Genomic DNA, 131,449 nt, shown 5'->3' with positions numbered 1-131,449 from the left:
ATATGACAGTTTTATCTATTCGTTTTATGTGTCTGAGCTTATGATTTTGCCATTTGATTAGGGACTTTTCGTTTTGAATTTTCCTTAGAGTTCAGTATTAGTATTTTTGTGATTTTATTTTTTTGTATTGTGGACGATCGTTCTCCCTGTTGACTTTCATTTGATAATGTTCTTCTGTCATTCTTTTTATCTTAATTCGTATTTATTTCATTGAACATTGAATCTCATCTCAAAGTTCTGTATAGAATCACAAACAAAAGTAATTTTACAGTTAAAAAATTCAAAATTGAATTAAAGTCAACTAAAGGATGAAATAGAAATAAAAAAATGTAACGTTGAGATAGTTAAAAGTTAAAGAGCTGAAAGGTCTGAGAGGGAGGAAGTAGATAATTTTATTTATATAAAGACAAAGAAAGCAAACAACACCAACACAGTCTATTCTGTTCTTTTGTTGCTTTTGACATATTTTTTTCTTTCAAGAATAATATAACTACACATGTCTCCACTAAAACAGTTTAAAATAAATATGGAAACCTTTGAATTTTGTTTATTCAAATTAAACATTGCATCTCAGAATTGTCAACTTTTGGGACAATTTTTAACAGGAATTGATAAGGGTTTACTTAAAAAAAGTTTTCTGTCAAAGGTAAATAGTACACATTGGATGTTGGATGTGTACGGATTGATAGTTTAGTCTTAGATGCATGATTCTTTTATTAGTTGTTAGTGGCTTTGAACTAGCTATCAGATAACTGCGAGTACTCTCAGATCTGTTCATTGTGTCTTTTTGTGTTGGGATGTATAAGTACCCGGCCACGTCCACTTGTATTTTTGTCCATCTGATGCATTTTCAACTGATTTTTATAGTTCGTTCTTATGTTGTATTGTAATACCACTGTCTCAGGCCGTTAGGGGGAGGGTTGGGATCCCGCTAACATGTTTAACCCCGTCACATTATTTATGTATGTGCCTGTCCCAAGTCAGGAGCCTGTAATTCAGTGGTTGTAGTTTGTTTATGTGTTACATATTTGTTTTTCGTTCATCAAATCATACCACATCTTCTTTTTTATTTACTTTTTGTGTATTCCCTCTACTATAGTCATCAAACTTGCCACAGATATTTTAGTCAAGTGTGCTGAAAGGGGGTTTACGGTGTTTTACCCCCATTGTTAAATTTGCACTTTGCAAAACAAAACTCAGAACTATTTTTGTTTCAAATTAAGAAATTTTTGGAATGAGTATACTTCATCCTGTCCAATACTAAAGACAAAATTTCACCTCTTTCTTACCTGTGTAAATCTTCCAAAATATTCTATAGAAACACCAAATAATAAAATAATGGTGCTTTGAAACACCCAAAATATATGTCTGACCCAGATTTTTTTTACTGCAATTAAATGTAGGATTTACTTCCTACAACTGTCAAATTCACTTGAGGGAATATTTTTTCCAACCCTTTTTCGTTTGCAACAGGTAGGACGTACTATGATTTGGGAAGTAGTATACCTTAACACCAACATTAATCAATCTCTTTAACCTTGAACATTTTTTATTGACACACTATTCCCAGCTCTAACTAGCTGAATTATTTATTATAGTGACATGTGTTTGAACTGAATATGTTATTTTAAGTGAAGGAACTACTGATGGATACTCTGTAGTAATCTCTTGTTTACCATAAAAAAAAAACACTATTAAACTAAACTGTTGTTTTATTTGTTTTATTCATTGCTTTTTACAAGAACCAAATACAAAAATGATAGAATGCAAATACCATTTTATCATTGATTCATTCAAAATTCACCATAGAGTTCCCTCTATTTCTGGCAAATTAATCATAAACTGTAAAAATTACATCATAAAATAAATAAGACTTAAATTTAATTTATATCAGTACGATACATGTCAATTATTTTAAACAATTATATAGTAATATTCGTTGGCAATAAATGAAATTAAATATTTGTTAAAATGAATCATTAAAAAACCTTCAATGCTATTAGTATTGCGAACGCTAGTTTTGGGCACAAACCATTTTTTTTACCAGGGAAGGATATTTCATTCCTTCAACCTACCACCCCACCTCATCCAATCCAAATAAATAAAACAGTAAATAAACTAATTTTGCTTATCTTTTCCCTAAATAAGAAAATGGTTTGCGCCTTACAATATTTTGCATATAAAAAGCCATAAAGCCGAAAATAAAGTCCAATTTACTAGTCAACGCCCCGGTCCTCCACCATATGAGTTTGTTTGTAATCCCTCCTCTAACAAATCTTCTATATCTTTTTCTAACGCGGATGGTACCAGACGCGTTGGGTATCTCATTACGGCTTTCCCTTCTTTATTGATAAGGAATTTTTCAAAGTTCCATCTGACATCACTGTTATGGTAAGGCTTGTAATAAATTCCAGATGTTTCTGTATAAAATATGTCATCTACTGGTGGACAGTAAGCCTAAAATATACAGACATGATTTGTATGAAAAAAAAAAGAAAAAAAACCGAACTCTGAGGAAAATTCAAAACGGAAAATTCCTTTTTGTGTTTTTTTGTTACATATTTGTTTGTAATTATAATGACTGAACTTATATTTTAACCGTGGATACATTACACAAATCAGCAAACAAAGTAGGTTATTTCGTTATCCTCATATAGAGCATGCAATTTTACCTATAATGGTACTACTAACAAAAAGTAGGAAAGTACAGAGCATACATTGTACATTCATACATTAATTTCTCCATAGAAAATAAACTCCGAGACCACGACAACCAATGACTTTGCAGCCAAGTTTGTTGGTGGATCAAAACTTTGGATACAATTTATAAACTAGATACATTAAGAAACATTCTGTTAAAGTTAGAAGTAAATTGGCTCGGTAGTTTCAGAAGAGAAGATTATTAAAATAGTTTTTGACGACGACAGACGACGGACGCCAAGTGATGGCATAAGCTAACATGGAGCCCTTCGGTCCCGGTGAGCTGAAAAGCATAAACCAACACAATTAGAAATTACCTTTAGGTATGTGAATAATGCATGTTCCTTTTCTCCATTGACATCAGTCTTTTGTGTCAGTGTGAAGTTTGGAACGAATCCGGAACCTGGACGAACATGTTTTAGCATGTTTAAAATTTCCGTTCCGTTTGCTCCTGGCTCTTGCTGAAATAAAAATTGTAAATCATTCAAATGAACCATAACTTTCGCTCCTTAAAATCATCTGCTATGAAAGTAAACAAAATAGGTGTCATTTCACTTTTAAAAATAGCGAAAATTGTTTTTCATTAAAAACAACAAAATTGAAAACGTTTTTTCGAAAAAAAAAAAAAAAAAAAAAAATAGCATGTACAGGCTTCAATATATAGAGATGTGAAGTTAAAATTTGAATACATTTTTTTTGGGTCGTGATGATATAAACTATTAAAACCCCATTTTGTTAGAAGGGAAGTAACAAACTTAATATTGAAAGAAAAAAATCCAAAATTTAGTTCCAAAATTTATTCTCTTCAAAATTTTCATAAACCAAAAAGTTGTTTAGTTATTCTTGTAGTCACTTTGATGTAAAAAAAGGAAGATTTCACATGTAGTTGTAAAGTGCTTTACAAAAAGACGTCGCTAACCAGAATCAATTGTCTTTTAGCCAGAAGACATTATATAGCTTTACTTGCAACATAATTTTTGTTTCGGTTAAAGGATTTCATTTAAACTCAAAACTTGCTAAAATCTGTCTAAATGGTACATAGATATAATAAGATATGGTATGAGTGCCAATGAGACAACTCTCCATCCAAGTCACAATTTATAAAAGTAAACCATTATAGGTTAACGTACGATCTTCAATACGGAGCATTGGCTCATATAGCAAGCTATAAAAGGCTCCAAACACGACTAGTGCAAAATCATTCAAATGAGGAAAACTAACGGTCTAGTCTATATAAAGAACGAGAAACAAGACACACTTATGAACCACATCAACCTTAGTTTTGCGATTCTTAGACTTACGTTCTTAGTTTTGCGTTTTATTATTTTATTAAATAATGAAACATTGACTAAGTAAAATTTGCTTGAGTCACTCTACCACAAATACGTACCTTGCCAAACAGATTACAAGGAACCCCAACGACGTGGAAGTTTTTATAAGTATCTTGAAGTGCATTCAATCCATGGTACTGGGGAGTGGCGCCTCAAAAGCTAGCCACATTCACCAACAGTAGAACCTACAAGTAAAACGTTTATAACATAGAGTTTTTATAAGTATCTTGAAGTGCATACAATCCATGGTACTGGGGAGTGGCGCCTCAAAAGTTAGCCACATTCACCAACAGTAAAATCTACAAGTAAAACGTTTATACTAGTTGTCGCATTGGCAATCATACCACATCTTCTTTTTTATATAACAAAGAGTTTTTATAAGTATCTTGAAGTGCATACAATCCATGGTACTGGGGAGTGGCGCCTCAAAAGTTAGCCACATTCACCAACAGTAAAATCTACAAGTAAAACGTTTATAACATAGAGTTTTTATAAGTATCTTGAAATGCATACAATCCATGGTACTGGGGAGTGGCGCCTCAAAAGTTAGCCACATTCACCAACAGTAAAATCTACAAGTAAAACGTTTATAACATAGAGTTTTTATAAGTATCTTGAAGTGCATACAATCCATGGTACTGGGGAGTGACGCCTCAAAAGTTAGCCACATTCACCAACAGTAAAATCTACAAGTAAAACGTTTATAACATAGAGTTTTTATAAGTATCTTGAAATGGATACAATCCATGGTACTGGGGAGTGGCGCCTCAAAAGTTAGCCACATTCACCAACAGTAAAATCTACAAGTAAAACGTTTATAACATAGAGTTTTTATAAGTATCTTGAAGTGCATACAATCCATGGTACTGGGGAGTGGCGCCTCAAAAGTTAGCCACATTCACCAACAGTAAAATCTACAAGTAAAACGTTTATAACATAGAGTTTTTATAAGTATCTTGAAGTGCATACAATCCATGGTACTGGGGAGTGGCGCCTCAAAAGTTAGCCACATTCACCAACAGTAAAATCTACAAGTAAAACGTTTATACTAGTTGTCGCATTGGCAATCATACCACATCTTCTTTTTTATATAACAAAGAGTTTTTATAAGTATCTTGAAGTGCATACAATCCATGGTACTGGGGAGTGGCGCCTCAAAAGTTAGCCACATTCACCAACAGTAAAATCTACAAGTAAAACGTTTATAACATAGAGTTTTTATAAGTATCTTGAAATGGATACAATCCATGGTACTGGGGAGTGGCGCCTCAAAAGTTAGCCACATTCACCAACAGTAAAATCTACAAGTAAAACGTTTATAACATAGAGTTTTTATAAGTATCTTGAAGTGCATACAATCCATGGTACTGGGGAGTGGCGCCTCAAAAGTTAGCCACATTCACCAACAGTAAAATCTACAAGTAAAACGTTTATAACATAGAGTTTTTATAAGTATCTTGAAGTGCATACAATCCATGGTACTGGGGAGTGGCGCCTCAAAAGTTAGCCACATTCACCAACAGTAAAATCTACAAGTAAAACGTTTATACTAGTTGTCGCATTGGCAATCATACCACATCTTCTTTTTTATATAACAAAGAGTTTTTATAAGTATCTTGAAGTGCATACAATCCATGGTACTGGGGAGTGGCGCCTCAAAAGTTAGCCACATTCACCAACAGTAAAATCTACAAGTAAAACGTTTATAACATAGAGTTTTTATAAGTATCTTGAAGTGCATACAATCCATGGTACTGGGGAGTGGCGCCTCAAAAGTTAGCCACATTCACCAACAGTAAAATCTACAAGTAAAACGTTTATAACATAGAGTTTTTATAAGTATCTTGAAGTGCATACAATCCATTGTACTGGGGAGTGGCGCCTCAAAAGTTAGCCACATTCACCAACAGTAAAATCTACAAGTAAAACGTTTATAACATAGAGTTTTTATAAGTATCTTGAAGTGCATACAATCCATGGTACTGGGTAGTGGCGCCTCAAAAGTTAGCCACATTCACCAACAGTAGAACCTACAAGTAAAACGTTTATAACATAGAATTGTGATTGATTAGTTAGAGTTTCAGCTACGTCCAGTGACAAATATCTCATGCATATTCAACAAAGAAAATCAATTGTACAATAAATTCATTGGTTATGAATATTATTCGATGTAGTCTGTATCGGTAAGTATATATCAAAATAATACTATTATGACAAAAAGTATTGATTCATTTTGTGTATTTGTCTTAAATATGACACGGATATTCAGGACGATAACACATAGCCGAAAGTTCAGCAAAATCGGTCTACAAAGATCAGTGACCGGAAATTATAACTGTCACTGCAAAATAATTACATTAGATGTATATGTTTCATTAGTTATAGATATTTCATATCTTTTGGACAGTTTTGTGGTGTTTCGTAAATTATACCATAGCTTTTGTTGAAACCCCCGGCAATAACCTCACCAGACGAAGTCGAGTGAGGTTGCCGAGGGGTTTCAACAAAAACTATGGTATAATTTACGAAACAACACAAAACTTTCCAAAAAATATGAAATATCTGTTTTAACCTATTGCATCTTTCGCTGTTTAAAATCGTGTATTTCATATATTTTTGTTTGTTTACTTCGAAATTATTTTATCTGTAATAATCTGTAAAATAACCCTTTTCGGACCTTACACTTAAGGCTCCGCCTACTTTTTAAAACTAGCACGGGCTTCAGAAACAGCGGGTAATCAGTTTGAAAAGATTTTTCGACAGCGATGGATGCATCTTTACATTGGTGACGAAAAAAATATTTAGATGTTCTGAATAAGGACACAAGAAACTTCTAGTACAGATTTCTGATATTTTGGAAGATTGCTGCAATCCCAATCTTACGAACAATTGAACTGCAAAGGGTATGTTTTTTTTTAATTTTAATATTTGTTTTCAAAATGTTCGAAATGCTTTAATTTTTTTATATTAATTAATGATTTTGAGGAAATTAATTTCACAAGAATCTGTCTGAGAGTTTGTATGAATTATTCCACGTTTAACTTTGAAACCAGAAGCCCATGAGGGAGGGTAGGAGGGGTCCTGATCCCGCAATCCTGGGCTTAAAAACACGAAATCCCGAGGTCCCGAAATTCGAAAAAAAGAAATCCCGGATCCCGAAAGGGTCAATCCCGAAATCCCGATCTTAAAAACAGCCGATTCCGGAGTCCTGATAAAGGTTCTATCCCCCCTCGCCCATGGCGTACATTAATTAAACGGGATAGCTCATTTAGGGCTGGGAACAGTATATCTAACATATATATTCCTGTTTAGAGTAAACAAACGCTATCTAATTTTAACGGTCAAACATCTAGTAGCTTCATTAAAAGTCTAGATGTCAGCAGTGTTTAATAAACCGGGTGAGGATCAAACACTTTTAAAGTGGGGGTGGGGGTAAAGCACGCCAACATTTGAAAATACTATTAAATAGGTTATTTATTTACCATATTTAAAGTTCTTTAAAAGGGGCGTGCTTCCTGTCCCCTCCATCGCCTAAAGACTAACCCGCCTTGCCAAACAAACGGTTAAATGTGATTCATGTAAATGTAGCTGTACAGTGGAGCCTATAGAAAGTTTACAATTTAATAACCGAAAATCAACATATTTTAAAACTTTTACTTGTTTGTTCTGGGAGCGAAACTAGATTCATTTAAAATATAGAACAGAGTTGGTGTATGTGGGTTCGATTCCCACCCTAAGCAATCATTTATTTCAGCTGGTGCAAAGTGGGCAGTTTAGCTTAGTGGCCCCACACTGACTTTGTTGTTTCTTTCAAAAAATTCAGGCGGCCGCGGCCAGGTCTTAAATTTTATTTCTTTAGAATACCTTATACAAAAAAACCATGGTATAATTTTCAGTTATTGAGATTTATACGTGGGTTGCACTCCCATAGGTTACATTGTACAGTTATAGGTTAATAATACCTTATTCTGATTGGCTACACTGCAATTTCGCGTTATTGCTTAATCAACTTCATTACACAATAAAATTTATCATTCATGATGGTACGAGGTCCCACAATAAATTGCACATGTAAATTAAATAAAAGCTTGATCAAAATTGTGTTTTGGTGATCCTAGCTAAAAAATATAATTATAAGCATTGAATGCTTCTTTTTGTAACTTTATTAGGTTTGTAAAAGCGTTGACCGTGCGCACATTTCAAAATCTACTTCTGCATTCAATTCTTAAATGAAGGTACGAGGATAAGGACAGAGACATTTGCCACACAGACAACAGACCCCTACTCCATTATATAAGGGTTGTTGCTGACAGACTGGGTCAGAGAATATATGTCTATGTACACCGTTCAAACTTTAGGAGTAAATAGACTTTTTAGGTCAAACTATGATACGCCATTCAATAAGGAGCAATGTTATATGTCATGCTTTAACCATTGAAAGTGGATTGTAAGATAGATTGTTAAGTGGATTGTAAGATAGATTGTTAAGTGGATTGTAAGATAGATTGTCAAGTGGATTGTAAGATAGATTGTCAAGTGGATTGTAAGATAGATTGTCAAGTGGATTTTAAATTGTTTTGCCCATTTTCTCTTTTCGTAATATTAAGGTGGTACCTAACACTTTAACTAAAATTAATTTGGCTCGTTTAATTTTCTTAAAATTTTGACAAATTATTTACTTTGACCCTTTGACAAAAATATAAAAATTTCAAAAAATTTGAACCAACCGTTTAATCAGAAAAATTACACTGGTTATATAGCAGTTTGACAAACACTTATTTTGATCATTGAGAAGCTTAATATTCCCTCATGAACACAACGTCATTAAAACGTTCTGCTGATTTTACAGAGTTATCTCCCTGTAGTGTTAGGTACCACCTTAAAGCAATCAATTATTCTAAATTCTTTATTACATATGCCAATTTTTCTATATTATAAAATTCTGCACTTTTTGCGAATTATTCTTTATTCAGTAAACCCCATTCAGGCCCTCATGAATGGATGAAATAATCAAAATAAAAAATAAAAAAAAAACTTTGGAACAAAAAAGGAATTTTAAAAAATAAATAAATAATAAACAAAACTAAATACATCAATAGATTTACTTGATTTTTAAATGTTATTTTACTTTTAAGAAATACTTTAAGAAATACCCCCCCCCCTTTTTCCCTGATTTAAAATTACACCTCTCCTGCGAATAGAAAAGATTTTGTTATTAAATATAATTCCAAATGTCTTTCATTTGCATTATATTACACTTTAATATGAAGCACGTGTGTCTTATCAACGGCGTAAAACATGCGTAAATGTGACGAATCAGCATAATTATGATCTTTAATCATTTACATAATAAATATGCCACTGGTTATGTGGTTTTGAAATTAATCATTATGTTAAGACGTTCCTGAACTGGTGAAGTAAATTAAATTAGCACGCAAGGAGAAATCACGTTTACATATTAAATAGAGATGTGCAACTGATAATGATGGTGAATAAACTGATGATAGCAGAGGTCTAATGGGTCTCGTTATGACATATTTTATCTATTCAAGCATGGAAGTATTATATTAAAATATAATACTTCCATGATTCAAGGAACACCGGCATTAATTGAATGACCAAAGAGGTTATATAACCTCCTTGATAAGACCATGGAAGTATTATATTGACAATATTGACAATATAATACTTCCATGATAAGACTTATTATTACTTTGGAAATGAAGGCTTCAAAGCAAATGCACTGTGATTTCCATTATAATTAATATTTCTAAAGTGCATCCCCGTCAAGAATATTTATTTTCGAAATTGTCAAACACATCGCTGATATATATATATATATATATATATATAGGTTTATAATAAAAATCTTGCAAGATATGAAAGCCATATTTCCATGAGCCATAACTCTTTTAAAAATAAATGATCGGAAGTGATTTTCGAACTTGTGAAAGACATTGATGATACACGGTGGGTATGGTTGTCCTGCGAGAGAACGTTCTGTGCTGGTGATTCGGTCCTGACGGGTGCTGGTGATCAATGAAAAAATGTAAACAAAGACGAAAATGATGATTTTTGACGTTTTCACTCATAAAAAATGGAAGAAAACAGTTGAGATTTTTCAATTTTGTTTCTTATGGGTTCATATATAAACCATTAAAGAGTTGACCCTCTAAACTGTTTCAGTAAGCGTAACACAAAAATGCTCATTTTCAGAAAATCTAGAACTGAAAAAATAAAACAGAAATGCTCATAGAGTCCGCTTTCTATACCGCAATCCACACGACAAAACTATTTTGTGAAAAAAACTGCAATTTATTGAAATTTAGCATTTTCTCAATTTATTCATGTCCTGATACTCATTACTGTGCTGGTGGGTCCTGATACGGTGCTGGTGATTTTGGATAAGAAGTTGGTCATATTTGAAACAAATGTTACAAAATCAATAAAATTGGGCAGATAATTGTTGTCAATAGGATCTATGACGCCTATTTTAGCTCTTGTGCATCCATTTGGCTGTTTAATATGTGTTTTCAAATGATCGTAACTTGTATTACACAATTACATAAAAGGGCAACATCTTTCGTCCAGTATCAGATAACAATATATAGTATCTAAAATAAGAATAGTTTTATTAAGATATTAAATGCCCTAACATTGATGCTTCAACAATGATCAAAGCCCATGCCGCATAGACATGTTTGTTAGCGCTCTGCATACCCCTCCCCACTTCCACCCAACCAACCCTCCTCATTTCCTCCTTCATTGTTACAGTGGTGTACCAACGCAACAATTTATCACATAAAATAATAACACAAAGACACACATTATTGAACAACGAATGCTCGCAGGTACTGAAAGCTAGTTCAAAGCCGCATTATCAACTAATAGATAAACCATGTTCTCATATACAAAAATCCCAATCGTGTCGATTAAAAAAGTCTCAAAACTTAAGTTCACATTTTAATGTTTGATGAAGCAGAACTTTAAAAGTGTGCAGTGAATCTTGTGCTCACAACAGTTATTGTCATAATTATGTTTACATAAGACTTATAAAGGAATTAAGAAGGTACCAAGAAATATTTTACAGTTCAATTTAATGATCATGAATGGAAGGAAATGGTACGGAAGTTTACATAGGACAAAAATAAATTGATAGTATTTTTTGGCGAAAGACTTAAACGCTTATTTGCATTATATAGTACAGCTCTTCTATAAAAGCATGCAAAAAAAAAAAACTTTGATTGACTTGTTTGCTTGAATGTTTTCAAACAATAGGTAGGCGGAGTTTCAATAAATACTGGGATTTGATTGGACAAATACTAACTGACAGGAATTGAAGTTAATGTTTATTGTCCAAACAAATTCTAGTATATAGTAAACAGACTACTTACCTGTCGTTTAAAAACATCCAAACAATCATAGCAAGCAATCTGATCAATGGTTTGCTTTGCATATATTTATAGAAGAGCTGTAAATTCTAAAAAAAAAAAATTCTTGTTGTCATAGATGGTTAAATCCTCAACAAAATCTCAATAACTTTGTTGGAACGAATAAAGGTTTTAAATCAAATTTTCGTGGACTTTTTAGCTTCCACCCTGACGAGGCATGTTAGCTGTTCGTATGCTGTTGCACCTGACGCACGGAAACTTCCACATTTCCATCTTCTTTTCTGAAATATTTTACCCAGCTCATACTTGACAGGATTGTTATCCTAGTAAAAGGTGTAACCAATGAATTGAACACAAGTTAAAAATTCCACAATACTATATAATCCATTTTATGTGTCAATTTGTTCGAAAAAAGTCGGAAAGAAGAGAGTTTTTTTAATGTCATGATTATCTGTCGCTTTCTAGATCTATGCTTAGCATTTATTTCAGATGACATGGACTCCTCACCCTGGTGACCCTGCTGCCTTTCATAACTTTATCCGTATACATATATTAATAGATAAACAAAAGGCTGCAACTGGTATTTTTGTATTTAAAATGATTCGTTGTAACGAGAATATTTGTGGTGAATGGAAACTGTGGGGTCAAAATCTTAAATTGCTTATAAATGTTGCTGGACCCAGTTTCGTTATCTGATCTGAATTTTCTGAAATGTGCAAGGTAGATAGACATCAGCCTTTTGATTTTTTTACTCGGTAAGTTTTGCCCTAATTGCTTGAACTTTTGCAATATTAAAGCCGATTTCAATGAGTGTGTAGACAAAGGGAATATCTTTGGTTATCTTGCTTGCTGAACAGAAAAGTCATTGTTAGGTTATGTAAACTACCCTACTTTAAGAGTAGACTAGTCCGACAAATGACACATCTTTCTGTCTGTAGGACCAGGCTACTTCGAAAGGAGGGTAGTATACCTTACCTAACAATGACTTCACGGTTTAGCTAACAAGCAAGCTAGCCAAAGATATTACCTTTGCCTACATACTCAATGGAATCGGCTGTAACTAAAAACTCGAATACATTTTAACAGACAGTGGTCATTTTTGTTGATGAATATTGTTTTTCCTAGGTTAATCATTTGGTAACATTTGGTCAAGTAATTTCAGAAAAGATCTTTTTGTAATTGCGGACACCAAGACAATACATGAACCTCACACGACACCTCGACACAGGTGAGCTTATATATGATCTTATAGCGATTCGGGTTGATAACCAGTTGAAATTAAGCCAGTTTTTTGTGTGTGTAGATTTGTATTGTTTTATAAAAAAGAAGATGTGGTATGATTGCAAATGAGACAACTATCCACAAAAGACCATAATGACACATACATTAACAACTATAGGTCACCGTACGGCCTTCAACAATGAGCAAAGCCCATACCGCATAGTCAGCTATAAAAGGCCCCGATAAGACACTGTAAAACAATTCAAACGAGAAAACTAACGGCCTTATTTATGTAAAAAAAAAAAAAAATCTATATTTTTGCTCTCCATTTTTATGCAAAACCTTTTACATTTTTATTTTATGGGTTATTGTTGAAGGTCGTACGATGAAGTATGGTTGTTAACACATACTTCCTTTGGTTTCTAATGGAAATTTGTCCATTGACAACAAACATACACATCATCTACTTTATATAAGTATTGTAAAAATTACAACGTATTTTGGTGATCTTGCAAAATGATCGTAATCCCGAAAATCGTAAACATATTTTCTTATCTTAAACGGGGGCAAGAAGGGTTCCATTAACAGGCCAATAAATAAGATTACAGTTAATTTTAACAGATTCACAACAATGTCAATTTCAAGAAAGCAGACAACAGTTAATTAGTCAATAACAGTACAGCATCAATGATCTTGAATATATGCCACTTTTAACTAGAATATAAAGGCACAGAACCAGGACATAGGAGTACAGAACCAGGACCGTTTTTCTTATCACCAGCACAGCGTCAGGACAATTCCGTTTAACGAACTTGCACGACTTTTGCAATATAATATTGTTGTAATATACTTTGCATGGTACTTATGACGCATCAGAGAAAAATTAAGCAACACAACAGTCGTTTTATTACCGTTCTGATACAATGTAAACAAACCCACCAGCACAGAATCAGGACCCACCAGCACCTGACAGGACCAAATCACCAGCACAGAACGTTCTCTCGCAGGACAACCATACCCACCGTGTGATAGAAAACTCAATAGAAATTTCAATAAAATCTGGCAAAAATTGTACACATTAGACCGTTAATAAGTCAATTTTCCATATAATTAATATTTTCAAGGAGCATAACTCTTTTAAAAATTGTTGATCAGCACTTATTTGCGAACTTGGCAAAGACATTGCTAATCTAAACCTATGATTTAAGCTTCAGAAAATTCTGACAAGAATTCAATTTGTACAGACTAACAATGAATTTTTTCATATAAATAACGTTTCCAAAGGGGCATTACTATTTTCATTCTCACCAGAGAAAGTCAGATACGGATCAAGCATTTTGAAAAGGAGGGGGCAAACTAGGCAACATTTAGAGTGGAACATGTAAAATGTCAATGCATTAAACATACAAACATGCCAGGAATCTGATGTACAGTAGTTGTCGTTTGTTCATGTAATCTATACGTGTTTCTCGTTTCTCGTTTTTTTTTTTTTTTTTATATATAGATTAGACCTTTGGTTTTCCCGTTTGAATAGTTTTACACTAGTAATTTTGGGGCCCTTTATAACTTGTTGTTCGGTGTGAACCAAGGCTCCATGTTGAAGGCCGTACCTTGACCTATAATGGTTGGCTTTAAATTGTTATTTGGATGGAGAGTTGTCCTATTGGCACTCATACCACATCTTCCTATATATATGTCGCCCCATACAAAAGGGGGAGAATTATACAATGTTCGGAGTGGGAAATACGAAAAGTATATGCATTAACCCAAGAAGCTCCATATGGGAGAACTGGCCCCTGGCCCTAATAAATACGCCTATTAAGATGCTTTTTAAAAATACCAAGACTATACTGGTAGAGAATACTTTTACACTAAAATTTCATATACAAATCCAGTTTGTTAAACGTCATCGTAACTTACGCCGATGAGGGATTTCAGTTTTTAATGACCTTGACTACATATGATGGTCTTGCACGGACGCACTTTCTCATAACTTTCAGAAAGAATAAATCTTAGTCAACGACTACAGACCAACTTTTTCGGGATATTTTGATTGATTTATTGAATGTCAGCTGCTTAACGTCCAGTGGCAAATATTTCATGCATGTTCAGGACAAGAACAAGTTTACAATACAGAATGTTTTAAGAACGTCCAAAACAGTGCTGTTCGATATTTGATCTCCCTTATGTTTTGTTTAAACGGCAAACGTTGCAAATAAATATTGCATTACCAACACCAATTAATCTTTGCACTATTCTACTTTATCTCTGTATAAAGTTTAGTATTAATCACGTTTCTTTGACATTTAAACAAACTAAATATTGACTGTCGGCATAGTTTACAGGGATGAATCATCATTCATTAACTTATAAACGCAGAATTGTACTTTTAAAAATGTATAAATATTTTGTATGTGTGCGTATAGGTCTCGTATAGGTAAGTAACAAGGCGTATTTAGGATTTTCAAAGCTGTGTTTTTTCATAAAATTGAAGAATAAAGATTTTAGTTATAAATGATTGATTAATTGATTGTTAGTTACGTTACGTCCAGTGGCAAATATTCAATGTTCAGGACGAGAACTAGTTAACAATAAATACAATAGGTAGGTCTGACTAAGGTCTGGTAATAGAGGTCATCTGGGACGATGGTCTGAGAGTGTACGTGGCTGAAAACTTGTACAGTCCCGTCATGCCCGTACAGCCAAACGGAAGCCCCCTTTTGCAAGCATTTTACGCATTCCTTAATTATTCTGGGGCGGCAGAATGGGACCACCCCCGCACTTCTCCTTAACATCGAATCCTAGATCCTCGCCTGCAGTTGCCTCCATAGCTAAAGTGTATTTTATTTCCAGACTATTATATGCATAGAAAGTTTGATAGGTAATGGGTAACCAGGTTTACATCGGAACTAAACACATTTATTATTAATAAACCAGTTGTTGGCATGACACGGGTTATGTTCTTCTCATATATGTTATGATGGTATGATACTAAACCCTCAGACTAAACCCCTCACGGAGAGGATTGTGCCTGATATTCATATGATGACGACATAATTTTTCAATCAGTTTAATTGAAGTCCGGAGCTGGCATGTCAGTTAACTGCTAGTAGTCTGATGTTATTTTATATTATTGTCATTTTGTTTATTTTCTTTGGTTACATCTTCTGACATCAGACTCGGACTTGTCTTGAACTGAATTTTAATGTGCGTATTGTTATGCGTTTTCTTTTCTGCATTGGCTAGAGGTATAGGGGGAGGGGTTGAGATCTATCAAACATGTTTAACCCCGCCGCATTTTTGCGCCTGTCCCAAGTCAGGAGCCTCTGGCCTTTGTTAGTCTTGTATTATTTTAACTTTTAGTTTCTTGTGTACAATTTGGAGTTTAGTATGGTGTTCATTATCACTGAACCAGTATATATTTGTTTAGGGGCCAGCTGAAGGCCGCTTCTGCTTTTGTCTGCTCTATGGTCGGGTTGTTGTCTCTTTGGCACATTCCCCATTTCCATTCTCAATTTTATTACATACTGCAGTAATTTGTGAAAGTTTGTTTATATGTAATTTATTACTGTAAATTGATATATGTATATATACATAGATCAGCTGTTTTAGATGAAAGAAAATGCAATATATAAATTGGCAGCGTTTCAATGTTTTATTTCCCAATCATCAAGGTCGATTAATTATATAAAAGTATAGTTTATCTTTCGTATAATCACTGAAATACCAGATTCGCAAATGTATGAACATTCTTCAGCATTTTTTTCTCTGCACTTATATTAGTCGAAGGATAAGACATCATGCAGTGGCGAATCCAGAACTTTTCCTTAGGGGGGGGGGGGGGGGGGGGGGGGCTCCAGTCATGCTTCAATGATTCCCTATACATGTACAATCAACCAAATTTTTCCCACGAAAGGGGGCCCGGGCCCCCAGGCCCCCCTGGATCCGCCTATGTCATGGACACATTTTGAAAGGCAAAAATTATAATGACCAGCGTAAAAAATAAGATGCATACACATACAATAACATATCCTTGATTCGCAAATATATTAACATACTTAAGCATTTTTCTCTGCACTTATACTCAGGTGGAATGAATTTTAAAAATAAATAAAAACGAAATCTAAAGCAAATATTTAGTGTTAATAACCTGCAGCGTAAAACTTAAGATGCATAAACATATCCAGTCGTTTCTCTGCATTTATATTGGTGGAATGATAAGACGTTAAAACATTTGAGTTTTTTTAAAATCGAAATCTAAGGCTAATATTTCCTGTGAATGACCTGCAGCGTAAAACATAAGATGCATACACGTATCCATGTCCAGAGACTAGGCCAGTCGTATTTAAAATTCACGTGCAGTAAAGAGGGTCTGGATTTTTTTTTAATTTGAATTTTATACTTTATTATAGTATTTACTTTGACCATTATCCTTTATTCTTTATATTTCAGCGCCGCATTATTCCTTATCCCCTTTTACCTTATTTTTCACTTTTTTGTCCCTCCTTTTCCCCCCTAATTCATGTTTGTTCTGACCCCTTTACTCATTATTCTCTATAATGTAACCCCAACAGACCCTCTTATATATACATAATACATGATAAATGCATGTGCAATAAATGGTCGAAATGTGCATCCTGCATGATATGCTACTCTCGTATATAAATTTGAACGGAATTTGAAGGACAAATTTTAAACTGATGCATAATTTGAAATTTAATAATTAATTAAAAATATTATTAAAAGATATAAGAATTAATACACAATGATTCAAAGCGGAATCAAAACAGATGACAAAAACGACATAAGACATTCAAAAGTAAAAATTATAAATGATTTTCTGTTTTTAAAATTCATAATTATGCATGTTTTATAAAATACCTTGACCAGGGGCGGATCCAGCCATTTTAAAAAGTGTGTTCCCAACCCAGGACCAACTATATGTCCCCATTCAAATGCATTGATCGGACAAAAAAGGGGATTCCAACCCCGCCCCCTCCCCCCTTGGATCCGCCAATGTTGACCTTCTTCAACAAAGGGAGTAGAGGGAACACACCCAATTTTGATAAAAATAAATAGCCTTTTTCTGGCACAAAATCACCCATTGTTTTCGCGTGGCTCCTCTTGGCGGTACATCTTTTACAAGTACGTCCCTCTTTAAAAATTACTGGACACGCCCCTAACTTTTATAAAATAAAAAGTATGTACACAATACAACAAAATAAATAATATTATAGGGTTATTGCATGAATATTGGGGAATATTGTCCCGAGTAGAATTTTATATTGCACGAGCTTGCGAGTGCAATATATGTTCTACGAGGGACAATATTCCCCAATATTCATGCAATAACCCTTTTATTGTATAGCAATATAATATTTGAAAGTAAAAATTGGTTTAAACTAAGATTTTGTCGTTAATGACGTCATGAATTTTAAAGATTTATTGCACGCTAACTTTTGGTTACTTTCTGTTGGAAATATTATATTGCTATACAATAATTAAGAATATGATTCAGATGATTTTCTCAATATTATTTTCTAAATTCGTAATATGTGTATGACTTGCATGGCCAAATTAGGTACGCATTTAAAAAAAAAAACATCTTTTGATAACGTTGTTTTTACAGTCAACATGCACCAGTATAAGCTTTTATGTATTAAAGATCCTAAGGCAAAATAAAATAGTATATATAGTTCTAGTTACATCCAATAAAAAGTCAAGGTAGGTAGGTAGTGATATTTTTTGAAATTTAAGTTTATTTTTTACATTGAGTCTGTTATATTTCCTATTTTGCTAATTGGCCGTTTCAGAATCTAAAGCATCATGGGTAATTTCATTGTTCGTACCCCAAAGTGAAAATAACGTTACGTCATTGGTTGAATTTCCATTGTTTATAACGTTTTAAACCAATCAAAACGCTTTGGTGTACGCTTTTGAAAATATTACCCAGGATGCATGAGATTCTGAAACGGCGAATTGGAAATTTGGAAATTTCAAAATATATCTATTACGTTTTTGAAATTTCTAATTTGCAAAATAGAAAATATGACAAGTATATAGGAGAAACATTCTGACTTAAAAACTGGAAATTACAAAAAAAAACCTCTTGGGTAGGCCATGCCGGCTTGGACCTGCTTGGTGTGCAGGGTAACTGGAACCACACATATTTTTATTTGGCTTAAATAAACTAAGTTACTTACCTTACCACGATACTGGGAGAAATCTATGGTTTTCTCACCATGAATATCCGGCATAGAAAAATTATATACAGAATGAAGATTGTCATCGTGATGGTAACACGCTACCTGTCTTGATGACTCATCTTGTCCGCAGACTGACCACAGCGTGGCCAAAACAATGGTCACTATATCCACAAAACTCCCCATCCCGACTAAAGAAAACTGTTACATACTACTAACAGACACAACAGGTGTGATATAACTGATGCTGATTTTGTTTTATGCAAGGATGTCAAGGGCAGATAATCTCGTGTAATGTATACATACTATTCTCTTTTAAGTACAAATGGACGTAATTTGAAAGCAATCTGGTACTCTCTCGAAAGAAAACAATTCAAAAGGCAATGTGAAAAATAACTTTTCAGATGTTAAACAAAATATAATAAAATAGTTAGAAGCTGAATTGTTCTAATCAACTATCATATGTTTAATTTATACGAAACCCAATGTGTGTAGAAAGGCCAATAAGATTATCCCACTGTTAACTAAAACTTTTATCTTATACAGGTTACGAATCATGTCTTTTATGAACTGTGTATATCTGGCATACATGTAATTGAAAGAAAGTGTATACACATGTACAGATGTCTTATTTTAAATCACCAGATATGTTTTATCCCTTTGTCAAATTATCTAGGTTGTCGTTTTAATCGTCACCGTATATAAATTAATTAAATAAAAGTTTCGCAGAAGCCGATAGGAAAATTATGACTGAAATGGTTATGTTATCTTTTACGAATTGATAAAGAGATGAATACTATATCTCTTCTCGTTTATGATTTAATTAAATGGTGTTTATTTATCAGCATAATTAAAACTAGACGTATTGCATATCCCTATGGACAATAATTTGATAAGTTTTAGGTAGAATTCATGGTTTACCAAATTCTCAACATAAATCAGATTAAATGTTTTGTATAGATTGAAGCTATATATATAATGATTTCTTTAATAAAATATGTTTACAGTTCCCTGTAGAAAGCATTCAAATTTTTAGAAGACATGTTAAAGTTTGGGCGGATATTTTTCCGGAGAAGTTTCTTTTTTGGGATTCAGCTACCATGGACAGTTTTATTGAAAGGGTGAAGGAAGAGATGGTGGAATTCAAGACTCACCATGCAGGAAAAAAGATTTTCCCCTTAGGATCCCGCATCCTTTTGAGCAGTTGGTTGGTGCAAGGAAGTTATATAACCTCCTTGGTTGGTGTGACTCTGAAGAAAGATAGCTGGGTGTCCACCAACCAAGTAACCAGTATTGTGGAGGTCGTGGGTCACCACGTTAGAGTTGTCACGATGTTACCATCATAGACGGGAATTTCACAAAACGGCCCTTTTCAGGGCGAACAAATTTTTCAAAAATAATCTGAATTGTTGTACATTATAATCTATTCCTTTTTTATGACATAGTATAGGCTAATGGATCAGGGGAGAAAAAAAAAAGATTTGGGGGCGGGGGTTGTAAAATAAATCTTAAACCACATACATGGATGTGTATCAGGTCTCAAGTCCTGAACCAGATCTGGCATCTGGAAGTGTGAGAGAGATTAAAACCACTTTCTAGGGTCATTAATAGTGTACACCTTGAAGGGTAGCCTGGTCCTATATTTAGGTATTGCGTCCAGGTTTACGCCTAAATATTGCGTTAGCGTCCGCGCCCAAATACGGCGTTCGTGCGAGTCATATCCTTAGGTATGCATCCCAATGTCAAGTCTAACTATAACGTCCGCGTTTATGCTCAAATATAGCGTCAGCGTATACGCGCAGGTCTAAATATAGCGTTAGTGTCTAGCGTGTGAGGTTTAAGGCTCGTACAATTAAAAAAATACTGTTCGTCTCTAAATTTTACAGTACTATTTTATCATCCACAGTTACAGTAGTTGTGTAAGTCGTACTAATGAATCGAATTTTTGGACAGAATCAATGTAAGATAAAAATAAGATAAGATACATTTCATTACGGTAACCAATTGAGGGCCCATAGAGGGCATACACGAATAGGGATATTTTGGGGAAATGCAAATGTGTAACACCACTAATTCGGGTCCGGCTAGAAAGCACAAGAAAGTAGTACATATTTAACACAAAATAGTTCTTATGCATGAGTGTAACTTTTTTAATATGTAGAATATTTATATTTTGGTATCAAATGAAAGCTGAATGACTGGTGATCATTGCACTTTCTTTTCTGTTTTTGTATTATTCCTCCACTATCTTGGAGAACCGTTGGTAATACAACCTAATACGTTTACTACTGTTCTTCAATTATGGACTGAAACACCATCTAATCGTCTGAGGAGATACTTATTAATAAGAATTATAATTATTATTTAATTCCTCTAATGAGATCAATAATCCTCTGTATAACGTAGAACACGTATTGACTTATAATTTTGGATATTTAAAAACAACACAAAATTTTAAAAGAGGGTACATTTTACCTTAGCTGTATTTGGCAAAACTTGGCAAAAATTTTGGTCCTTAATGCTCTTCAACTTCGTACTTTATTTGGCCTTTTTATTCGAGCGTCACTGACGAGTCTTCTGTAGACAAAACGCGCGTCTGGCGTATTTGCAAAATTGTGTCCTGGTATCTATGATGAGTTTATTTACTTGTTTTGGTGTATCCGAATTCCGGGAACCAGTTCTTTCTTATATGCCATTAAAGGTGTGTTGACTTTTTAGTACAAGACACCATGAAGGGTAGATTTGACATAAATGAATGTCACTTTATTTGAACTTAAAATGAAAGTGCTGTGTCTGCTCGAAACTGAGGAATTTAACATAAAAAGCAATGGGGCCATGAAGTAGTGGTGTACTTCCTAAATGGACTCCTGTAACACAAAACTATAGGTATCATCCCCTCACTCCCAAACCCTGAAGTGCCATACGCGTCAAAAAACGAACACTATTAATGCGTACCCAACATTATTTCAATGCAACTCAAGCCGGAAAAAAGTGTATTTTAGCATTCCAGGTATTAATAAATTTATTTGTTAAGAAAATAAGAAAAATTGGCATGGGTTGAAAGTGGCTTTAATTTTATGTTTACGTATTGTCAACTTTCCTCAGAATAAAAAAAGTAATGATACAAATTTTCTAAGGGGGGAAATGGTTAAACCACACCAGCATAAAATGGGGGAAAAACTTTCAGCGAGATTTACCTATTTATATAAACCATCGCTAAAATCTAACAGCATCTTTTTCAGCAGTATGTTTTATTTACGACACATAATTGTCACAAGTAGACCCCATTGGTCTAGAAAATTTGTTACATACCTTACCACGGTAACGCGAGAAATCTATAGTGTTGCAGCCATGAACGTCAGACATAGCATAATTATAGACAGAATGACGAGTGTTCTTGTGAGGAATACATGCTACTTTCCGTATTGTCCTAGATGTCCGTGCGGTTTGTCCTGACACTGACCATACAGTGACCAAAGCAATTACCAGGACATCAGTCAAAACATACCATCACGGCTTCGCGATGTTGGTATACTGACAGGTATATATGGTTGTGTGTAACTAATGCAGTTTATGTATAATGCAAAGATGTAAATCCCCTAAAGGCAAATACTAAGAAGAAAGTGCAACAGTTTGTTACTATAATAATAAAGGTAAATTTTAATTGCACTTTTGCATTGATGGATTGTTGGAACGTGCAGAATTGAAACATGACACCGATCATTCATCATGTGTGTGTGGTGGCGACATGTTTCAAGTTTAAATTAAATTGTTCTATTTCAAATTTCTTTCTTAAAGGAATATTTGACTTCAAAAAGCGGGAGACAAAATATTTTCGCGTCAAGAACAGTCACTGCTATTGCTTCGCTCGGCCTTGCATAATAAAACCAGCAAACAGTTACGCTCAGTTTCGCCGCCCCCCCCCCCTTTTTCGTGGGAAAAATTTGGTTTCTTATATAGGGAATCACTGAAGCATGACTGGAGTGCCCCCCCCTCCCCCCTCTTTAGGTCAGTCAGCGCCCCCCCCCCCTCCTTATGTAAAGTTCTGGATCCGCCATTGTGGCATCTGGAAGTGTGAGAGAGATTAAAACCACTTTCTAGGGTCATTATTAGTGTACACCTTGAAGGGTAGCCTGGTCCGACATTAAGATATGGCGTCCAGGTTTAAGCCCAAATATTGCGTCAGCGTCCGCGCCCTAATACGGCGTTCGTGCGAGTCATATCCTCAGGTATGCACCCCAATGTCAAGTCTAACTATAACGTCTGCGTTTATGCCCAAATATAACGTCAGCGTACGCGCGCAGGTCTAAACATAGAGTTAATGTCTAGCGTGCGAGGTTTAAGGCTCATACAATTACTACTGTTAATCTCTTTTTACAGTACTATTTTATCATCCAGTTACAGTGTTTGTGTAAGTCGTACTAATGAATCGAATTTTTGGACATAATCAATATAAAATAAAATAAGATAAGATACATTTTATTACGGTAACCAATTGAGGGACCACAGAGGGCATATGCCAATAGGGATATTTTTTTGAAATGCAAAGGTGTCACACCACTAATTCGTGCCCGGCTAGAAAGCACAAGAAAGTTGTACATAGTATGAAATTCAAAACAGTGTAGCTGTGGCCATTGATTGACACATTAAAATCATTCATTGACTGGGACAATTTAGGTGAACGTTTGTATGTAACGACCAATGCTCACTATGTACTTTTTAAAGACACTTAAACTATGGGGTCACCAAAGGTTCTCAACACCTAAATAAAGTAATTCGAAAAATTAATCAGAAATAACACGATATTTTGATTTATATCAATTATATAAATCAAAACACAAAGGTTATTCCTGATTAATTTTTCGAATTATTTAATAATTAAAGGCGTTAAGAAACCTTTGTTGACCCCACAGTTTAAATGTCTATCGTAGGTACGTCATGAACAGTGGTTGTTACAGACAAACGTTCACGTAAATTGTCCCAGTCAATAGATGATTTTGATGGGTCAATCAATGGCCACAGCTACACTGTTTTGAATTTCATACTATTTAATACTAAATAGTTTCTATACATGAGTGTAACTTTCTAAATATGTAGAATATTATATATATTTTTTTTATATCAAATGAAAGCTGAATGACTGGTGATCATTGCACGTAGAACACGTTTTGACTTATAATTTTGGATATTTAAAAAACTACACAAAATTTTTAAAGATGGTACATTTTTTTAGCATTCCAGGAATTAATCATTTGTTAAGAAAATTAGAAAAATTGGCGTTGGTTGAAAGTGGCTCTAAATTTATGTATACGTATTGTCAACTTTCCTCGGGATAGAAAAAAGTGATGATCCAAATTTTTTAAGGGGGAAATGGTTAAACAACACTAGCATGAAATGGGTAAAAACTTTCAGCGAGAATTATCCGTTGACTCATCGCTAAAATCTAAAAGCATCTTTTTCAGCAGTATGTTTTATTTAACACACATAATTGTCACAAGTAGACCCATGTGTCTAAAAAAAATTGTTACATACCTTGCCACGGTAACGCGAGAAATCTATAGTGTTGAAGCCATGAACGTCAGGCATAGCATAATTGTACACAGAATGACGAGTGTTCTTGTGAGGAATACATGCTACTTTCCTTATTGTCCTAGATGTCCGTGCTGTTTGTCCTGACACTGACCATACAGTGACCAAAGCAAATACCAGGACATCAGTCAAACATGCCATTACGGCTTCGCGATGTTGGTATACTGACAGGTATATATGGTTGTGTGTAACAAATGCTGTTATTGTATAATGCAAAGATGTAAATCCCTAAAGGCAAATACTAGGAAGAAAGTGCAACAGTTTGTTACTATAATAATTAAGGTAAATTTTAATTGCACGTTTGCATTGATTGATTGTTGGAACGTGCAGAATTAAAACATAAGACACCGATCATTCATCATGTGTGTGTGGTGGCGACATGTTTCAAGGTTAAATTAAATTGTTCTATTTCAAATTTATTTTTATAAAAAAATTTGACTTCAAAAAGCGGGAGAAAAATATTTTCGCGTCAAGAACAGTTACTGCTATTGCTTCGCTCGGCCTTGCATAATAGAACCAGCAAACAGTTTCGCTCAGTACCGTGACAAACGAATCAAGAACAGACAAATACATATCTAGAAGGAAGTACATTTTGTAACTCGTATACATTTTTATAGAAAGAAAGAAAAGGATCAGTATAGGGGATCTTATTTTCGGTATTCTTTAGATTTTTAAGACATTATTCTTCATACTTATAAAAAGTTTATTCCGTAAAATTCTCATTGATGATAATACATCAAATCTCTCTGTAATTAGATGATTGCTCTAATCTGTACATCAGAATTCTGTAAACCCAAAAAGACCCTCAGAAAAAAATATAGAAATAAGGAGATGAGCCAAGTTATGAGATCAACCATAGATCAAATGACGTATATCCGCTATATGGCAATGTGCGAGTTTTGAAAATAAGTAATACCTTTACAGTGTAAAAGCAATGAATGCGTATTGACTAAATATTAAAAAAAAATCATTTTAAATATATATGTGCATTGTCGGAAAATATATGATTCATTTGTACGAGCTTTATGGACCTATTCTCTTGTGTCGTAACGAGTACAAATAAATTGTATAATTCCGACAATGTACATGTATATTGTTTATATCCTTACACCCATAACTTTAAGAAGTCAAAATAGTTGTCTCTGATTTTTGTTAGAGAAACCAACAGTTTTAGCGCAGACTGCGAAGAGGATCCCAAAATGAAACGATTGGTGGCCTTTGCCTATTGTATGCTCTGCGGTCGGGTCCTATATATACTGAGTATATATAACATAAGACTTCGAAGGTTCATATCATTTACATTTAACTTTTTTTTTATCGGATATTATTGTTTTACTTTTAATGTCAGGGGCGGATCCAGCCATTCTAAAAAGGGGGTAAAACCCCAGGATAAGGGGGGAGGGTTCCAACTACATGTCCCCATTCAAATGCATTGATCGTCCAAAAAAGGGGGGTTCAATCCCCCGGAACCGCTCCCCCCTGGATCCGCCACTGAATGTTGAACCGATGTCGTTATCTCTTTGATATATTTCCCATCATTCCATTCTCAATGTTAGCTACACAAAAAGGAATTTTCGTAATGCCGTTTGCTCAATACGGAATTGGAGTAACAGGTGTTTTATTTAAACTTTACGAGTACAAATAAAGTAAAACTGTATTTGTTATTTGTTCAAAATTTTGCTGATAGAAGGATCATCGAAAATGATGAAAATGTAAAATGGTTTACCTATTTAATATTTGGTTATGTTTATCACAGGGCTCGGTTAGCAGATAAAAATTTTGTTAATCAATGTTTTTAAGGTCTTTCCTCTCCGCGAGGAAAGACCTTATTGTTTTTCTAATGTTTTTAAGGTCTTTCCCCTACATGGGAAAGACCTTATTGTTTTTCTAATGTTTTTTTTTCTTTTTCTTTTTTTTTTTTTTTTTTTTTTTTTTTTTCTTCCAACATTTTTTTGACATGCCCGCCTCTTGTTTCTGTTGAAGTTATTATGACCAAATATTGACCATCGCTAGACCTCACCAAGATGTATTATCAAATGACCCTGTTAAGGATTTCATCATCCCCTTTAGGAGTTATCTCCCTTTTATTGATTTTTTTCAACATGGCCCCCCCTCGTTGGTTTTAAAGATATCTTGACCTTAATTGGACATAATGTAGATCTCATCATGATGTATAACCATGTGAGGCTGAATAGGATTTCATCGTTCCCTATGAGAGTTATATCCCCTTGAAACAATTTCTTTCCTTTGCATTTTTCTCAAAAAGTATAAGAGATAGTTTCGATTTGAAAACGGCAACATGTACAGTAACAGATGGCAATGTTAATGAACATGTACAATCATTTTGTTATTAACCCTTATAAGGAGTAATTCCCCTTGAAAAATTGTACATAATTTTAGAAAAATTGTATTTCGAGAACCAGAAGTCGTAGAGACTTGGGACCTTCACCAATAATCTTTAATTCATGTGACCTTTGATATGCAGTCAAGGTCAAAGGTCACAGAGTGCAGAATAAAATTACGCTGCAATTTCAAGCTTACATATTAGGAAAACGATAAGACTTTGCTGCCTGCATACAGCGTATAAAATGTTCCTCTCAACGAGCTCTACATTTTATATAGTAAGCCCAAAAATCTCCGACCATCTGTTCAAAAGTTACAACGGGATGATTCTTAAAAGTATAGTATTTTATATATATCTTTTTAAAGGTAACAGATATCAACCTACTATAAACTGCAAAGATGATCAGTAATTCAAGACCTTCAATTTGAGGTCAATGTCAGGTCATGATGAAATTTCACCTTGACCTTCACATTATACCTTGACCTTGACCTTGTGATATTTGAAAGGTCAAGTGGTCCTGAGTTCAATGGTGATAGTCCCATGTCTCTACGACTTCCGGTTCTCAAGTTTGGTATTGCGTCATATATTTGATGATTAATTGTGACCTTGGTGAACTTTGAAATTGTCCCAATTCTTTTTCTATAATGTTGTCCGTTAACTGTAGATCATTTAACATTTAACAGATTTGAGATATCTATTGTCGTTTTAGAGATAATGCAGTTTGAAATTTTGCGAGCGGCGGCATGTTTTTCTCAATCAACAACTGCTTACCAATTAAAATGTTTAAGAAATTGAAGAGGTTAACATAGTTATATGTTTGACCAAATACCAAAAACATTCCATGGAAAAAAACGCCAAAAATTCAATTTGAAATTTTCAAATTTTGCATTGACTTTGTAAAATCCATAACTTCTATTTATATAGTTGATATTGCATCATTTTTTGCACTTTGTCAAATGGGGTCATCTGATATATCAAATTGAAGGTCTTAATAAACTCTACTTAAAAATGAAAATTTTAAACCCCCTTTTTATCCCAGGGGGACGGGTGGGGTCATTTAGTGCAAACATTTAAATTTCTCAGATTGTAAGGTTGTCGCATATCAAATGAAAGAACATAAAGCGTACATTTCCAATTTCAAATTGACGTCTCCCAAAAATGGGTTGGATGGGGTCATTGAGTGCAAAAAAATAAATTTTCTTTTAAAATAGGGTTGTTGTATATCAAATGAAAGGTCATGATGTGTACATTTGAAATATCAAATTCCCGACCTCCAAAAAATAGTTGGATGGGGTTATTAAGTGCAAACAAAAATCATACTTTCTAGAAGATGGTCTTGTTGTATAGCAAATGAGAGGTTATCAAGTCTGCATTACAAATATCATACTTCCGATCACGAAATCTTACCTAAATTGGGTCGTTAAGTATAAAAAGTGAAATATTTCAGAAAGTAAGCGTGTCGCATATCAAATGAAAGCTCGTAAAAGAGTACATTACAAATATCAGACGTTAAAGGGGAAAACCTTTCAAATGTTTTGGGATAGTAGGTTGGGTGAGGTTATTGAGTGCAAAAGTGAAATTGTCTTAAAATGTATAGCTGTTCCATATCAAAGTGAAAGTTCGTAATGTGTATATTTCCAATATTTTGTCCTAAAGAAGAATTGGTATCATTGGTTTTGTTTGTTAAAACAGTGTTCATTTTTTGTTTATTCTAAATTTTATTTCACGACTCTATGCCAACACTCCACTCCAGTCTGTAAAATACACTTTGCCATTAAGCATACACACAATGTATGTTTCATAAGTTTTATTTATAATCAGATTTTATATTTCATCAGATTTTAGTGCAAACGATACTTTATTATGAATTACACAAACAATTGCAATATAAATTCACATTAATAATAAGGATTTAGAATCAAGCGAAAAGTTCTTATATTGTTTAGATTTTGTTTTATTTCCTCCCGGAATAGTGCTTAAAATCCATGCTAGTTTTGCTTTAATTTTGTTGGCTTTGACTTAATATATTTTTGTTGAGGATAATTTTAAACTGAACTGGTAGCTGAAAAGTGTAAATGATAATTGTTTTATGTGAATATATCAAAGTACTGAGGAGAACTATTATCTGCGATTAGTTAAACAGACTGTGACATCTGAAGACACATTCATACACAACTTAAAGAGGTGAGTGATTTTTATTTTATATACAAAGTAATTGTTCATTGTTTTTACTGTAGCAAAATAGAGTCAAAGTTTTAAAATTGTTCTTGTAAATACTCGTGATCAGTGTAAATTTATGGAATATATATGTTTACATCTATTGAATGTAGACATAAGATTTATATGAAAAAGTGTTTTCTATCAATTACTATATAAAAAGTTATAAAAATATTTCGACAGACCATTTTTTACTGTATATGATTACGATTTGTTTCCTTCATAATTCTTAAAAAGTTGAATATCTTAGTTACTTTCAAACGTTAAGCAGATGTCTTGTTTCATGAAACAAAGTATAGCTGTGTGTCATACATTTAAATGCGCTGCAAAATTAGTCTTTTCAATGTAACTGATACAATTCTCATCTTAAAGATAATTTCTCGGTACGATGATATATCGTGAATCGGTATTGTTTGATTTTTGCAATTTGTTAATTTTTATGAATGAAATCGGTTGTTATCTTGACCAATTCTGGCAATATTTAGAAGGAAAATGCTATTCTGACGCAAAAAAAAGGCATTTAGTGGTTGTAAATATAACCAACCTTCCTTATTTGTGGATTAAATGTCATTTATTTCATATGAGCAGTCATTTGATTTCTTACTGGGTCAGGATTTAAGTCTTGAAATATTTGTCACTGAGTGTTAAGTTGCCAACAATCGGACATTGATGTCTTAACGTTTTGGACTTATTTCTCGTCTTAGTTTGTACCATTTACTATTAATTTAGGATAGAATAGTTATAATCATACATCAAGATATGTTCAAGATAAATAAAACACGTTATAAATTTCTTGCATTCGAAGCGCTTTTCTGGATTTACCTTCACCAGGAACGCCCAAAGGTGAATATTGGAAAGCCAAGGATGTATATAACCTAAACAGTTGAAGAGTTTGCATCTATCTATATACTATTAAACGAGAAGACCTCATTTTGTGTGTCGCTTCTCTTCCTCCCACAATGAATTGGTCATCATGCCTCTGTGTCCTATAGGTACCATGCATAGTCGCATTTGTCATCCGTTCTTATGACTATTAATATAACCTCCTTGAGTATACATACTTTCAACCCGCAAGCTCTAAATTCCCGCGATTTCGCGGGTGTGTTTTAGTAAAAATTATGTTGAAAAAGAACGTTTACTTTATTTCTCAGGCACCATTTACAAAATACAGTACATTCAAATTAATCTGTCAAATTAATTACATCATATTAGTTGATAGATCCCACATGTTTCGCTTCGTAATTTACAGCAGCGAAAATAGATACACTATTTAATACTCAAGACTAATCAAACACTTTGTTTTTATCATTCATTCATATGTTATATTTGTTTTTTATATAATTTATTTCATTTTTCAACTTAATGCAAAATTAGGATATTTTATTTATTTGTGTAAATATATCTTGAAAGTCAGGATATTAAAATAACCAACATTACATGAAAAGTTATCTCAACATCTCAATTCATTTTATATATTTGATTATTGAACACTCAAAATTAAAGCCAATATTTTTGTACAACTTTTGAATTATAACAGTTTTTGTTTTAATATATTTAAATTATCTACCGCCCTTTCAGTACGGGTTGACAAATTTATAGTACTATTTACCATTTTATAATTGAGAATAAAATATGAAATTTTCTTGTGTATATAGATGTAGACAGAGCTATGAACATTTTTGTAGCCACCCGATAGGGAACAATGTATGTGTAATACCATAGGAATCTTATTTAAAATATCAAACCAGGTGCATGCTCCGCAGTTGCGCAGCTTTATACGACCGCAGAGGTTGAACCCTGAACAGTTGGGGCAAGTATGGACACAACATTCAAGCTTGATACAGCTCTGCATTTGGATTGTAATTAAATTTTTGACATAATTTGAGTTTCTGACACAAAACAAATGTCAAGATCTTACAAATCTATTAAAGATTTCTTCTTCAAACTTTTCAAAAATTTGGAATTTGAGAAATTTGGGAAAAAAAATTGAAAACTACTTATTACCACCCCCTTTTTTGCAGTTAGTCCTAAACCTGACATTTCTCTATACATAATTTACAAGAACTGTGAGGGAGGTAAATCCGAACATACCCAACATTGTATGTTAAATGTTTTTGAGTTACCTCCCTTACACTGCTTTTAAATTGTTTTAATTGTCCATTGACCAAAAACCTAATTTTCCCCCTTTTTTTGTCCCTAATTCCAAAACGTTTTGAGCCATAACCCCCAAAAGTAAATATTGACCATCCATTCATTGTATGGAAACTTGTGGTATAATTTCATAGAGATTCATACACTTAAACACAAGTTATTGTTTGAAAACTACAAAATGCTTATTTTGGGCCCCCTTTTTGGCCCCTAATTCTTAAACCTTTGGGACCATAATCCCCAAAATGAATACAAATCTTTTACCTGTGGTACAATTTCAGAGCAATTAAAATACTATTACACAAGTTAATATCCTAAAAGTAGAAAAATACTTGTTTTGGGCCCCTTTTGGGCCCATAATTCCAAAACGGTTTGGACCATTATCCCCAAAATCAATCCCAACCTTTATTTTGATGTATTGAACCTTTTTATAAAATTTCATAGATATCCATTCACTTAAACTTAAGTTATTGTCCGGACACCAAATATGTCTTCGGACGATGACGCAGACGACGACGACATCAAACCATGGGTGTACAACGTTGAAAAATTAATTATACCATAGATGCATAAACCCATTTATACATCTATGATTATACTATAAAAAGGACAAAACCAGTATTTACTGTAAGGTAAATAGCCTATAGATAATAAACGAGAGACGAGTCATGTGTACTGATTAACATACTTTAATACAATGCTATAGCTAAGTAATTAACACTTGACATATTGCAATATGAAGCACTCTTATCTGCTATGTCTATCAACACAACACGTGCATGAACTATGCACTATATAATTATTTATGAATGAATGAAAGTTACAATATTCGTTCTACTTATCAATATAAATAACAATTAAGTACAACAGGAACATATATATTAAAAGATGTATAGAAAATAATACTTAAACCATTGGCAATTTAATTGTTTTATTGCAAACACTGAAATATAACACTAAACTCGATCTGGTGACACAATCTCAATGACATACTGTAATACATGGTATGCTACAGTGGTATGATATGGTACCTTGGTATGGTATTATGGCATGGTACAAATTACGAATACTATACCAGCGTATAATTTGATTGTATGGAGCATGGTATGGTGTTTTGAAGTAGGAAATTTTGAAAAGTTAACAATAAAATTGAGAATGGAAATGGGGAATGTGTCAAAGAGACAACAACCCGACCACAGAGCAGACAACAGCCGAAGGCCACCAATGGGTCTTCAATGCAGCTAAACTCCTGCACCCGGAGACGTACTTCAGCTGGCCCCTAAACGAAAAAGTATAATAGTTCAGTGATAATGGACGTCATACTAAACTCCGAAATATACACAAGAAACTACAATTATAATCCATACAAAACTAACAAAGATGGAGTCTCCTGACTTGGGACAGGCGCAAAAATGAGGCGGGGTTAAACATGTTTTTTGAGATCTCAACCCTCCCCCTATACCTCTAGCCAATGTAGAAACAACAAACACATAACAATACGCACAGTAAAAATAATTCAAAGGAAGTCGGAGTCCAATGTCAGAATAGGGTTAACAAACGAAACTAAACAAAACGACAATGATATATAAATTATTAAAGAACTAGCAGATACTGACATGCCACCCCCATTCTGAAACAGGATTTTATTTATTATCTATTTTCTTTTCTTTTTGACCTATTCCAAGCAAACTTTTTTCAATAAGACACAGGAGCAAGAGTATTTGTTAAAACCCAATGTAAATAAAATTTAGAATGAACAAAACTACTTAGATAAGAATAGCCCAGCTGAGTCAGTTCTTTAGTTTGGATATTGGGATATGCGTAGTAAGTTAAGCCCTTCATAAAATGGTTTACAAAAATTAAAATTGATAAAAACTTGATTTATTTTTGTCCTTTACTGGCCACATAGTAAAACAAATCTTGCTAAAAAGGCAAGTGAGTTTGGAGATAAGTTGTAGTAAGTAAGAATATAATAAGTTGAGACTGCAACTTTGTTCAAATAAATGACTTTTTTTATTGTTAACAAACATTGAAATAAAAAATCGCATATAATAAAAAAAAACACAGCCTTTATTAGTCCCCTACCCACAAAGTCGAAGGCGACTGTAGGTTTGAACTCTGTCTGTCTGTCCGCGCATATAATAAAAAAAAAACACACGCCTTTATTAGTCCCCTACCCACAAAGTCGTAGGGGTCTGTCTGTCTGCCTTTCTGTCTGTCTGTATTGTTTTATCATGACAAGTAACAGATCAAGCTCGAATTTTGTTCCGGTCTCGTGATTTTGAGCAGACTTAGAAATTCAATAAAATAATCAGTTTCCACACTTTTTATGTCATGCTTGAAGATATTGATTTAAGAATTGGTAAATAATTTTATCATGACATGTTACAGTTCAAGTTCCGGTCTGACGACTTTGTGCAGAGTTATGGTCCAGAAAATTCAATGAAATAATCAGTTTTCCACAATTTTTTCGTCATTCTTAAAGATATTGATTTGAAAATTATTCAATAGTTTTATTATGACCAGTTACAGATCAAGTTCGAATTTTTTTCCGATCTGAGGATTTTGTGCAGAGTTTTTGTCCCTGGACTGATCAGTAATGAACGATTGAAATAAATTCATAAAACAATATTCAAGCTAACAATAAAGATGTTATTGTTGGCATTTTTTTATTATTCTTTTTTTGATCTTGTCCCATATAGAATTTACTGACCCCATATATATCGTATTGGGTCACTAACACACCATTGTAAAATAAATATTCAATATCGAACTGATGTACAAATATTGGCATTTTAGTCTGTAATCATATTCTAGTAACCTTAGTATACTATACACTACACTATGTTTTAATTCCCATAAAGGTCCGTCAAGGGGCAATGACAGAAACACACTCATTATAAAAAACAATACTGCAACGTATAATACCTGTGTGGTATTAACAAAAACAGTATAAGATTATTTTAAATATTGTTTTTTCTGCAATAAGGGTTTTAGCGCCAGTGCAACCAAATGAGGGACACATATTTTGGTTAATTGATTGCTTAGCTGCAGGAGACACTAAAGAACAGTGCTTAAGAATCATATACAAACAAATATCTCTGTTTCTAAACCAGCAAACCAAGCAAGAACGAATACATAAATAGATAATAGGGGCCATTTACATGATGGCATAACTCGAGAAGACACCAGGGGCGGTGCTTAAGAATCGTTTAAATATGAATCTCTATGTGTCAAAATAGTTTTTGAACAACTTTCAGTGTATATAAAGTGAGAATCCAGCTAGTTCATTTTTACTGTTATATGCGGGTATGTTTATTGTAGAATAAAGGATCATGGGAAAACTGTATTTGTTTACGTTTTGAAAATATCAAGTTAAAGGATTTTAAGTTAAGTTTTAACATATTTTCATTGTGATATGTCTTTATAATATACAAACATAGCATTAAACTTCAAATAAGTGTTATAAAAGCATCATAATATAGCATATCGATTATTGAAAGCGATCCATTTTAACTATAGATGTGAATTATCACTGTTAGTGCAGTCATTATTAATGTAGAATTTTCAAAGATGCGAGGAATTTTTATTGTAGAATTATGTGATAAATGCACTTGCAACAAATGAAAAAAAACTTAGTTGATGACTTTAGGATTTATGATACATGTATTTTCCAATTGAAATACAAACTCCTCATTCATTCTTCATCAAATATATAGCTTTTCAAACTTGTAACAAAAGCGATTCTCAAAATGTCATATTGTATTCTTCAGATTACGTTTCTCCTTGATTTTAACTTATATAGTGAATCACTGGAGCGTGACAGCAGCGGGCCCTCTTAAGCAGTCAGTGGGCCCCTACTTCTAGATCCGCGAATGGATACTACCACAGAGGTAAAACCATGCACATTTGGGTTATTGTACACGAAATGCATGCTACAATTCATTTTTGTTGATTTTAGACCCGTTGGAACTCTATGTGGGCTATTTCAGCAACTAGGCAAAAAATCCCCAAACTTGATACATGGTCAGATTCAGCATGTCAACAAATTCCAAATATCTATATTAAAGGACTTTTGTCTATAAATTTGGACCCCACAAAATTGAAAAAGGGACCAAAAATATGAAAAAATGCATGCATCGGATACTTTTGTTATTGAAGGCATGACTGTAACAATAGGATGAATATACAAAAATATCTTTTTCTGGGGTCTCATTGGGGGGTTCTGATCCCGGATCCCGCTTACTGTTTTGGCAGATTCCCGTATTCCGCTTATTGTTTTGTCAGATTCCCGTATCCCGCTTATACTATGCAGTTCTAATTTTTTGTAATTATCCGTGTCCCGCTAGACTTCATTTCCCGTTTTTCTCTACACAATCATTTGACTTTCACCTGTCACGCTTGCAAAAAATCGGCAATCCGGCTTATACCCAAATGCGACCCACTATTTTACTCTATTTTGACTCATATAAAGCCCATTATAAATATATTAAAAAAGTAGCGTAGATTTTTTCATCCCTTTTTATCCCGTCTCGTTTCGTTTTTGAGCCATATAGATGTCGTATGTGACAATGAGACAACTCTCCATCCGAGTCACAATTTATAAAAGTAGACCATTATACGTCAAAATACGGTCTTCAACATGGAGTCTTGGCTCACACCGAACAGCAAGTTATAAAGGGCTCCAGTGTAAAACCTTTTAAACGGGAAAACAAAGGTGCAATCTATATCAAGATGTACGTAATTAGTGGTGAAGTGTCATGGAAATGGATAAAAAAAATAAGGATAAAGATCTCTATACGCTTTATAAGAAACTAAATGGAATACATTTGAAATAAATGTTATTTCTATTGAATTTAGTAGAGTGTTTTAAAACCAAATTTTTATCCGTAAGTTAAATTTTATCAAATCTTTCTCTTACTTTATCTTTTATTTGAGCAAGTCGGCTAAAATAAGGCTTTACAGCTAATTTCCTAATGCATGTAAAGCAAAACTTTGGTTGGCTTGCTTGCTTTGTTTGTATAATTGTTTATACAAACTTTGTAAATAAGATTGACATTTTTAAACAATATGAATAGGCATAGTTTAACCTGTATTTTTAATATTTGAATTAAATTGGGTGTTATCATAATGATTATCCAATAAAAAAAGCAAGCAAATCAACTAAAGTCTTGCTCTACATGCTTAAAGAAATGAGCTGTAATAGATAAAAAAAATAATAATTATACAGTGAAAATGCAACGCATATACAATACTAATGATTCGCTCCACAGTTAAAATGAAAGAACAGTATCATTATTCGACAGTAAACATGACTAGCATTACGAAATCATCATAGTGGAATTTAGTTAAATATGAAGAAACTGAATGACAAAACATATTCTACGTTATACAACTTGAATAATTGTATTAAAATGAATATTTTTTACTGCAACAACATCTCACCTGTTAGTTATAAAGCACCTGCACGATCTGTTCGTGAAATGTCCTAAAAATTCACATATTTTGGTATATATTTCACAGTTGGATGGCTTTATAATTAGGCGCGATAAATCCCGCTCGCATCTCTTACTTTGTTTTATTAGTATTATGTATTTCTGAACATATACATTTTAACTATTTTTCTTCATTTTCTTCAAAAATTAAAAAAAGTTCGTCTGTTTATTTATCATTCTACATTAGACATTTATGGCATATACAGTAAAAAAGATATTTTAGGATCCGCACTTTACATACACTGAACTTTACTCAGATCAAGAATAGTTCTCACAGTTTTGTTTTAATATGATTGTTGTAATGTACATGTTTATCGAAGACATGTGATATCACGAAGAAAAGAGTTCATGCAAGCCAAAGAGATGAAACGTTGTTCTTTTTGACATAGAAAAAAAAACGGTCGGGCGTAAGTCCGTTCGTCTGTCGTCCGGTCTTGTTAGCGCTCTCACGTGTACTTTTCTTGACAGATTTTTATAAAACTTATATCGTATGCTTAATCAGCAATGTCTCATACGAGATCGAAAATCGGTGCTGATGAACTATTATTGAAAGAGTTGTACCCCTTGATGACATCATTTATATGAACAATTGCATCGTTAGCCCTCTCATGTGTACATTCTTGTCAGATTTTTATGAAAGTTTATATCAGCGATGTTTAAGAGTTCGAAAACCTGTGCCGATCAATTATATTTTTAAAGTATTATGCCCCACTTTGAAATAATTATCATGTACAATTGTCTTATTCAGATTCATTATGGAACCAGGAGGCATTTTGGATGAAAAACCCGAAGAATGTGAAAACATGTTGGTAAGGACACCGGAATATTTGTTTTTAAAACGATACCATAAAAATGTAAGATTCATTTTTCAGTTTATTTTTCTAAATAATCTACGGCAAACTAATAACATTGCTGAAAAAGTACAAATCATGTGCGTTCTTATAGTTGGACTAAAATTGAGTGAAATGCTGAAATTGCATAATTATGCTGATGCAGTATAAATGTTAGACTTGCTACATGTCCCTTCCTAATTATGTTTTTTCTTTTTTTTCAATTTTGCCCCTTTAATAATTTTACTGCTATAACTAGGAGATTACAATTATACTGACATCTGCAGGAGGAAGCCTTTCTCCAAGGGCAATCAGTAGCCTGGCACTTATCAGTAAACATATAAATTAGTAAGAGAGAAATAATAGAAAGGGAATTGTAGCAAGTCTATATAAATGTATATCGTTTGTTTTTTCTAAGACATTTAATGGTGTAATGATGAAATTGTGTAAACACAAGTATTTTTTTGACAACCTTATCAGATAAATCATTTTGTCTTTTTACACTTATAAAAGAGGGACGAAAGATACCAAAGGGACAGTCAAACTCATAAATCTAAAACAAACTGACAACGCCATGGCTCAAGTATTACTTGACAATAAACTTGATTTTTGGGGATGGATTTGAGGCACTATCTGCATGTTCAATTTCAAAATTAAGGAAAGTGTTTTAATAGTTTTTATTGTTGAATACGTATTTATAGTTTTACTATTGTCCGTCAGTGTTCATAATCATCCCTACTTTTCAGTATGTAACATTTGAAAAGGGGGGGGGGGTATTGTCGCTCGGACACATAAAGTTCTTAATATATTTCAGGAACTGTTAAAGAAGAGAAGCCAAATCAATGAGGCTGATGACAAAATATGGCGCAATGACCACGCAATACATCACGAAAGCACAAAACAGTATGGCAATTCCCTTAGCCTAAATAATGAGCGAAGTCTGTCTATCCAAAGTTGTATGGATATGCGTAATTGTACAGGCTCTCCACCGTGGGAGTGTTCTCCAACGAGGGTACCTTGCTATGGTAACATACGTCAAGCAGGGCAGGCGAACGGTGCTCTTCCTATCCAAGTGATTACTGATATGTCACCGAGCTCGGACTCCGAGCAATCAGTTTGTACTCCGCCAAGAGTACCCTCGTCAGATGACGTTGCAGGGCAGACATCAAAAAAATACAACGAAAACATATATGAAGAAACAAAATATGGAGAATATGATCAAAATCATGCTGTTGACAAATTTGTGGTTCAAAAATTTAAACTGAAAGGGAGTTTTCATCAAGGAGATAAACGATTTGGTATGAATGCAGGAAAACAATGTGTTTCAAATTGTTACACTGCTGTTATTTATAGCAAATTAAAGAATGTAAGAGATTGGAGAACTTCACATATCAATGATATCCTAGTTCAAGGGAACATTTCATATAATTCTTATCATGGTTCTAAGGACTTTTTGCTAGTATCAGAAATGCCTACTAGCATTGAACTATTTAATTCATCTTTTTTTGTCAATTTTGGAGATTCAATCAATGCAATTGATAGTGAAATTGATGCTGGTTTTCCTTTTGCTCTTCCTTTGAATATTGGGATTGAAAATGCCCTTATTGATGCTGATGGTTGTTTTGTAAGTGTGAATGGATATACAAGTCTTGTCATTAAACAAGGATTTCGACTATTTTACTTTGATTCACATTCCAGGGATATGCAAGGTAAACTATGTGAAAATGGTTCCAGTATAGTTATTGAGTTAACAGACATTTGCCATCTGTATCATATTTTGAAAGAGTTTGTTAAAGATGATCCACAGTCGTTATTTGAAATAACAAGTGTAAATGTAACTATTTCTGCAAAGGATAAAGATACAAGTAATACAAAGAAGACATACAATGATGACAACACACACGTGGTTAAAGACAAGGATTTAGAAATATTAGGTTCATATTTATGTTCAAACTTAAATTATATTCCTGTTGGATATATAACTAAGCAAAAACTTTGTTCTAAATTCAAAATTTCTCATAAAAATGTTAAAGAAACAGCAGCTATTAGTATAACTTTTAATATGGGTAAACCTGTAAAGTTGAAATCAATAATATCTGATGGAAATTGTTTATTCAGAGCATTATCATTTGCTATTTCACAGAGACAAGAAAATCATATAAAAATAAGAAAAAGGATAGTCGATCACATATTGCATATTTCCAAAGATCTCTCATCCTTTGTTCGTGATCCATACGAAAATGCAGAAGAATATGTCAGAATGCGGAAAATGAAAGAGTCAAATACTTGGGGAACAGAACTAGAAATTCTTGCGGCAGCACATTTTATGCAAACTGATATTTACACGTTTACCAATAACAAATGGATAAAATATTCTGCTCATCAAATAGATAAAGATATAAATGTTGAAAATGAAGCTATCTATTTGAAACACGCTGAGGAATCATCTCATTATGAAGTTGTTATGAGCGTTGAAGGAAGTAGGGAATATGATCTATTAGAAAAAAATAAAACGAATAAAGGTATTTACGTGGATTTTGACAAATGGCAAAACAATATTTGTACTGATCATGATATAAAGAAAAGTAATACATTGTCGAATGAAATTTTTGAAATTGTTGAGCATACAGATATTACAGATCATACAAAGAAAAGGAGAAAAGAGGTTGAAGTCAATATTTCAAATGAAAATGCTAAATATCAAAGAAGGACACGCATCGATGGCAACCAATTTATTGAAGATAGAGATTTGGAAATGTTACATCCAGCCGTAAACTCAAGTTTAAATTATATTCCCCTTGGATATAAAACTAAGCGAAAACTTTGTTCTAAATTCAAAATTTCACATAAAAATATCAAAGAAACATCAGGTGTAAATGAAAAGTTCAATCTTGGTAAACCTGTAAATTCAAAATCAATAATGTCTGATGGAAATAGTTTATTCAGAGCATTATCATTTGCTATTTCACAAAGACAAGAATATCATATACAAATAAGAAAAAAGATAGTAGATCACATATTGCATATTTCCAAAGACATTGCATCCTTTGTTCCTGATCCATACGAAAATGCAGAGGAATATGTCAGAATGCTGAAAATGAAAGAGCCAAAAACTATGGGAACAGAACTAGAAATTATTGCGGCAGCACATTTCATGCAAGCTGATATTTACACGTTTACCAATAATAAATGGATAAAATATTCTGCTCATCAAATAGATACAGATGTAAATGTTGAAAATGAAGCTATCTACTTACACCACGTCGATACATCATCTCATTATGAAGTTGTAATGAACGTTGAAGAAAATAGGGTACATAATTTACAAGAGAAGAGTAAAACGATCAAAGACTGTACAAGTGTTAAGTATAATTTCGACCATCTATCAAGAAATAATTGTACTGATACAAAGAATAACAATACATTGCTGAATGAAACACAAGTAGATTTAATAGACATTCGAAGAAAAAGAAGACGACAATTGGAAAAGATGAGATATTGCCAAAATGATACTGTAAGAGACAAGAAAAAGCGATCCTGTAAAGAAACTTATTGGAATAATGCAATCTATCGAAGTTTAAAAATCTACAAAGGAAGTATGAAATACATAAATGATGAAACATACAGACAAGATTTGATTGAAAAGGGGAAAATGAAATATATACATGACTTAGATTATAGACTGAGGATGAACAAGAATGGAAAATTAAAATATAAAGTGGATGAAGAGTATAGGGACAACTTGATTGAAAAAGGAAAAAGGAAGTACGAAGAGAATGAAACATATAGGGCCAACATGATTGAAAACGGTAAAAAGAAGTATGAAGAGGACGAAACATATAGGTCCAACATGATTGAAAAGGGTAAAAAGAAGTACGAAGAGGATGAAACATATAGGACCAACATGATTGAAAAGGGTAAAAAGAAGTATGAAGAAGATGAAACATATAGGACCAACATGATTAAAAAGGGTAAAAAGAAGTATGAAGAAGATGAAACATATAAGACCAACATGATTGAAAAGAGAAAAAAGAAGTATGAAGAAGATGAAACATATAGGACCAACATGATTAAAAAGGGTAAAAAGAAGTATGAAGAAGATGAAACATATAAGACCAACATGATTGAAAAGAGGAAAAAGGAGTATGAAGAAGATGAAGCATATAGAAACAATAAGATTGTAATGGGAAAAAAGAAGTATGAAGAGGATGAAACATACAGGGCCAATATGATTGAAAAGAGAAAAAAGAAGTATGAAGAAGATGAAACATATAGGACCAACATGATTGAAAAGGGAAAACAGAAGTATGAAGAAGATGAAACATACAGGGCCAACATGATTGAAAATGGAAAAAAGAAATATGAAGAAGACGAAATTTATAGGAACAACATGATTGAAAAAGTTAGGGAAAAAAGATTATTATTCAAAGTTGCAAAGTCTGATATTGATGTTGTGGTTCAAAAATTTAAAGATGCCATTAAGAAGGGACCAGAATATGTTTGTGCTTGCTGTTTGAGACTTTTATTTCAAAACCAAGTCTTAGAATGCAAATGTGAAAACTATGATAAACAGCTAATACAAAAATGCGTTACAGAGAAGTATGTTCACAAGTGTTCAAGTGAATGTGAATCAAATTGTTTATTAGCAGTTTCTAGTAGGAACAAACTTTGGATTTGTTATACATGCCATAGAAAATTACATAGAGGTTTGACACCACCTGAATCATTTTGCAATAACTTGCAATTAGAAACTGTTCCTGATGAGTTATGTAATTTGAATAAACTTGAAAGCCATTTGATAGCACTCAATATACCCTTCCAGAAAATAATTAACTTGCCAAAAGGTAATCAAGCAGGTATTATTGGACCTGTAGTTTTGGTTCCATCAGATGTCAAAGTCGTAACAAATACATTGCCAAGACCAGTGGACGATCATTTGTTAGTTAAAGTAAAATTAAAAAGGAAATTAGAGTACAAAGGTTATGTTCAGTACGAATTTGTGGACATTAAACATGTGGAGAAAGCCTTCAACTATTTGCGGAACCACAATAAATGGTATGCAAATATAGAATTAAATAGTCAGTGGATGGATACCAATAATGAACAGAATGATTCAACTGATGTAGTCAATGATAGTTCAAATGATTCAAATAATGTATCAGATAAAACAACCGACACAAATGCTGAGGAAAGTTATCTGAATGAAAGTTTAAGAGGCATTCAGTTAGATACATGTTTACAACCAGCAGATATTGGCCAAGAGGTTTTAGATTGTTACTTTGATGAAGAATTTGACGTTGCACCAGCGGAAGGAAACAACCCCATACGTGTATTAAAAGAGGAAGGCATTGAATCAAAGACTTTTCCCTGTCATTATCCATCCGGTAAAAATACATTGACTGATCAAAGAGTTCTTAAGTTATCTGCTTCGAGATATTTCAATTTGAGATTATTGAGTGTTGAAAATCGTTTTGCAAGAGATACCTCGTATATTTTTTTTTGTCAGTATCTATCCGAATTGGAGAAGGTTATGTCTAATGTACAGATATCTTTAAGGAAAGATTTTTCTAAAACAGGAACTGGAAAAACGGTAACATCCGATATGATTTGTCGAGGTGAGGGTTTGAAACAACTATTTAAAAGTGACGAAGGTATAAAATTTTTAAAGCCGATAAGAGGGACCCCTCCTTTCTGGCAAAAGACGCAGAAGGATGTTTTGGCGATGATAAGACAAATAGGAATACCAGCTTTTTTCTGTTCATTTTCTTCAGCTGATTTAAGATGATCAGAAATAGTTGAATCTATAATGATGCAGCAAGGAATTGCTGTCAATGCAGACGAATTAAGTTGGGATGAGAAATGTAAGATACTCCGAAGTAATCCTGTAACAGCTGCCAGAATGTTTGATCACAGATTTCATCTCTTTTTAAAGACAGTTATTATGTCAGATGCCCATCCTATTGGAAAAGTAAAAGACTATTTCTACAGGGTTGAGTTTCAGCAAAGAGGTTCTCCTCATACACACTGTTTATTTTGGATTGAAGATGCACCTTTATTTGAAGAGGATGAAGATCAAAAAGTTATCGATTTTGTAGATAAATATATAACTTGCTCCATACCGTCTGTGGATGTGGATCCCGAACTTCATAAAATTGTGAATGCTGTACAACAGCATAGTAAACATCATTCGAAAAGTTGCAAGAAGAAAGGTACAAATTGTAGATTCAATTTTCCAAGACCTCCTTCTGTGCATTCGTTCATATCTCGACCTACCACAGATAAAGACTTGACCGAGTCAGACATTAAAGTTTACAAAGACAAATTGGAAACTGTTTGGAAAGAAATACAAGATTCAGACCTAGATGATATATCCACAGAGAAACTATTTGAAAAGGCAGGGATGTCACAAAAGGAATTTGAAAAATGCTTTCAATATGTAACTTCCAGGAACACGATTGTATTAAAAAGAAAGAAGACTGAATGTTTTACAAATCAATATAATGCACATTTACTGAGAGCATGGGATGCCAATATGGATATTCAGTTTGTTTTAGATGTATTTTCATGCGTTGTTTACATTATAAGTTATATAAGCAAATCTGAAAGGGAATTAGGAATGTTACTTCAACAAACAAAATGTGAAGCAGCTGACGGAAATTTAAGTGCACAACAAACCATGAAAAAAGTTGGATCTGCCTATCTTCACCATAGAGAGATCAGTGCACAAGAAGCAGTGTTTCGTGTAACTGGATTGAGAATGAAAGAATGTTCTCGAAAAGTTGAATTTATCCCCGTGGGTGACAATCCTTGCAGATTATCGATTCCTCTTCAACAACTGAAAAAGAAAGTCGAATCAAAAAGCAAACAACAACAGCATGACGGGGATGAGGTTGAAAATCATTTTGTTGAAGAAACTTTATGGATGAGAAATAAAAATGACATTTATAAAGCCAAACCTGACATCGACTTGTTTAATGAAATGTGTTTGGCAGATTTCTGTTCAAAGTTTAATGTTTTAACAGAATCTCAAGTGCCTAAAAAGATAAATAAAGACACAACTTTCAAATTGAAAAATGATTTGGGTTATATCAGGAAATTGACAAGAACATCTTCAGGAATTATCAGATATCCTCGATTTTCGGTCGACAAGGTGCCAGAAAAATACTATCAAAGTATTTTGCAATTGTTTTTACCCTTTAGAAGTGATGACCAATTGAAGCCGTCCATGTTTGAAACTTATGAAGATTTTTACAAGCGTGGGCATGTTAAATTCTTCAATAGTAATAGTTTGTCAGCCGTGAAAGATACTGTAGATCATAATATGTCATCATATGTAAAAACACCAAGTTCTATAGATGAAGCTATTAAAAAGTTAGAGGAAAATGGATCACATGAAGATGCATGGGCTCAATTATGTTCAGAATCAGAAAGCGAAAGGGTAATGTGTGGTATTGAAGGATCTGAAAACGGAAATGTCAATAATGATGATGAAATCATTGAAAATAATGTTCCAGATTTAAACCGTGAGGCTGAGAAAGAGTATAGCTTACCGATTAGGTCTACGGTGTTTTCTAATCGGGAAATTATACCGATGTTAAGAAGCATGAATGAAAATCAAAAACACATTTTCTTTGATATTAGACATTGGTGTCTTGAAAAGGCAAATGGAAAACATGTTGATCCTTTTTACGTTTTCATTACTGGTGGTGCTGGGACAGGCAAGAGTCGCTTAATCAAGTGTCTGTATTTTGAGATATCTAGAATTCTTGCTCCAACCTTATGCAATCCAGATGACGTAAGTGTACTTCTGACAGCACCTACAGGCACCGCCGCATTTAATATTAATGGAATGACTATTCATAGTTGTCTGTCAATATTCAAGTCATTATCGAAGGATCATGCTACATTGAGTGAGGATAAATTAAACACATTAAGATCTAAATTAGACAACTTACAAGTACTTATCATCGATGAGATATCCATGGTTAATAAACGTCTTTTGTATTTTGTTCATGAAAGATTAAGACAAATCAAGAAAAAACCTGAAAGTTGCTTATTTGGAGGTGTTTCTATTATAGCAGTTGGTGATTTCTATCAGTTACCCCCTGTGAAATCGAAAAAAAGTGATAAACTGTATGTTAACGATCCTTCTAATCCGTTGAATTACCTGTGGAATGAATTGTTCAAGGTAGCTGAACTTCATGAAATAATGCGACAAAAAGACGATAAAACATTTGCAGAAATGTTGAATAGATTAAGAATTAAGAAGAAAAATGAGATAATTGAACTTGATGATTTTACATTACTAAAGCATTGCATGAAAGAAGCACCAGATCGCATTTTACACATTTTCGCAACAAACGCTGAAGTTCAACAGTTTAATAATAGTATGATAATGAAATATTTTTCTGACCCTGTATTACTTGAAGCTGAAGATTACGAAAAGGATAAGACTACTGGAACATTGAAAAGAAAGTCTTCTTTTTACAATAGTAGTGATATACAACTACCATCGTCGATTCTATTAGCGGTGGGTGCCCGTATAATGTTAATCAGAAATCAAGATATTAAAGATGGATTAGTGAATGGAGTGATGGGAACAGTACAGAATATCATTACTGCTTGCAATCATCTTCCAGAAATAATATATATTCAGTTTGATGATGTCAATGTAGGTAAAAGTGCAAAAGAGCAAAAAATTATAAGTGGCAAAAGATGTCTAGGTTTAGTTCGGTGCTCAGAAGATTTGTCATTTGCGAGTGGTGTAAGAAAACAATATCCGTTAAAGTTAGCATTTGCATGTACAGCTCATAAAGTCCAAGGATTAACTGTGTCTGAAGTAGCAGTTGATTTGAGTAAATGTTTTACATTTGGACAAAGCTATGTAGCTCTTAGTAGAGTAACATCAAATAAAGGTTTATTTATTTCTGAAATGAACAATGAATCTTTAAGTGCGAAAATATATACAGACCCTGACATTGAAGCTGGTTTAGCATCAATGAAATTATTTTCTATGAGAACTGCATCTGCGCCTGTTGTTAATATCTTGAAGGAACATCAAATGACAATTGCATACCATAATATCCAAGGGTTGGTGCCGCATATTAGTGATTTGAAGGTAAACAGTGATATGATACGAGCTGACTTTATATGCTTGACTGAAACATGGTTAACATCAAATGATCAGAATGTTAAACTGGATAATTATGGCTTTTGTCATGTATGTAGAAATGATGCCTTCAATGACGACAATGAAATGTTTCGAACAATAAAACAGATGAAAAATGGAGGAGTAGGCTATTTTTCTAAAAATGGTATAAATTTTGAACATATACATTTTGACGTAAGAAACATTGAATGTATTGGTTTTAGAATAATGGAAACAGATACGGTTGTTGTTACAGTTTATAGAACGCAAAAGTATGATGTTAAGAATTTTGTTAAACAGTTTGGATTAGTTTTAAATGAAATTAGTAGTATTTCAGATAAATCTGTGATTGTTGGTGATTTCAACCAGGATATCTTAAAAGAAGAAAGATCTATTGAAAATTTCATGAACTCAAATGGGTATGTCCAGGTTATTACGGAACCAACAACAGAAAAGGGTACATTGATTGATCATGTATATGTGAAAGGTGTTAATTCATGTTGTGTAAGGATTGTACCAACTTTTTACAGCTATCATGAAGCAGTTGAAATAAACACTGGAAATGCGTAATTAATGGTGATCTGACTCAGCGCTAATAGTTATAATATGGGATTTCAATGAAATATAACATAACAGTTTAATAATAAGTGTTGGATGATGGATTTTGTATGATATTAAAACTTATAATTACTTTTTGTGGAATGACAGTTGTGTCCAAGAGGTGTAACAATGTACAGTTTTGCGCCTGTCTTAAGTCAGGAGCCTCTGGCCTTTGTTAGTCTTGTATGATTTTTTATTTTAATTTCTTGTGTATAATTCGGAGTTTAGTATGACGTCCATTATCACTGAACTAGTATACATGTTTTTAAGGGGCCAGCTGAAGGACGCCTCCGGGTGCGGGAGCTAGTTTCTCGCTACATTAAAGACCCATTGGTGGCCCTCGGCTGTTGTCTGCTCTATGGTCGGGTTGTTGTCGCTTTGACACATTCACCCATTTCCTTTCTCAATTTTACAATTGTGATCATTCAATGAATATTAGTTATAAAAATGTGTTATTGTGACTAGATACTCAAATTTTTAAATTGTCAAAATGTTAAGGGACAAGGCAATCATTTTCCTAGAGGGGCGAATGAAACAGGGTTATCGATACTATCTTATTTGTATACATTATAAATTCATATAAATATATCATTTATAATCAATTCATTTATACCATCCACTATGTCATTTTGTTGTATAAGATTTATTTTAGTTTGCACTAATTTGTTTGATATCAAAAATATTAGTTTCTCAGGGTTGAGTATCATCTTCAGCATGCAGAGAAACTCAACATGGTTAGGTAATAACATTTTATGGAAAGTATTTTTGTAGAGATCATTTGGATTATCTTACATGTTAAATTCAACTTACCCAATTCCAAATTTCTACGTACTGCATAACAAAAATTTAAATAGGTATATGAATTATCTATTCATTCATGTTTATGCCATGTATGTTGTTAAATGTAGTAACTCAGTTATTATCATTATCAAGTTAAACGGTCAATATATTGTATGTATTTCACCGGCGTTATAATAAAAGCAAGTTCAAAATCTTGATCAATATTTTTTAAATTATTTCCTTCTGATAATTAATATCAAACAAATTAAATTTTGATTGTGTTAGATGACAGATCAAAATATGTTTTGCAAATATGAAATTATGTAGTATTCTACCTTTTGTTTTTAAGGTAAACTATATTTATGTAAGATACACTTGGTAGTTCATATAGGTTGCATGTATTATTGCATAAATAAAAACGCACATAGCTAAAAAGTAATATTTCAATCGTTTAATTAGCAAAGCTTTTGTTTGTGTACTTTTTATGCAGATAAATTCTTAATTTCTGGGGTTTGTTTCTATTTCTAAACCCAAGTTCAGAATAGGACATTGAAAACTAAAACAACCTGGCCGACACGAAAAAGCCATAAGGTGGCCTTTAATCACCAACAATCAATCAATCAATCAATCAAATACAATTGATCTAAAATAGCAATGTCATTAGACAAAAACAGTTATTTATTTTCCAACTTCGAGTTATTTACCTTAAAATGTTGTATACCATTTTTTTTAAACTACCTTTCAAGAAACCGGAAGTTTAAAGACAGAAGTCCTACACCAAAAATCTTTATTTTAAGTGACCTTTCATTTGCACATAAGGTTACTGGTCATAGATTGCAAAACGTTTTCACGCTTCAATATAAAAATAAGAAAATGTGAAATGCTTGCCAATGATACAACTCTCCATAAGAGATCAAATGACACAGAATTTAACAACTTTATATAAAAATACGACATTCATCAATGAGCAAAGCCAATACCGCATAGTCAGTTGTGAAAGGCTATGCAATGCCAATTGTAATAAAATTCAAATGAGAGAACTATTAAACGCCTTAATATATGTAGAGATCAAATTCCACTCCTCCAAAAATGAGTTGAATTGGGTTATCAAGTGCAAAAATAAAACATTTCAGAACATGGTGTTGTTGCATAACGAAAGGTCATACAAAGTACATTTTGAGAACATCACTTTTACAGGAAAGACCTTTCAATTGTTTTACAAACAATTGAGATACTAGTTTTTTCTTTTTTTTCTTCCAGCATTTTTTTGGCACGCTTTCCTACCTCTTCTATTGGAGTTATCAATACCAAAATTGAACCATCGATAGACATCAACATGAACTTTTACCAGATGAACTTTTGTAGGATTTCACCATCCCCTTTAGAAGTTATCTCCCTTTTAGTGATTTTTTTCCACATGGTCCCCCCAAAATGTGTTAAAAGATATCATGACTTTATTTGGACAATAGGTAGATCTCATCATGATGTATTACCATATGAGGCTGCATAGGATTTCATTATCCCCTTTGAGAGTTATATCCCCTTGAAGCAATTTCTTTTACTTGCATTTTTCTCAAAAAGTATCAGAGATAGAATTTAATTGAAAATTACAGCATGTACAAGAACAGATGGCAATATTTATCAACATAAACAATTAATTTGTTACTAACACTAATAAGGAGTTATTTCCCTTTAAAAATTAAAAATAATTTTTCAAAAATTCTATTTCGAGAACCGGAAGTCATAGAGACTGGAAACCTTCACCAATAATCTTAAATTCATATGACCTTTAATATTCACCCAAGGTCAAAGGTCACCGAGTGCAAAAAAGAAATTACGCTGCTATTTCAAGCTTACATATTAGGAAAACAATAAGACTTTGCAGTATACATACAGCGTATAAAATGTTCTTCTCTACGAGTTCTACATTTTATACAATAAGCCCAAAATTGTCCGACCGTCTGTTCAAAAGTTACAACGGGATGATTCTTAAAAGTATAGTATTGTGTGTATATCTTTTTAAATGTAACAGATATCAACCTACTATAAACTGCAAAGATGATCAGTAATTCAAGACCTTCAATTTGAGGTCAATATCAGGTCATGATGAAATTTCACCTTGACCTTCAAAGTATACAATGACCTTGACCTTGTGATATTTGCAAGGTGAAGTGGTTCTGAGTTGAATGGTGATAGTCCCATGTCTCTACGACTTCCGGTTCTCAAGTTTTGTATTGCATCATATATTTGATGATTAATTGTGACCTTGGTGAACTTTGAAATTGTCCCAATTCTTTTTTTATAATGTTGTCCTTCAACTGCAGATCATTTATCATTTAACAGATTTGAGATATCTATTGTCGTTTTAGAGATAATGCAGTTTAAAATTTAGCCAGCGGCGGCATGTATTTCTGAATCAACAACAGCTTACCACTTAAAATGTTGAAGAAATTGAAGAGGTTAACATAGTTATATGTTTGACTAAATACCAAAAACATTCCATTTAAAAAAACACCAAAAAATCATTTTGAAATTTTCATGTTTTGCATTGACTTTGTAAGTTTCATAACTTCTATTTATATCGTTGATATTGCATCATTTTTGGCACTTTGTCAAATGGGGTCATCTGATATATCAAATTGAAGGTCTCAATAAACTCTACTTAAAAATGAAAATTTTAAACCTCTTTTTCATCCCAGGCGGAAAGGTGGGGTCATTTAGTGCAAAAATTCAAATTTCTCAGATGGTAAGGTTGTCGCATATCAAATGAAAGAACATAAAGTGTACATTTCAAATTTCAAATTGACGTCCCTTAAAAATGGGTTGGATGGGGTCATTGAGTGCAAAACATAAATTTTCGTTTGAGGTAGGGTTGTTGTATATCAAATGAAAGGTCATGATGTGTATATTTGAAATATCAAATTCCCGACCTCCAAAAATTACTTGGATAGGGTTATTAAGTGCAAAAATCAAACTTTCTAGAACATGGCCGTGTCGCATATCAAATGAAAGCTCATCTACTCAGTGTTATTTATATCATTATTCCGATCTCAAAAATGTAGGCGGATGAGGTCATTAAGTGTTAAAAGCGTACAGTTTCAGGTGGTATGCTTGTCGTATATCAAACGAAAGGTCGTACAAGCTACATTACGAAAACATCACTTTTACAGGAAAGACCTTTCAATTGTTTTACAAACAATTGAGATACTAGTTTTTAATTATCTTTAGTATTTCCTGTCTATTTGTGTTACTTTATTAACGGATTTGACGTTGACATCAAATTTCTTTGTTTTCTAGCAATGTGTAGTTTACTATCAATGTCCGAGGGGGGATAGGACCTTACCGGGACTCCGGGATCGGGTGTTTTTAAGCTCGGAATTTCGGGATTGACCCTTTCGGGATCCGGGAATCTTTTTTTCGAATTTCGGGATAACGGGATTTCAAGTTTTTTGAATTCGGGACCTCGTGATTTCGTGTTTTTTGAAGCCCGGGATTTCGGGATCAGGACCCTGCCATCTCCCCTCATATCCGTATACCACTGAATATCAGATTCCTGACTTAGGAATAGTTTCCATTGCATTCAAAAGTCATTCACTATTTTAGAATTTTCTCAGAATGTTATAATTGTATTATTTTTCTATGGAGAAGAAACAGACTTATTATCATTTCTTAATTAATCTATGGATGTAATATCCGTAGATAAAGCTCGTCAAAAGTTTCCCACTGCTCTCTAGTGTTAGATAAAAAGAACCATGACCAAATTGACTGTATTTGATGTGTGTTGTCCTCAATCAAATAACTCTAGCCACATGTTGTCAGTTTGATTTTCGATCTATGAGTTTGACTTTCCCTTTGGTATCTTACGCCCCTCTTTTATCATCTGGTTATTTCTTGATCAGCTACATGTGAAGGTTTTCAGATAACTTAGCAGGGTTTAATTACACCAATTCCATTACAAATTATATACATGTCTTGGTAATTAGTGACCGGTTATGGCATTTGGCTTTCCTTTGTCCTTTGTTTGTTTGGAAATAAATTTAGGTGCAGTTAAGCTCCTCCCATTTAGGACTTTCCCATAAAGAAGTTATAAAAAGCCCGTACCTGCTACCTTCAGTTGCCAGTTTTTTAAGTCAAAGAATTGTTTTCAACATAAATTCCGATTATAGAACAATTAAGCCACGCCTTCTGTGTTTAACTGAAACTATTCAGCAGGTGATATATAACTCCGCCTATATTTCCAAAATTTGATGTCAATCGTAAGAGCAAAAACAAAATTTAAGTCATGATATAAAGGAAGATCCACATAGTTTTAAAATGCACCAATGAGAAAAGTTGTGACTAAAGGCCATACGATTGAGAATCGACGATTGAAGCTAAAGTTGCTGATTTCCAACATGCAGTTTACATTGGTAGAAGCCATAATTTCACTTGCCAGGTTCAAGTCTGGTGAGAAGTGTTTCCTGGCAAGTCTTTATTTTGGAACGATGCCATGATGGCTGTCTAAGAGAGCGACAAAAGAATTACCTTCGTCACAACTCGGCCGATTTCGTAGAGAGTATCGGATTTACCCGAGAATTGCTGATTGAGAAGAATTTTAAAATGACCGTCAAGAATTCAGGAAACTAGTGTTTAAATATTTGGTTGGAATAAAGTGGAAAGATTGTCGCTGGATTTCGACCAACCAAATAAACTATGAATTTAAGAAGTTGATCGATGTGAAGTAGAAAGATGATACCTGGGTTTCGACCAACCAAGTAACCAGTTATGTGGAGATAGTGGATCACGATGATACAGTTTTGACGATACCATTATAGATGGGAATTTCAGAACGGCCCTTTTAAAGGCCACTAAACCTTTCAAAAAGAATCTTACTTGATATACATCACAAACTATTCCTTTTCAGAACTACCACGGGTTTATGGGTCAGAAGTATTTCTCAAAGGGTTAGTGTTTAGGTAAGAAAGAGTTTGCTCCTGTTTTACATGGTGTGTTATCCACTTTCAAGGGAATTCATCTATCTTGAATAGTAGACTTGTCCGACTAAAGTGTATGCCGTGACGATAGGCGTTCGAATCAGTGTCTACCTTAAAGTTTGTGGGTATAATTGTCTAACCATAAGTGTAAGTCCTCACTATGCGTATCTCTTTGTCCACTTTCGAGGGTTGATTGGCCCAACAGGTATGCTATATGGCGTCGCTATTCGCGTCCGCATTGCATGTAGAGTGGATTTTTCCAGTAGTGACAGATCCCGAACCCGGGGATCCGCTGGGTTGAAACCCCCCCTTTGTCTGACGAACAAAGCATTTAAATGGGGACATGTATTTGAAATTGCCCCCCCCCCTCTTTTTCAGGGTTGAATCATCCTTTAAATAATGACTCGATCCGCTGTATAGGGTATGCCGTCACTACTTGTGTCACTTTGTTCGCCTTCAACGCCCCCCTTCGATCATATATAAAACTACTGCACTACTGCCGCATTAACATTTTAATGTGTTCATGAAATAATTGTCCCTGAACATTTAATACCCACCATCAGTCAGATATTCTAATCCATGTTTTTACTGTATATTATACATTCTAATTCTCGGTTTCGTAGGTGAGCTATGAAATATTTGTAAGGGTTCCGCGGAACCTAGAGTCTCGCCTATTTTTTCTGTTAGTCGCAGGCTTAACAATAATTGTTGTTTTTTTTCAATTTTCCGCTAGATACTATCTTAATTTGATTGTACGAAGCTTCTGTCCAAGTTTGGTAAAAATCCAGAATGGTTTATGAATCTAAAAATTGTTTAAAAAATTTAACCGCCGACTGCATGTATACGTAATGTAAACTGAAAGAAAAAAATATGAAAGTACTATACAGAAAAACAGGAAATAAATGTTTACAAAATTTCCTTCTAGATACTAGCTTTTGATCAAAAACAACTTTCTGTCCAAATTAGTTCCAAACCCATGATAGTTTAAGAAAGTTATCAAAAATTTTAAAACTTTAACCAACAAAGTTAATATAATGTTAACTGGCAGAAAAACTAAGCTTATTTAGAAGTAAAATACGGATGAACAGGAATTTTATTTTTACAAAATTTACTTCTTGAGACCATCCTATGATCATAAAAAAGTTTCTAGCCAAGTTTGGTAGTTAAAGAAAGTTATAAAAATTTAAATAGGCCTTTCATATAAATAATTTGAGCTAAATAAAGACTCATTTGTTTACTACTAGTATGTTTAACCATAGCTGATTATAAAAGGTCACTATCACGTTTCATCGCGAATTTCCAATATTGGATGCCAATTTTTTTTATAATTTCCTAAGCAAATCTGCGAGTTATATGACGAAGAAAAAACTTAGAATAGAACAACATTTAAGGCCGGGATTAACAATAAATTCATTAAAGAAACAATAAAAATCGGCATAAAAAAATTACATAACAACTCTACAGTTACACGGCCGACACTCGGCTAACCGAGAGATTGGTCGGTTAATCTATATTGAGTATGCGGCTATATCGGCGGTTGGTCTGTTAATCGGGTTGGCTAAAGTCTGTTAATCAGGTGTTATCGAGAAAATCATTGAAAACTCAGCATGTTTCATTGTATAACCTTTTAAATATATGTTTATCATAAAAAATATTTATGTCTAACAAAACTATTCAATGTACTGAATCCAGTGGTGTAATTATTATTTTTCTAACTTCTATGTACGATCTATAAAATGAAAAGGCAAGTTACTCATCAATAAATTTATACACATTTTACACACACAAAATGTACACAAATTGACACTTGTGTTGAATTTACTTGCATTCAATATTTTGAACATCGAAAAAAGACAGGCATTATGTGTGTTAACCAAATTGATATCATTGTGTGAAAAATCTACACGAAAATCCGTATTTTGGTGACATAAATCAATCTTTTTTTAAAACCTGGTCTGTTAATGGGTCGGATGTATAAAACCCGGTCTGTTAATTGGTCTGTTAAGAGTTATGAATGACAATAAAAGTATAATTTTATTACTATATAGTGTGTTTATTTGGTAGGCTCAAGACGAGCGGCTAAAATATACGGAAACAACACTTGAGCAGTGGAACATAAAGTATATACGGAAACAAAACATGAGCAATGGAATATAAAATATACGGAAACAAAACACATGAACAATTAACAATTTAGGCAATGGATATTGAAAATTGATAAAATGGTTTCAAAAAGTGTTAAATTAAAGTAAAAAAAAATTTTTCGAGAATGGTCGCATATATTCTGTGGATTATGTTTTATTGTCATGAATGACACCAATTTGTCATCTACATTGGTAACCAGTATATAAATCAGAGATTAACGTCGTAATGTAACTAAACATCAGTAAGTAAAATATATTGGGATGCCTACATATAAAGAATAGAGAAAGAATAATGAGTAAGATAAATAAAATGTATAGAAAAGTAACATAACAATTTAAAGAATATAAATAAAAGATAAGGACAGTAGAGAGTGATGCATTGCTAAAAAAAAGAGAGAAAAAAATAATTGTTTACAGTGAGTTGACTGTTAGTGTTGCTCTCCATCAATTGCAACTCATTCAAAATTTTGACCCAATTGCAATTTGTTTTATTAAACCAAATTGTTCAACTGGTCAGAATATTGAACAAATTGTTCAGTCAAAATGTGAAAGTGCAAGGTGATAAAATAAAATATACTTACAATCCTATAAGACTTTAACTCCACTTTAATGATGTTGTGACAAAATTAGTTTATCAGTTTGTATAGTTATATTATATTCATTTCCATGCTGAAGGGGAACTGTTTATTTTGAATTGCTATAAAATTGTCCAAACTAAGCTTTCATATAGTTTTTCTTTCTAAAAGTATTCTATATTTATAAGAATCAGATATCATTTTAAATAAGACATCATATATTCAGTAAAATATGTATGAAATAACAATATGCTATTGATAAGTTTTCAGGGGAGATAACCTAAAATATTATTCTTTTGAATAAAGACTTTTTGAAAGAAAAGTTATCATCTCCCCCATGGAAACTTCCTACAAACATATATTGCATTTTACACATATTTTACTGAATATGTGATGTTTTAATTCACATAATGTCTGATTCTTATAAATATAGAATATTTTTAGAAAGAAAAACTATATGAAAGCTTAGTTTGGACAATTTATAGCAATTCAAAATAAACAGTTCCTCTTATTTATGAGAATCAGACATTATGTGAATTAAAACATCACATATTCAGTAAAATATGTGTAAAATTGCAATATATGTTTGTAGGAAGTTTCCATGGGGGAGATAATAACTTTTCTTTCAAAAAGTCTTTATTCAAAAGAATAATATTTTAGGTTATCTCCCCTGAAAACTTATCAATAGCATATTGTTATTTCACACATATTTTACTGAATATATGATGTTTTATTTAAAATGATATCTGATTCTTATAAATATAGAATACTTTTAGAAAGAAAAACTATATGAAAGCTTAGTTTGGACAATTTAATAGCAATTCCAAATAAACAGTTCCCCTTCAGCATGGAAATGAATATAATATAATTATACAAACTGATAAACTCATTTTGTCATAACATCATAAAAGTGGAGTTAAAGTCTTATAGGATTGTAAGTATATTTTATTTTATCACCTTGCACTTTCTTCACTTGGCTGTGGTTTTCTACTGCAGTTGGTTCAACATTCTGACCAGTTGAACAATTTGATTTTATAAAACAAATTGCAATTTGGTCAAAGTTTTGAATGAGTTGCAATTAGTGGAGAGCAACACTAACAGTCAACTCACTGTAAGAATAAAGACATGAAACCACCCTGGATGTTGAAACAGTAATGCCGCGTCACACTGTCCCGATTTTTACACCGATGGCAACACCATTATGGAAATTTTCAAAATCGGGACTGATCGTATCCAGATCGGGCTATTCGTAGTGCCATCTTTAACCATCGTAGAACCATTTACCACTTTTTCTAGCCTTCGGGGACAACTTCGGGAAGGGTTCTAAATTTTTTAACATGTTAAAAAATCCCCGAAGGTGCGTCCGATGTTGAGGGTTCGTATTGAGTTCGTATCACCATCCTTACCATCGTAATGTCACCGGGAATGCATCTTTGAACATCGTATTGCATTCGTGTTTCCATCGTTTCCATCGGGACATTACGATGTCTACACGAGTGAAGCACGAAGCTACCCGAAGGTCTTACGATGGCAACACGACTTCGTGAAGACCTCGTAATCCCGTTGTGTTGCCATCGATTAAAATTCCGAAGGCGATAAGATGGAACTACGACGGCAATAAATCCAGCTAAATGTAAGTTAATTTTCGCGCTAAAATACATATAAAGTGCCATGCGCGATATGCACTGGTCAGTCTAATACGACAGTTAAAAAAGACGTTCACAAAACATGGAGCTCATATCATATGATTCTATGAGAACGAGAAAGGCGACAGTGTTGTTTCTATTAATTCAAATGGAAGAAGAAGGGCAGCTGTTACAGGTTCAGGATTTACTTTTACAAGTAAAATAGTTTTTTTTGTCAATTTTTCATATCAAGTAACATACTGAAAATCATAAACGCGCCTCGTACACCAACACTGCAGGTACACATATATAGGGAAACCAACTGTTTCTTCATTATTCTGATTTTTTATGTATCGTCTGAGTTGTTGTCACACGAATGTTTACTCCATAACCTTTTTGCTTTCTATATGTCATATTTTGCCGCATTTGTTGCTTTCCCCACATCCTTCCTTTTGTCTAAATTATCATTATATTCTCCTGGAAAGAGCTCTTTTTGAATAAAAGGGATCAACGAACCCATTACCTTACCTTTAAGATAGATCAGTAAACATGGGCATAATTATGGGTGATTATTCAGACTAGTGCACACATTTTACAGTTCAAACAAGGCAATGCTGAGCGTGCAATCCCCTCGTATGTAACATATTGGGGACAAATATGGACACTATATTTGTATATGACACATGCAGAAATTGGTAAATTGAATATGCATATTTGATACATAAACTATTTTTTTAGAAATCAACCAAAACATTCAGTAGCTGGAAATACCTTTAATATTGTCTTTAGAACCAGCAGGTAAAAAAAAATAACAACCAATTTCCTGTGTATTATGCTATTTCAAGGAGAAAAAACAAGTCCATCTGCATGACCTTGACCTTTGGCCTTGAACGTAAAAAATGTCAGATCATTACAAGGAGGAACAATATACCAAATGTGGTTAAAATCTTTTGAAGCATATTGGTTTTAGAGTGTCGCGCAATCATCATAATCCACCGTGTAGCCTTCGTAATCCATCGTGTAGCCTTCGTGATCCATCGTGTAGGCTTCGGCTGAGATATGAAGCTTAAATACCCGTCTTCGGTTAACCTTCGTATGTCCATCTTTTGCTATCGTATATAATTTCGGCACCATCGTATAGACTTCGTTATTCATCGTACTTGCTTCTGTCACTTTTTGGTATTTTAACGAGATCGGGACCAACTTCGTACGAACTTACAATTTTCGCATTCGGGTGTCCATCGTATATAAAAATCGGGACAGTGTGACGCGGGCATAACGGATTGCGATGTACTCATATTGGTAACCCGAATAATTCAGTCGTTATATTCCGCTGATCTACGAAGGCTACATGTGTGGGTGAAAATCGGACACGGAAAGGGCTTGAATTATTCGAGTTATCATATTGGTAACAAATGCTTGAAGTTTACATGTGGACAACTGCAGTTCCCACTGCACATATGTAGAAAAGGAACTAAACGAAATAACATGAATTTAAACTTAATACAACCAAATGTAGCTGCATTCGCTCCTTTTCATTTACTTCTTTAGAATGATTTATAAACAACAGATGATTAAGTAATAGAAGAAAAGAACCAATTGGATGATGCTGACGAATTAGGGTTAAACGTCCAGTGACAAATATCATGTGCATATGAGAACGACAACACGTTATATGTACCCTGTGTTGTATTAGAAAGACACGTTCAGTCGGATTTGAGAACATGCCACTTTTTGCAGACACAAAAATTAAGGCTGATTGAAATCGTTAATGATATATTCATGCATATATTGTGACAGTATTTTGACACTAATTTAGGACACATATGTTGTTAGAATTAATCATTAACTTTTATAGCGCTAATAATCAATTTCTCTGTCCATTTAATTAATATGTTTATCTACTTCAAATTTCCAATACACGATTGTTTACGTGGCCGATATAAACAGAGTGACCTCTTTCATAAAAATTATATAATCGAATTGTACAAATACAATTGACCCTAACCATATTTGGAAATTTCTAATTTTATCATGATTGCTATATAAGTCAAAATTCTGCTTTGAGACGTCAGAGTTTGAGTTTTGAATCTTATAGATAAGTCATGAGTTTTGAATTGTTAATTAAAAGTTATTAAGATTTAAAGTAAAATATTTTAAAACAAGTTAAATTGAAATAGAGATAATTAATAGTTTTCATAAATAAAGTTTTAATAAAATATTCATTGTTTTCTTTTAAAGAGATAATTGCCAATATTTGTTTTACTTTATTGTGATTGTAACTGTTTTGTATTATTTTTGTTTTTATTTATTTTATTAAAAGAGTTTGAGTTTTGAATCTTATAGGTGTCAGTTGATCCCGGTCTGTCTCTACAACATCAGAACAGCTGGCCTGCTTTCAACAACGGTAGCAGAGCCGCAATGTCTCATTTCATTCGAGACATAAGCTAGTTTTCCCCACAACAGAATATATAAGTCAACTATTTCTCATTACAATAATTGGTGGACGACCCTTAAAGCTGACATCTATACAGACATCTATAAAAGTCAAAGTTTATCATCACATCCAGACCAAATAACATGCTAGAAGGACAATTCGAACATTAACTATTTGCAGTTGGACATAATTTTCGTAACTTTCAAACTTTTGGATTCCATAGTATATACAGAATATTTCATTTGTGACATTTAGAAAATCAACAAAAAGGATACAGTATGCAGAACTATGTTAGAACATTTATTAACATCCGTGACAATAACAATTGTAAAGTTATATTATTGTGTATTGTTTAAAATATGTATTTTCATGAAACTGTAAGTAATTCCAAAATGATAAATAAGAAATTTAATTTTGATTTTAAGATTTCCAGCGATGAAACTAAATCTTCATTTTTATTTTCATAAACTACATTGTGTTTCATATCTGTAAATTTTTAATTGAAATGACTAAAACATTGATAATTAAGTTAACAAATTTGCTCGATAAAATGTTGTAAATTATGTATTCATTTAAATTTTCATTTCATTGAATAACTTTTCAGAATATTATTTGCATATAGTTTTTTACTAAGATTAGATTGAATTTTATTTAAAGGACACATAAAGTGAATCCCCTTGTAAAATTAATCTACATGGAACATGGTAGGAAGTCCTGTTGCCATTTGCTGTAAAAAAAAATCGTACAATATAGTCATAAAAATAGTGTAGATATTAACTTAATATTGAGATTGGGCTACCTCAAAGTAGGAACGCCACACATATATATAAGCATAAAAATGGGCTACCTGAAAGAAGGAGCGCCACAAATAAAATGGGTTACCTCGCAGGTAGGAACGCCATGCATACGATTAACAGTAACTTAGAGACTAAAAAGATGCTTAATCAAATTCTGTTAAAAGTTTATTCTGCATCATCATAATTCATTTTGAATTACAACATTTTGTTGAAACCTTTAGGCGTATATAATTATTGTACCATAAATTTCATAATTTTTAAATAAATGTCCAATTGTAAATTGAGCAAATAGAAGAATAATAGTAATAAATAAATAATAATAATAACATTTAAAACTATTGTGGAAAGTTCACTTCATAAATAAAACCAACAATAAAAAATGTGATTAAAAAAAATAAACTCTCAAAAAAATGAAAAAAATAAAAAAAATAGAAAAATGTTAAAAAAAAGTTCATTCCTTATTCTTGCTTTATATTTAACTTAATTGTCTACTTTGTTATTTTGAAGTTTCATATGGATATTAATTATTTACTGAAATTAATAATTAAAAGTTATAAATCCAATAATCAATTTAGTAAATTATGATATTTTAAGTTGCTCTAAATCTTATAAAATTATTAATTTTTTTTTTCTAATTAATTTAAATCTTGGGACAAGATTTTCTAAAGGAGAAAGATCTATTGTGACAGTATTTTGACACTAATTTAGGACACATATGTTGTTAGAATTAATCATTAACTTTTATAGCGCTAATAATCAATTTCTCTGTCCATTTAATTAATATGTTTATCTACTTCAAATTTCCAATACACGATTGTTTACGTGGCCGATATAAACAGAGTGACCTCTTTCATAAAAATTATATAATCGAATTGTACAAATACAATTGACCCTAACCATATTTGGAAATTTCTAATTTTATCATGATTGCTATATAAGTCAAAATTCTGCTTTGAGACGTCAGAGTTTGAGTTTTGAATCTTATAGGTAAGTCATGAGTTTTGAATTGTTAATTAAAAGTTATTAAGATTTAAAGTAAAATATTTTAAAACAAGTTAAATTGAAATAGAGATAATTAATAGTTTTCATAAATAAAGTTTTAATAAAATATTCATTGTTTTCTTTTAAAGAGATAATTGCCAATATTTGTTTTACTTTATTGTGATTGTAACTGTTTTGTATTATTTTTGTTTTTATTTATTTTATTAAAAGAGTTTGAGTTTTGAATCTTATAGGTGTCAGTTGATCCCGGTCTGTCTCTACAACATCAGAACAGCTGGCCTGCTTTCAACAACGGTAGCAGAGCCGCAATGTCTCATTTCATTCGAGACATAAGCTAGTTTTCCCCACAACATGTAAAGGTCCCAACATCAATTCTCACAGATGTAGTGTGTCTGTCGAGAGTCCGAAAGGAAGCAGACCATGTTTCAGTACCATAAATATACAACTTTTCTCATTACAATACATATTCCAGCGGCCAACCCAGATCACGCTATATTGAAGTGACACACTCTTTAATAAAATGCAAATTAAAGAAAGTCAAAATAAAAATGCGTTTACTGGAAGGATAGTGCTGCACCGTGTTATCATTTTTTTACTCAAGAATCTCTCATTCTTAACTTTTTCAATGGGAAAATATAAAGGTAACAAAACTATTTTCGTGGCTAAATAACTCTTAACTGACACAATTTCAATTGTCCAACCCATTAACAGACTTTATAACCCATAATTTTCACTACTCACGTTATATTACAATTATGAAATATTTACTAATGTCAATTTATATGCAAGAACCAAAGTAGTATTTTGTGTCTTTTAAATGATATCTAAAATTGTTTGTTTCGCCTTTTATTAAAAAAAATTGCTATGCGTGTAGTCATAAATACTACATACTTGCGCGACGCCTTTTACTTTTGCTGAAAACTGCGCAGACTATGAAATGTTTTTAAAGGTGGAAAATGTTCTATGATAGATATCATTTTGTCAGACACTTTTCTTTTTTTGATTTGATTCTTATAATATGCAAAAAATCTGTATATTTGATAGAGTTTAACACTAAATTGTGCGTTTTACTCTTAACAGACGTATGGCCAACCCGATTAACAGACCAATCTCCCATATAGCCGCATACTCAATATAGATTAACCGACCAATCTCTCGGTTAGCCGAGTGTCGGCCGTGAGTTACAGTATAATTAATCACAAAAACACAAAATAATAAATTGTATGGCTCGTTCACACGTACATTTAATTCGAATCACACTCTTCTGTTTTTTTAATTCGAATTGATTCGATATGGCTAATTCGAATTAACCAATTCGCATTAGAAATATGTATTTGTTAATACGAATTAAAAGTTAACGTCATTAGGAATTCTCGCAGTTTTCAACCTTGAAAAGAAATCATGTAAACACTCTAATACAGGTTGCTGTACTTCATAGACGTTATCATACAACGACAGCACGACACGATCTTGTGCAATCACATGATTTAAACTTTTTTTGCAGAAAAAAACCCCATATGGAAGTCTCTGATGAAGAGTTGTCTCATTGAGAATTTACTATTTATAGTTATGTGCCTAGACTGTTATGTGAGAAGTATTATTTCTCATTAATTTCTGGTGTCAAATTATGAGGGTCTGGATGGGGTTTAGAGAATAAAAGGGCAAATAAAAGAAAGGATACAGAAACATAGGGGAAATGATAACGAAAAGAGGAACAAATATAAAAACAAATCATGATTCAAACCTTTTTTTTTAATTTTTAACCGGATTTTTGTGACAAAAATGTCGGTTATTGATTTGGGGATGTACGGCGGGCGGCCGGGCGGTCGGGCAGTCGGGCAGTCGGGCGGTCGGGCGGTCGGGCGGTCGGGCGGGCGGCAATCAAATGTTGTCCGTGCATTAACTCATGAACCGTTCAGCCAAAGCTTTTAAAATTTTAATATGTTGTTACTGACCACTAAATGAAGGTCAAGTTCAATAATGGCGATTTTGACTTTTACCGTTCAGGAGTTATGGTTCTTGAAAGATTGAAAAATGGAGTTTTCAGTCGTGTCCGTGCATTTACACATGAACTGTTCTACCAAAGCTTCCCAAATTTTAATATGTTGTTACTGATGACAAAATGGAGGTCAAGTTCAATAATGACGATTTTGACCTTTACCGTTCAGGAGTTATGGTTCTTGAAAGATTGAAAAATGGAGTTTCCAGTTGTGTCCGTGCATTTACGCATGAACTGTTCAACCAAAGCTTTTGAAATTTTTATATGTTGTTACTGATGACAAAATAGAGGTCAAGTTCAATAATGACGATTTTGACTTTTACTGTTCAGGCGTTATGGTTCTTGAAAGATTGTAAAATGGCGTTTCCATTCACGTTGTTGCATTTACTCATGAACCATTCAATCTAAGCTTTTCAAATTTTAATATGTTGATACTGATGACAAAATGGAGGTCAAATTTGATATTGACGATTTTCACTTTCACCATTCATCAGTAATAGTTCTTGTGATATTGCCAGGACACAAATAAATATTAATAAATCCGGTTTGCTGTCGTTGTGACAGCCTCTTATTATAAACTGTCCTATCTCATTTTCACTTTTATTCGTTTTTTTGTTTATTTTTGTTTTGACTTTTTTTGTATTTTTTTTTTATCCCCGTATGGCTTAAAATCATAGCACATAAATTATTCTCGCTTATCATTATCAAATTAGATCAATAAGGATAAATACTTCAGTGTATGATATAACGTTTATTAAATATGTTGAATCAAATATAATTCACTCAATGTTTTTTTTGTTGTATACCCGTTATAATATATACTAGTAGTAACCATAGTATCATCAAGAGTTAATTTTCTGATTTTGTGTTTCAGTTTCATAATGTTTACAATGAACCAAATTGACATCTTTTCCTTCAGATTTCTGTAAAAAGCACCACAAACTCTGAAAAATAAATTAAGCGTCATTTGATCAAACTTTTACAATTTGTTTATCAGTTGAAATATTCCTTTCAGTTGTTTCCGAAAATCTATACATAATTTACATTACCGTAACTTTTGATACAGTGCACCGTGTATCAATACACAAGCGACATTCGTTACTGTGTCGGATTAATAGATGCTGTGTCGAATTAATCATGTGTGACATCATATTGACATTATTAATTAAAAGATTGTAAAAACCTAATATGAAATACTGTAAGTACGGATATACGTACTAAACTTTCGATTTAGTATACCGTGTAACAATACGCAAGCGGCATCCATTGCTTAGTCTAATGCATAAATGCAGTCTCCCGTCCTATTGATGATATAATTAATTCAAAGATTAACACCCAATTGAAGCTCATGAATCTCATATAACTTGACCTGACACGATCATCTGATCACCTATGGATATTACCTATACTTTCTATGCTATATTATATAAAATTGAGAATAGTAATGGGAATATGTCACAGAGACAACAGCCCGACAAAGAGCAGTCATAACAGCCGAAGGTCGCCAATGGGACATCAACGCAACGCAACGAGAAAATCCCGCACCTGGAGGTGGTCCGACGCTGACCTGTTGCCGGGTCGGATAAATAGATACACTGTCATGTCCTTTTGGAGGCATCATTAACTGCAATTTCACATGTGATGTGTTACACGATATGAAACATGGCCGAACCAATCACTGTACAAAGTCATTACATTCACGGTGTTCAAACAACGGTATCCGTTCAATAGATTTCCCCCCAAAATGACCTATAGTAGATGTCTTTTGTTTTATTGTGTTATTGGGTAGCTGTCTCAATGCCGCATACCATAAATATTCTTTTATTTATAGAAAATTTTTCTCCAAATTTTAATAAATACATTTTTTCTGTTCCATACTCTCTTATAACATGCTTGAAAACAAAACTGTATACCTTCTAAACTGATCACGCCATCTTTATTTTTATCCGCCAATGAAAAGAATTCGTCACATTCCTCGTCAGATAACTGGTCTCCACAGTTGCGCAATGCACGGTACAATTGCTTCCGGTTTAAGAAACCTTTCCCTTTAGTGTCAAAATATGCAAATGCTTTTCGAAGTTCATGTTCTTGGAAACTGGCTACTGCATAATGTTGTCGCATTAATTTTTCATACTCATAATAGTCCAGACTACTATCACCTGAAGAATAGACAAAAAATACTAGAATGAAATTTGAATTATATCATGCAGTGTCAGTATGAAGGTCAAGATTAAAAAAAATATAAAGAAACTATAAGGTGCAGGCAAAGTTGATCTTTGACGGGTTTCACTGATTATCTGTCCGGATAAGTCCTTTTTGTCGTATAGTTTCCACCGTTGGATTTGAGTGAGACTTGCCATCCCCGGGGGACCTAATTTAACACCTACCGTCTACATCAATTTCTCCTAGTCATCCCCTTAATTAACACCTACCGTATGGATCGATTTCCCCAGTCATCACCTAACTTAACACCTACCGTCTACAACAGTTTATTTAAGCCATCCCTTAAATTAACACCTACTGTCTACATCAGTTTTTCCAACCCATCCTCTAACTTACCACATACCATCTTCATCGGTTTCTTCCAGCCATTCTCTAACTTTACACCTACCGTCTACATTGGTTTCACCCAGCCATATCCTAACTTAAAACATACCATATATATCGGTTTCTATCGTCATCCCCTAAATTAACACCTACCGTCTACATCGGTTTCTCCTAGCCATCCCCTAACTTAACACCTACCGTCTACATCAGTTTCTCCCAGCCATCCCCTAACTTAACACATGCCGTCTACATCGGTTTCTCCCAGTCATCCCCTAACTTAACACATGTCGTTTACATCAGTTTCTCCCAGCTATTGACTAACTTAACACCTACCGTCGACACTCACAGCCACCCCTAACGTAACATTTATCGTCTACATCGGTTTCTTCCAGACATCCCCTAACTTGCCACCTACCATCTGCATCGGTTTTTCCCAGCCATCCCCTAACTTACCACCTACCATCTGCATCGGTTTCTCCCAGCCATCCCCTAACTTACCACCTACCATCTGCATCGGTTTCTCCCAGCCATCCCCTAACTTACCACCTACCATCTACATCCGTTTCTCCCACCCATCCCCTAACTTACCATCTACCGTCTACATCCGTTTCTACCGATCATCCTCTAACTTATCACCTACCATCTGCATCGGTTTCTCCCAGCCAGCCCTTAACTTGAACACATACCGTCTACATCGGTTTCTCCCAGCCACTCCCTAACTTCTTCCACAGTGGGATTAAGACCTATCAGTTGAGCACCACGAAGTATTTCGTTTTCAGTTATTCTACCGTATTCATCCTCGTCTAAGATTTTCCATGATTTTTTAATTTCTGTAATGAAGAGAATAACAAATTTTCAGCACATCGAAATTAAAATATTGGTCGATTGTGAGCGTTAAATGTTCACACATACATGATCATCTATATGCTCATAGTTGGACGATAGAAATCCAGCCGCTATAGTTAACGATGTCAAATTTAATATTAAAAAAAAATAAAATTGTATTATTTTTGTAAAATTCTGCATTGATGAGCATCCATAAGCAAAAGAACGTATAGTCACTGTAATGAGATTTTGAAAAAAACAACATAACAAAGATATATTTCCGAAATTTGTACATGTATTTGGAACTTGGAATGGCATCCATTACCGGTATTTTAGACAAATGCACAAGATAAAAATCCATCAAAAATGAATTATTTTCTTTTTAACATTTGATATTTATCTTTTAAACACACTGTCAGGCCAAAAGAACGCACACATCTTTAATTCTGTGAATCAAGTAGCCATTTCTACAACTGTTCCATCAAAAACACTACGAAGTAAGACCATTATTTGTTTTTAGAAGTTTCTCCAACTTACGGTCAAGTTGATCCTCTGTTATTTCAATTCCACCAAAATCCACATCCGAATCTTCCGTGTCCAGACCATTGAACACTGTTGTCTTGTGGGTAGATTTTTGTTTTTATTCCTTTTTATCATTCGAAGAACTTTTCGTTTTTCCATTTAATACTACATCCGTTTTTATATCTTTGTCTTCTGGTTTTGATGTTGATGGTGCAACAATCTTTTCTTGGTCAACTTTGTCAGATTTGGAGGCCATTTTTATCTGTCATTGAGTATTTTCTTACAGTGACTTCATAAAAATACACGTTTATAAAATATAAATCAGTGTTAGATTTTATCAATTATGATTTGTTAGCAGTTGATTTAAGATCATAATTGTCAAAAGAATATGTTTAAATGTTAATTTGAATGTCCAGTAAAGATCACACTGGTTTATGATACTGTGATAAAGTATGAATATGTAGGGGTCTGGATTGGGGGAGGCTCCTTCATTTCTCTATCAGTGGCGGATCCAGGGGGGGGGGGTTCCGGGGGTGCGCACCCCCCCCTTTATTTTTGCCGATCAATGCATTTGTATCGGGACATATGTTTTGCACCCCCCCCCTTTGCCCTGGGTGCCCTGGGTTAGCACCCCCCCCCCTTTCGAAAATTCCTGCATCCGCCCCTGTCTATTCTTTATTTCTTAGCCCAGAATTTTCTATTCTTTTTAATAAACTGAAAGCATCCCTTTGTTTTCTATTTCCTTATCTTTTTCACTGGTTTTCTATACTCTTTCAATTTCTACCACAGGCACTCGTCGGAAAAAAAAACTATTTACAGTACCTATTATAGGATTTTTTTACAGAGACAAGTGCTTGTGATTTTACCCTTTATCTTGCACTTTTGGCCATTAATGGCATTATTCTCTATTCTCTCAAACCCCATCCAGACCCTTATACGTTATAGTGTGTGATGGCCATGAATTAATACACTTTGCTATCTCCTATAGAACCCTATCAAAACAATGATATGATTTTTTTTAAATAGTCTTTATATTGAATATCAAAATTTAAATCTTACACCTCTTTTAAATATCTTTTGTTATATGCATTATTTATATACTGGTTTGTAACACTGGTTTATCAACTAAGTGATCAAATATCATTCTTCACTGTGAATCGTCTTTTACAAAAATCATTAAAGTGAACTGTTAAGTCCAGTTTTTGAACTCAGGTTCTATTAAAACATTTTAAATAGAACAATTGTGAATTTATAATCTACTCCGGTTACTTGAGGATGGAACTACTACAAGACCGGCAAGACAAGAAGGCAACCATTTCTTTCAGAAACTAAACATTTGACAAAACCTGATTTATAACTGAGTTATCAAATACTACTACTGTGGATGCATTATTATTCGTGGTATACGAATTTTCGTGGATTTCGTTTTTACAGATTAACAACGAATTTAAATGTTAAACGAATCGCCAATTTGCTATTTGGTTGTTAGATTGACAAAACCACGAAATCAAAGATAATTGCAAAATGCAAGATTTTCTCAATCCACGAAAATTGGTACCCACGAAAATAAATGAATCCCCAGTATCATTTTTTCCATTTTTTTCCTTCAGGTTCTCTTGAAGTCAACAATTTCTTTCAGAAATTAAACATTTGCCCAAAGTGTCTCGTGGATTCTTTTACTATGTGAACACTGAGTTTATCAAACTCCATGATCTTTTATTATCATCATTCTGTAAAACGATATAAATAAAGAACAGGTATAGCAGTGTTGATTTCCAATTAAAACTGGTAAAGCATTTACTAATTTTCTAAGTTAAAAAAATAAGTGTTGATTTCTACTAAAATCTGTGTAGCAGCGCTCAATTTCTATCTGAAAAACCGGTATAGCAGTGCTCATTTTCTCTCTCCGAAAAACTTGTATAGCAGTGTTTAATTTATATCTGAAAAACCTGTAAAGCAGTGCTCATTTTCCGTTGTTCATCAGAGATACAGGTTTTTCAGATATAAATTAAACACCTTCGGAACGGTGAGCTAAAAATTAAGGACTTTAATTAATCTCATAGAAATTGGTTTTAAGATTTGTATTTATTTCCAATTGAAGATTCTTGCTATTGCACACTAATGTCCTTTGTGTACAAAACTGTGCAATTTAAGATTTCTTGCTATTTCGCACAAAACTGTGCAATTTAAGATTTCTTGCTATTTCACAATACTGTGCAATTTAAGATTTCTTGCTATTGCACAATACTGTGCAATTGAAGATTAGTTGTCTGGAAACAACATTAAATGCTTGTTTTTTGCCCTTTATTCTTGCTGTTGGTAACATAACCCCAAACCAGATGCTCCGCAGGGCGTAGCTTTATACGACCGCAGAGGTTGAACCCTGAACGGTTGGGGCAAGTATGGACACAACATTCAAGCTGGATTCAGCTCTAAATTTGGAGTGTGATTAAATAGTTGACACAGCATAGGTTTCTGACACAGAATGAATGTGTTCTAATGAACTGAAAATTTTTGTTTTCTCTTAGAGCAATTCACTATGCTGTTGAATATTAATCCTCTCAAAACAAGAATGTGTCCTCAGTACACGAATGCCCCACTCGCACTATCATTTTCCATGTTCAGTGGACCGTGAAATTGGGGTAAAAACTCTAATTTGGCATTAAAATTAGAAAGATCATATCATAGGGGACATGTGTACTAAGTTTGAAGTCGATTGGACTTAAACTTCATCAAAAACTACCTTGACCAAAAACTTTAACCTGAAGCGGGACAGACGGACGGACGAACGGACGGACGAACGAACGGACAGACGGACGGACGGACGCACAGACCAGAAAACATAATGCCCCTCTACTATCGTAGGTGGGGCATAAAAATGTTTGAAGAAATTTTCTTTTTTATTTATGAAATTTCAAATGAGAAAAATTGAACCCAATTTTTTTAATCACATCCCCCTTTCCCTTATTCCAAAACTAATCTCAATTAAAATTTCTAATGGAGTTTGCAACAATAACTACTCATTTAAATACATCATAAAATATTAAGATGTAAAAAAAACTGCTTGTTATCACTGAATGTTATTTATTATAATTTATCAGTTGGTAGTAAAAAGTGAATATACATTGTATATTGTATATAACAAAGATTTAAGTTGATTCTGGACAAAGAAAGATAACTCCAATTAAAAAAAAATCTTGCTATTGCACAATATTTTGCAATTAGATATTTCTTGCTTACTATTCTGGACAAAGAAAGATAACTCTAATTAAAAAAAAATTTGCTATTTCACAATATTGTGCAATTAGATATTTCTTGCCATTGTGCAATACTGTGCAATTGAAAAGACTTGCTATTGCACAATACTTAATATAATAATTTTAGATCCTGATTTGGACCAACTTGAAAACTGGGCCCATAATAAAAAATCTAAGTACATTTTTGGATTCAGCATATCAAAGAACCCCAAGATTTCAATTTTTGTTGAAATCAGACTAAGTTTAATTTTGGACCCTTTGGACTTTAGTGTAGACCAATTTGAAAACAGGACCAAAAATGAAGAATCTACATACACAGTTAGATTTGGTATATCAAAGAACCCCATTTATTCAATTTTTGATGAAATCAAACAAAGTTTAATTTTGGACCCCGATTTGGACCAACTTGAAAACTGGGCCAATAATCAAGAATCTAAGTACATTTTTAGATTCAGCATATCAAAGAACCTAACTGATTCATTTTTTGTCAAAATCAAACTAAGTTTAATTTTGGACCCTTTGGACCTTAATGTAGACCAATTTGAAAACGGGACCAAAAGTTAAGAATCTACATACACAGTCATGACAGTTAGATTCGGCATATCAAAGAACCCCAATTATTCAATTTTGATGAAATCAAACAAAGTTTAATTTTGGACCCTTTGGGCCCCTTATTCTGTTGGGACCAAAACTCCCAAAATCAATACCAACCTTCCTTTTATGGTCATAAACCTTGTGTTTAAATTTCATAGATTTCTATTTACTTATACCAACGTTATGGTGCGAAAACCAAGAAAAATGCTTATTTGGGTCCCTTTTTGGCCCCTAATTCCTAAACTGTTGGGACCTAAACTCCCAAAATCAATACCAACCTTCCTTTTGTAGTCATTAACATTGTGTTTAAATTTCATTGATTTCTATTTACTTAAACTAAAGTTATTGTGCGAAAACCAAGAATAATGCTTATTTGGGCCCTTTTTTGGCCCCTAATTCCAAAACTGTTGAAACCTAAACTCCCAAAATCAATCCCAACCGTTCTTTTGTGGTCATAAACCTTGTGTCAAAATTTCATAGATTTCTATTAACTTAAACTAAAGTTATAGTGCGAAAACCAAGAAAATGCTAATTTGGGCCCTTTTTGGCCCCTAATTCCTAAAATGTTGGGACCAAAACTCCCAAAATCAATACCAACCTTCCTTTTGTGGTCATAAACCTTGTGTTAAAATTTCATAGATTTCCATTCACTTTTACTAAAGTTAGAGTGCGAAAACTAAAAGTATTCGGACGCCGGACGACGACGACAACGACGACGCCGACGCCGACGCCAACGTGATAGCAATATACGACGAAAAATTTTTCAAATTTTGCGGTCGTATAAAAATCAATCCCAACTTCCTTTCGGGGGGTTTATTCCTTGAATGCCAACATCCTTTGATCTACCGACAATTTATCTGTAAAATAATGTTGGCGTTCAATAGGAGCAAGTAGCTATCACAACAAAAGTGCATGCTTATCAAAACAATCATACTAATAAAAGAGATAGGTAATTACAGGTAGCTAAATCTAGTTCATGTTTGTTAAGTTGTTAAAATCATATTTTGCTGCTCCTGCTTGAACAAATATGGATTCTCTGAAAATGAAACTTTCAAAAGTGTTGCATCATAAATTAAGTCAATATGTGCATATTGTCAGGATTGTAAACATTCCAGTTTGCACAAATTCTACAACTCTTTGGACTTGAAGTTGTTTTTTTTCAATATTTCTATAGTTGTGTGTACTGTAATACCCTACCATATTACTGATTAAATTTCTTGAAACTTTGTATCTCATGCTAGAATACTATTGTTTATCTCAGTTTGTTCAGGATATTTTTCTTGGTTATACAATTACACCCTCTTTTTTTTTTTTTATTGTAAGTGATTCGTAAAATAACATTGTTTAATTGTGTGTCATGATTGCAACTCATCTGAATTCTTTTTACCATATTTCATGAATTTTCTTCAAACTTTTGCAGTTTCCAGCTAAGAAGTTATCAAATTAACTTAATTATTTTTTTAATTTAATTAATTGTACAACTGAAATCTTCATATAGTTTATATTAACTAAAAAAATATTTAAATTGATATGGAACTTAACAAATCTCTTGTATCCTTTATTTAGTTTGAAATAATTGTACAATGTATTAAACTAAAATTTCATTAAAATTTTCAATATTTCTTATGTTATTAACATATTCATTCCAAACATTGTTGCATTTCTATACAGTTCATTAATTAACCATTTTACAGTTAAATACTTGTGAAAACACCTGTTGTTATTATATAAACATCTATTGAAATATTTTTGTTGGCATTCAAGGAATAGGTAACATATAAAATGTTGGCATTCGAGGAAGACACCCTTTCAAGGTATTGAACCTTCTTGTAAAATTTCTTAGAATTCCATTAATTAAAACTTAAGTTATTGTCCAGAAACTTAATGTGATGCAACATGATAGCATTTAACAAACACAAAGTCATATAAACACAGATAAAAAGAAGATTCATTGAAACTGACATCATCAAGATGCTTGATTTCTTGATTGACAACCGATTTAGAGGAAAATTTGGTGATAATTTTGAATGCATCTATCCCATCCAGTTGGGAGATAAAAGTTGCATGGAGCAATGGACCAGGATCTGCTTACCCTTCTTGAGTACCTGAGATCATTCCCAGATTTTTGTGGTCGAGTTTCTATTCTATATTGTGTTTTGGCTGTTTTGAACTTTTTTTTATAAGCCATGGCGTTTTTAGTTTTTGGACTAATGAGTTTGAATGTCCCTTTTGAATCTTAATCTTCTCATTTTCAAGGATGTTGTTAATTTTTGTTTAACACATTTGATGTTTGCATAAACATGCATTCTTTGGGTATTGCATGGCAATATATAGCCACCTACCTGTTATAAATTCATATTGTATTGCAATAAAATTCTTACTTGATCTTTTACTTGTTATGGTGTACACTATATAACAAATATCAAGTCAATATCTACTAGTATATACGAAAAAAGTGTTGAAAACTGATTTTTAAGTCCAGGGACCAGAACTTTGCACAAAATCATCAGACAGGAAGAGAGTTCTGACTTGAACTGTAACTCATGATAGAACTATATATACCAATTATCTAATCAATATTTTTAAGAATGACAGAAAAAAGTGCAGAAAATTGATTATTTAGTGAATTTTTAGTCAAAGAACCATAACTCTGCATTTATATAAGTTCATGAGACAGGAACACAATTTCAAACATGATCTGTAACTGATAAAATAATACACCAAATATATTCAAGGTTTCAGAAAAATTAACAAGGGTTCCCCAGCACCTACGGTCTCAACTACTTTTGCTGTTGGGGGAAAAAAACATTATCTAGATACTATCCTTTGATTGCAAGAAGCTTGTCAAAGTTTGGTAGAAATTCAGGATAGTTCAAGAAAGTTACTTAAAAACTTTAGATATGGTGAATTTTTGTGGACGCCCACAAGATGTAGTATCCCTGTCTTGCTTTAACAAAGGCTTGACAAAAGGTGTGGAAAACCATTTGTCGATGAACTGAGTGCAAACCTAAAGTCCACTTCGACTTTGCTTGTAGGTTACTAATAACTAATATAATGCTTGTGATGCAATTTTTTATGTTGCTTCCTACCCACTCACAACAACTTAAATGGATGCATCATAAATAAAATTCATATTAAACAAAGAATAAAAATTTCACACAGTTTATTTAGCACTATGCAAACATGTCAAAAATCCATGTTCTTTCTCAGCACATCTCAACCATTCATCACAAAATATTTCTTAAATCTCAAAATATTGTTTTATCAAAAACTTGTTCAAATTTCTGATCCATGATTTTTTTCCAAATTGATACATGATTAATGATGGCACATATTTTCAATTTATACATATACGAATCAAACAAAATATAAAAACCTTTGAAAAATTTCTTGATCAGAAATCTGAACATTTTTTCAATATAATATGTGGCACAGCCATATTTTGCTTAATTATAGGATCATCATTTCCATTATAAATACAACCAATCAAACTCAATGTAACAAAAAGTGTAACAAATTTTCTACTTTTGTTTTGGAAACAAATCATTAACATTATTCATAATAAAAATTTCAGATCTGTTTTTCTTGCTATAGTTGCCTCTTAAGTAAAGTTGGACTATTTCAAATTCCAATCTTAATTAGTTGCCATTAGAATAAATTTAACTCCCACCCCCACCCATTTCAAATTGAAAACACTGCTAAAAATGAAAAATTTGGCACAATATTCTCCTTTCATACATTTTTATTATTTTACTAATTTCGTCTTCTTTTTAATTCTTCTAAATTAAATCTCTCTTTTTAAATTTTCCATATCATACAAAATAAATGCTATAAAACTTTAGTTAAATCCACAAAATGTCATATGGTAATTGTCAAAAATAATATTTAGTTTCTAAGATGAGCTGTCATTATTCGTCGCCGTAATGTGCTTTGACTTTGTGTAATAACTGGTCACATGTTTTCTTAGCGTCTCCTAACAACATGCTGGTGTTCTGTTTAAAGAAAATTGGATTATCTACAGCTGCATAACCTACACCTAATGTTCTCTTCATTACTATCACCTGAAATTGTAAAGAAAAAAATAATTATCATCAATGCACAATGTTGATTTGTGATAGGTAAATACAGCTGTATCACAAACCACGCCTCTTTCGGGGAGAAACTTAATATACATAGATATTTTGTTTTGTTTACCTTTGGGTTTCAAGGCATCTCTATGCTACATTTGTAGTGACACAGCTTGTGAAAGTTACCAGTATACACATGGTTAGCAGTCAAACTGAATTCTAAGAATGACCCAAAGTGAAGGAAGGGGTAGTACAGAATTTTAGTACAAGTTTAAACTCTAAGAAGTTTGAGGCCTATAAATGTTGAAAATATGCTGCATAGCACTATCTTTTGACTTTTAAACAAGAATGCGTCCCAAGTACACAGATGCCCCACTCGCACTATCATTTTCTATGTTCAGTGTACCGGGAAAAACTCTTAATTTGGCATTTACATTAGAAAGATCATATCATAGGGAACATGTGTACTAAGTTTTAAGTTGATTGGACTTCAACTTCATCAAAAACTACCTTGACCTAAAACTTTAACCTGAATGAAACTTCATAGTAATCAGTTTTAGACGTAAAAGGATTTTTTTTATCTATGGTATAAGAAGTTTTATAAAATTCTAGCTAGAATTTTACATGTGAAACTCAGACAGCATTTATAAGACCCTACGGGCAGGTACACGGCTGTTAATTTTAGATCACCTGTTGTGTGGGGGACTAAAGTAATATAAAGTGCCTTTAGAGAGCAAATTTTTGTGTTATCTCTTCTTTTGAGGAATAAATAATTTAATAACGATTTTTCAGTAATTTAAGTTGGTACCTAACACCTTGACTAAAATTAATTTGGCTCCTAACTATACAACATAATTTAAAAGTTTATCTGATTTTACAGAGTTATCTCCCTGTTGTGTCAAGTTCCACATTAAAACACTTACATGTTTACTACCCCACACCCTCAATACAGGCATGCCAGCGATGATTGAGTTGGGATCTTCCTCTGCTGCAGAGTTAACGGTGTCATTGGCTCCAATAACAAGGACTAGATCTGTATTGGGGAAGTCATCATTAATCTCATCCATCTCCAACACGATGTCGTAGGGTACACCAGCTTCAGCTAACAATACGTTTAACTGACCAGGCATACGCCCTGAAATAAAAGAACATTTATAAATACTATAATTTAAGAAATTACTGCATGTTTTAAATTAATACCAATAATATGACTGCCAGTATTCTTAAATTTAAACTTGCATTCTGATATAAGATACATACACCTGCATGCAAATTTTCCTGAAATAACAATAATTAAGCATATGTTTTTTGTCCGTTCTTTAAAGTTCACAATAATAGATAAAAACAATATTTCTTAATTTACACAATATTAAAACTAAACTGTTATATGTCTATCCTAACTATGTATCAGATTTATTGATTGTTCCTTTCTAAACTTAAGTGGCAAATATTCCAAACGTATTCAGAAGAACAAATTGTTAATTTACTTTTTTGTAGAGAAAACCTTTTTAAGTTGTGACTAAAGGGGAATAATTCAAAATTTTAAACTGCATTGTTCGTTTTCCTAATTGAGACATAACACAGCTTTTTTCTTGTTAAATTTTTTTAGAAATTGTCTCATTTTCCAAATCAAAGCTCTTATGTCAATCTTACTTTAGCATATATAAATGATGATGAATATCAATTGGCAAATATCACATGCATATCGGGACAAAACATGTTTTTACTTTTTGGTTTGTCATAAAATTTGGCTTTTGTTTTGTTTGTGCTAAATTTTTCAAATTTTGTCATGTGAAGGCCTAGTAAAGCTGACTATACATTATGGTTATTTCTCATTATTGAAGACACTACCGTGACTTATTGAAGCTGAAATTTGCTTTATTTGGTCCCTGATGGATAGTTCTCTGATTGGCAATTATACCTAAACTCCATATTTTATTTTGAAATCACTTACAATGCAATTTTCATTATAATTCTTATATCCAAGGGACACAACTCCTTATTTTATATTGTTTATAAATCAACTCCAGGTGCAGATTTTCTTAAAGAGTATGGTATATATATTGTTACCTGCGACTGGATGGATTCCAAAACGACAGTTAACTCCCTTCTTTTTCAGATAATCGACCATCTCAGCGATAGGGTATTGAGCCTTGGCAACACAAAGACCATATCCTGGTGTAATGATGACATTTTTTGCTTCAGTGATTAATTCCACGGCTTCATCAGATGTCATTTCTGTGTGTGTTCCTGTAATTTCCATTGGTTTACCACCAGCTGTTGATTTGGTTCCATAACCTCCAAAGATGACATTGGATAGGGAACGGTTCATGGCCTAGAAAACACATTGTCAAATTAAAGTATAGGAAGATAACAATTACATTTTGGAAGATTTGGATAAAATAAAGGATATTATTGTATAGCAATATAATATTTCCCACAGAACGTAACCAAAGTTAGCGTGCAATAAATTCTAATATTGCACTAGTGCAATAAATCTTCAAAATTCATGACGTCATCAACGACAAAATCTTAGTTTAAACCAATTTTTACTTTTAAATATTATATTGCTATACAATAAAAGGGTTATTGCATGAATATTGGGGAATATTGTCCCTCGTAGAACATATATTGCACTCGCAAGCTCGAGCAATATAAAATTCTACTCGGGACAATATTCCCCAATATTCATGCAATAACCCTATATTATTTCAAAAGAATCACTCTAATAAGAACTTTAATAGTAAAAATAAGCCATTTGAGAATATAAAATATATCATCTTTTTTGTTAAATTTGAAGGATCACATGACTTAAAATCATTAGCTAATGGAATTAAATAAACTTCATTTAAAAGATCATTGTTAGAGTGAAAGATATGATGTTCTGTCATATGTATCATGCATATGCATGAACTGATGGCTGAGATACCAAGATTGAACTCAAAACTCTACTGATATCAAGACTAATAATACTTACTACACACATAATGTATGACAGAATGGCTCCAGAAGATCCAATCAAGGACCCAATGATGGTCATCAAATTATTGTTCAACATAAAACCTTCAGCACACAAGGCCCAGCCAGAGTAACTGTTGAGGACAGTAATAACAACAGGCATGTCAGCTCCTACAATTACAAATCACATGTTATTGCTAAACATAAAACCTTCTTACTTGGTATTTATAGGGTGCACTTTGTAAATACAGCTGTTTCACAAACCACACAATTTTTTATGAGACTGCATAGTAAAAGTGACAATTTTAGCCTTAAAGGGAATTCCTATGGGACATTTCATTTCATTGTCTATATTTACAGAAGTGCAATCTAAAACAGAAAAAAATCATGGCAAACCCTACAATAGAGACTAAATCAGATTTTTCAAAGACTACATTTTAATATTACCTCCAATAGCGGCTGTAAGTGTGACGCCCATCACACTGGACAGAGCTGCTGTGGTACCAAGACAGGTCATTTGGACAGTAGGATTATCACTGACCATAAAGGTTCCCATAGCTCCAACATTAGTAGCCATCATACCAGCATTGAGGAGATTCCTACCAGGGAGCATCAAAGGTTCTGAACTCAGGACACCTGTAAATAGACAATATGACACATCAAAGGTTCAGAGCTCAGGACACCTGTAAATAGACAATACGACACATCAAAGGTTCAGAGCTCAGGACACCTGTAAATAGACAATATGACACATCAAAGGTTCAGAGCTCAGGACACCTGTAAATAGACAATATGACACATCAAAGGTTCAGAGCTCAGGACACCTGTAAATAGACAATACGACACATCAAAGGTTCAGAGCTCAGGACACCTGTAAATAGACAATACGACACATCAAAGGTTCAGAGCTCAGAACACCTGTAAATAGACAATATGACACAACAAAGGTGCAGAGCTCAGGACACCTGTAAATAGACAATATGACACATCAAAGGTTCAGAGCTCAGGACACCTGTAAATAGACAATATGACACATCAAAGGTTCAGAGCTCAGGACACCTGTAAATAGTCAATACGACACATCAACGGTTCAGAGCTCAGGACACCTGTAAATAGACAATACGACACATCAAAGGTTCTGAACTCAGGACACCTGTAAATAGACAATATGACACATCAAAGGTACAGAACTCAGGACACCTGTAAATAGACAATATGACACATCAAAGGTACAGAGCTCAGGACACCTGTAAATAGACAATATGACACATCAAAGGTTCAGAGCTCAGGACACCTGTAAATAGACAATATGACACATCAAAGGTACAGAGCTCAGGACACCTGTATATAGACAATATGACACATCAAAGGTTCAGAGCTCAGGACACCTGTAAATAGACAATATGACACAACAAAGGTACAGAGCTCAGGACACCTGTAAATAGACAATATGACACATCAAAGGTTCAGAGCTCAGGACACCTGTAAATAGACAATATGACACAACAAAGGTACAGAGCTCAGGACACCTGTAAATAGACAATATGACACATCAAAGGTTCAGAGCTCAGGACACCTGTAAATAGACAATATGACACATCAAAGGTTCAGAGCTCAGAACACCTGTAAATAGACAATATGACACAACAAAGGTTCAGAGCTCAGGACACCTGCAAATAGACAATATGACACATCAAAGGTTCAGAGCTCAGGACACCTGTATATAGACAATATGACACATCAAAGGTTCAGAGCTCAGGACACCTGCAAATAGACAATATGACACATCAAAGGTTCAGAGCTCAGGACACCTGCAAATAGACAATATGACACATCAAAGGTTCAGAGCTCAGGACACCTGTAAATAGACAATATGACACATCAAAGGTTCAGAGCTCAGGACACCTGTAAATAGACAATATGATGCATAATGGTACAAAATTGCATACTGATCAGCTGCAACATATTTACAATACACAAGATTCCAACTCTGAATTTATCTAGGTCAATATCCCTTATTGTATAAAAAAGGGATACTTTACCACAAGGAGTCTCATCACGAAAGGATTTTCAGGGTATGCTAATTTACAGAATTAGTAATCTCATTTCATGCTCCAAAAAATTTAACCACATATGTGAAAATGTTTCAGCTTCAAAAGTTAGCCATCATACATATCCAAGTTGACAATATGGACTGAGCTACATGAAAAATTACCATTATCACCTATGGGAAATCAATTAGGATATTGACCCCTCTATGAACTTTACCGGTTGACCTGGGTTCATTTGGGGGTAAAAGTGTCTTGAGGCAGTTCATTTAGGGGGAAATGTAGCATTAATTGTGATATAAAGATATTTGATTTGGCAAACATGCGGCATGTAAAATAATGCTATACCATGCTCCACTATACTTTGCAGTATATTTTAATATTTTTATTACCCTGGAGTTTTCCGAAAGCAACAAGTGATCCGGTGAAAGTAACTCCACCAATGAAGGTTCCAAAGTACAAGAAGGTCTTGATAACATTAGCTGCTGGGTCTGTAGCGAAGTGAGGCTGCTCCAACATGTAGTTGGCGAAGCAAGTCAGGACAGCTGCTGCTCCTACCAAACTATGGAATAAAGCTACCATCTGGGGCAAGTCGGTCACCTCGACCTTCTTTCCACCAATTACACCGATCGCTCCTCCTGAAAAAAAAAAGTTAAAATAATGCAAAAGATCTTTTTTTTTCAAGCTCATGAAAAAACGAGTGAGTGAGAATAAGAATAGTTGTGCAGAGAAAGTATGATTTTCTAGTTTTGTAGTACTTTTTTTCATTTTTCTTCATTTTGTCAAGTGAATGACCACCAAATTATTTTAAAATATACTTTTAAGTAGTTCTGGAGAACTTTGTACAGGGAATATAGACCAACAATAGGTTGACAAGGCAATTTGTTTTTGTTAAAGTCAATCTTAGTTTATTCCACTGAAAAATGTCTTAGTTCTGTGCCAAACATATTTTGATCCTTTATTTTCTAAACCAAACTTTGTTTTTATTTCTAATATTCAAAGTAATATCTATGGAATATCAAAAAAAAAATAATAAAAAATTAAGTATTAGGATTTGCCCACTTGTCCATGGGTCTGCCACTTCTAGCTTGTGTAATTTTTATACGGTCTGTTTGAATTTCTCCTACAGACCAAGCCAATAAAATTTATAAATGAGTGTGGTGCCTATGGCTACAAAAGTTTGATGTGAAGACTGTTAGAAAATACTTTGTAATAACATAATTTTGAATGAACAATTACTGATGACTATTTACCTGCTCCCATTAAGGCTGCCATTTGTACAAAGTTTTCCATGGAGGGTTGTAAAATACCAAGTGTAGCAGTAATTCCTCCTGACACACCAATCATACCAAGGGCATTTCCTGTAAAAACACTTTTTTATATATATATATTCAAATAGTTAACAAAGGTCTAAATACAGTTAATGTCTCGCCTTATCCTTTCGTTGTAATTTCTGGTCTTTTTGTTTTGCTGTTAAGTTTCACCTTCTTTTAATGCCGTAATATCTTAATACATACCCTTCTTGTAATATCATAATGCCTTGCCTTTTAGTAATGCCATTTTGACTTGCTTTCTTGCAATGTTCTAAGAATGTTGAAATTCAAATTAGAACATGTGAACTATGCAAATATATCAAAGAAAAATGACCAAGACTGATGGGCAAGTTTAAATAATCTCCAATTAAAAAAACATACCAATTAAATAGATATAAAACAATACCTACCAACTCTAGCAGATTTCTGTGATGACAGTCCAGTCAATGCTCCGACACAACAGATACCAGAGGCTAAGTATGTCATGTGATGAATTTCTGGGAATGAATTCTGCATGGCTCCGTAACCATAGGCACCAAGGAACAGTACCCCTGGGATACCGTACATCTTGTTGTATTCTGGGGGGTCAGCTACAAGTACACAGATATAATTGAATAGACAACTTTTGAGTTCGATACATTTCTGTCAAAAACTGGTTTTAGTGAACATCATTTGTGCGTTTAGGGGCGTCACTTCCTTTCCAATGTTGAGAAAGTGGTTAAAAAAATTTGATGCTATATTGCACGAATTATTCGTCAAATTGAATTATCATAATTAACAATCAGCACTGCTGTCATTAAAGAGTTGTGATTAAGTCATTCCTACATTCATAGAATTTCAGGAAATTACGACATAACACTCAACTTTATCAACTGATACCATAGATTCAAATTCTGTTATTTAATGGCAATCTTAACCAGATGCTACAGTGCGCAGCTTTATACTACCTCAGGACGCAGCTTTATTCCACGGCAGAGGTTGAACCCTGAACAGTTGGGGCTAGTATGGACACAACATTCAAGCTGGATACAGGTCTGAATTTTGGATTGTGATTAAATAGTTGACACTGCATAGGTTTCTGACACAGAATGAATGTGGTCTAATGAACTTAAAATTTTTTTTTGCTTTTGAGCAATTCACGTTGCCGTTGAATATTAATCCTCTCAAAAAAAATAATATTTGAAGAAATTCAGATTTAATTTCTGAAATCTGAAATGAGAAAAATTGACTCATCCCCCATTTTTTCACATCCCCCTTTCCCCTATTCCAACAATGATCTCAATTACTACTCATTTACATACATCATAAAATATTAAAATATAAAATGTCATACAGTCATGGTTAAAATTAATATAAATTAATAGAAACTTCTAAAAAAAAAAAAATGGGGAATGTGTCTAAAGGGACACAGATGATGCCCCTGCTAGCATATAACGTTATAAAAGGACATAACTGTGATAAGTGAAGCTGCCAAAAATTTAACTTAAACTGAGTTTAGAGGAAATAAGCATTATATACACATTAAATTTAGTTGAGACAAACTTAAGTTAAGAGAACAGAAACTAACTGAAGAATGGTAATCAAAGTGCTTGTTATCACCGAATGGTAAAGACTGCTTTAATTTATCAGTTGGTAGTAAAGTGAATATTGCATTGTATATTATATATATCATTGATTTAAGTTGATTCAACTACTATTCTGGACAAATAAAGATAACTCCAATTTTCAAAGATTTCATAAGGTGTAACACCACTAATTTGGGGCCCGGCCAGAAAGCACATACCAGAAAGTAGTACATATTTAACACAAAATAGTTCCTACGCATGAGTGTAACTTTCAAAATATGTACAATATTTAGATATTTTTGGTATCAAATGAAAGCTGAAGGACTGGTGATCATTGTAGAACACTTTTGGACTTTTTTATTTTGAAAATAAAAAAAAATGCACCAAATTTTAAAAAGAGGGTACATTTTGTCTGTTTGTCAGATCTGAAGTCCCTGTTTTAGTACATCTGAAATTCCGGGAATCAGTTCTTTCTTATTTGCCATTAAAGGTATGTTGATTTTTTCAGAACAAGACACCATAAAGTGTTGCTTTGAATTGCAATGATTGCCACTTTATTTCAACTTAAAACAAAAGAGGTGTGCCTGCTTGAAACAGAGGAATTTAACAAAGAAAGCAAGGGACCATGAATTAGTGGTGTACTTCCATAAAACATGGTTTTGGAAGATTCAACAACAATTCTGGACAAATATATAACTTCAATTTATTGTCTTGAAACTACAAAAATGCTTGTTTTTGGCCATTTATTCCTAGACTGTTTGTCCAATAACCCACAAAATATATCCCAACCTTCTACTTATGGTATTAAACATTGTGGTACAATTTCAGAACAATTGAAATACTTATACACAACTTTTTGTACTGACATTAGAAAAATGCTTGTTTTGGACCCCATATTCCTAATCCTTAGGGACCATAACCCCCAAAATCAATCCCAAGCTTCCTTTTGTGGTTATAAACATTGTGAATTTTTTTTATTAATTTCTATTTTCTTATACTAACGTTATTATCCGAAAACCATCCATCTTCGGACGATGATGACGTGATACCAATATACGACCGCAAAAATTTTGTGGTCATATAAAAAGTATCTCCCATGGCCCCAACCCAGACTCAAAGGTTTTGTTTGCTGTTTTATTTCAAAACTAACCACTCTATCGATTATTTTTGCTTTTCACTTCTAGAGAAATATAATATCCATTTAACTTATAAATCTAACAAAACTCGAAGAAAAATGGGAACACCCACAAATCAAGTTATTTGAGTGCCTACCAAGCATTTAATTTTGGAACAGCCCCCCCAAGTACTTACTTGGTCTTTTGAACATGTCCAACATTCTTTGTGTGACGACAAAACCACCTCCAATGTTGATAGATGAAATGAATGCAGCGGCCGCTGACAGAGCCTGGATGGTGTTGGATGGGAAATATCCTCCACCCATCAGTAACAAACCACCAACAGCTGTGGTACCAGAGATAGCATTGGTGACGGACATCAAGGGGGAATGTAAAGCTGGTGTCACTCCCCATACAGTGTGGTATCCTGAAAAATATTTTAATGACATTTCATACAGATGAATATTCTCAAATTGTGTTAAATTCATGTCAAAGACATTAAAAGTTTTGTATACAAGATGATGTTTTAATGTATGTGTTGTTCTATTTAATACATGTCATAAAATGCATTCAATTACCAAAGCAGATTAACTGAAACATCCTAAAATATATGTTTTTTCATATGTCTGTCCTGTTGGTTTGCTGTTTAAATCTTACTCTTGCCGATGCAATAATGAAATTTCAACTGCCAAATTTTGCATACTTATTCAAAGATTCAATATATTTTTCCAAGTTGCAGTATTTTCACAAATAAATGTTTGGTTCATTCAACTTTATAATTTGTTTTAAATAATGATTTTAAATCTTGTGTGAAACTCTTACCTACGATACATGACAGGCCAAAGGTTGTAACCATGGTAGCGAAAGCAGGACTAGGTGAGATACATCCTAGACCCACCATACCAGTCAGACCTACAGAGTATTGGATACTTTCATTCAGCTGGATCTTAAATTTGTTTGGTGGTATAACTTCCTTCACTACAGCTGTGGGTGGTGGTGGTGCTGCTGCAGCATCTAATTTTGGTGGAGGTGCAGGTGGCACAACTGATCCCTATTGAAAAAGTAAAATCAAGATAAACGGTTTGCTTTTTTTATATATTTGAAAGGCATTTATTTTGGCTTACTCAACATTTTCAACATTATATATCAAATTAGTAATTCATAATAATTTTAAAAATTAAATAAATTAGTCTTGTTCCTTTCAAAGATTGTTTTTGTATTTGTTCTTTTTTTCATGACGTTAGTTTGAGCTTTTATATATGATGAATATCAGCAAATCAAGATTTTTCTTTTCATTTCATTTCTCACTAATGATCTTTTTATTTCGTTTCTTGCTAAACATGAAAAGTTCATTTTTCAAAACAATGTATCCAGTGCAGCAATTCGAGAAGAGATTTTTTTAGAAGGTAGACTGGTCTGCAGTGTACCAGGGACTAAACTTAACTGTTTTCCTCAAGGGGCCAAGTTGAAATTTAAGGACCCCAACCAATTTTTATACTGATAAAATAAAACTTAAGTGTACATTCTATATACTAATAAAGCCATATTGTGTAATGTACTTGTAGGTTTTGAGTCTTGAAAAAGTTTTGTGATGTACCTTTATAATATTTGAATTATTGCCATCAGAAATATATCCCAAGATTTGACAATATTTAATTTAGGTATTTTCCTACCAAAATTGTCTACCTTCATTAAGTTCAATTTCAACTTCCTGTTGCCATTTAGACAATATGGCTGTTTCTTTTGATAATTAAATGCTCATTCAAATCCAAGCCATCTTCTAATGGTGTTGATCAAAATATATTATGCAATAAGTTTTTATTGAAGATTGGATATCAAATCAGATATTGGGATATCTGTCTAATACAGGCTTGTAATGACTCCTAGGATAACTGGAAGGCATCCTTTTTGCGATGCATATTGAACAAATTAGAAGAAAACACTAAACAATAATGAAATAATCGTAAATGATGTAACAGGCGTTAAGAACATGTACTGAGAAAAGGAGGTGTATCATGCCATATCGTGACCTCGTATTGGAAACATGGTTGTCCGACTTGGTTTGGGTTATTAATATGAACCTACTGGTTTTCGGAAATACTCTCTATTTTACTATCATGGTTTGATAACCCAGCAGTTTTCGTTGATATTGCGAAAAGGGTAGAAATGGGTTTCACTCCAAATTATTTTACAGTCGCCAGCTGATTTAATATATTCGCCCAGCCGAAATCTGGTTGCCTTGGGCGACTGGGCGAGCGTTTATTTTAGTCCCTGTGTACATTTATGCATGTACCTAAAACAGATAAACTGTCATCTGTCTCCATTAAAAGTTACCATACTTACATTTTGTGTAACAATTGAACCTCGTACAACTTCATCTTCAAGATTTATATTGAAATGTTCTTTCTCTCCTATAAAACAACAAAAAAATAACAAATTATAGATCAGAGTTATCTCCCTTCCTTTAAGTTACCAGAGTTCTGGAAAAGTGGTGGCAGGGGTTTTTATTATCTTTCATGTTGACTGGTACTTTCCATGTTTCTAGGTGGTACTTTTCAATTTATTCCCTGAATATCTTATATAAAAATTCCTACATTTAGGCGGTACTTGTCAATAGCATAGGAGGGTAAAAGTACCAGGTACCCCCTTCTAATGAATGGCCTGTGGTGGTCCAAAGGATTTAACCTCCAAAATTTGCAAGGATCAACTGAATTTTGGTATTTTGTAATAGAAATAGTAGTGAGTACCCACAGTATTTCTTCAAGGTCCACCAGCGAAAAAATATTTCAAGAAATCTGAATTTCTATTCACTTAAGTATAATTTTTTCACTTAATTACCTAGGGTCAATAATTGAATAAAATCTGTGATATTTGTTATTACAATGTATAACAAACCTATTGACAGTAAGAACTTAGTAATATTGTTGTCATACAAATAATGCTCCTTATTTAAATGGGAAGGGACAATAATGGACAAAAATCTACAGGCTTACATTAGGCCAATTAAAATTAATTGGTAGATTTTCATCCCCGCCCGCCCCTCTGAAATCTTCCCGCCCCGATTTTTGTTATTTTTGAAAAAATTACGATTTCCGGATTCCGTTCATTTCCGTTACCGGTAACTGTCGATAATTTCATTTCATGTAAAACTTCCTGTTTCAAATTTCGGTTATCGTATTTCTTAGAGTATTCTTACTGAATGATTCTGCTGATTTATGATGACAACATCATTTACCGAGAATAGAGATTGATTTCGAGAAGGGCGTGAAATATTCGGGTTACGAGTAATACGCTGTGTCCAAGAACGCAAATCGCCGTATGTCAGAAATGACACAAATGTTTGTGAGTAAAACACCTGGGATTTGTTTTATTTATACAATGACTTTGTGTCAAGAAATTTGGACTGTGAATGAAACCCAAAAGCGTAAAAATCGTGGAACACATTTGACTGGAATAAAGAATTTGACATAAGCATGAACTTTTTAGATTGGTGACCGTATATTGAGTTCAGAAAATCAACAAACATACGCATTTTTAAGTTATTAATTTCTAGCAAACTCTTAGATTCAACTTTAACCATGCCTTTCGATTATTTTGTAGAAAAACAGCAAACATCCTCTGTGCCAATACCCACGATAGAGTCATTAAACTACTTGATGTTCTACATTGTAATTATATTTGCATCTTGCATATTAAGGACCAAACTTATTATTTCAACACTGTTTGAGTTTTCATTTTATTCTGTCTTATCGTACTCGTGTTGCATACCAATGCACTTGCTTCATTTTATTAGGACAACAAAACATTGCTTAGAAACCAAAATACACTTGATGTAGGTAGTCCAACTGAAAAGAGCATTTCTCCACATTTCTGATGTTTACTATAAAATAGGTTTCTAAAGCGGCAATTACATGTAGAATAGTGGTTGCTATAAATCAGAGATATATATTTACGAATTTGAAAAAGCGACACCAGCATATGGAGTATATGTGTCTCAATTGATACATTACTTTAGAGCTTAAGCTCAACGTACATTGATTTTGTTGAACGAGGAATACTCCTTTCTCAAAAGTTGATAAGACAGGACTAAGAATCAATCAAATTAAGGTCATCGCTCAAGCAACTTTATGGTCGCCATCATGAGCTGATTGGCCATTATTACAAAAGTGTGTCAGAAATCATATCTCCGTGATATTTTTCCTCAGTCATAACAACCTTCCATCATTACCGAACTGAACAAAGAAATAACATGACGGGTGCCGTATACACTGCAGGAAATGCTTACCCTTCCAGAGCACCTGATTCCACACCTGGTTTTTAGTGGAGTTTTTGTTTCCTACTTATTATTTGTAACTGTTGATGTAAATGTCTTTTGGTTTCATGAGTCTTTAGTTACTCATTGGTTTTGATTGTTATTGTCTTACACACGATACCTTATGGATGTATTTACATGATATAAGCTTATTATTACACTTGCATATATGAATAACACGTGACAAGAAGGTTTCATATGAAATAAAATTTAAAAAATAAAATCCTCCCACCTGCCCCATTTTTTTCAAAAATTTGGATGAAAATCTACTAATTAATTTTAGTTGGCCTTACAGAAAATATGGTTTTACCCAATGGCATAGTATTTTCATTTAAATGAAATCTTCACTATTTTTTATACCATATGGGTAACCTACCTATTGAGAGTAAGAACTTGGTAATATTGTTGGCGTATAATGTACTGGACTGTGTTGGTAATCGGCTAGGTAAGTCAGTATATCCTACATGTGTTACGTCGTTGTATCTGTATAATTCTCCTGGTTTGATGGTCTCCACGTTACCGCCAGCCTCGGCTGCCAAATCGACTATAACAGAACCTGGCTTCATTGCATCTACCATTGCCTACAAAACAATTGCATGTCCTATCAGATACTGTAAACCAACTTATTTTCGCGGATACTTTATTTCGCATTATACCAATTCAAGTCCATTTCGCTGCTTTTTAAATTTGCGATTTTCTCATTTAATTGATGTAGTTTAATAAAGATTTACTTATTCATGACGATTTATATTCGCGTTATTTTTCTACACGCAAAAGTCGCGAAAATAAATCGCTCGCGAAAATAAGTTGGTTTACAGTATCCAATCATTACATATAAACAGCTGGAATGTCCTTTTGGTATCTTTCACTCCTCTTTTACCTACTTGCAAAAGATTTTATGCAAGTGGTTTTGTGATTGTTCTGTCTATCAAAAATTCTTCAATTTTTTCAAGAAATTAAAATACTGTGGATTTCGTGGAGACAGGTGAATCACGAAATTAAATGTTCAACGAATACAAAATTTCTATAGGCTTGTATGCATACTTCGTCAAAACCATGAAATTCAATATCCACGAATATGCAAGTTTTCCTCAATCCACGAAGATTGGTATCCACGAAAATAAATGAATCTACAGTATACTGTAATTGCAGAAAATATTGCGTCCATTTATTATTGCAATTTTTACATAGTAGACTTTTCACTTGCAATAGATTTTATTTAGTAGACTTTTCACTTGCAAAAGATTTTATTTAGTAGACTTTTCACTTGCAAAAGATTTTATTTAGTAGACTTTTCACTTGCAAAAGATTTTATTTAGTAGACTTTTCACTTGCAAAAGATTTTATTTAGTAGACTTTTCACTTGCAAAAGATTTTATTTAGTAGACTTTTCATTTGCAAAAGATCTTATTTAGTAGACTTTTCACTTGCAAAAGATCTTATTTAGTAGACTTTTCACTTGCAAAAGTTTTTATTTAAGTGGCTTGAAGTTGTTCTATTAAAAAATTATGAAACAGCAAACTTTTTTCAGGATATTAGAATATACTCAGACCTGTACTTATTTTCTTCATTATTTTATACTTTGTATTGATCTAACGAGTTGAGAATTTTTTAATGGTTGTTGTTTGAGTTTTCTTGTTTGAGTTTAACATTATGTTATGTCAGTGCCTTATATATCTTGCTTAGTTGTATGGGTTTTTCTTATCGTTGAAGGCCGTACAGACACCCTATAATTGCTAACATTACAAACATGTGGTTTTAGATGGATAGTTTTGTCATTGGCAATAATACCACATCGGCTGATTTTACAAGCAAAGAAATGTCATTTTATTGACCTGTAATAGTATCCCCTTTGAAAACAGCTAGGACAAATACAGTCAGCATGGTTAGCCATCAGTCTGATGCCCAAGACTAGTGAAATATTATTCAGACTAATAAGTATTTGGAAAACATTGTATAGACACATGAGAAATGTTGGAATATTTGTCTTCGGATTAGAAGTTCAAAAAATTTTGGTGTATACTGCAAACAGGCAACAGAACTTTGTTAGTTTTCAAGGTTTTCTGATCTATTCTAGGTTCAGCACATTAACAGTAGATTTCTGGTTGAAATTCATTTAGGTATAAACTATGAAATTAAAGATTGATTGATTGCAGACTTTGTGTATTATGCATGGTATTATGTATTGTTTTCTTTTTGCTCTATTCTGAAATATGTCACAGTGACCTACTTATGTTTGTGTGAACCTTAATTTTATACATGGTGTCATGTAACATTGTCCTTTTGTTTTGATATAGGATAATTGTTGCTTATTTTCGTTGAAACCTACCTGTGTAATGAGAATAGGTGCCTTTTTACCAGGTACTAAAGCTGTTGTGATGACTATATCTACTTCTTTACACTGTTTGGCATACAGAGCCATTTGAGCATCTCTAAACTCTTGTGACATCTGACTTATATCCTTGGCATACCCTCCTTCTCCTGCACCAGATTCCTGAAATGGTTTGTAATATGTATTGATTTACTTCATTGTTCTCCCAAAGGGCCATCAAAAAATGTGGTGATTTTATACTATTTGAAATGATTTAGACCAGTCTTCACAACAGACTTTTTTTTTGTTAAGATTTGATTTGTTTTTTGGTGTTTTAACACCACTTTAAACCACTGCTTTTTGGCTATCTCGAGACAGTTTCTATTGGTGGAGGAAGCCGTAGTGTTTTAGTTATATTGGCATGTGGAAAAGAATTTTATTGACCAGTAAGTTGTACAAGCCTGGGTTGGTGGGCCTATGTTTGAGCACAAAGACTGAATTTCCTTACACATGTACATTATCTGGAAAGTTATGTATATGATTTGAACATTTAATTTATAGGCTATGGACAAGACAGTATTTCAAAATTACCTGTTTACCATATTTTCTATCCCTTATATCCTTGACCAGAAATGTTTTAATTTACAATTTTCTCTACTATTGCCTACCTGTATTCCAACTTCCAGGAATTCCCCACCAAGAGATTCAACTTGTTCTTTGACTGCTGGTCTCACGTCATAAGCTCGTACGATTGCTCCCATGTTCCTGGCTGTACCCACGGCAGATAATCCAGCTACACCACCACCGATGATGAATACTTTTGCAGGTGGAACTTTTCCAGCAGCAGTTATTTGTCCTGGAAGAAGGAAGCAAATTTCCTAAATATCTTCATACATCAGGCAGATAATATACCAGCTTTTCAGCTAAATTTACCAATATTTTTAAAACGTTATAGTGGATAAGGCAGAAAATATGCCACTTTTTCTGATAATTCTGCCAATTTTCTAACATTTCTTTAGCCTTTTTTTGGATTTTGTTTGGTCAAGCACTTTCCAATTCATTAGTGTTTCCCTTTTACTGTATGAAGTACATGACTTGAAAAATAATTAAGATTTATCAATCTCTAGACCCAACCCTTTTAAGGCCTTACAATGTATTCGTAGCCTATACATAATATGGTAACAAACATTTGTATGCATTTTCTTTGAACTGATAAGATTAAATCCATGCTCATTGATAAGAGCTATTTAAAAAGTGGAATGCAAAAAAAATAGAAACTGCAAGTAAAACTCAAGTTATCTCCCTTACCTGGTACCAATATACTTTATAATTGTAGGTTTTACATCATTTTTTCTTTACATATTCATTAGTCAATCTTATAACTATATATTCAATACCTGTAAAAAATCTTCCAAAGTTATTAGCAGCTTCCACTACCGACTTGTAACCTGCGATATTAGCCATTGAACTAAGGGCATCAAACACCTGGGCACGACTGATTCTGGGGATCATATCCATAGCAAATGAATTCAGTTTGTGTTGTGCTAACTGCTCTACTAACTCTGCATTTTGCTTTGGATACAAAAAACTGATCAAAGTGGCATTATCTTTAAAGAGAGGTAACTCTGATACTTCTGGAGCCCTTACTTTCAGAACAATATCCGATTGGAAAACATCGTTTTTGGCCATAATTTTGGCACCAGCCTTTTCAAGTTCAGCGTTGGTAAATTTGGCTTCGACACCAGCATCTTTCTCAATGTTGACAGTAAAACCCTTCTTTACAAGGTTGACAACTGCTGTCGGAGAAATAGCAACCCTCTTTTCATTTGGAAAGATTTCTTTTGGGATGCCAACAGTCAGATTTTTATATGGTATACCAGGAACAGCACCCTCAGCTTTGTTACAATAGTTCCTTGGCGCATGTTTAAAACCACGACTACAAGAGATCGATAGTTTTTCTACACTGTTTCCTAGATTGACTAGTAGTGAGGCTGTCTTCCCTCTAAACAACATGGTTGCAAATTTAGGTCACCTAAAAATATTTAAAACATCAATATTAATCATGATAATGATTTTCAAGAACTCTCAATCAGATTACCAAAGATAGATTTTCACTATCATGTCTATTGAGATTCTACAGATTTGGGATACAAATTTATAGCTTTTAATCACATCTATGTACAATAGCAAGTAATTAAATCTGCTAGAAGAGCTATTAGGAAAACTCAGATTCATAACACTGGATTCATGATCATTGAGTGCTCTTTGCATTTCCCCAGTGTCCAAAAGGTACATGTATTCAACCATTCATGCCAAATGGAATACATTGTACAGGTTGGGGACAACCAGACATATATGTACTTGTATGGTGAACTATTGGCTAAATGAGTAGCAATGATCCCTCATTGTCTTTTTATGGGTTTTTATAAAGATTTATATTAGTAGCCTTAAACATTGTTATATTTTTCTTCATAGACTTGTAAATTCTCAGTTACTGTTAAGAAAATTTTGTTTGTTAGCACTACTAAATTTTTACTCAAATGAAGTATTGTTATTCATTTGGGGAAGTTCCCCACTGGCAGGTTGTTTCCAACCTGTTGTAAATTTTCAATTATTCCTTATTTGTTCTTAAGACTACACTTGTAATAATTTTGTTCTTGACTACATTTGTAATAATTTTGTTCTTGACTACATTTGAAATAATTTTGTTCTTGACTACATTTGTTATTATTTTGTTCTTGACTACATTTGTAATTATTTTGTTCACGACAACATTTGTAATTATTTTGTGGACTACATTTGTAATTAGACAGGATTGCATGTGATCACTTTTAATGTACTGATAAACAATTTTATTGTACAAATAATTAAATGATTCTTGTACTTTATATTTTCTTTAAATTTCAAATTTAAAAAATATGCAAAAAATGTCAATAAGTGTTAAGCATGGCAAGTGATTCACTGTTTGTATTTGTAAAAACACAAAGTGCATATGTAATTGTTCACTGATGCTTTTATATTTGTATATATATGTCAATTCTATAAGCTGTACTGCTTTTGATTAAATGGCAACTGTTGGACAAATAGAGAGGGCTTTTAAGTTACAGAACTCTTTTCTGTGGTCAAATGATAAATTTTCTAGTTGATTGCATTCCTAAAACATGCAAAACATCACGAATTATTCACTCAAGTGATTCATTTGAATATATTTTTATTTTGCAAACTATTTTAAAGTTTAATTAATGTCAATTAACAAAGCGCGAAAAGTGCTTCAACATGAAAGGATTAACGGTCAATTAACCGCTATGTTTTCCACCTTGAAAAGGTCACACTTTTTTGTTAAATTCTGCAAGATGTTTATGAAAATTGTGTGTTTACGTATAAAGTAACGAATGATGCATAAAATAAATAACACAGTAGTTCAGGCGATTGATTAGTGCAGTGTTAAAAACACACGTAATAACTTACTTTAGACCAATTATGCCATTATTTGGTAAAACTTTCCGTACACTGTGTGTGCAGTGCCGGTGTTCAAAGCAACGATGGCTGCCGGCGTAGGGGCAAATCTTCGTTGACCAATCCAATTATTCGATCTCCCACATGACTTTTCCGGAGGACTATCCTATTTTTAAGACAGGTAACCTCATTTTTGTGTTGTTAAACGTCCCTTTTTTAAATGTGGGTCTCACTAATTAGCGACAACAAGCGTCAACAAGCGACAAGAAGCGACAACAAGAATTATTTTAGCGACAACAAGAGACAAGAAGACTATTTAGCGACAAGAAAACATTTTTTTTTATTAGATATAAAGAAATTTGTATTTAATGGTTTTTTTTAAATATACGAGCAGATTTGTCTAATTAAAATGTTTTATTATATTGGTAGATGAAGAAATTTAACATTTGTGAAGAAGAAAGAGATTGAGCTTCTTTTTTTTATTTTTAAATATGAAGAATATGTATAAGATAATGCACCGGGGGGGGGGGGGGGGGTACCTCTTCCTATTATTGGGTATACGGGGATGTGCCAAAAATATGGGTCATAATTTTGCGAGATTTTATATAATAATGACCCTCCTTTTTAATGACATCCTATATTAAAATGCATTTACGTTTGATGAGGGGGGGGGGGGCAAGGAGTTTAACTGTTATGCTGTTATGGGGCATTTTAATTCTTTGTTATCTGTTATTCTGAAAATATATTTACTGTTAGCTGTTATTGTCTTGTTCTTTGTTAGCTGTTATAGGACTATTATCTATTTTGTTATCTGTTATTGTGAGAATGCATTTGCTGTTAACTGTTATTGAAAATTAGAATGTGAGCATTTTGACAGCCAATCTTCCGTAGAAATTGAAGATAATTGAAAATTGTGATTTGAATGGATAATAGTCTCATTGGCACGCTTACCACATCTTCTTGCAATGAATATCTATTGGGGTCTTTCTAATGGTAATGTCAGGTGGCCCTGTATTTGCAGAAGAATTTCAGTAACATATGATACATCACATAAACATATTAAAATCAATTGGACCCAGGACCATTCCAGTATATATTATTATTATGCTTTGTAATAAATTCCATTGTCTGTGAACATGTAGCATTTTGTACAAATTATAATTCACTTTATATTACTTGTACAATAACTTATAGTATGGATTTTGTTATAAAAAAGCATTGGTACACCCTATAGATTTTTTTTATTCAATGACAACATAATAATCTTTATGTTGTACTATTACACCAATGTCCCTGATTTGGGGAGGATTGGACACCAACTAGCATGCTAAATAAAGGCAACAGTAGTATACCGCTGTTCAAACTCATAAATCCATGGACAAAAAATAAAATTGGGGTAACAAACTAAAACTGAGGGAAACGCATTAAATATAAGAGGAGAACAACGACACAACACTACAATGTAACACACACAGAAACGGACCAAGCATCAGACAAAATCCCACGAGAATAACAAATATACCATCAAAACCAAATACATGAATTTGGGATAGACAAGTACCGTGACACGTCTTATCGCAATGTGAATTTACAAAATTTAATTTTCTAACGTCGACGCAATCACAGTCTGTATGTGCCTACTTCCAAGTCAGGAGCCTGGATTCAGTGGTTGTAGTTTGTTACTGTGTTACTAAGTTGTTCGTTCACTATTTTGTGGATAAATTAGGCAGTTAGTTTTCTCCTTTGAATTGTTTTACATTACTAAGTGGTATGGGTTTGAATTATGGCTTTTGGAATTATACAACATCTTTTTCTTTTAGCATTTATATTATAAGTGCTACTCCCTCTCTTTTCATTTACACGAAAGAGAACCCTGACCACCATATTTTTAAAAGCTTTTTAACTGCTTCACATGGCGAAAATTGAAGCTCTGAAACCACTGATGCAAATACAGATGTGTCTTCAGTTTATTTTTTCGACAAATACCCTTTTTAAAACCCTACAGCTTCTCCAATGCTGTACCCAAATTTTCCATATTCTATAATTTCACATAAGATGCATGATTGGTGTTTCACTTGGTGTCATCCAAATTTTCACTAGGTCCAAATTCTATTATACTATCAGAATTGTCACTTGAGTCAATTTCTATTACCAGAAGAACCATAACTGGCATGCATGTTTCAGTTACATGTCCTGTCTCCACTGATCTGGGTAGTTTTGTATTTTATAAGTAAGTTTTATCATGAGGTCAGTAAATAAAAAAAATATATTGTTCATCAATGTTTTTTTTTTTATTACTTGTAAAGTATATATATTGCTTTTCAGAAGAAAAAAATCTAAAAATCAAATTGATAATAAAGTGTCACTGGCTGCAGCACTATTTTCAAAAATTAAATAAAAAACCTAAATCATTAAAAATTGATCCCTCAAATGCCCTAGATTAAAAACATCCCTATATCAAAAACAGAAACTAGTAATTTCGTTCAGAAAAATTCAACAGTCATACTATAACTTATTTTATTGTATAGCAATATAATATTTCCCACAGAACGTAACCAAAAGTTAGCGTGCAATAAATTCTAATATAGCACTAGTGCAATAAATCTTCAAAATTCATGACGTCATCAACGTTTAGATCTTAGTTTAAGCCAATTTTTACTTTCAAATATTATATTGCTATACAATAAAAGGGTTATTGCATGAATATTGGGGAATATTGTCCCTCGTAGAACATATATTGCACTCGCAAGCTCGTGCAATATAAAATTCTACTCGGGACAATATTCCCCAATATTCATGCAATAACCCTATAGTACAAGTTACGGGAAAAAAATCAACCAAGGCAGACTGCCTCAACGGCCGAAACGTCTTGTTTACACAAATTACAATTTTCTAGGTCCATACCACAAGTTATATACAAAGATCTACGAGTCATCTACGGGATTGGTCCTGGGCAGACTTATTTGCATATTTCATTTACTGTTATCTGTTATTATCCCTTTTCAATTCCTTGTTATCTGTTTTTCACCAAATCAATTCACTGTTTTGCTGTCAGTATGGGGACCCCCTTGCCCCCCCCCCTCTTTGATAATTGTATATATATTGATTTGGGGTATGATCTACATATCATATATAAATATGCTATTGATATGTGCACCAAACGATGTCAATTCACATATAAAAACTTAAGGGTAGCTGGTATATTTATGAATTATGAGTGATGATGAGTTAGTGCTTATATAAGCATGGGTCATATTTTAAATATTGTATATAAGTATATGTCATTCTTTCTTAAATATTTATATAACTATAGGTACTGAATTTCATCAAAGTCAAAGTATGAATAAACGAATGGCGATATATATGGAGCGGGCATAATGGAATATAATATTTTGATTCTAACAGTATAATTCATTGTTTTAAAAAACAAATTATAAGATAAATAATATGTTCTAAACAAAGGAAAAGCAAGGATTTGTATAGTACTATACAAATCCTTGGGAAAAGTAATCTCATAATACAATAATTAAACGTAATACTGGCTGTTATTCATAATAGATGATAAAATATTATGTAAATAATGTTTCATTTTTTTCTATCAATTTTAACTTTCTTGTCGCTAAAATTATTTTCTTTTGCATATTCTTTTAATATTTATTGCAATAATTTATTTTAATTAAAAAAAAATGTTTTCTTGTCGCTAAATAGTTTCTTGTCGCTTGTTGTCGCTAAAATAATTCTTGTTGTCGCTTCTTGTCGCTTGTTGACGCTTGTTGTCGCTAAAATTGTTGTTGTCGCTAATTAGTGAGACCGTTAAATGTATATAAATAGATTCAAAATAGCATCATTGACTTAGAATAAATATTTATTGGTTATTAACGTTTGTATTTTATTTCTTTTAGTCAAAGTAAATCATTAATAAAAACTGATAAAATTTGATTCCCCCTTCAATTTTCTGAAGATATTCCACTTTACTTCCGGTGCCGGTCTTTTCAACAAGTGCGTGAAAAATGGCAAGTCCAGTTACAGCTTTGGGAAGAGTTTTGTGCCGCGCTGGCGGATTAGCTCACAACTTTGTTGCACCAGCTTCAATAGCTAGTGCCCCAAACAGAAACTGTAAGTCTGCGTAAGATAAGGATGCTGTCATTGTGTTTTTCTCCAAATTTACGTTGTCCTTGATTGACCGCAACTATGAACTTCAAAAATTGAAAAACGGACGAAGCTGAGTTTGCACTTACAGTTGCATTTTCTCAGCGTCTTTATCAACATTTTTACACGCGATTGTTCCATTATGAAATATTCATCATGCCATTGGTACAAATAAAGATTGAATATGTAGCAATCTCCATAGTAACTAAGTTGCAGAACTAGTGTAGCTCGCATGATTTATGTATCTGAAGAGGGCGCAAATCGAAAAACACTCTGAATAGTATTCGAATTTTGGTTTGACAGCTGCATAGGTACTTTCTGTAGACTATACATGAAGCAGTTTGACCCTGAAAGGTTACAAATACATTTAATAGTCATTTAAAAAAAAGTATAAATACAAGTTTTAAACTTAATATGCTTAAAGTGTAGGTGTTCAGATCAATAGGAACAACTTTAATAAGAAAATAAATAAGGTACTAGATTTAAGATGGAACACTTTTGTTATAAAGACACCCTGTAAAGTTGTCACATTCAGGGATAATGAAAAAAATTGACCTGCAGTTCTTGGTGTATACTTCGAAATTTATAATTAAAAAAGGCCACAAATTGTCGAACTTTCATGGGGTTATTCTGGGAGAAAATGTCTGCATTTTTTCACTGACTTCTACATCAAAATGATATATTTTTATGTTTTTCATAGAAATAGTCCTTTTATTTATTTCTTTTTTTATAATTTAAATTCCATCGTCATATCTAATCCTAACACTTTGATTGGTCCTTACATTGTACCATTGGTATTACCTGTTTTTTCACCTTTGAACTGTCATCAAATTTTAACACCTGTCATGTCTGTTAAGATAATCTCAATTATATATAGTCCTCAAATTTTAACACCTTTACTGATCACCAATCATGAAAGTTTAATTAATATATTGATAGTTAAAAGCAGAGTAATAAAGGCTTCTTTTAATGATTTGTTTCCCTCAGTCAATTTTTTTTATACAAACCCTTAACTGTTGGGGCATTTCAAATATATATCTGGAAAAGAGTGTAAGCACAATACACTACATTTAAATTGGCAATAGATCACATATTAATAGTTTATATCCTTGAAACACATGAAATAAGAACTTTTTTAAATGTTCTCAAATATTTTTTTGTAGAAATGTTGTAAGATACATGTAAATACAGGTATAAACAAAAAAGGAATATGTTTATTTATATTACACAATTCAATATTTTTGTAGTGCAAAAATTATCTTTGTTTGCAAAAAAGTCTTTTGGGTCTCTGATGAAATACTTAGGATACCACTAGATTTTTTCTTGGGTTTCTTAAAGACTGTTGTATTATTAGTAATAATATTAATTATATGCATGATGTAAGGCCAAAAAAAAATGTATGTCTGTTTCCTGTTTCCCGACCGACCCTGACTCAAAGCCCCCAACCCTAGATCTTTTTATTCAATTCCAGAAAAAAATCGTTTCAGGTCCGGAAAAATTTGTTGCCGGTCCAATCCAGATCCGTATTTTACTATACCCAAACAATCAAAATGGCTGCTCCCAGCACAAATATGATACAATTAAGGTTTAAAAAATGTCGTCACTGGGAGGATTATTCAATTAAAGCTTCTTTAAAGAGATTAAATGATTTTAGGGTACAGGACCCTAACCAAACATGACATTTAACCATCTGCAAATCTGACAGGGATTGCAAAAAAAAAAAAAAATCCTGACCTACCGACCCTGATTTTTTTGCCTTGGCAGCAGGAAACAGACATATATTTTTGTTTGGCCTAATATAATCTTAAGAATGATGGTTTGTTTTACAGATGCTACTGGTAAAAGAATCAAGGTAGATAACCCAGTTGTTGAACTTGACGGAGATGAGATGACCAGGATTATCTGGGAGAAAATCAAGGAAACTGTAAGCATCACATTTCTTTACTAGGCATAGTTACAACAGGCCATGTTTTGCAACTTTACAGGTGTAGAAAAGGGACAAAAGATATCAGAGGGACAGTCAAACTCATAAATCGAAAATAAAACTGAAAATGCCATGGCCAAAAATGAAAAAGACAAACAATAGTACACATGACACAACATAGAAAACTAAAGAATAAGCAACCGGAACCCCCCAAAAAAACTAGGGGTGATAATTCACATAGCCCAATAATTCAAAACCATTTATACATTTTCAAAAGTGGGAACCAACCAAGGCCAGGATTTTTTAATTTGTTGGTTTACGGATCCGCCGACCCGATTTTGCCGATTTCCAGAATAAAAATAAAATTGACTTTTCATGCTTTTTTATTCCCGCCGACCCTAAGAAATGCATTATCCCTGAAAGATAATTAAAATAATTTTTTTTATGAAATGAAATGCATTAATCACTAACAAAATTGATAACACTTGCTGTTGTGAAAAAATAAAACTTCCAGTTTACGTTTTTAAATATAGACAAATCAATTATCATAATAACTGACCTTGAAATGTCGTTTGCACAAATAATTTTGCGAAACGAAACTTGTGTTTAAAACCAATTACACAATAAGTTCGTTTCCCTTATTTGTCATCAGTCCGTAAGATGCATCATCTCATAGAAATAGACTTGTCCAAATGTGGATAGGTTGAAGGCATCAAGTTGAAGTATTGAATATTAACAAATCATTTGGAATTTTCTTGTTTCATAGATAATAAAAAAATTATCGTCCATTTGGATAAAAAACGGGAATGCGAGACAACAGATTGACCCGATAATCTCGTTTTTCCAATGGACGAGTCTATAAGGTTTTTGACACGTGTGTTGAAACTTATTTTCGTACGACGTTTTTACATTTTTTTCTTTATCAGTTTTCGTGCTTGAAGATCGTTATTCACCAAGTTTTCTGGAATTGATTAAGAGCTACGCGAATCTATTTTTCTTGTTTCTGAAATGACGATTTAATTTCATCTTTGTCCGTGCACCCCCCTTTTTTTTACTGTAACTTATTAGACAATGTCATGCGATTTTTATAACAGCTGAGCAATAATATTTCATTGAACTAAAATTTAAGAAATGATGATAAAATGGCATAACAAACATATTGTTAGAAAGGTGAAATATATATTGATTTTGCATATTTTTCTGTCTTCAAAGATGATTTTTTTTCATTTTTTTTCCCGACCGACCGACCCGACTTTTTCATGGGGAAAATCCGTAAACCAACAAATTAAAAAACCGTGGCCCAACTGTCCTAACAGGGTCACTCAGGCTTTAGTGATTCCTCAGTCAAAAAAAATGTGACATGCATACAATAAACATTTTTGATATATTTTCATTACAAATGTACATAAAAAAAGGCTTCATTCTTTATGGATTTATGAAATGCATTAATTTGATGTTTTTAACTTTCACTTATGTATATATATTTTTTTACCAAGAGTCAATAATTAACATGGCATCACAATAACTGGCCTGTAATTTTATTGACATGTATATTTCAGTTGATTCTTCCCTACCTTGATGTTGACCTAAAGTACTATGATTTGGGCTTGCCATACCGTGACCAGACCGACGACCAGGTCACCATTGATTCAGCGCTGGCCATTAAGAAATACAATGTAGGAGTCAAATGTGCCACCATTACTCCTGATGAAGAGCGAGTGGAAGGTTTGTTTTATACAAAGCTGGAATTATGTTCTAAATTGCTAGATAATTAACATTATTAAAAAGATCCAAAATCTGACACTTTTTCCCATATTTTGTTCCAGATTTGTTTTCTTTGCAGAAAATGCATCAATATCTTTATCAATGTTACTCTTATGGTTGATAATGTTTAATTAAAATAAACAAAAGGAAAAATATAATTCTGGTTGCTATTTAACTGAACCCCAACAAACCGTAGGCGGATCCAGAGGGGGGGTGATGTTCCCCCCTTTCGTGGGAAAAATTTGGTTGATTATATAGGGAATCACTGAAGCATGACTGGAGCCCCCCGTATTTTTCTGTCCTATTGAAATCCAATATGTTTAAGTTCAACTTGCAACTGCAAGTATAAAAGTTGAAAGTTTTGGTAAAAATTTCTCAGTATCTGTTATCTGCATTGAAGGGTTCAATCGCAGATTGTTTGCCAGGGATGGCTATATGAACAAATTTAGCAGGTCACATGTACATAGGTGCTTTAGTTTTTCCGTAGGTTTCAGTTTGTTTATAAAAGGAAACCAGTACTGGAAATTAGCAGCAGGTACATCTGATGACCGATGTAAACACGTATTGGAATAAGTTGCAGAACAACAAAATACCGATAAAAAAGGCACTGCAAAGTCCGTTTTGTCATCGGGACGGCATTAGCTTCCGCAACACTGGTCCAAGTCTCATTTTGACCGACAGGACCAACCATTATTCGTAAACTCTGACATTTTGTGCATCAATAACTGTATGGGTCTTTTAATTGCTAATTTTAATACCAGGATTCTTAAAATATTAATATGATGAAATTACTTAGAATTTATTATATTTTCTACATAACAGAATATGTAAGGAAACAGTTCTGATAATAAAATAGAAGAACCATTTTGTTTATACATATATATGATTTCTTTTATAGAATTCAAACTAAAAAAAATGTGGCTCAGTCCTAATGGAACCATCAGAAATATTTTGAATGGCACAGTGTTCCGTGAACCAATCCTCTGTGAGAAAGTTCCCCGTCTTGTACCAGGATGGACAAGACCTATTGTTATTGGCCGTCACGCCTTTGGAGATCAGGTATATTATTCAACTGGTATTGAGTTTTAGCATGAACGTTTGTAACTGGGCAAAAGTAATTGTTTTTACAGAACACGCTAAAGTTTAGTGCCAAAACTGAAGATTTTTCATTGTATTTTTAAAATGAACAAGTAGTGTCTTGTGTTTTTGTGTACTGTAAGTCTGTTGTTTGTCTTTTTCTTGTTTAGCCATTGTTGTATGCAAAAAACAATATTGAGTCAGTTTAACCAAGAAGGTTATAAAACATAGGCCAAAAAAAATGTTCAAGGAAATGATGATGATCATAATTTCAAGACGGATCTGATACAACGTGATTATGAACTTTTCTGATCCTAGATCTTACTGTGAAAATTCAGTTCAACATTGTTGTCAGTGGAATTGAGTTATACCCATACTCCATGACTAAATATAATTAAAACACAAATGTAAATTTGTCGACAGCCCTTCAAAAGTTATAAAGGTCATTTAATTTGTATTTCAAATAATTTCCAGCAGTACACATTAACAAATATTAAACATACAATGTTTTAAATATCAATGTATCAATAGACTATTTAATTGTATTTCTGAATTGTAATTGGTATTCAATGAACAAGTAGTGTCTGAGAAAACAGCAAAGATTACAAAACTTATTATTTTATTCAAGGGTTCAAAATATTAAGGTAAAGTTCATATAAGCTTTCATGTTCTTAGACTTGAGGAAAGTTTGAAAAATTATTCAAAACATTTTAACTTAAATGAAGTATAAAAAATGAAACAATATGTTTGTGAGTATAAATGATACATAACAGCGTTTTCCTGTGCTTCATGATGTCGGACAGATGAATGATTATAGTGAAAAGGTGTGGGAAACTAGCTTGAATATTTAGACTGACTTACTATACTGTTTATTCATAAATAATTGTGAAAAATGCGACATTGTCATAATCATGATAATTTAAACTTTCATTTTGAAATTTTGTAAATGAATTAAACATAAATTTTCTCAATACCCCAAATATTAAAATTACTTTTTAGTCAAAAATTACAAAATCACAATAATTAATTTCTGAATATTTTCGTTACTTTACAGAAATCACAATCTTTTTTGTAGTATAATACTTATTGACTTACCATTCCCTTTACAATACTGATGGTCCAATGCTTACAGGCTAAACTTGATTTGGAACATGACCAGAAAACTAAAAACTTAAAGGAAGAAAAATGTTCCAACAAAAATTTGAAATGCTATGTCCCCTATTCATTATTGTCTTGTCTTGTGTGAATATCCTGCCTTTAAAAGGCACACCTGGTTCAGGGTAGAACAAATCGGTGTACATATATAACACCCCCTCAATGTTTCTCACACTTTCATGACTTTTAAAATTTAAAACAAAAGAAAATTCAGATTTTAAATATTCACGCCTTAGACTGAGCGGTTGCTTGCATCCCTTTCTTTTATGCCCCACCTACGATAATAGAGGGGCATTATGTTCTGGTCTGTGTGTCCGTTCGTGCGTCCGTTCGCTTCAGGTTCGCTTCAGGTTAAAGTTTTTGGTCAAGGTAGTTTTTGAAGAAGTTGAAGTCTAATCAACTTGAAACTTAGTACACATGTTCCCTATGATATGATCTTTCTAATTTTAATTCCAAATTAAAGTTTTGACCCCAATTTCACGGTCCACTGAACATAGAAAATGATAGTGCGAGTGGGGCATCCGTGTAATTGGGACACATTCTTGTTATTCACTGGTAATGTTTATAATCATTAATATTATATTTGAATTGTATTTTACAGTACAGAGCCCTCGACTTTGTTGCCCCAGGTAATGGCAAGTTTGAGCTTGTGTTTACACCTGAAGGAGGCAAAGAACAAAGAATGCATGTGTTTGACTTCACAAATGGTGGAGGACCATTGATGGGAATGTACAATACAGATGAGGTAAACAAATTTACACAATGAGATAAAAATATAAACCAAAAACAATGATAAACATGGTGATTGTGATAGAAAATAATAACTTTTTAGGGTGGAATCACACATGTAAAAAGTATGGTATACATATATATATATATATAGGATGATTGCTATATATAGAAATATACCAACACGTAAGTTTTGTAAAATGTTCAAATTGTGTGATGTATTTTCAGAATTAAATATGATTCTTAAAAGGTTAAACCTACAGTGGGTCATAAGTAACCCCCCCCCCCCTTTTTTAGCTCACCTGGCCTAAAAGGCCATGTGAGCTTTTCTCATCACTTGGCGTCCGTCGTCGTCGTTAACAATTTTTCAAACATCTTCTCCTCTGAAACTACTGAATGGATTTGAATGAAACTTAGCATGATTGTTCCTTAGATTATCCTGCACAAAGTGTGTGCTTCGATTTTTGATCCGTCAAAAAACATGGCCGCCGTTACTTAAAATAGAACATAGGGGTCAAATGCAGTTTTTGGCTTATATCTCAAAAACGAAAGCATTTAGAGCAAATCTGACAGGGGTAAAAATGTTCATTAGGTCAAGATCTATCAGCCCTGAAATTTTCAGATGAATCAAACAAACCATTGTTGGGTTGCTGCCACTTAATTGGTAATTTTAAGGAAATTTTGCAGTTTTTGGTCATTATCTTGAATATTATTATAGATAAAGATAAACTGTAAACAGCAAAAATGATCAGCAAAGTAAGATCTACAAATAAGTTAAATGACCAAAATTGTCAATTGACCCCTTAAGGGGTTATTGTCCTTTAATGACAATTTTTCACAATTTGTTCATCATATTTGCTAACTTTAAAAAATCTTCTCCTCTAAAACTACTAAACCAAATTCAACCAAACTTCAACTGAATGATCAGTAGGGTGTATAAAATAAAGTTTGTGCTTTATTTTTTATTTCGTCAAAAAACATGGCCGTCATGGCTAAAAATAGAACACAGGGTAAAATGCAGTTTTTGGCTTATATCTCAAAAACTCCAGCATTTAGAGCAAATAAGACAAGAAGTTAAAGTATTTATTAGGTCAAGGTCTACCTGTCCTGAAATTTTCAGGCGAATTGGGTAACTGGTTTTTCAGGTATAATGCCCCTGAATTGATGATTTTAAAGAAATTTTGCAGTTTTTGGTTATTATCTTGAATATTATTATAGATACAGATGAACTGTTAATAGCAAAAATGTTAAGCAAAGTAAGATCTACAAATAAGTCAATTTGACCAAAATTGTCAATTGACCCCTTAAGGAGTTATTGCCCTTTAAAGACTTTTTTCACAATTTGTTCATCATGTTGACTTACTTTAAAAAATCTTCTCCTTTGAAACTGCTGTATCAATTTCAGCCAAACTTAGGCTAAATGAGTTTCAGAGTATCTAGTATAAATTTTATATTTCATTTCCTTGTATGTCAGAAACATAGCTCCTATGGCTAAAATAGAACATAGGAGAAAATGATTTTTTTTTTGCTTTTGAAGAAAATAGGACGATTCAAAGAACATTCAAATAAATTGAAAAGCCAAAATAATCATTGATGAGAGATTTAACCAAAAAAATTAAGGTGAGCGATTCAGGCTCTTGAGAGCCTCTTGTTTCTTTTAAGAATTAAATAAGTAATGCTTAGTATGGACTACTGTGTTTTTTACAAAAAAGGATAACATTCAGTATGTTACAGAAGGCCAAATAGAATTTATAAGTGTTTACTATTACATCTTTGAAAAAAATAAGATATGGTGGTAGGATTTTTTTTTACATTGAGTCTATGGGAGAGAAATTTTGACTTCAAAAGTCATGACAGTGCTTATTGAAAAATGACCAAAAAAAATGTTAGGTCTATGCTGTTTCTAATCTTAAAATAGAGAAGGTGAGGAAATAGGAAACACATATTTTTGTTTTGGCCTAATAGTTTTTCCAGAACAACTTAATTTTGATGTGTAAGATTAGAAACTTGGTAACAGCTGGTTAAACTTTTACATGTATTTTAACTACAATTAGTTATTTACTAGGACATGATGAATTTTATACATTTCAAGACGGGAATGAATAGTGATTATAAAAATGTTCTGATCCTAATAACTGACATTGATTAATTTGAAATTTGCATTCAGTAATTATAATTTCAACCAGATAGTTAATAATGTGATGTTTTATTAGACAAAGGTTTTAGTGCTTTTAAAAATGAAAGAGGAATCTACAGAAAAAAAATAAAAATGGATTTAAACATTTGTTAAACTTGTAAGGAATAATATTGTATTAATCTTGGCCTGTTGCAATGAACACCATACTATATTTAATAGATTCCATAACAAGATATAAATAAAACTAACAACAAACAAGGACGACCCAATGATTCTTAATATCTTAGGGTTAGAATACTACTGGCAACAGATATCAATACAAAATGTTAAGCTCTTAACTCGCCATGAATCTTTAAATATTTGTTTGCCTAACTGATGCAGAGATTGATTATGAAGATTCGAAATCCAGTTTTGAAGGGGGATCTATATGGTAAAAGGACATAATTGTTTTTTATGCACTATTTATTATTTCCCATTTATGGGCATTATGTTTTCTGGTCTGTCCGTTCGTTCGGTCGTCTGTCACGCTTCAGGTTAAAGTTTGCGCAAGGTAGTTTTTGATGAAGTTGAAGTCCAGTCACTTTGAAACTAAGTACACATGTTCCCTATGATATGATCTTTCTAATTTTAATGCCAAAGTAGAAACTCTCTCCCATTTTCACGGTCCACTGAACATAGAAAATGATAGTGTGGATGGGGCATCTGTGTACTGGGGACACATTCTTGTTCTTTTTATGCCCCACCTACGATAGTAGAGAGGCATTATGTTTTCTGGTCTGTGGCTCTGTTCGTCTGTGCGTCCGTCCGTTCAGGTTAAATTTTTGGTCAAGGTAGTTTTTGATGAAGCCCAAGTCCAATCAACTTGAAACTTAGTAGACTTGTTGCTTATGATATGATCTTTCTAATTTTAAAGCCAAATTAGACTTTTATCCCCAATTTCACGGTCCACTGAACATAGAAAATGAAAGTGGGAGTTTCAGGTTAAAGTTTTTGGTCAAGGTAGTTTTTGGTGAAGCTGAAGTCAAATCAACTTAAAACTTCGTACACATGTTCCCTATGATATAATCTTTTTTAAATTTTGAAGCCAAATTAGACTTTTGACCCCAATTTCACGGTCCACTAAACATAGAAAATGAAAGTGGGAGTTTCAGGTTAAAGTTTTTGGTCAAGGTAGTTTTTGATAAAGTTGAAGTCCAATCAACTTGAAACTTAGTACATGTGTTCCCTATAGTATAATCTTTCTAATTTTAATACCAAATTAGATTATTACCAAATTTCACGGTCCATGGAACATGGAAAAGGATAGTGCGAGTGGGGCATCCGTGTACTTTGGACACATTCTTGTTTCTAATTAAATAAAATAGATATTATTTTTTCTCTTTACAGAGTATCCAAGGATTTGCCCACGCTTGTTTCCAGTATGCTATCATGAAGAAATGGCCTCTTTACATGAGCACAAAGAATACCATCCTTAAGAGATATGATGGCAGATTTAAAGATATATTCCAGGAAATCTTTGAAAAGTAAGCAAGTTTAAGTCTTTGTAAGGCATGTAGACACAGACCAAGGTTCAGGAAGTGCTAATATATGCCGTTCAAAGAGGTATTTTATTCTCTCTCTCCTCCCTGCAAATACCCAGAAAACCAGTTCAGTGGACAGAATAGGCTTCTGTCTGTCCATCTGCTCTCAAATGTTCAATTCTTGTCTGATTTTAATATGAAATTCTAATATGTTATTTGACAAGCTCTACAATTAGTGGCCAACAACTATTTTTAAAAGAATTAAGACCACTTTTGATATTTTCAATTTACCCTGCATAAAAATAAATTGATTAATATATCCTATGATTGTTAAGACTTATAATCTTCATTAGAAATCACCATCATTCAAATTTTTTTGACAATGTAGCCATGTGCAAAAAAAATTCAGTTTGACCAAGAATATTAAAAGAAATAGCAAAAAAATAGACAAAAATTTCTGGAAATGATGATCATCATAATTTCAAGACGGATCTTATACAACATGATTATGAACTTATCTGATCCTAAATGTTACTGCTAAAATTTTGTTCAAGATTTATGTTGGTCAGTGAAAGAAGTGGACTGCCAATGGTGGGCAGGTTGATTTATGTTGGTCGAATTCAGTTTATATCAATTGATAACAAATAACTTCTGACACCCCTATAAATCTCCACTCCTTTACAATCAGATTTGGAACATTGCTTTGCAATCCTTTATACACCTATCTTTCAGAGACTACAAGGGTGACTTTGACAAAAATAAGATCTGGTATGAGCACAGACTTATTGATGATATGGTAGCCCAAGCCCTGAAATCTGATGGAGGATTTGTATGGGCCTGTAAGAACTACGATGGGGATGTACAATCTGATATTGTTGCTCAAGGTAAGAGTTTTGTCCCATGATGGGTAAAACAAAATTTTGGATAATCTTTCAAAATGTAATTAGTGAGAGTCATGAAAATTGCAGAAAGTCTTTTGATTAACCTTGAATATTAAAGTGACATTGGAAATCAAATCAAAAGCTATCTGCAAGTTCCTAGTTTTGCATTTTGTGTGCTGTGTAAGTTGATTTGCTTGCTTTTAGTATACAAGTCAGGAACAAGTTGTCTATGATAAGTACTAAGAGTTGTTTTGCTGGCTTTTATTAAATAATAATAGAAATATATAAAACATTTCCTTTTATTATTATAAAAATAATTAAATGTATTTATAAGGTGTAGGCATGTGCGAAATAAAATTGTTTCATAAATGAAAAAAGAAAAAAAAAATTCCAGGAAATGATGATGATCATAATTTCAAGACGGATCTGATACAACGTGATTATGAACTTTTCTGATCCTAGATAAAAAGTAAAAACACAAAAATACTGAACTCCGAGGAAAATTCAAAAAGGAAAATCCAAAATCAAAAGGCAAAATCAAAAGTCCAAACACATCAAACGAATGGATAACAACTGTCATATTCCTGACTTGGTACAGGCATTCTCTAATGTAGAAAATAGTGGATTGAACCTGGTTTTATAGCTAGCTAAACCTCTCACTTGTATGACAGATCTTACTGCTATAATTCTGTTCATGATTGTTTTCAGTTGAATCATTTTAAATCAATTGATAATTAATTAATAATAAATATTTAACAAATACATAGTTTAAGGATGTGTTCTTCTGACATTTCAGTCTCGTTGAAATCTCATCTCAAATTATTTCCAAAACATTTGATACAAGTGGAAAATATCAAGGAATTTTAAAAATGATATAATTAAACTTAATTGACTTCTTAGAGTAAGAGACATTGAAAATTAAACCAAACACTTTCTGCAGGTTCCTGGATTCACATTTTGGGTGCTGTTTAAGTGGGTTTGCTGACTTTTAGTATATTAGGAAGGATCAAAGCTGTCTATTTTAGTAGAGTTGATTTGCTGGGCTGTTTTGTAAATAAAAAATCTGAAAAGGTTCAAGATAGGAATATATATATATATGACAGATGATTTTATTAGTATAAATAAAATAAATGTATTTTTAAGGTGAAGGTATGTGCTGGAAAAAATATTAGAAAAAGGTTCAAAGAAATAGCTAAAATAGACAAATTCCTGGAAATGATGACCATCATAATTACAATACATCTGATATAACATGATTATGAACTTACCTGATCCTAGATCTTATGGCTAAAAATAAATATTTAACAAATTCATATGGTAGTTAAATTGTAAAAAAAATTAAATGTAAAAAAAAAACCAGTACATGCTATAAAATTATAGAATTTTAAAAAATCCTCTCAAATCTAAAATGAAACTTCAAAAAAGCTTTAGTGTAACAACCTGATTTTTTTTTATCCTTAATTCAGGTTGCAACCTGCATTTTCATTTTCAGAGGTTGACGGGTATGGGTTCAATGTCTTTAAAATGACTTCCTGGAGTAAGAGACATTGAAAATTAGACTATAGACTATCTGGAGGTTCTTGTATTTGCATTGCAGGCCATTCATTAGGAGGCGGTACCCGGTACTTTTACCCTCCTATGCTACAGATAAGTACCGCCTGAATTCAGGAGTTTTTATACAAGATGTACATTGAATACATTGAAAAGTACCACCTACAAATAGGAATGTACCGGTCAACATGAAAGATAATGAAATCCCTGGCATTGTGGGTGCTGTATAACTTTGTTTGCTTGCTTGTTGTATAAACTTCCATTTGTTGTTGTCTATAATAAGAGGAGTAGAGCTGTTTTTTTTGTAATATAAAAAAAAACCTGAAACTGTTCAAGTTAGGAGTGTATTAAAGAGTTGATTTTATTGGTATAAATAAATATACAAATAAATATATTTTTAAGGTGTAGGCATGTGTAAACAAATATGTTTCAATTTGATCAAGAAGGTTAAAAGAAATAGCATGAAAAGAATAATCCTAGAAATGATGATGATCATAATTTCAAGACGGATCTGACAAAACGTGATTATGAACTTATCTGATCCTAGGAGTTACTTCTTATTCACTGCATAGATTTTTTCTGTTCAATTTAGTTGATAATCAATAATAGATCTTTAGTGCAAACTTATATCTTGAATTTTATTAAATTTTTAGTGAATATTTGTGGGTAACTAGTATATGAAATAGAATTATACAATATTAAAAAAATCCTCTAAATACTGAAATTCAACTGAAAAAAAAAGATGTACATATTATGATCTTACTTTTTATGCCCTATTTATGGGCATTACGTTTTCTGGTCTGTGCGTCTGTTCAATCCAGCTTCAGGTTAAAGTTGATTGAGCTAGTTTTTGATGAAGTTGAAGTCCAATCAACTTGAAACTTAGTACACATGTTGCCAAGATATGATCTTTTTAATTTTAATGCCAAATTAGAGATTTTCCCCCATTTTCACAGTCCACTGAACATGGAAAATGATAATGTGGATGGGGCAACCGTGTACTGGGGACACATTCTTGTTGAGAGGTTGATTGGTGTTTTTTATGCCCCACCAACGATAGTAGAGGGGCATTATGTTTTCTGGTCTGTGGCTCCGTCCGTTCAGGTTAAAGTTTTTGGTCAAGGTAGTTTTTGATGAAGTTAAAGTTACATCAACTTGAAACTTAGTACACATGTTCTCTATGATATGATCTTTCTAATTTTAATTCCAAATTAAAGTTTTGACCCCAATTTCACGGCCCACTGAACATAGAAAATGATAGTGCGAGTGGGGCATTCGTGTATTATGGACACATTCTTGTTAATAATAAATCTGAAAATGTTCAAAATAGAAGTGTATTAAAGACTTATCACCCCAGTTTTTCGTTGGGTTTATGATGCTCAGTCTTTAGTTGTATTTATTGTGTTTTGTGTACAGTTGGGTTTTTTTCCCCCGACTTGTGAGTTTAAATTGTTTTTGGTATCTTTTTTGACTCTGTTTTAATTCAATAGTATGGATAATATGTATATTTAAGGTGTAGGCATGTGCAAAAACAATAAAAGTTCAAGGAAATGATGATGATTATAATTTCAAGACGGATCTGATACAACATGATTATGAACTTATCTGATCCTAGGACCTACTTAAAAAAATCCTGTTCATGATTGCTGTCAGTTGCATAAAGTTATTTTCACTTAACCACATTAGTTGTCAAGTGTTAAGGCCACAATTCAAAATATTTTGGTTTGCCCAAACCCTACCCAAAGGTTGAGACAGTGGGTAGGTAGGTAGGCATTTTTTAAATTTTTTTTTCAAAAAGAGAAATTGAAGTATCGGGTGTTTATTAGTCTTCAAGCCTATCTGATTAGAAAAAACATCTTTAAATCAGGACAATAAAAGAATTTGAGTAGGCAGCTTTTTTCTGGGTAGGTAGCGTTTGGGCAAACAAACCTATTATTTTTTATGGCCTAAAGATGGTAACTTGTGTCTACCATCGTTAGGTTAGGAAATTTATGGTCTTCTCATTCATTATAATAAATGAACTTCAGTTAACTTGGGAAAATGTGTTTTGTTTGCATTATTGTTTACCAAATTAACATTGAACTTGAGTTTAAATGAATGTATTTTTAAGGCGAAGGCATGTGCAAATTAAATTCAGACACCAAGAATTTCAAAAGAAATACCAAAAAAAAGAAAAAAACGAGGAAATGATGATCATCATAATTTCAAGACGGATCTGAAGTAACATGATTATGAACTTATCTGATCCTAGGACCTACTGCTTAAATTCTGTTCAAAAAGATTGTTGTCAATTGAATAAAATTATTTTCCAGTCATAGACATTTTGGTTTGCATTTACAGGACTGAGTTGATGATTCTTAGAAATTTTTCTAAGGAATGTATTACGAAATTAACAAAAATCCACAGGACCTAATACATTTTTACAGGACACGACTTTTGCTTATCCACATTTGTCATCAAAGGATATAGATAGTTACTTTTGTCTACCACCTTTTGGGTAGGAAATTCCATGAGTCTATGTTCATCATTATAAATGAACTTCAATTAACTTGGGAAAAATATTGTTTGCAATATTATTAACCAATTTAAGTTAAACTTGAGTTTTAATGAGGCTTGTGCAAAATAAATTCAGTTTGACCAAGAATGTTAAAAAAAATATTTTTAAATCTGGAAATGATGATCATCATAATTTCAAGACGGATCTGATACAACGTGATTATGAACTTATCTGATCCTAGATGTTACTGCTAAAATTCTGTTAAAGATTTTTGTCAGTGAAAGAAATGGACTGTTAGTGGTGTGCAGGTTGAAATGGCAAAATTAATCTGAGCTGCAGTGTATTTTAGATTATGAAAAAGAAGAATAGGTATGATTGCCAATGAGACAACTATCCACAAAGACCAAAATGACTCAGAAATTAGCAACTATACATCACCATATTGCCTTCAACAATGAGCAAAGCCAGTACCGCACAGTAAGATATAATAGGCCCCTAAATGACAATGTAAAACAATTCAAACGAGAAAATTAACAGCATAATTTAAGTAATCAAAAGCTATTACAGCTTCACCATGTATAAAAATAATGTATTGTAACATTAGATTTTTAAATTTCTTGCAGGTTATGGCTCTCTTGGTTTGATGACAAGTGTATTGGTGTGTCCCGACGGAAAGACCATCGAGTCTGAGGCTGCTCACGGTACAGTAACCCGTCACTACAGAGAACACCAGAAAGGCAACCCTACCAGTACCAACCCTGTAGCTAGTATCTATGCTTGGACAAGAGGACTGGAACATAGAGGAAAATTAGACGGAAATGCTGAACTACAAAGGTACAACTTGGTGTCTCAAAACTAATAGTCAAAATTTTGATATGGAAGATACAGTTAAAAATCCCTCTATTCACGTCAGTGAATCCCAAACTCTGTCTGACCGACAAAATGTCAGACAAAAAATGATTCGGACAGACAGAACTTTAAAGATTTTTTAGTTTAATATATAGTAGAAAAGTTTGTATTTCTTTTTGTTCAGACAAACCCTAAATCAGTTTGGCACAGACTGTAGGTAAAAAAAAAACTAAATTGTTGGAATAACAAACCTGTGCCATTTTACGCTATTATAAAAACATTGCAATAATTTCCAAATTTACAGTATTTTGGTAAGGATGATTTATTGCAGTGCATAAAAAGACAGACTAAAATCAACTTTAAACCAAATTTTTTGAATTTTCGTTAAATTTACGTCTGACAAAAATGTTCACTTGATCCAGGAAATGATGATCAACATTCATTTCAAGACGGATATGACAAAACATGATTATCAACTTATCTGATCTTGGATCTTTAATACCTGATTAACATTTGTACTATGTATTAATTTACATACAAAACATGTACATAGGTAGTCTTGGAAAATTTTGGGGTACGGTTAAGATTACTTCATTTGTGTCGTCCCCATGTATCTTGTAAAATTTTAGTATACATATTAAAGTGCTCACATGGGTTTATTTTGGGATTACTTTGTTTACACATGGAATTTAACACAAAATGTTCATCCTTCATGCATGGATACAATTGTGCATTTCGTAGTAAAATTCATGTTTTGCTGTTGGTTGAATGTATTGTATTTTATAATGTTTTCTGTTTACAGATTTGCCACCACATTAGAAAAGGCATGTGTAGCCACAGTTGATTCTGGTAAAATGACAAAAGATTTGGCAGGATGTATATATGGCTTAAAGAAGTAAGTTATTGCAATACTTTTTTCCATTGTTTTTAGAACCCACAAATAGAAATGTTAATCTGGCTTAGTTGGAACATCTAATGCAATAAGAGATACATATACAGCATATCTGCTTTTCAGAATTTTGCACAGATGTAACGTTCCTATATAAAAAGAATGGCTGCATAAATATGGATAGAACATCTTTTTTTTTTCTCTCTAGCAAAATATATGATTCACATTTGAATGTTGTTATGACATTTTGCAACAATACCGGTCTTCACGCTGAGTGGCAGCCCAGGCTTTTAAAATTGCTCTCGGGCCTGTAAAAATCATATCTACAGACCAGCAGAATCTAATCAAAAATTTTCTAAAATTGAGCTCTGGGCCTGTAAATTTAACACTTCATTGTGAAGACTGCAATTTGGTCATTAGTATAGTTCCTCCTTCAGCAAAACTATTACATATAAAGAATGGATGGCATATATGGTTTTACAATTTGTACTTATTATGTTTTATTAGATTAAATTGCAAGAAAGAGCTGTGATAAGTTTCAAGTGCAAAACTTCAGGGATGTCTTACAAAATTGGCATTCTTAGTGCCTTTATATTTATTCTATATCAATAAATTATCTCCCCTTGCAAAATTTTTATTTTCACTGAATTTTATTTTAATCATTTTAGACTGGAAATTTATGGCCAATTTGAAGTGAAAATTCAGATAATTGTATACACATTCTCAACTACATATATATCTTGTGCTAATTTACAAAATTGCAGTGCCAATGAGGCTTATTAAAAAAGAAATTTGAATAACAACTGTTCGTTTTGATATGACGAAATACAGTCTTCAACATTCTAAGTTGAATGAACAACATTTTATCATATATTTAGTATAAAATACAGCAATTTTGTATATAATAAAGTTTTTTTTTCAAGTCTCCTAACCTGTATCGCATACCCTGTATTGCATACCTGGCTTGACATCATTAATCGAATAATGTCAACGTTTGATCTATGACGTCCAATTGCTGTTCCTACTAAATCTTTTCAACTAGTTTGATATAAATCAGTGATGTTATTTTCTTCTCTTTTTTTTAATTAAAACATGTAGTTAAAATGATAGGACAGTATCATTTACCTAGTGAATTATTGAAATACATGGTCTTTAAAAAAGTATATTGAGAATGTACTGTGGATTCATTTATTTTCGTGGATACCAATTTTCGTGGATTAAGGAAAACCTACATGTTCGTGGATATTTAATTTCGTGGTTTTGAGAAAGTCTGCATACAAGCCTATAGCAAATTTGTTATTCGTTGAGAATTTAATTTCGTGGTTCACCTGTACCCACGAAATCCACGAAAATTAGTATCCAACGAATAATAATGAATCCACAGTAATAAGGTTATAGGGGACATTTCAATGTGGATATTCAGCTATTTACAATAAATCTGTAAAAAAATAATCAGCTGAAAAAAATACAAGAAAATCATAATTTCCATTTCTTGCTTTTATTTTCGGACGATTTAATAAACACCGGACATTCCAATATATCTGATTCTGTTGATATATATGATAAACAGAATAATACATGGCAAAATCCGTATCGCATGCTGTATCACCACAAGAAACCAATATCAGTCCCGAGGGCTGATATTGGATTCTTGTGGTGATACAGCATGCGATACAGATTTTGCCATGTATTATTTTATTTATAATAACCTGTTCTCTCTTTTTCAGTGTAAAACCAGAGCATTACTTATACACAATGGACTTCTTGGAAGCTATTTCAGAGGAACTGAATCGTCAACTGAAACAATGAGACTAATATTTAGGAACTATTAATCAAGTTTAGGTCTGAATAAGGGGCAGCAACTCTTTGTAACTTAACCAGAGTATTATTAATGTGATTTGTTTTGGATTTTTATAAAAGTGTTACGAAAGGAAATTTTAAAATGTAAAAGAGGGGGGGGAGTTGAAATCATGAAAGATGACTTTTGTATTTTTTAAATGTGTAAATATGACTCAAAGAGGATAATGAAGTAAGATCTGCAAGGGTTTTTTTTACATTTTTTTTTGAAAAAAATCCATAATAAAATTTTGACCAAATTTTGTAAATTAAGACCTGGTATTTATTGATTTATTATGAGATTTTGTTGAAGTAGATCTTAATGCTGGCCATTTATATACCTCATAAATTAATTAGTGAATGTCTTGCATTTACAAATTAGTCAATTTGAACCATAAAAGATGGGTATATTATGGACATATATATTACCTTTGTCTTATTTTTTGGTAAATATTAAAACCAGTGCCAGAATTACCAAATATTTTCCCCTTTTCTATGTTTTTTTTTACCAAAATGTAGCTGTTTTGTAATGAACCTATTAAAAAATTACTAAAAAAAATGAATTAAAAAAAAGTAAATGCATATCAATTAATCTTATAAAAACCCTAGTCTTAGATTATATTATAGAGTGCCAACAAAATTGCAATGCAATACATTTTTGAAATTCAATTTGTGGTGTAATTATTCTTTTTACTATATTCAATTTATATTGATAAAATCCTTTTTGTTGCCATAAATGCCAATCAAAAGTGCTACCTTTTTACATGTAATGTCATGTTAGACTATACAATGTGTTGATGATTTTTGTTGCCATGGTAACCTGGTGAAAGTGCCATTGTTATATATTATAATGAGCATCATACAAGATTGTCTTGAAAATTTATTTTATAATGGCTGAATGTTAAAATTTAATTGTAATGGTAAAATTGTATACAGTCTAATTGTTGTCTTTTGGCTGAAAGCAGATTGTAAATGTTTTAAAATGTCCTTGACATTATGAATATTTATATATCCTTAAAGTTTACTAGGGAACTGCATCGTTGTGATGCTAAATGAATTTTTGAATTTGCTTTCAAATTGTTGTTACAATTAATATTTAATTCAGAAAACAATTTACATAAAAGAAACAATGGAATGGCTTTACTTTCATATAGTAATACATGTATATTTTTGCTTGAGCAACCAAGTTTTACCATAACATTTTTTTCAGATGTTCTATGCATTATATTATTCAGAGAGTGAAAATAACTGTGATATAGGTTGTATAAGAGTTTGCCAAAATGAAAGTTTTTGTCATTTTATCATTATTACAATTTACCAAGCTGCATTCCTAAGTTTGCTGAAAATGGCTGTGTTTGGAATCAACTTCTGGCACAAAATGGATGTGTTTCGTGTGCTGACAATGGCTGTGTTTAAAATCTTTCTCTAGCACAAAATGAATGTTTTGTTATTAACATATAAGGCAGCTATATATAAAAAGTAGCCTTGCGTTTTTTGTGTAACAATTTCACCAAGTGTCATCGACGACTTAGATACAGATTTGTTGATCAACTGTTGTTGTATGGCTAGATTTGTCTGAGTGAGTGTGAAATAAATCATGACCAAATTATTGCCGTTTTGTACTTTTTAGGTGTAAGAGCTTATTATAAAAATAAGAAGATGTGGTATAATTTCCAATAAGACACTCTACCAGAGGCCAAATAACAAAAAAGTTAATAAGTATAGGGCATTGTATGGCCTTCAACATTGAGCAAAGCCCATAGCACAAACAAGTTAAAAAAAAAGGCACCCAATGACAAATGTAAAACAAATTTATTTTTTTAATTGAGAAAACTAATGGCCTTATATTGTACATAACAATAAAGAAAACAACAAATATGATAATCAGCAAATACAGTGTGACAGAGTGATTTTCCACAGGTGATTTTTTTTTGTATTTTTAAGTACAACCCGTATATGGTCAGAATTGAATAATAGACATCAAACATCAAAACCTGACTTACTCTGCTTGCTTTGAGTGAATGACTTTGTGGGTTTGATCCTTGTAATATCTAATTAAAGACAGAAACATAGGTATTTGATGTTCCTCTATAGGCATGCAGCATTCAACAGTTAGAGCAAAGACTGGATGCTCTAAGTCAAAACTTTTGAGCCAGGAAGGTTGACAATTTCATGCTTTTTCTGCAGTTTTTAGGTCGTTTTTCCCCAGGAAGCTATAATAATATAGAAACAACTATACAAACAAAAATGATATCAAAATGTTATCAAAGGTACCAGGATTATAATTTAGTACACCAGACACGCGTTTCGTCTCACATCTACAAACAATTCAAAATGTTGCACGAATAACTCATCAGTTGGCCCTGAAGAAGTCATAACACTAGATCATTGGGAACAAATCCTTACCTTGGAAAACAATGTTTACCCATTCTGCTGGAAACTGGAAAATTCAACTTTTATGATAAAAGGTGTCATGAGCGATAAAAGTTTCATAGCTGCTAAAAAAAAAGAAAACTATATCAAACTCAGATCTTAAAATGATGACCTAATTAATCAGTCGATTCAAGTAAAATGTTTTTATACCTAAATTGTAAATTTAGCCCATTTTTTGTCGAGCCTGCGACTTTAGTTGCAGATAGCTCGACATAGGGATAGTGATCCAGCGGCGGTGTGAGCTCACTTCTTAAAAGATTTATATTTTAGAAGGTAGAAGACCTGGATGCTTCATACTTTGTATATGGAGGCCTCATTTTACGAAGTTTCCGTCAGTCACATGTCCAATGTCCTTGACCTCATTTTCATGGTTCAGTGACTACTTGAAAAAAAAGTTAAATTTTTTTGTAATGTTAAGTTCTCTCTTATAAGTAGTAGGATAACTATATTTGGTATGTGCGTACCTTGCAAGGTCCTCATGCCTGTCGGACAGTTTTCACCTGACCTCAACCTCATTTCATGGATCAGTGAACAAGGTTAAGTTTTGGTGGTCAAGTCCATATCTCAGATACTATAAGCAATAGGTCTAGTATATTTGGTGTATGGAAGGACTGTAAGGTGTACATGTCCAACTGACATGTGTCATCTGACCTTGACCTCATTTTCATGGTTCAGTGGTTGTAGTTTTGGTCTGTTTTGCTTATATTGTATGCAAATGGTCTTATATTTGGTGTATGGAATGATTGTAAGGTGTACATGTCTAGCTGGAAGGTGTCATCTGACCTTGACCTCATTTTCATGGTTCAGTGGTCAAAGTTAAGTTTTTGAAGTTTGGTATATTTTTCTAATACAATAAGCAATAGGCCAACTATATTTGGCGTATGTAAATATTTTTTTAGGCATTCTTTAAGCAGTAAAGCATCTTATCTGTATGGGATATTTGTAAGGCGAATATGTCAGTTTGGCAGGTTTCAAGTGACCTTGACCCCATTTTCATACTTCATTGGTCAATGATAGTTTTTGTGTGTTTTGGTCATGGTTTTCAGGTTCAATAAGCAAAGTCATTTATATTTGGTGTATGGAATGAATGTTAGAATGAATGAACTTTAAATAAAGCTAATACTAACAATGACCACTGCCCTTTTCTCGATCTTGATATCTATATCACTAATGGAAAGCTGAATACTAAAATTTATGATAAAAGGGATGATTTTTCATTTCCTATCGTTAATTATCCGTTTTTAGATGGTGACGTTCCCTTGTCACCATCTTACGGTGTTTATATATCTCAACTTGTACGATTCGCTCGTGTATGTAACAATGTTTTAGATTTTAACGAGAGAAATTTATGTATTACTGAAAAATTATTACACCAGGGTTTTCGATATCACAAACTAGTCAAAACATTTACTAAATTTTATCATCGGTATAAAGACATCATTCGTAAATATAGCTCAACATGCAGACTTCTAATACGTTCAGGTATTTCACATCCAATTTTTTATGGTAATATTCTTTATAAAGCACAGAGGTGTCAGTATTCACCTCAGAAACTTACAAAACCTTTGAATAGACTTATTAAGAAGGGATATAATTACGATACTGTTGTCAAGTCATTAAAGATTGCATATTTTGGCGTTAATATTGAGTCACTGATAAGGTCTTTGCATCGGAATTAAACACATTTATTCTAAAAACAGTTGTTGGCATGACACGGGTTATGTTCTTCTCATATATGTTATGATGGTATGATACTAAACCCCTAACGGGAAGGATTGTGCCTGATGTTCAGATGATGAAATCATAATCTTTCAGTCAGTTTAGTTGAAAAGTCTGGAGCTGGCATGTCAGTTAACTGTTAGTAGTCTGTTGTTATTTATGTATTATTGTCATTTTGTTTATTTTCTTTGGTTACATCTTCTGACATCAGACTCGGATTTCTCTTGAACTGAATTTTAATGTGCGTATTGTTATGCGTTTACTTTACTACATTGGTTAGAGGTATAGGGGGAGGGTTGAGATCTCACAAACATGTTTAACCCCGCCGCATTTTTGCGCCTGTCCCAAGTCAGGAGCCTCTGGCCTTTGTTAGTCTTGTATTATTTTAATTTTAGTTTCTTGTGTACAATTTGGAAATTAGTATGGCGTTCATTATCACTGGACTAGTATATATTTGTTTAGGGGCCAGCTGAAGGACGCCTCCGGGTGCGGGAATTTCTCGCTACATTGAAGACCTGTTGGTGACCCTCTGCTGTTGTTGTTTTTTATTTGGTCGGGTTGTTGTCTCTTTGACACATTCCCCATTTCCATTCTCAATTTTAGGTATGATACATCTCAGTCTAGTCGTTTTCATGTTTCATTGGTTAATGATAAGTTTTCGAAATTGTGTCAGTTTATTAGATACTATATCATTCCTTCTCCTTTTTTAGTATAGTTTAGTAATATTTACGCTGTTTATATTGCATGTTCACGTTTAATTTGTTTTGTTATATATATATTGTATTGGGGAGAACACTTTATAATATAAAAAAAGAAGATATGGTATGATTGCCGACGAGACAACTCTCCACAAGAGACCAAAATGACACAGAATTTAACAACAACAACAAATGGAAGTTTTTAACGACCTTGACTATATAAATGACCCCGAAATGACAATGTAAAACAATTAAAACGGGTAAACTAACGGCCTTATTTATGTACAAAAAATGAACGAAAAACAAATATGCAACACATAAACAAACGACAACCACTGAATTATAAGTATGTTTTACTTGTGTCTGATCCTTTTCGCTTGGAGCAAATGAAATATGTTTAACGGCTATAAGCAACAGGTCAAATATATTTGGTGCACATGTATGAATGATTATAAGGTGTACATGTCTGTCTGGCCTGGTCTCATCATCATAGTCTTAAATTAGTCAAAAAGGTCTTATGCATGAAGTCGAAATATTTTGTATATATGTTAAATGATTTTCATACTAAAAAGTTCATATATTAAACATAATAATTTGAAAAAAATAATACAAATTTCTTTAAATTATTAAAGTTTGAATGCAGCTGTTGAGGCATGAAGTTGCACCTAAATTTTCACTGTCACACTTGTAGTAAAACCTTCATGGTACTGACTTTCAACATAAATTCAGCGATAAGAAAAACAAGCGAGACATTTGAGCGTGTGTACTCTTTTCCTCCCTCATATATGACCATTGTTTGTAGACAGCTTAAATGTCAAGAGTTATTGCCCGTAATACGTGATGATTATTTGGCTTTTACCAAGTTATCGATACAGAGGTCTGGATGGTCGTCTGTCGTTTCTATTTTCTTCATCTTTTAGACCTTTTTACTTTTTTCCTTTTAGCATTTTAGCACCCAATTATTCTCTATTCTTTATTTTTGGTGTCAATTTTTCTCTTCTTTTTGTTTGTTTTTGTTTTTTTGTGGGAGGGGGGGGGGGTGGGGGGGGGGGGGGGGGGCTCATTTTATTCTATTCTGCAAACTCCATATAAATAAAATGACGTCTTTCGAAAACGTAATTTGTAGATTTTCTAAGTCAGTCTAAGTGATAACTTGAAGAGAACATAAGTTTTTACATACAATTGTCGGTGGACAAATTAGTTTGCATGCGTTGACGGCGTTACCACTTTAAGAACGGTGGCACTTCCTGCCAACAATCTATGACGTAGCGTCGGTTTTGTTAACAACGTATAAAAATGGAAGTAGAAACAAACGGTCAGAATGTTGTCAACAACATTACCGAAAAAGTCGAGTGGACGTTCGCTATAAACACAGTAGAAGATAATGGAATTGTTGGTTCAACTGTGCAAATTAACACAAAACGAAGCATACAGGACAAACATTTCAAGATATGTTATATTACGATTCTATTGGCAATGAAAGAAGACAAAGAAGTTTGTGCGGCAATGAAGATTACCAATGTAACACAATTGTGTTTCATATCATTAATTATCAAGGAGTATTAATTAGGAAATTTATTAAAAAGGAATTAAATAATTCAATAACAATCATGTACACTTTGGACACTTTTAAATAATGATCTGTTCAAATATTATAGACATACCATGTATACCCTGCAGCCAATAAATGACCATGTCTACTGTGAAATAACATGTATCCTTCAGGGGTTAATTGCAGTTTGACAATTAACCATAGACTAGAATTATTTAACATCCAGACGAATACGTAACCGGCCATTAGCTATGGGCCAATGTTTATGGACAACTGGACTATATAAGATCCAGCTTTGGACTTGAAGGAGGACAGCTTGGTACAAGAGATTGGTACCGGAGATTCCGCCAAGGTCTCACCCATCATGGGTAGGCTGGAACATATGCGCTTAATATCCAAACGTACTCCATCAGGATTGAAACTATACGATCACGTGCCCGTGTGAGATACTGAACATTCGAACAATTCTACTTTTAAGACAGTTGTGAACATTCGAACATTTGAACTTTAGAATCTTTCTTGACTTTGTAATTACGTAATAAAATATATTTAATCATTATTGACTTCGTCACATAAGTCACGATTTGATGCCGTTTGACCACGATCGACTTGGATTGTCTAAAATAACGCGAAGGAATACAAAAGGTAAGAACTCAGTTACTTTCATTTTTCTTAATGGAAAATCAAGATATTTCTATGTCAGTACAAAAAGAAGAAAAGGCTTTTCAAGGGATGTTACACATATTAAGTAAAGTTTTTAATTTTAAAGGGATTGAGGCTATACTTTTAAAAGGCTTAAAATCTGATGTTTTTTTCACGAAATGTGGTTGGCACGATTTTTGTTATTAGGTATTTTTAGGTACTATATATATATAGGTCAATTTAAAAATTATGAATACATATTTTTTTTTCATGATAAGAATGAAAGGTTATTTTTTGTGTTATTTTTTATGCTGTACGTGTTGTTTAAGGGATAGGATAGATTAAACTTATGATTCTTCAAAATAAATCGGTTTTTTTTGTGAAGTTTAGAGAAGCTAGTTTTTCGTTTAAAGTAAATATGTAAAAAGATAAAATGTCTGATACATTAGCATTTTTTTTTTCGTATTTAATGGTGGTTTTTGGTCATATTATGGGTTATTTTTTTGAAGATACATTCAATTATTCTAGAAAATATGTATTTTACGTAAAATGAGCAGAGCACCGGTGTAAATTAAGGTTGATTTAGAACCTTTGGTAGATGAAGTTAAGGGTACATTGAGGATACATTGTTTGCGTATTCTAGCCATTTGATGATTAATGGGTTTATGCAGTTGGGTAGTGTGTATGCACATTTGTTAAGAGAAAACAAATACACTCTAAGACATAAGCCCGAATTTCCAGCTACTTTGTAGCTGTGGTCTTATCAGACATCATGCTGATGTCAATTACCCCAGATCATGCATCATGCTGGGTTTGTTGATCTTAATCCCCTAAATAACTGGTCACATACATATTATATTACTTTCTATATATCATTTTCAGTACAGTTACAAATGTGTATAAATGATTCCTAGTGAACATTGATATAGAAATTGAATATGCGAAAGGAAGTTGAAATAAAAACAGAAAACTTTTTAAAGTGATTAAGTTTTTATTGTAATTTATAGTATGTAATATCGTTTGGCACAGTAGCAAATGTACACACGTTTAAAAAAAAGATGACATAAATCTAATTTTGTCAAACAATCATGGGTATGATAGAAAAGAAGAAAACACATTGATTAACACATTCTATTGTTTTGAAGAAAAAAGGGGGATTGTCATCTGGAGGTTTAATTGATTTTTTTTGGTTTTCTGGTAATCAAATTGATTTTTTTAATAAAAATCAGTTCTTTTGACCACATTGATTTTGTGTCACAAACCTATGCTGTGTCAAATATTCAATCACAATCCAAATCAAGAGCTGTTTTAAGCTTAAATGTTGTGTCCATACTTGCTCGGCTGTTCCGCTTTCAACCTTTGCAGGAAATCTGGTTTGCCGTCACTCTGACAGCCTCTAGTTACACTTGAATTTTGGAAATCATTGTTGTTACACTTGAATTTTGGGAATCATTGTTAATTTTGGAATATGGCTCTATCATGCATAGATCATAGTAATTAAAGACAAGGAGTTTTTAAAGCCCTCCCCTTTTTTTAAAAAAAAATCTGGAGTTTTTACTGTTAATTTCTAGCTGTGTAAAGTTAACTTAGAATCAAAAGCAAGTAGCAAATACAATTTAATTTGAGCATGTTTATTGTGATATAGTATAGAAAAAACATGAATTTAATCGAAATTGATAGAAAACTAAGAAAAATACCAGATTTAGATAAAAGGGGGAGGGCTAAAAAAGTTGTCTTTTAGCCAATATCTATGGCATAGACCAGATCATTTTTCAAAGTTATGCTAATCGTGTATGGTATTTTTTTAATTTTCCCCGATTTCACATCAGTTTGAAAGAAATCAAAGTTATTTAATATAGAATAAAAGTTGAGGAACAAAATTATTTCAGATAAATGTAGGGAAAGTTGTCCATTACATCGCAATAAGCTAAACATACATATTATGCATATTATTATTTTTAATATATATTTTTTCTTTAGGATATTTTTTTTTCTTTTCAAATTTATTGTTCAGAAATACAATGAAGCTAGGAGGAAAGACACAGAGAAATATAAATGTATAGCTTATCATTGTGTGATCAACATCTGGTTATAATTAGTGAACCACTAAACAAGTGTGTCCACATAATTTATATCTAACTGATTACTGATAACATGCTGAGATAAATTTATAGAAAAATATTAGGAAATCCGGGCTTATGTCTTAGAGTGAATAGTCTATAATTTTAGATTCCAACCCCTTCTTCGGATGATTAACATAAGTGATGTTAAGTTATTAAATGGTGCAAGTTGTTTATGGTGTTAGATTACGCCATATTTACATATTGTTAATAGATTAAGAGAAGTATCTTCATAAAGTAGCACATTAAAGAAAAACATGGATATGTTTGCCCTTAGGGATTTACTAGTATTGTTGTAGTAGACTGATATTTGTAAAGAAAAAATAAGAGACATATGAACTTCAGAACTTAATGACAAAATTTAAATGAAATAGATAATTGATATTAAAGGAAAACTAGCATTCAAATAAAATTGAAATTGAAAAGTAAACAATTATGAGGATCATTGTCAGAAATTAAAAATAAGAAAATAATTTAAAATTAAGGAGTTGAAAAAAAAAAAAAATCTTAACGATGTGTTTTGTTCATAAGTAGTCATAGATTTTTTTTAATTGTTTTAGTTTTAAGAGGTTAGTTAAGTTTTAAATGTATATACTATTTTTAAACTCAGATCTCAACATAGTCGTATGTAAATGTATAAAAGGGATAGGCAGTAGGTTTGAAATTTTAAAACAAATGAAAAATAAATATATAAAAAAGAAAGGAAATAGTATAAGGAAACTATATACTAATTTTAGAAAAATGTAATACATTACAAAGAACGACATTTTTTTCGCAATAAGGTGTTTTTGTTGTCAAATATGAAATGTAGAGTCAGTAACAAATTGCGCAAGAGGTAGTTAAAATTTTATTAATGGAATCTTAAATGTTGTTAATTTTTTTGGTCTATATTTAACGTTAAGATAAATTATAAATGAAGCAAACAAAATAAAACTGTAAAAGTATTACAATTGGGAACAAAGTAACACATATAATATTTAGTATATATTATTTGTTATAGGTATTATGTAGGTGTAGGGGTTGTAGAAAAGGATCACATTATATATATTTTTTTAATTTGTGAATTTTTAAATCTATTTTTTATGTCTTGTGTTAATAAACATATATTTGTTTTTATTATGTAGGATTTTAAAAACTTGTAGAAGTTGTATACGACAGTTTTCCCCTTTTATTTGTTTGTTTTGAATAGACAATTTAATATAAAAAAAAAAAGAACGTATTTGTTTTAAATAGATAATTTGATATAAAAAAAAAAGAACGTATTGATTTATATGTAGAAATTGTACAAAATATTGCTAGGCTTGGACAATCATGCGAACTCAAGGCGAGTGAACAAACTATCAATAATCTGATAGATGATAAATAATAATAAAAAAAAAAGAAATAAGTGGAAGTAAAAAAAAGTTTTAGTTCGTCCAAATTGAGATAAATTTATCAGTGGGGTTTAGGTGCGATCTTCATTGGAATAGCCATATTTTTGTACTGTTAATTAATTAAAAATATATCTTGGTTAGCCAAAAAGAATGTTGTGAGTTCTGGTTCTAATGCCACGAACAATTTGGTAAAAACAAATGGTGTCTTCGCAATTGGTTGGAATAGATGTTACTGACAACAGAGAGATGTCTTCCTCCGTGCCATTGGTCAAGGACAAAACTTAACCGAATGTCGATGATAACAGCCTCTTAAGAAGGACGAACCAAATAGCTAGATGCGTCAAATACTACGTAATGGAGATGATGATGACGACACTTGTACAAAGATGTGCGCCCTTTCCAGCAGTTGATGAACTTTATACTTTGATGGTGACGGAAATAAAACATGAACTATGTATATCGAACTATTTAACTGGGGATTCAAATGAACTATGTGTAAATATATCCAGCTATTAGACTTGGTGAATGTAATGAACTTAATATTATAAACTTTAGATGTGTGGTGATGGTTACCGGAAACTTTGCAATGACCTATCACAATAACCTACAGGAAGAAAAACTACCGTATTTTATTGAACTTTCGTTTTATTTAGGAGGAAAGGAAAATGTAACACAATTGTGTTTCATATCATTAATTATCAAGGAGTATTAATTAGGAAATTTATTAAAAAGGAATTAAATAATTCAATAACAATCATGTACACTTTGGACACTTTTAAATAATGATCTGTTCAAATATTATAGACATACCATGTATACCCTGCAGCCAATAAATGACCATGTCTACTGTGAAATAACATGTATCCTTCAGGGGTTAATTGCAGTTTGACAATTAACCATAGACTAGAATTATTTAACATCCAGACGAATACGTAACCGGCCATTAGCTATGGGCCAATGTTTATGGACAACTGGACTATATAAGATCCAGCTTTGGACTTGAAGGAGGACAGCTTGGTACAAGAGATTGGTACCGGAGATTCCGCCAAGGTCTCACCCATCATGGGTAGGCTGGAACATATGCGCTTAATATCCAAACGTACTCCATCAGGATTGAAACTATACGATCACGTGCCCGTGTGAGATACTGAACATTCGAACAATTCTACTTTTAAGACAGTTGTGAACATTCGAACATTTGAACTTTAGAATCTTTCTTGACTTTGTAATTACGTAATAAAATATATTTAATCATTATTGACTTCGTCACACCAACATCGACGTATTGAGAAAAGGAAAGAAGAAAAAAGTGGAAAAATATTGCAGAGTTATACGCCGGACATACGACGAATGTCCATTTAAAGATACCAATGAAAATGCTGTAAAAAATAACTGGGCATTCGATAATACAGAATATCTGATAGATCTTCTATCTGAACTTTACGGAGAAGGTCAATTGGCTGACTATCTACGTAGCCCTCAGTGGGCAAATCTAAATTTGGAAAAAGGCACTTCAAGAGATTCCAAAAAAGAAGGAAAGAAGAAAAGGAAAGGCATTTTGAAAAGAATTCAACGCATTCTTTCCGTAATGAAAGGACAGTTTTCAAAGATATTTCCTTGTATTAACTGCTGTGTTGAATAAAAATGTCAGATAAATTCTTAATTCTTTATGTCATTGTTACTTTATAACTAATATTGTTTTAGTATTTTTTATTGGGTTTCTTTGTTTTGAAAGTTGTATTGCAATTTTAGGATGTCGTTTATAATTAACCTTTTTGCTGGATTGCTGTCTCATTGGTATTAACTCCGCATCCCCTTTTCAAACATGTTCATTAAATGGTCATGGATAAAAGCAATACAATTACCACTGATTAGAAATACAACAATATTAACGTTCAATTCTCTTGCTTATAAATTTTTCGAAACAGCAAACTGCCTGTAATAGCTTACACACTATACTATAAAGCTTCTGTTTAAGCTTGGTATCCACATGTTTGTTTTCTCACCTTTTGTATATATTACGAGTACAACTTCACCACCTCAGTCGGAAACCCGGTTGAAATAAAACAAAAGAATCGAAGCTCTTTGTTAGAGAAGGCGATAAATGCTTACTGTAATGTTTACTATAGTGACAAAAATTTTAAAAGTTAATAAAAAACAAACAAAATTACAATTTTCTTCTCAATTACGAAGTGTTTTATTCTAAAAACACCATTTGCATAAGTTTTCAATTTATTTAGTCATAGTTAAGCAGAACAATTAGATATCAAGTCGACGACATGGGTATCTTTCAAGTTGGATGTAGAAAATGCGTAACCGCCGAATTTTTTTTTTTAAAATTACCACGGACGGAAAACATATCAATCTATTAGTTCAGTAATTTTCGTGTCTGCCCTTCCATTATGTGACTCAAAAAAAAAAAAACAATTCCAAAAAATGTGTAACAATTGTATCGAAAAGAGAAAATCGAGTGCACCTTTTTATGTTAGGGCGTGTTTGAGTTGAATATTTTGTCTTGATATCGTACAAAGCAAGAATATTTCATACATCGTCTCGCTTCAGATTCTATCATTTATAATTATAAATCAAAGCTACAGGTTGCCTTTATAACATAAAAAAAATCACAGTACTAAAAGATGAAATATATGGGTCAAGTTAAATACCTATCTAATGAATCACAAAAACAGAGTAGGTGTGTTCGAATAGCTATTTTTTTACTGAAAGTACTTGACGACAGTCTTTTAAGTTGGATGATGAAAATGCAAATCTTCGAAAAATTATATTTTGTTTGTGTGTGAAAACTAGGGTTTATAGTCTTCAACCACTAAAAAAATCTAGTCTGCCCTTCCACGAAATATTTAATTAGAATTTTTTTAAATGTTTATGAATTTTCGAAAATTCCACCTGACAACCAATCAGATAATAGTTTTAAGTTGAATCAATGCAGACAAGACCATTAACTGATGCTCATTAGCGAGTTGATACATTTGTCTTTTAGAATACAACTGACATTTAAGGATCGTAATGGTGCAATTTTGATAAATTTATCGGTTTCTGAGAGCAAATTTGACAGCGCGTCACCCCTACAATGGCTTCCATTTCTACGATTGTGAAAATGAACTGGCGTAATGGGGAGATAATTTTGACGAAGTAGAATCCTGACCGACCTTAATTGGAACATCTTGCTTCTTTTTCTTATTCTGCCTTAATTTCATTTATTTCTCAATTTTCTGTTTAGTTTACTTTTTTTGTTAACTATCTTAAAACCTGCCGTGTTTATATCAATAGTACAGCAACACAATGACACAAAATATTCAAGCACTAGAGGTCAAGATACGATACAAGTTACAAATTGACAATTTTACGAATTAAGAAGTTTGAAATGACAAAGATACAAGTTACAAAATAACAATTTACGATAAATAATCTTAAAATTACACAGTTACAAGTTACAATTGACAATTTACCAATTCACAATTTACACATTAAAACGCATTAACAATTTTGACCTCGTT

General features: G+C 32.8%; 3 protein-coding genes and 1 pseudogene across 3 annotated transcripts; 1 reads left to right on the top strand and 3 right to left on the bottom strand.

The window, feature by feature from the left end:
- Positions 1-1,694: 1,694 nt before the first annotated feature.
- On the bottom strand, positions 1,695-19,105 carry LOC143055407 (glutathione peroxidase-like; annotated as a pseudogene).
- Positions 19,106-64,357: 45,252 nt separating this feature from the next.
- On the bottom strand, positions 64,358-67,699 carry LOC143055235 (calmodulin, striated muscle-like). The gene is made up of 4 exons (XM_076228368.1): positions 67,588-67,699; positions 66,783-66,926; positions 65,463-65,708; positions 64,358-64,493 (listed from the first exon to the last, which is right to left on the bottom strand). Exons 1-4 carry the CDS (start codon positions 67,697-67,699, stop codon positions 64,465-64,467), a joined length of 531 nt encoding a protein of 176 aa, XP_076084483.1. The 3' UTR covers positions 64,358-64,464.
- Positions 67,700-74,440: 6,741 nt separating this feature from the next.
- On the bottom strand, positions 74,441-94,581 carry LOC143054415 (NAD(P) transhydrogenase, mitochondrial-like). Its single transcript, XM_076227427.1, has 16 exons — positions 94,452-94,581; positions 92,381-93,015; positions 91,652-91,839; positions 91,002-91,166; positions 89,049-89,253; positions 86,704-86,771; positions 85,183-85,411; positions 84,557-84,787; positions 82,091-82,270; positions 81,621-81,728; positions 80,760-81,005; positions 78,767-78,955; positions 78,339-78,490; positions 77,432-77,696; positions 76,285-76,496; positions 74,441-75,355 (listed from the first exon to the last, which is right to left on the bottom strand). The coding sequence occupies exons 2-16, from the start codon at positions 92,994-92,996 to the stop codon at positions 75,203-75,205; spliced, it is 3,207 nt and encodes a 1,068-aa protein (XP_076083542.1). The 5' UTR covers positions 92,997-93,015; positions 94,452-94,581; the 3' UTR covers positions 74,441-75,202.
- A 3,816-nt stretch (positions 94,582-98,397) lies between these two features.
- Positions 98,398-117,613, top strand: LOC143054362 (isocitrate dehydrogenase [NADP], mitochondrial-like). The gene is made up of 10 exons (XM_076227362.1): positions 98,398-98,555; positions 100,418-100,512; positions 102,072-102,237; positions 103,175-103,335; positions 105,110-105,253; positions 108,761-108,897; positions 109,627-109,778; positions 114,447-114,657; positions 115,475-115,567; positions 117,289-117,613. Exons 1-10 carry the CDS (start codon positions 98,450-98,452, stop codon positions 117,368-117,370), a joined length of 1,347 nt encoding a protein of 448 aa, XP_076083477.1. The 5' UTR covers positions 98,398-98,449; the 3' UTR covers positions 117,371-117,613.
- Positions 117,614-131,449: the final 13,836 nt, after the last annotated feature.

The sequence above is a fragment of the Mytilus galloprovincialis genome, chromosome 12 (assembly GCF_965363235.1).
Source record: "Mytilus galloprovincialis chromosome 12, xbMytGall1.hap1.1, whole genome shotgun sequence".
Taxonomy (NCBI): Eukaryota; Metazoa; Mollusca; class Bivalvia; order Mytilida; family Mytilidae; genus Mytilus; species Mytilus galloprovincialis.
This window is presented reverse-complemented; position numbering and strand designations above follow the sequence as displayed.

Bases quoted from the DNA above. Each gene is read 5' to 3' on its own strand.
- LOC143054415 (XM_076227427.1), bottom strand. From the start codon at position 92,996: ATGTTGTTTAGAGGGAAGACAGCCTCACTACTAGTCAATCTAGGAAAC. The intron at 78,956-80,759 runs GTAATAAAAATA...GTCTATTTACAG, and splicing joins TGCTTTCGGAAAACTCCAGG to GTGTCCTGAGTTCAGAACCT. The intron at 78,491-78,766 runs GTAATATTAAAA...TTGTAATTGTAG, and splicing joins ACTTACAGCCGCTATTGGAG to GAGCTGACATGCCTGTTGTT.
- LOC143054362 (XM_076227362.1), top strand. From the start codon at position 98,450: ATGGCAAGTCCAGTTACAGCTTTGGGAAGAGTTTTGTGCCGCGCTGGC. The intron at 105,254-108,760 runs GTAAACAAATTT...TTCTCTTTACAG, and splicing joins GAATGTACAATACAGATGAG to AGTATCCAAGGATTTGCCCA. The intron at 115,568-117,288 runs GTAAGTTATTGC...TCTCTTTTTCAG, and splicing joins TGTATATATGGCTTAAAGAA to TGTAAAACCAGAGCATTACT.
- LOC143055235 (XM_076228368.1), bottom strand. From the start codon at position 67,699: ATGGCCTCCAAATCTGACAAAGTTGACCAAGAAAAGATTGTTGCACCA. The intron at 66,927-67,587 runs GTTCTTCGAATG...TCTTCATTACAG, and splicing joins ATTAAATGGAAAAACGAAAA to AAATTAAAAAATCATGGAAA. The intron at 65,709-66,782 runs GTATGTGTTCAA...TCTATTCTTCAG, and splicing joins GGGAGAAACCGATGTAGACG to GTGATAGTAGTCTGGACTAT.